Raw genomic sequence first — 137500 nt, forward strand, 5'->3', positions numbered from 1 at the left:
CAGCACCTTCTCCAGGTCCTCCTCCCTGGAAAGTCAGCTTCCGCGCAAAGCTTCCAGGGAGGTGGAGATCCGGAAAGGGTCCTGGCCGGAGAAGAAGGCGGAGAGCGGCAACGCGCAGAGCTCCCACAAGAAGCTGACCCCGGAGCAGCACGTGTACTCCCTGAGCTGCCTGCCCGGCACGGGGGACGTCAAGGCCAGGCTGGAGTGGGAGCTGCAGCAGTCGTCGTGGTTCCTGCAGTTCGCCAATCCCTCCATCAGGAAGCACGTGGCTGCCGACAGGACGAGGTCAGACCCCGGGCACCACGGCGGCAAGGAGCCCCCGTCCTCCTCACAGTCCTTGGAGCGTGGCTCTTCCGCCGGCACCGAGTCCTGGCGCGGCGGCCACACCGACGCCTTGCAGCCGGCCAAGGAGAAGCTGGCCCACACGTTCCCCATCACTTTCCAGTCGGTGTACCCCACACCGGCCAACTCCCCGTACCAATCCACCAACAGCTCCCGCAGCTCCATGTCCACCAAGGGTGCTGACGCTGACGCCTCGTGACTCTTGTGGCGCAGGGGCAGCAACGCCGTGAGTAGTGCGAACACGACTGGACCTTTGTGTTGAACTGTTCAGCCGCACATTGTGGAACTGAACATCCCAGCTGTCATTGTATGTTAATCACATCACCTTTGTGCATACTATTTGGTGGTAATTCTACTTGGATGGTTGGTCTTTTCCTCTTTGTCTGCAGTGTATCATGTAAATTTGCGCAAACTATCGAATGCTATAAAATAATAATAATATGCCAGTTTGAGCAAACTATCGAATGCTATATGCTTGTTTCATTTGTCATGCTTCTGCCAGTGAGTAAACAGTAGTGGCTGTAAGTTAGGAACACCGACTGATTAATAATTCGTTGAAGGGGAATTCCTTCAGATTCTCCCTCGTTGACTTGTCTACTTACTGTGACAAACCAGTGCAAGCTTATAGTCAGTATGTATACAATGGCCGAATTTTGAGTGGCTTGCTCAAATGACCCATACATTCCATAGCGACATTGAGCGGAGACAGCTGGCGGGATTATGAATTGAACATGGAAAGAATACCAGCCAGACATCACACGAATTGTCGCGGATGTAGTACGTATTGCCTCTCATTCATTGTTGTCGCTCACCTGTGACGAACTTTATGTACATACCTCGCCCCTTAGTTTAGTCCGTTTATATTTTTAACTCATCCATTTGTTATTCACCATCTCATGTCACTGGTAGAAGAATAGATTGGGGATGTGGTTGTAGCACTCTCATTATTTATTTCCGTAGGTTAGTACATATTATTTTGTCCCATTCTCTTTGTGTGTGTGTGTGTGTGTGTGTCCCATCTGTGCCGTTTCAGGTTTCAGTGGCATTATACTCCCATGCCGCTCATTCCAAATCCCCCCAATACACAACCACACCTGACTTTGTCACGGTCCCGGCATTTGCAGTCCACAGGGAACTATCAATGTTAGGTAGCCAGAAGGCCACTCACGACAGGGCACCCTACATTGCTGCAGAGTCATTTCAGTGGTGTTCAGTAGTGCCCGTTCTCGTTTCTGCCTCTTTTCATCATGGTGAGAACGTGGGATTAAAAGTTGTGAAATTCATTTCGTTTTAGAGGTCTGCTGTTCGTATGCTAGGGAGACTGACACGAGCGATTCCCATATAAAATCATAATCTATAAAACATATCCCTTGGACACAACACGAATGAACTGACCGTGAGCATTGATATAATGCTGACGTGAGATACCCTGGGGGAAGAGGCAGTCTTCATACACGCAGTGAAACTGGACATTGGAGTGGTCTGTAGGGAGACCCCAACTTCAATGTACCAACACTCCCATCTTCTCCAATGGCAGTCGTAAAGGTTTTCTGAAAGGTACCCAGTACACTGGAAGTCAATACTACAAATGAAAGGGTAACTATATATTTTTCTTGAAGTCTAGACTGCTTGCATTTCGGGTTTGGCACCGGAGTTTTCTTGCTGCAGCTTTCTAGAATGACTGCTTGATGTACAGCACCAAAATCTGATTTCAGAACTTTGAGCACTGAGCTTGTGCATTAAAAAAAATTGTAGCCAAGGGGTTGGCTGGTCCATATCTGGGTCTTCCACCACTTGTTTTCATTGGCCACCAGTTATTTGCTTTGGCCCGTAAACGAAGCACATCGTCTTAAGGATTATGCCAACCAATGTCTCTATTTAAGTGAGGGAGGACACATTTGGGTTAATGCCAATTCAGTCATTCACATAACATTTTCGTGCTCACGAGATATTTGTTTCAATGCAAATTTACTCGTTTTGTAACATCTCCATGACTTGCGTGTTTGTTGGGTGAATGGTTCCATTACCTATAGTGATTACTTTTCATTTAAACTGCAGTTTTGCCATCTTGATCATTTGAGTTATTGTGTAATCACCGCCTTTTCACAATGAGAAAAATATACAAAATTATAAATGAATATGGATTGTCTTGTGTATGTGAACAAAATTTGGGGAGCAATGGCCCATTCACAAAGTACAGCATTTTTGTTTGCATTTGCCTGGCCACCTCTTTCTCCTCCACTTCAGCGGAATCTTTATCATGCGTCTCTGCCTCAACTCACAAAAGGGGCAAAGGCGATAGCTGGTCTGCACATATGTTGACCTAGATTTTTCTTCACCCTTAACTCACCAGGCTCCACCTAGATTTGAACACGGGTACCCAAGGACACAGAGTAAGATCCACAGCACTTTAACCATTCAGCTGTAACACCTGCCGAGATGTTCGGTTATAGGACTGTAAATAGGTAAAAAGTTGAGTTTGAAAACAAAAAAATTTCCTGCCTTTCCATACACCCATGTATCCGAGTTCATATTGGGTATGAACAGTGATTACTGACAGTGGTGGAAAGAGAGGCAAAGAACTTTTTCTTTTTTTTTAACCCCTCAAATACCTTTTTCTAGCACTCTCTTTTCCTCACAGCAAAGCTTGGTAATGAGGGTATCACTCAGCAATTTGAACTTCTGACAAAAACTTCCCTACACTACACTTGAGCCGGAGCTGCAAGTACAGATTTTTACACACACCTTCACATAGAAAACAAACTCAATGAAAAATATGCAACTTTTAATATACAGGTGATATCAGCATGACAGCAAACAGGCTTTATTACATTTCATGACAGCAAACAGACAGGCTTGATCAAATTTCAATGAGAAATAACTAAAGCTGAGTGGTTTATGATTTAATTTCTTGTTTTTTTGCTTTTGCTGCTTATACTCCAGTTGACCACACAGTCAAACCCATAAAACACAGTTCATGACACAGTATCCCAACCATTTAGCTCCTTGTGGCAAATATGACCAGGCCATGCTGAGGACGCCAGCCAATCCGCTTAATTTATCATCCCCTGATTACAAAAAATCATAAAACAGGAGAAAACAGTACTTCAAAGCCAAACAAAAAATACACAAAAAGGCCATATAGGCAAATAACACTGCAGAACGGGCAGCTAGTGCCCATCCCAGTGTTTACATTTCACTACCTAATCGCCAGAGCAAAACAGCACAGATAGTACATCATTGACTGCAGAAAAGAGAAAAAAAAAAGTGTCAAGGTTTGCTTGAAAAAAGAAAGGAGTATGGACTGGGAAGGCAGAATAAGGAGAACAGTGAAGAAAGGAAAAAGGTAGAAACAAACAGAATGACAGAAAAGAGGAAATTTCTAGCACAGAATTATAGTGAAAGGCCCCCGGCATCTCCACAGGGGAATGATTTAATTCCTTTTTCTCTTCCCATTCACTGTACACAACACACATGCTTGCATTCAAAGCAGGCTGTTGATATGTGCCTATTATCAAAATTATATAGGACAAGGAAGGTCACCTCGGATACTTCAGGCTTAAAAAAAAGAAGCTTTTGCACTTTAATAATGTCGCCCAAATTAAGTCTGTGGTAAAGAGAAGTGTTTGAGAAGAAAAAAAGAGTGGTAGTGTAAACCACCAGCCTCCAGGGAATCTTAGAGGAGCTTTACAGACTGGCCACAACTCCTTCCACTGAAAACACACCAGCAGATTTTCACTGACAAATCAACAAGCAAGTGAACGTGATCACCCTGGCTTGTGTGAACTTGCTTTCCCTGACATTCCCTTCCCATTTCTTGGACTTGAAGGGCAAATAAAATGTTTCAGATGGCAAGTCCTGCAACCCAACTTACTTACCATGCAGGCATGCAACGCCAACCCTAACCTGGTTATTACATGGACTCACATTTACACAGTATGGTAGTCATTTGGATGAGACAATAAACCGAGGTCCCGTGTGCAGCATGCACTTAGCGCACGTAAAAGAACCCACGGCAACAAAAGGGTTGTTCCTGGCAAAATTCTGTGGAAAAATCCACTGCGATAAGAAAAACAAAACAAAAAAAACTGCACGCAGGAAAAAATACAAAAAAAATGAGTGGCGCGGTAGTATCGCAACGCGCTCTCCCTGGGGAGAGCAGCCCGAATTTCACACAGAGAAATCTGTTGTGATAAAAAGAAATACGAATACGAATACACAAACAATAAAATATCAACTGACTGTGCTCTCAAACATGGGGGGAGCATGGAAAAATGGGAAGTCTAGTCCTTTATTCGATATTATGGTATTATGGTGGTTATAATCCTACTTCATACTGCAAGAGGGTGGATGTAATGCTGATTACTGGGTGGCACAAACATTTTTTTTTTTAATCCACAGACATGGTTTTTTCTATGCACTCCTGATACATACATCTTGCACATTCACATGACCTTCTTTTATAAATATTCTGCATTTTCATACACCACACACTCCAAATAATACAATCATTCATAAACACTTAGGAAAATAACTTATGGTACAGTCTTAACTTTTCAAAAATGCAATACTTCAAGAAATTCCACCTCATTTTAAAGCTGCTACTGTTTACTTTTTATGACACACAGGATGGATTGCTTGAAATCTCACTTTTAGTCCTGAGCTATACCAAATCAAGCATATTTGCTTTGACTGAAGATTGCATGTGCTCCATCTTTTAGGATATATTATGTCACACATGCACTATCTTTTAGGACACACTATGTCACATGAGCTCTATCTTTATGGAAACACTATGTCACATGTGCTCTATCTTTCAGGACACACTATGTCACATGTGCTCTATCTTTCAGGACACACTATGTCACATGTGCTCTATCTTTCAGGACACACTATGTCACACGTGCTCTATCTTTTAGGACACACTATGTCACATGTGCTCTATAGTTTAGGACACACAATGTCACATGTGCTCTGTCTTTTAGGACACACTATGTCACATGTGCTCTATCTTTCAGGACACACTATGTCACATGTGCTCTATCGTTTAGGACACACAATGTCACATGTGCTCTATCTTTTAGGACACACTATGTCACATGTGCTCTATCTTTTAGGACACACTATGTCACATGTGCTCTATCTTTCATGACACACAATGTTACATGTGTTCTATCTTTTAGGACACACTATCTTTTAGGACACACTATGTCACATGTGCTCTATCTTTCAGGACACACTATGTCACATGTGCTCTATCTTTCAGGACACAGTATGTCACATGTGCTCTACCTTTAAGGACACACCATGTCACATGCTTGATTGTTATCACACATTATACTATATGTACGCTATCTTTCAGCTCTGTAATCATAAAGTGTGTGTGTGTGTGTGTGTAACAAAATAAGAGTGGAAGAAAACAAACTGAGTTAAACAACCGTTCTCTTATTTTCAAAAGGACTTTGCAAATGATTTTTACCTGTTTAATAATGTGTTCCACTCTTTTCATAACACACTCAAATCTCATTAGTCCAAAAATCTGAAATTCCCCTTTTTTAAAGTGAAGAGGGGTACTGCAGGCATGATGCCATCACAGCTGAAATAAATACACCTACACAGGCTAGAGCACACATGGGTGAAATGAAATTTACCTCCGACACAGATAGCATAAAACTAAATGAAGAAGGTAAAGGAAAATTCATCTACTTTCGTCACAGCACTCTGGACAGAAGTGGGACAAAAATGAAATGACTGTCAACGAGTTTCCGGTTGGAGTATTCATGACATGACAACAGATGTCAGTAATATTTATCTTAAAGTTAAAGTGCTGTGACATAAGTGACAAAGGTGAAGGTTCACATACCTGGTATTAAATTGGAGCACTTCACGTGTCATGTAACTTAAACCACAAACGATTCTCTACAATATATGAAGCTGTAGCACTGGTAATATAAAAAGTATTGAAACCATGATTGAGTGGACTTTGAAATTCACTTTCTATTTACTTTGAGCACTCGTGATAAAAACCAGTAATACGACTTTCACTTTTTTAAGTAAATGCATTCATGACACGAAATAGTGATTTCCATGACAATGAAAGTGCATTCATCACATAATGTAGTGGTTTATGTAATGAGATTATCTTTTGGCATCAATGATACAGGTAAGTAGTGCATTCATGACAAACTAGTGATTCATAAAATGTTTCTTTTAGCATCAAAGATACAGATGCTGTGATTTTCACACAGGTGAAATAACATTCATCTGCAACAGCTATCACTATGAAGGAGAAGAGAATTTCACTTGGTGTTTAGAGCACTTGTGACAAGAAGTGTCACTGATTATCAAATTAGAGCGCTCGTGGCATAAGAAATAACACAGGGAGATATTCTCATGACACATGACATAAATGAATGTGGGTGTCAAATTCGAGGGCTCATGACACAAATGTCATAAGGGTGTCAAGATAGAACACCCATGACAAAAATGAGTGTCACATGGGTTCAAGTTAGAGCACTCAAGTCATGACACAAAGAAGTATCATGAGTTGTCAAGCTAAAGCATTCATGACATAAATGAGAGTCGTATGGATGTCAAGTTCTGTGACATAAGGAAGTGTCACATGGTGCCATGTTAGAGCAGTTCTGACATAAAATTTTCATATAGGTGTCAAGATGGAGCACTCGTGACATAAATCAGTGTCATAAGAATGTCAAGTCAGAGCACTCGTGACATAAACCACCTGCTTTGGTGGTAAAAGCAATGTCAGAGTCTAAATTTAGTCCTCATGGTATAATGGAGTATCAAAAGAGTGTCACATTAGAGCACTCACAACACAGTGTGTCAAATGGTAAAGCTATGAAGTTAGAGCACTTGTGACATACCAATGATATACTCGCAATAAAAGCAGTGTCAAAGGGTGTCAAGTTACAGCACTCGTGACATGAGAGTGCCATCTGGTGTCAAGTTAGAGCACTCGTGACATGAGAGTGCCACTTGGTGTCAAGTTAGAGCACTCGTGACATGAGAGCACCACTTGGTGTCAAGTTAGAGCACTCGTGACATGAGAGTGCCACTTGGTGTCAAGTTAGAGCACTCGTGACATGAGAGCACCACTTGGTGTCAAGTTAGAGCACTCGTGACATGAGAGTGCCATCTGGTGTCAAGTTAGAGCACTCGTGACATGAGAGCACCACTTGGTGTCAAGTTAGAGCACTCGTGACATGAGAGTGCCATTTGGTGTCAAGTTAGAGCACTCGTGACATGAGAGTGCCATCTGGTGTCAAGTTAGAGCACTCGTGACAGAGTGCCATTTGGTGTCAAGTTAGAGCACTCGTGACATGAGAGTGCCATCTGGTGTCAAGTTAGAGCACTCGTGACATAAAGGAATGTCACTGGTGTCAAGAGCACTTATGACAACTTTAGACACATGACACAAAATTTCTCAAGTGTCAGGTACAGTAACAAAACACTGCCACACACAAAACACACAGTCTAATTAAAAACCTACGAGCATGTTAGCTGCTACCGTTCATGACTACTGCTGATTACTGCTCAAGAAATTTCCACAAACTGATGTAAGTTTACTTTAAGACATAACAAACACAAAAATACAATGCATATTCTCAATCAAGGATAAAGTTCATCAAACTGAAAAAAAAAACAGAAAAAAAAGATCAACTGTTCTGATTTACATAAACAAACAAACAAAAAAAGTTTTTACATGACGCGCAACCTTCACCCATGTGAATAATGCGCTGAAGCTCTCTCCAAGACCGCATCATCACCCATGTGAACAATGCACTAAAGCTCTCCCCAAGACCACATCATCATCCAAGTAGGATGAAGCAGCAAACTAACCACAAATATGTGCGTGCCCGCACGCACACAACAAATCTTTTAAAAAACAATTTAAAAAAAAAAATAACAACAACAAAAATGTTTCAACTCTTAAAACAATTGAATCAGGCAGTTTAACACGCGCCCCCCCAAAAAAAAAGTATCAACTGTAATGTAATCAGGAAACAACTACTTCGATTCACTCGTCAGACCTGGGTCAGACTGGACACCTGACAAGAGCAAAAGTTAATGTAGATGTGAACAAGTGGTGATCTAAATTTATGATTAAGGAATTATTAGTAAATAATCACAGCAACAGCACTCATGAGGCGTTAGTAGAAAGCACCCCAACAAAGAAGTAATGGCACTGTGCACACTGCTGTGAAGTGAAGTCCTGTCCCGCCCAACTTGGGCAATGGTAATATCATTGGCAATCCTTCCTCTGTTCAGAACTGCTGCCCACTCAAGTGCAAAACATGCAGCATAATTAAAACATAAAAACAAAACTAACTAACTAACAAGAAACATGTTAATTGAAAAAGAGCTCACAATTACAAGTCTGTTATCTTGATACTCATAGAACAAACTTTTGAACAAACTCTCAAATTTAGTAAGGAAAGACAAACCAAATGAATCTGGAAATACATTTGTGTTAACATAACACATGTGAAACCAATGTTCAGAACTGCTAGGATAAAACAATGAAACAAGAGTATTTTGATTTTAAAGATAACTCCTTTTTATACTATATTTTCATAGAGACTTTTAATCATAAGATTTCAAGCTTCATTTCCATCACTGTAAGTTTGACTGTGAACAGAAGTCAGGTCTCCAGTGGAGATCAGGATAACACCATTGCTGATTCACTGGAACTACTGGAAACAAGATTTTATGCAACTCCATAAAAAACACTTTATGAATGCAGACATTGCTGCATTAGTGAGAAATGGTGTAAAAGGTCCATCAAGGCCTTGGCCCCACTACAGTTACTGCTTTAAGCTAACTAAATTAAAGCTTAAAGACTACCCTGACACAAATAATTGTAGGTTGCCTGACAACTACAGTTTCTACTATCTCTCTGTCTTAAGTGAGAACCCAGACTGAAATCACTGCAGACTGCCTGACCCCACACACAAGTACTAAACAGAACACAACTTATCTGAATAGCAGCTGATCCATCAAAGAGGAAGAGGAACATGAAGTGAGGTATTTCTGGACATCCCCATGCCTTTGAACTATAGCTTCAACAGCTCTCATGTCTACACTGGTGCTGCCAGTGAAACAACCTTCCATGACAAAAAGACGTGAAAAAACTCAAGCCATCTCCCCTGGTCTCCAGACTGGGAACAGGCCTCAGCATCAGCCTGGAATGGCAAGCCACTCATCTTTCTTCCACTCGCTCTTCACTCCCTCCCTGCTTTCATCACCTTCCCCTGCTCTCCCAATCACTCCAATGGCCCCCCCCCTACTCCCCCTCCCCACCCCCCAATCACCTCACCACAGCCCACTTTCAAGCCGACAATCTTCCACTGACAGTAATTCATTTACATTTTGATTGTTGAACAAGTGTAAGCTGTGCCATGATCCGGTATTTTGTCTTTGCATGAAGAATTGGCTGTCCAAGCAAACATAGCAGCCAATGGCAAATTGCCTTAGAACTCAACCACAACTGTCTCCTTCACTTTTAAGATGAGACTCAAACTATAGTCTGCTGGAAAAGTTTGTGACAATCAGCATCAGGAATGTGACCAATCTTTATGAAAAACTGCATCCATGTCTTTGAAACTATCTCTTGCACAGTTGGGCAAGTTCAGAAAGAACTAAGCCAGCCAGACACATTATCTACTTGCCCAGGGCAGTCAGGCATTTGTTAATGTTGAGCCCTCATCCTTGTTCATCAAACCTGGCAGTGTTAGTCGACTTCTGGAGCAGCCACAGTCAAGGGTTGCTACATCTCCCCAACACCTCTCCAACTTCTCAGAATCTTTTGGCTGCTGGGTCAGAAGCTACTCTTCCACCACCCATCCCCAAACTTACTGGACATATTTTAAGCTGCAGCCACTTTGCCATATCATCTCCATTATAATACTGCTTGGCGTATAAGTTAACCCTTTAAAATCAACAATGCTGCCTGGGCATATGGCAATGGTAGAACCTTAGCAGAAGATGATGATACAATTGAAGCGTATCTGAAAGTTTTGTTTCTCCATATGTCAAAATAAGCACTGTGCTATATACTGGAGGGAATGAAGTCTGGAGTAATGGTGACCAGATCAAAAGTAAAGCGAAACTAGCATCTCTGTGCTCAAATAAGATAAGAAACCAGTGTCTCTGTTTTCAGATGAGGTAAGACTAAGAGAAAGGAAAAGGAAGACATTACAGCCATCTCAGCCTCTTGTCCACAGCCCACCAACACATTCACTGTACATACTTCATGAAGGAACGTGCTTGTTACTCCTGGCAGATAAGAGAAACGACAAAAGGATCAGTATAAGGCCATGAGATGAGATGTGTTATGGAACATCTAAAATCTATGGTGGATGTATCATGGAGCAGCAGAAACGACTGATGAACCCATCTTCATTCCCTCTTTATCCACCAATATAGGAGTAATAGAAGAAAGAAAAACAAAAACAAAACAAAAAACCAGCGGCAACAAATCCCCTCATGCTCTTAATACTGCTTACACTCCATTAACCCTTTCGCTGCCAGGAAAATAAGATTTAAGTGAAATCTATTTGCCAGTTTTTTTTCACAAAAAACGGGTATAAATTTTCAAAAAATTCTGTGCTCTTTGTTATTGGAGAAAGACCCATAAAAGTATATATTTTCTGAAAGGGAAATGAATAAAGAATACAAAACACATGATGTTTTCCCATTTTATGCATTTTAAGTGACATGCTGTTGTTTCGAAATCAGTGTTTTGTTTTTTGTCACATTTTCAACTTGTTCATTACAAACATTAGTCAGGTAATTTGCACAAAAATATCATTTTCTGGACAAATGGATATCTGCACACACAAAATCATACTAGAACAACCATAATATAAAAAAAACTGAAAAAGAAATAGATGCATTGTGACTTCTGCAAGTGATAATATGGATGTGAGGTCACGCCCCCTCAGTCTCCACCCCCCTCCTCTTCACCCCTCTCACACCGTCACTTCATCCAGTTATCATGAGACCGCGTTGGCTGAGTGCCAAGAAAATAGCTCATACAGTGTCCTGCTAAAAATTCGGTGACCTGTCGTCTGCTAGAGTTGAACAGCCGGCATCACTCACTGATAGTTGTATCTTGGCCACTCTCTTGATTGCTCCCTTTATTTTCTATCAAATCGTCCTATAAATGTTCACCACTGTCTTCTCCTTCAAATTTATGCTCCAATTCTTTCTGAGCATCAGCTAAAGAAAGTAATCTTGGTTGATTTGGTTCGCCACGAGCGCATGTCTTGAGCACAGAGTCAGTCCGACATTTTGTTGAGCGAGCGAGGAGAGGAGCCAGGCAAAGACCGCGGCCAGTAACCCAACCAAAACCTTCAAATAAAGGACTGCCTTATGATGCAGATGGTGTTTCTAGCTATGAACAGAATCTAGAAAGATTCCCCAAGCTAAAGCTACCAGCATTTTTGTCAATGAACTGAATGCAAAGCAGGGAAAAGTCAGAATATTTCGATGACGAGTTATCTCGTCATTGTGGCAGCAAAGCATACATGCTTGCCATGATGAGTTATCTCGTCATGCAGGCAGCCTAGGGGTTAACTCACTCCGGACAATGGAACACCATAGTGTTCCTGATGTAAGGTAGCATTCCGGACAACGAACGCTATAGCTGTTTCGACAATTAAAAATTTGTCCATGTTTTCCTCATGGGGTAGCATAAAAATTGCAGCTACACTGGACATTGTGAATGTGTCAAGGGTCAAATGGAAAGTTTCTTCGTGAGTTTTCCGTGACTATACACTCGCTGGCCAGCCGTTGACCTTGGTACCCCACATGACAAGCTAATCTGCATACGCATCAAAAATGGTGTCGCAGGCGATACAAGTGGAAATTTTGGGAGCAAACTACATCGCAACAGTGGCTTTTTACTGCTGCTGAAGTGATTGAAATGCTTCAAACTGAAAGTTTCGACATCAACGAGGATGATGAAGACGCTGAATAAAGTATCTGCAGTGAAGAAAGTTACCAGCAAGAGGGTACTGACAGTGACTCGGCTTCTGAGGGCTGTGAAGTGAGGGGGGTGGGTGTACACACGACGTTAGAAGAGGGGTCAGTGGGTCAAGTACAGGGATTTTCATTCAGTTACTTTGTGTTTGGTATTTTTTGTGATTTTTTTCCTAACCCTAACAAATGGGTCATCTGCAGGTGAAAGCAAGGGAGAAAACTATTTGACTGGAGTGAGTTAGACATTCCAGAGTTGGCACATGCAATGTCCCTAAAGAACCCACTTTCACAGGAGGTGAGAACAAGGTCAGAAAAAACCACAACCTTGATGCCCTTTCTTTAAGTTGCATGCTCTTTTCCCCCCACAGGAACAAATTTCAGGAGATGGCCGTATCACATGCAGAGGTGTGTGCTGGACAGCAGCCCACTGTATCATGAAGAACTCACTCTGTGCTAAAAAAAACCTGCACTGCAGTTCACTGTGCAAGCTGGAATCCTCCACCCCACCCACCAATGCAATTAGAGAAGGGTGCACAGGATAAGACCACCTGGCCCACACTGATGATGCATACACAGCTTTGAGAAGAACCACCACAGCAGAAACTGCTGAGGCCCAGGAGAAGAGGAAGTCAGCAGCAGCAATCCCCAAAGAGCCCAGACACTTTCCCTGCCCTCACTGTTGACACCCATACAGATCCAAACTGGGACTGCACAGCCATGTGTGTATCCACAACTTAAGAGACTGAGAAGTGCACAGACGCTATCTTCGGACACAACAGATGACCAAGATACAGTTCAGTGGTTTTTTCAATAGAAGGCAATGCAATGCAATACGCAGAATACAACCCAGCATATTAAAAAAACAACAACTTGTTTTTGGCTAAGATTCATTAATTCAAGGCAAAAAGTATTGTTTCTTATTCATGGATCCATTACAGTTGTCAGGAGCACGTCTGCCGGAAAGGCACTGAAGAACATACTGGCTGACAAAAAGATATGATTCACTGACGGAGTCTCATAATGCTTCTGTTTTCAAGTTAAAAATAAGATTGCCAAGTGTGCAGTTCTGAACAAGTGAGTACGTACAAACTGACTGAGATTGCAGAGGTCAAACGTGATATGAGGTGGAAGGCACTTACACTGCCACTGTGTACAATTTTCTTGATTTTATCTCCCTACGCACACACACATGAACACACACACACAAACACACACAGTCTTTTCTCCCCCTCCCCTGCCCCAACACACACACCTCTCACAAAACACAACCACACACTCGTTGTCATTGGATTATACCAAAAATACCACCTATCCATCTCCTGAAGTCTGAACTGTCTCGGTCAATGTGACGGTGAATTCCAAATTTTCGCACAAGGCGGCTTCCTCCTTGGCTGGTGGGGAAGCAGGGGGGTTATCCTTCTTGGCCCCCACGCTACCGTCCTTCCTCTCGCGGACAGAGGGCGCTTTGAGCAATCCTTTGGTTTTGATGAGCTCATCATCGAGTGGGTTTGTTCGATTGGCTGACTTGGTCTGCCTCTCCTCTTCTGCATCTCGGATGGCCTCCACCCTGAGAGAACAGGCCAACATTCGTTTCACTGGGAATGTCAGCAGGGAAAGCCAGTGACATAAAAGTGAGAGATAGAGAGATGGACAGATGGAGAGAGAGAAAGAGAAGTAATAAGACAGAAAGGAGAGAGAGAAGAAAGGAGAGGCAAACAGAAAGAGAGATAAAGAGACAGAGAAAAGCAAACAGAGACAGATAGAGAAAGGCAAACAGACAGAGAAAGCGAGAGAAGGACAGGCAAACAGACAGACTGAGAAAGACAGAGAAAGAGAGAGGTAAAAACATTTGCAACACCTGCAGTGCTTTTGTGAAGGAAGAGTGAGACATAAACAGTCACATTCACAACTTCATAATGTTTATGACTGAATGAATTTTTTTTTAAAGGCATGAAGAGAAAATAGAGTCATGAAAAAGTCCAAGAGTACATATGTGGAGTTTTGGCCTTCAGGTAACAAGAATCCGAGCACACTTGTTCAAATCCCATCGTCGCCAGTATTTTCTCCCTCTCCACTAGACCTTGACTGCTTGAGTGTTGGTCTGGACGCTAGTCATTTGGATTAGACAAGAAACAGAAGTCCTGTGTGCAGCATGCACATATCGCACATAAAAGAACCCACAGAAACAAAAGGGTTGTCCCTGCTAAATTCTGTGGAAAAATCCACTTCGACAGGAAAACAAATAAAATTGCAGGCAGAAAGAATTACAAAAAAAGAAAGGGTGGTGCTCTAAGTGTAGCAACACACTAAAGAGTAATACAAGGAAAGAGAGAGAGAGAGAGAGAAACAAACAAATGAAAAAAAGAAGTCAGAAGATGATGAAGAAGGAAATGAAAGCAAGAAAACAGTATCAACAACCACAGCTTTCTGCTTTTAACCATTATCATCACCATTAACCGCCAGGTACTTACACACACTGAGACACACACAGACAGACACACACACACACACATGCTGACCTTTGCTGGGAGTCAGGCTGCACAGCATTGATCTCTTCCAGTAACATCATGATCTGATTGTCCTGCTCCCCATTCAGACACGACTGGTTCAGTCTGATACACACACACACCATGCACGCACACAAGTACGCACACGCACACACACACACACACAAAGCACACGCACGTGCACACACACACACACACCATGCTTAATTTGACAGATCATCATTGTTCCCTTTGCATTGCACCCAAAGACACCCTAAGACAGTGGAGTTGTGGCCTCGTGTCAACGTGTCCACCTCAGAAGCAAGATAATCTGAGCACACAGGATTTAAACCCACACACTCAACAGTGTTTTCTCCCCCTCCAGAATACCTTTTGAGTGGTGGTCTGGATGCTAGACATTCAGAAGAGATGAACTACTTCCATTGACACCAGCTATTCTTAACAGTTACCTTTTCTTTCCATTGTAATTCAGTGCAGCAAGTTTTCTTATGCCCACAGCATCTCCTGAAGTGGAAAATGTACTTCTTCTTCTCAATGATTCATTGTCTATTCACTACAAGGTGATCAGACATGCACACATTTCAGTACACACATATACAATCGTATAATGGGTACGGATAGCGGGTGAAGGATTGGACATTAGGATGGGGGGATGGCAGTAGGAAGTATTAAGAAAAAAACACAACCACACACACACACATAGTTCCCAGCTTAAAGTGGACAACTTCAGTCTGCATTTCCCTATCCTGTTTCTCTGGCATCAGAACCTACTACCTCTCAATTACAACTATATTTCATTAACATCTTCACAGCAGAATTTCGGTGAAATGAGATCAGCATGGAATGAGTTTAAAGTAGTTACATCTTAATAATAATAATAATCATAATAATAATGGTATTTATATAGCGCTGAATCTTGTGCTGAGACAAATTAAAGCGCTTTCATTCACACGCATGCATAACTCTAAAACTGTAGAAACTAAAGACAAGGAAGGGCAGGCAAGGGAGGCTATTTTGGGAAGAGGTGGGTTTTAAGGCCAGACTTGAAAGAGCTGAGTGTGGAGACTTGACGAAGCGAAAGAGGAAGTTCATTCCAATTACAGGGTCCAGAGACAGAGAAAGAATGGCGGCCAACAGTCGAGTGAATCTGGGTATGCATAAACAGTGGATCCGAAGCCGATCGTAGTGAGCGAGATGGAGTATAGAGGTGAAGGCAGCCGCAGAGACAGGAAGGGGCAGTTTTGTTAATGCATCTATAACATAGTGCTAATCTTGTACTTTATTCTGTGTGAGACAGGGAGCCAGTGGAGATGTTGCAAAAGAGGAGTGATATGCTCAGATCTTTTCTTTCTGAGGACGAGTCGGGCAGCAGAGTTTTGTATGCGCTGAAGGGACTGAATGGATGAGGCAGGCAAACCAGACAATAGAGAGTTACAGTAGTTGAAGCGAGAGAGAATGAGGGAAACGACAAGTCCAAATGTTGCGTCAGTGGACAGATATTTCCGGACGGCACTGATGCGCCGCAGTTGACAGTAGCAGGACTGATATGTCTGACTGATAAATTTTTGCATGGACAGTGTATTGTCAAGGACAACACCGAGGTTCCTGACTGACGTGGAAAGAGGGATGCATGTACTGCCAAGTTTGATTGTGTCAATTGTGATGGAAGACAGTTTTTGTTTAGTTCCTATGATCATTGCTTCAGTTTTGTCCGCGTTCAATTGTAACTTATTTCAAGTCATCCAGTTTTGAATGTCCAGGAAGCAGTTGGATGTTTCTTGCAAGAGCGACAACAATTTTTCGGGGGTATCACTCTTCTGGAGTTGAGCGTCATCAGCATAAGAATGATGACTGATATTATGGCGATTGATAATTTCAATGAGAGGAGCAGTGTACAGTGTGAAGAGCACTGGGCCTAAAACAGATCCCTGTGGGACTCCATGTTGGATTTTAACGGCTTCAGAATGGAATTGATCAACAATGACAGACTGGAATCGATCAGTGAGATAAGATTTGAACCAGTTTAGAACAGTGCCGTTGATACCAAATGTAAAATGAAGATGGGAAAGAAGGTCTATCGTGTCAAAGGCGGCTGACAAGTCGAGAAGAGTGAGAAGGGAAATTTTTCCTGAGTTGGACGCTATCAGTAGATTGTTCAGAATGTGGAGGAGAGTGGTTTCGGTGCTGTGGTCAGCGCAATAGGCAGACTGAAATGGGTGGATGAGATTGTTGAAACAAAGGTGGTTGTTGAGCTGCTTGAGGACAGCTTTTTCAAGGAGTTTGGACATGAATGGAAGATTAGAAACTGGTCGATAGTTTTTCAAAATGTTTGCGTCAAGGTTGGGTTTCTTCAGAAGAGGCTGGACGATTGCAGTTTTGAAAGTGGATGGAAACGTTCCAGTGAGAAGGGATGAGTTGACAATACTGGTGATTGTGGAGAGAAGATGTGAGACACACTGGGAAAAGACCGAGGCTGGTATAGGATCGAGCTCACAGGATTTTATTGTCATTTCTTTTAGGATTTCATGAACTTCTGTTTCAGTCAATGGATTAAAGGAATGGAGAGAAGTGCCGCTGAATTGAGGATCAGGATGAACAGGTTGAAAAGACATTTGGTCTAAGATGGTACAAATATTTTGGACTTTGTCGAAAAAGAAAGAGGAGAAGACATTGGGGAGTTCAGATAAAGTGTAGGCAGAAGGAAGAGGAGTCTTTTTTGCAGTTCCAAGAAGATTTGTGTACTCATTCACGGTGTCATTGATTTGGCTGAACAAAAGTATTACAGTCCAAACAGGAAGATCATCAAATGCAGGATGACTGACATCCTGACCTGTAAGCTCGGTCCTTTCTCAGTGAGGTGACAGCCCTTCACTGATGAGCGTACTCAGCAACAAGCTTTTAGTTCTGCCCCAAGATCAATGAAGCCTCTGAACTGAATTGAAATGCCTCAGAACGCTGATCATTGGTGAACACAGGATCATAAGTCTAACGCCTAACCAACACTGCCACATTGCCACCACATATACAAACAAAAAACCAAAGGGATACATGTACAAAGGGAACTCACTTGGGTGCCAGTCGTTCAGTGACAGCAGCGATGGAGGACACAAAGGAGGTCAGCTGACCAGCGATGACTCGCAGACAGGCACTCTCCTGCTTCAGCCGGTTCACATCCTGCATTTGGGCTGCACACAGGAGGGCCACAGTGCCAGCACTCTACTTTCACACACAGCTAATTCAGCTGATAGGACATCCTATTTCTCAAAGTCAAATACTCAAACTTCAAACATGCCATTCTATTTCTGCAATTAAAATACTCATACTTCTATCACACCATCCTATTTCTGCAGCCAAAATACTCATACTTCTCTTATGTGCCATCCTATTTCTGCAGTTGAAATACTCAGACTTCTATCATGCCATCCTATTTCTGCAATTAAAATACTTTGCGTCTGTTATTCATTTTGGAATCCCAGCCTGTTAACATATATACGAAGAAAAAGAATTCAGTGACTAACATCAGAGACAAAGACAGTGCCAATGGACGCCCACTCACCTTGGTACAGATCCTGTTCATTAGCAATCCTCTGCAGGCTCTCCTCCCAGTGCTGTGGAACACACACATGGTAGCCCTCAATCAGGTGATTACTCACCCAAACAGTAACAATCTACATTATATTTTTTGCATAGAAAAACAACAACAAAACAACACAAAGCAAAAACTCATATACCCTGAGTAGTGGTCCCCATTCCCTTCTGATGACAAGATAAACCAAGGTTCAGTTTGCAGCACAAACACAGCCCGCTTTAATGAAGCCACATAAAAGAGGCATGCCCCCTCACAAAATTCCATGTCTATACATGAAAAAGACAAACTTTGCATTTGTCATGCACTCATGAAACTTTTTTTCTTCTTAAATTGTTCTTCAAATTTTCATGCCAGGGGCTTCATCATCTTTTTATCTAATATAAGCCTTTCACTCCAGGCTACAGATACATCCATGATTAAGTTGTAACTGCATTATCAACAGTCCAGCTAGTCACTCAAGTATGCATAATTCCTTGCAAACTTGTCTGGTGCTCTAAGTGATACCTCAGCAAGTTTTGGCTTGATTTTTATGCTTTTTTTTTTTTTTTTTTAGCATTTTGTAAAGCAAAATGTTGTTGAGCATGTCAACATGGCAGGCAGGACATACAGCACAGAAGAGATGGCTAGAATTCTGTTTGATTTGCTGTACAATGGCAAGAATAACAACAACAAAAACATGATAGAAAACTAATGTTGTTGTTGATAACCTGAAATGATTCTGGTTATCCTGATTATCGTAACATACAACAAAGCACATGGATAATAGGGGACAGGGTCATGTTGGAAGTGGGTGTAGAAAAACCCCAATATCATTGCTTGAAACCTTTATTTTGGTGTTTTCATTTACTATCAGAGCCTCCAGATGAAAGCTTCAAGTCGAAATATTGTTTACAGTGAGCTTTTGTGTTGCAATTTTGCATAATGCTGTGTGAATGTTTATGTGAGGAGTTTATGTATAGAACAACATGGTAATCGAGGAAAAAACATAATTGCACACAATTACGATTTTGATGTTTAATATACATGCAAATATTTCAGCACCATTTCCATCTATAAAATCCACACACAGAGAGAGTGTGTGTGACCTACTTTCTCCAGAAAGGGACAGACAGAATGGCACAGAGAGAAGGAGAGAGAGTGACCTACTTTCTTCAGAAAGATAAGAGACACAGAGAGAGAGAGAGAGTGATTGACCCACTTTCTCCAGAAAGATAGAGCTCAGCACAGACAGGGAGCTAGAGTAGCCCACTTTCTCCAAAAAGAAAAAGAGGCACAGACAGAGAGAGAGAACAACCAACTTTCTCCAGAAAAACAGAGAGGCATAGACAGAGAGAGAGAGAGAGAGAGTAACCCACTTTCTCCAGAAAGATAGAGAGGCACAGAGAGAGAGAGAGAGTAACCAACTTTCTCCAGAAAAACAGAGGCACAGACAGAGAGAGTAACCCACTTTCTCCAGAAAGATAGAGAGGCACAGACACAGAGAGAGAGAGAGTAATCCACTTTCTCCAGAAAGACAGAGAGGCACAGACACAGAGAAAGAGACAGAAAGAGAGAGAGATTTGAGAGAGTGACCCACTTTCTCAAAATAGACAAAAAAGAGAGAGTGACCCACTTTCTTCAGAAAGAGGCGCACACACATACACACACACACACACACACACACACACGGGGAGAAGAAGAGAGAGTGACCCACTTTCTCCAGAAAAACAGAGAGAGAGACAGACAGAAAGACAGACAGACAGACAGACAGAGAAGAGAGAGTGACCCACTTTCTCCATGGCCGACTGCTTGGCATGCAGCACAGTGAAGTGGGACTCCAGCTGCAGCTGCAGCCCCTCAATGCGCTCCTGCAGGCGCTGGATCTCGTCCTTCCGTGCCAGACAGCGCCGCATGGTCACGTCACGCTGCAGCTCCTGACACGCCATCTTCAGCTTGTCAAACTTCTGGATCACCTCCTGCAACCAGCAAACACACACACTGTAGCCTGTCGTGTGAAGAACTCAACGTTTTCAGTATTGCAGTTTGTTGATCGTTTGTGACATGTTGTGAAAGAGCATGATATAAGTTCAGGCTTGTTGTTGCTCTAGTTTTCCTTTTATCATTATTGAACATTGTATTTTGTCTTGTTTCTTGATGTTTAAACCAAGAACTCAACAGTGTTCCAAAAATCCAATGGTCTTGGGTTTGATCCCCCAGTAATCGGCACTGATCTCAGCAGTGGTTTAAGTTTGCTTGGCGTTAAGAATTCTCCTTAAGTCATTATGGAAGTAATGTACATTTAGGAAAATCAGAAAAATTAGGAAATTTGGGGAAAAAAATAGGAAAAAAACTCGTAACCTTAGTGCTGCAAAGATCACTTATGCACTGGTAGGTTAATGGTGGAGAATTTTCCACACTTACGCACCGGTAGGTTAATGGTGGAGAATTTTCCAATCTCCCTGGTAAACAAACATGCAGACCTGCAAGTGCCTAAACCCTTGTTGTGTGAATACACATGCAGATGATCAAACAGGCATGTTTAAGATTTCTGTAATCCATGTCAGCGTTCGGTGGGTTATTGAAACATTCAAGAAAACTTTTGCTTCCCAAAATGTTTAAAGATAGTAATGTCTGTAAGATTATAATTTTGAGATTAAATTTAAAATAATAATAAGTCCAACTTAATAATACATTAATTGATGTAAGAGGTGGTTTTATTTCTTTCTTCCATAAATTCCAAGGCAATTTCACAATTACATTAATGTTCTTCTAACATATGTATGCATTTTGAGAATCAGTGAGGTGACAGGATAACATTATTGATAGTGCATGGATTAGTTATACACTGTACTTTGACACACGAGTGTTGTCACATTTCACTTATTAGCTGTTTTTCATGTTTATTATGCTATTTTGTTCAGATGTTCGTAATCCACCATACCCAAAAAGGGGTAACAAGAAATACAATCTTCAATATCTTGAAATGTATGTTGCCACACTATGCAACCAAAACTGGTGGGCGAAAAAACAGAAAAAACCCACCAGAGATCAAATTAAGCTGGCAGACTGAAATGATTTTACATGGTATTTCTTATTTCATAAAAAAGGACTTCTATTTTGTATTAAATTGTTGACAGCCTCAAGGCCTGGACACAGTGTTGGGCTAATGCACAGGTCAGACATCTGCCCCTGAAAAAAAAAAATCCCCTTAAGTTACATTACCACATTTACTAATCCTATCAACTGTGCCAGACACTGAACAACTGTGTCAATGGTAAAGTACATGCAGTATAAAAACGAACGCCACCAGCAAAGTCCACTGACCCTGTGAGCGGTTTCGAACTCTACGCAGTGATCGGCGAAGGGCCCCTTGGCGTCAATGAACTTGACCTTGGCCCCGTTCAGCCCATTAGAGCGGCGCGAGGTGACGGGACTCATGTTGGTAGCTGGAGAGCCCCCAACGCTGGACTTGTGGTTGGGAGTGCTGTTGGGGGTCATGCCAGACAAATCCACCCTGGGTACGAGTCATAGAATCTGCTGTGTGAATCTGGCCTTTGACACTGTTACTTATCATAGTCCAGGCAAGCACACAGGGCTATGTCAGGACTGCTCAGCTAAACAAGAGTTACAAACAATACCGAGAGGTAACTCTTTGCTTGTTAATCATTTACTCTCCTTGCTTCGTTGTTCTTTCATTTTGAGACATACATAATGAACGTCATGAACTGTTCCATACAACCAAGACGTAAATCATACAGTTACAGTCTTTAACCTTTGATTGCTGAGCCTTTGAGTGATATGATCAAAGTGCCCTGGATATATCCTGCTATATCTAGAGAACTTTTGGTATGCAGTTTGTTAGGCAATGCCTGTGACCCATTTTTGAGAAACATATACTCTAAAAACATTGTTCACAAAAAAAGATAACCCCCCAAAAAATTTGGTAAACAGAACTGTAACTAACACAATAAATGAAAACAGTCATTCACTGATGAGCATGTCAGTCTGCAGCGGTCATGGAGATGCATTATTTCTGTCCCATGGGGGACAGAACCTTTCTTTTCTATTTCAGTTCAAATGAAACTGACAGTGTTTACTGGAAAGAATAAAAGTGGTGCATTGTTTAAGTTCTCTGATTTAATACAAGTGCTAGTCACACCTGCTTTTTTTTTTAATGAACAAATAATGAGAATACAAAACATTGCAACACATAACATCAAGAGTGCACAGATACCATGATCACATGGATAACATCAATTACAAAACAAAACTTACATAATCATCTGCTAATATGTTTTGTTAAGCATCCTGCAGAATTAAAGTCACAAGTGAAAGTGTATATGTTTTTGTTTCTAACTGGCTGAATCTTGCTGTGTACTACAGCTGCAAGTAAAGGCATATTCATTATCATACAAATAAAATATGATTCTACGTGTTGGATTGCAAAGAGATGGACTATACTATTCTGTTTCCATTCACTAAAATATCAACTGATTACTTAAGTAATCAAGGGCATATATACCTGCCATGCTAAACAGAATTGTTCATATTTCCCACGACTGGAGGACAAATGTTTTTCTAACCTGAATCTTATTTTCAAATAGTTAATAAGATGGTCTAGTGTAGGTGTTGTTCCTTGTACATTACACTTATGGATGAAGAAGTTTGCAGTTAATATTATCAAGTCTAAACTTTTATCTGTCTTTACATGTTTTGTACAACCAAACAAAATGAGCTGTTCTCCTAATGTTAATCTTGCACAATGGCAACATCTGTTGTGCACCTAGGACACAAAATCCGTCCAAAACTGTTGTACAATCTGACAGTCCCAAAAGAGGTGCTGGATTGTTTGTATTTCTAGAGAACCTGCTGGATTGTTTGTATTTCTAGAGAACCATTTTTTATGTAACAGGGGAATTTGATGTGGAGAACTGGCAGAAAAAAAACAGTAGCTCCTCTTCCCCTCTCCATGCTGCCCTGCTTCAGTGGCTCAAAACCAGCCATGTTCAGCCACAAAAGACTCAAACTTCAATCATTTAACAGGAAAAGCACAGCAAAAAGAACAATTAATTGTACTTGTAAGTGAACAAAAAAGGGAAGATTAGAGAATGTTGTATTCAAACATAATTACAACAACAAAAAAGAAAAAAAAAGATTGAAAGCAGAGGCGTTGTAGAACAGCATTCGCCACGACATTTGGCCAAACAAAACAATCCCATAGGCCTAGTTTGCATCGGTTTGACATGGCGCAGTACATAACACCAGACATAATCTTGCACCAACAGCAGTCAAGTTAAATCAATCTGCACACAGCCCAGAAAACCACAAAGTGGCCATTGCAGAGCTGGGCTATGGAATAAAAGCAGGCAGAGGTGACTAGATTAATGGGCAGTAAGAAACCCACGCCCACAGCACTATGTATGTACCTGTTGACTGGAGGGTTGATCACTGGCACAGCATGTCGCTGTTGAGGACCCAGCAGCAGTGGCTCCAGACTCCTGGTCACACACACACACACACAACATGTAACATGTCTGACGATCAAATCAAATCAAATCATGCTGCCTACAGCCCAACTGACCAAAAAGGGGCCATTTTAGGGCTTATAGTAAAAGAACCAATTCACTCATATCTAACTCAATCCACATAAAACTAATTAAATATATTGAACACGGTGTAAAAAGATCACATCACTAGAAGACATAAAATTCAAATATATTAAAAAATATCAATTTCCCCCAGGAAGTAGAAAAGGGTGTCTGGGTGGACATCCTGGAACATGATCTTCATGAAGCTAACTAAGTGTTTGTGCCTGATATCAAGCAGATCACAGCAGTCAATGAGAAGTTTTACACTCAAGAGACAGGTCGGATGGCACAAAACAAAACTCCCAAAGATACATCTGTCAAGTGAATGACTCTTGACTGTGTGGTCCTAGTCTTCCCATTTGGGCCCACAGTGTGCTCAGCTCTGGGTAGGAAGCAGCCATTGACTGAAAACCCCCACCTCTGATGGGGATCAAACAAGCGTCCTTCCAGTTGTCAGTCCATGACGCTAACCGCTTCATCGTGACAGCTAGTATAATACAGTGAAGTGAGTGATCCAGGCGTCCACAGCCATCACGTCACTGACCTGGCAAACTGGGTCTTGTGGCCCGTGTCGATTTGGCCGCTCTGCGAGGGGTGAATGGGATGCTGCCTCTGCACGATCGACTTCAGTCGGTCCATCATCACCTGCAACATGCACAGTCACCATGACAACACTGTCGGCTTCCATTGCCCTTCATCACATCCTGAATAAAAAAGCATATAAATAAAGCACAGATTTCAAAGATATTTCACTTGAAAAAAACAACAACAAAAAACAATAAGTACAACTGTTATCCACACACACACACACACACACACACACCTAATTTATCAAAAGAGACAAACAGCTCTCCTTTTCTCTCTTACATCACAATCGTCAAATCAACCATGGAATAACTTCCACTAGAATCCCAGAGCAAAAAGCATAAGTGCAAAAATAAAAGTCACTTTACGAATCAGTAACAGGCATCATTTCATGACATCCAAACATCAGATCTTGCCTTACATTGTGCAAAAGAAAATCATCTGCTGGGTCTCTATACATAAATGTGCAACAGATGTCAGTGATATGCATCCACCCAAGTACACTGCCCAGTCCTGGGACATCATTCCATATAGAGAGCAAAACAATTTATATATTTACCCAACTATCTCTTATGAAACCAAAGCTTAAGAAATGAGTATCTTCACTTCTAAAGTGTGCACTTAGACAGTAAACAATGAGAAAAAAAAACAAAAAACACTCTTCACATGAAAGTGCTACTGAACAAGCCACAAAGAGCATGGGACACGTAACACAGGGTGGTCCTGGGACCCCCATGCCTGAGTCAGTTAGCCACAAACACAAATATGTAGTGGTGACTTTGTGGTAACACGTCCGCCTAGGAAGTGAGAGAAAGCGCGCAGGATAGAATCCCACACTCGCAAGTATGGTGGTCTGGATGACAGTCATTCGTATGAGATGACAAACTGAGGACCAGTGTGTAGCTTGTACTTTATACAGGTAAAAGAACTAATGGCAACAAAAGGGTTGTTCCTGGCAAATTTATGTGTAAAAAAAAAACAACCAACCCAAAACAACAAAAAAACCTGCGTTTATTGGAAAACAAATACACTCGCAGGCGGAAAATAGAGAAAAAAAAATGGGTTGCCGCACTCTCCCAAAAGGGAGAAGCCCAAATTTCACACAAAGAAATGTGTAATGCAATACAATGAAATACAAAACAAAACAATACAAGACAAAACAAAACAACACATGTAAGTCAGGGTGGGTGAAAGGGGCCAAGGGAGGTCAGTCAGTCAGGACTCACGTAGGCCAGCTCCAGGAAGTCAAACTTGTTGGTGGAGCTGGAGAAGGCCAGGGACATCACCAGGTGCACCTGCAACGTGGGCAGCAGGGTGGTCAGCGTCTTCAGCTGCTCCTTGAACATCTTCTTCTTGTCGTGGTACTGGCTGAGAAGTGTGGCAAAACAGACACACACACACACATCAGGACCCCTTTTATTGTCAGGGCCAGATACTCTTCACAGGTGAAATAAATCACCAGACAAACACATATATGTCTCTCTCTCTCTCTCTCTCTCTCTCTGCAGTGACCATTCCCCTATATGTTTCTCATCAACATAGCCCTGATGATTATGACCTTAGTGGTCGGCAGGGCTATAAACAACATAGATTGATTTGATTTCTCATCAATATCATCTGTCTAACTGGGTGTTGTTATACTAAAATATAAATTCATATATACATATAATATATTCATATATTTATATATTAATAGCATTCCGGTATACAAATGTACATGTACAGTTATGTGAATCATGCGTGTGATATGTATAGTTCTGCGAATGTTCACACGCTCGTGCAGCAAGTGCGTGGGTGCGGTAAGTGCACATTCTCGTGAACGTTCATGCGTGTGTGTGTGTGTGTGTGTGTGTGTGTGTGTGTGTTGCGGACACACTCGTGATCTCGTAATGCACATGAGGTTGTCATAGTTTGCCGGACCAAAACTATATTCAGCGCAAATTACGTGAGTTGTGCGGACGCAGTAAATATTATTGACCTTATTACTTGCTATATTTGAATTGTATTCTATGTGACTTCTTATTTGATGACGGTGTAAACTTGGATATATAATTGACCTAATTACTAGGTGTATTCGACTATATTTTATGTGACTTGTTATTTGATCGGTTGTTTAATCAGTGGTTAAGTATATTGCACACTGTGTACTTTTGGAGGTGCCCTTTGGTACTTCTTGTGTCTTTTTTTTCTCCTTTCCATTGTACCATTGTATCATAACATTAATAGTCATCTTTGATACTGTTGTATTCACTTTTTCTGTTCCATGACTAAAACACTCAACACTTGGCCAATATCCGATGGTTTTAAAGTAGGTTTTCTGAATATTAATCATATCATCAACAAACTAGCTGATGTATCCCATGTCCTTTCAAACTCCGGAAAACAGTTTCACATATTCGGATTTGCTGAATCAAGACTAACAGACCATATACAAGACTCTGATTTACTACTACCAGGCTATTGTATTATTCGTAATGATCCGAAATGTTCTAGAGAAACAGGCCTTGTAGTATATGTTCAACAAAACATTAACTTTAAACGAATTGAATCACTCGAAAATTATCAAGTTGAATCTGTATGGATCGAAATACGCTTTAAGAAATCAAAACCTATCCTTCTCGGCTTTATCTATAGAAATCCAGCTGAACATGTAGATTGGATAGACAAGTTTATGTTGATGATGGAAGAAGCTTCTTTGTCTTCAAGTGAAATAATACTATTAGGTGACTTTAATATTGACTTACTCAAATCAAACAAACACTGGACAAAACTTTATGAATCATTTCACCTAACGCAGTTAATTGACATACCTACGAGAGTTACTGCAACGTCAAAAACACTTATAGATCATATATACGCTTCATCTACAAACTCCATAACAGAAGTATGTTCCCCAACGTTTGGCTGCAGTGACCATTCCCCTATATGTTTCACATGGTCCAAACGAGGTGTAAAAATTCCTGCAAATAGACATAAAACCGTTTGCCATAGAGATTTTAGACAATTTGATAAGGATTTATTTCTACAGAACTTGATACATTCCAATATGTCAGCTGTTTATCAGTTCTCTAATCCTGAAGAAGCACTGGAGGTTTGGTATCACAATTTTCTTAATGTATATGATAAACATGCTCCATTCATAACAAAACGTGTCAAAAGCTATCCTAAACAGCCGTGGATGACTAAAACCATTGATGATAAGATTAAGGAAAGAGACTCGTCTCTCTCAGAAGGTAAGAAAGATGAATTCAGAAAACAACGTAATCTTGTAAATGCTTTGAAACGTTCAGAAAAAAAGAATTATTTTCAAGAACTTATTTCCACAAAATCCAATAATAAATTGATTTGGAAAGCCATAAATCAGTTAAATAATAAACATAATATCACGCAATCCACAACAACTAACGACATATCAGCAGATAACCTAAATACACATTTTTGTAATGTAGCTAACTCAACAGTAGGAACAAACATGTCATCCCTTAATTCACTTGATATTCTCGAAACCTTTTGTAACACTAAAAATATTTCATCACACCTTGATATCCCTCTTATGGATGTACATGAAGTTTACTATGCTCTTTCCCACTTGAAGCAAACAGGTTCGAAAGGTATTGATGGTATAGATGGAAAGATATTAAAACTCTCTGCTCCTATAATTGCCGAAACACTTACTTATGTCTATAACCAATGTATCACAAAAAAGATCATTCCTAAATCTTTTAAAGTCGCGAAAGTAGTACCCATTTTTAAGTCAGGAGACCGTACAGACCCTTCCAATTACAGACCAATTTCAATCTTATCAATATTGTCAAAACCTTTAGAAAAACACATTAACAAACATATCCTTAATCATTTCAATCACTACAAATTATTTCATCCAAATCAGTCTGGTTTCAGGTCCAAGCACTCCTGTCATACAGCACTCACTAACTTAGTCGAACAATGGCTCACAAATATAAACAATAATGAAATTACTGGTGTTCTCATGGTGGATTTTATGAAGGCATTCGATGTGATAGACCACACTCTTCTTTTGAAAAAACTAAAATTATATGGCTTTTCTGGAAATACACTTGACCTCATATCTTCATTTCTATCAGACAGAAGACAAATTGTATCTATGAATGAATCTCAATCCTCTTTACAGTCTATCTATTACGGAGTTCCTCAAGGTTCAATTCTTGGTCCAATATTGTTTTCTGTTTATATAAATGATTTGCCTCTATTTATTAATGCATTATGTGAGATGTTTGCAGACGATACAACAATACATACAAATCACACTACAATAGACAAAGTGTACTATGCTCTGCAACAAAGCATTAATGATATAGTTAGATGGTCCAATTTAAATCACATGCGTCTCCATCCAAAAAAAACGAAATGTCTCATACTCACCACCAGACAGAAACGCCAAAATTTTTCACACAACCTTCCACCCTTTTCCATTAATGGTCATCCAATAGAAGAAGTTGATAATCATAAAATTCTTGGAGTCACCATTGATAACAACTTATCTTGGTCCAGTCATATTATGTCATTATGCAAAACCCTATCCAAAAAGATTTATCAGCTTTCCAGAATTAAACATTTTCTTGATTTGCATTGTAGAAAATTATTCTTTTTTGCTTATATTGAATCACATATTAACTATGCGTCAACACTCTGGGATTCAGCTAGCGATAATATACTAAAACCTTTACTAAGTCTGCATAGACGAGCTCTTAAATTAATCCTTCTGAAATCTTCATCACTGACTGCTGACGACTACAGACATTTAGATATTCTTCCCCTAAAGCTTAAACTTGAATACAACAAAGCAGTTTTTATTTTTAAAATCATGTCAAATTATGCTCCATCTTTGAGAGATAGATTTCCCACCACGCTAGTCCGCCAGACCAACAAGATTAAGATCCCCATTCCAAGAGTAGATCTGTTTAAATCCAGTCTCATTTATTCAGGAGGCTGTTTATGGAACAATATTTCATCCAATCTTAATGTTCAGAAAAGCATTCAAGAATTCAAAAAACATTACCATACACACCTTATGGACAAATATGTCAACAATCATACTTAACTTGACTTTATCTTATTGAATACGCATATATAGTTTAATTGTATGTCTAACCGCTATCGCACTACTTAATGATATACAACCACAATCAGTGTCCTGAATTTTTTTTTGGGGGGGGGGGGGGGGGGCAGGGGGGGGAGGCTTGAGAGGGGCTGTTTTTTTGTTGTTGTTTTTGTTTGTTTGTTTGTTTGTTTTTTGTTGTTTTTTTTAAAGAGGGGATGGTTTGATCTTTTTCCTTCATGACATGATGATGTTTGTATCATGATTATGTAAATGTACATGTTAATTATGTAGATGTGCATGTTTAAATGTGAATGTGAATGTCATGTCTTTATTTCTTCATCTCTTTGCTACTTTGTGGATGTTTTGATTCATATTCAATTTCCATTTGCCCTGAGGGCTGGATGAAAAAAAACACATGTATGCTTATTCCAATTCCCTCAATAATCTATATATATATATATATAGACACACACACACACACGCACACTCTCCTCCCCTTCCCTCCTTCCAGTGAACACCTAGAACTTTCTCCTCCCACCCACCACCCAACCAGTCTGTTTCCATTCTCTACAATTTATAACTCATGAAATAAATCACATCACACATACACATGCACTCTCCTCCCCTTCCCTCCTTCCTGTCAACACTCACACCTTTCTTCAACCACACACCATCCTACCAGTCTCACTTTCCCTGCTATATAAATTATAACTTGTGAAATAAATTGCATCACACATACACGTACACACACACTCCCCTCCTATATCACACATACACATGTATACATGTACACACACATTCCCCTCCCCTCTTGTATCACACATACACTTGTATACATGTACACACACATTCCCCTCCCCTCCTATATCACACATACACATGTATACATGTATACACACGTTCCCCTCCCCTCCTATATCACACATACCCATGTATACATGTACACACACACCCCTCCCATCCCCACAGACATCATACATACAGTATATATGTATACACACACCCCTCTGCAGTCCCACCCCACCCACCTGTCGACCTCCTCGACCAGCATGTCTTTGGTCTGCTGCATCTTGAGTATGATGGCATTGTAGAGCTCCAGCAGACTGTGGCGCTCCTTGTCAGCGTTCTGCTGGATCTCCTCCAGCAGGGCCTTCAGCAGCAAGATACCGTCCTGCACCGAGTGCTGCAGCTCCCGGATCGCCTGCCCTCACACACACACATACACACATGAGAACACACACGTGGTAAAACCATTAACTCTCTGCATCACCCGATATAACCTGCCAAACTGCCCTATTCAATCCCCTAAGCCACCCAATATGTTCTGCTAAATTGCCCTATTCAATCCCCTGAACCGCCCGATAAGTCCCATTAAATTGCCCTTTTCAATCCCCTGAACCGCCCGATATGGCCTGCCGAAGTGCCCTATTCAATCCCCTGAACCGCCTGATATGGTCCGCCGAAGTGCCCTATTCAATCCCCTGAACCACCCGATATGGCCTTTACCTATACTTTCGCTTTTAGCAATCCCATAATGCACCTAGAGCAGAAGTACATTTGTTCTTTCCTCTTCTGCCATTTTTAAAGTTTGAGCAAGTGGATCGGTTCAGAAGTTTCTGAGCTATGAATTTTTTTTATCTTAATGATTTTTTTTTTTTACATAAATGGCTGAGAATGATTGATTAGACATGCCTTCAATCATGTTCAACTGTTATTATTAAGTATCTTTATTTGTAGCTGGGTATTCAGAGAATGAAAAAAACCCAAGCTCACACACACACACACACCAGATCACTCAGAGAGTCAGTTTTCGTAATCTTTGATGCACACATAACTTGTGACTTTTTCCAGAACAGGTTGGATTTTTTTTTCTTTCAATCATTCTTCACAATTTAAGTGCCCCTAATTTACTTGTATGTAAAACTATTATGTTTTCTGCACATTCTGAGCTGTCTTTTGCAACAAAAGAAATAAACCTTAATTCTGTATAGTCTTTTTTTAGTTTGGTATGAGTGAGTTCAGTGAGGAGTTACTTCCCTTCACACAGGATTTAGAAGTACCCTTGGGATTTGTCTGTCATGGGGCAGAGGGTTAAAAGTCCCGCAGCCTTTTACGATACAGGGGCAGCAAATTCATAATCACTGTGTCAAAGGTGGGGCGCAATCTCCTACCGCTGCATTAACCTTCCCCCACAACTGAAATCAGGTAACAATTCACACCCTAGCGAAGTGAGGAAAATCAAAGTCGAGTGCCTTTCCCAAGCAACCATTATCATACCAAAATGGGGCCTCAAACCCTGATCACTGGACCTGAAATCCTATGTATAACCGATACAGCCCTCAAGAGAACATAGCCACGTCCAAATATAACAGGCAGCAGATATTTCATCTGCTCTGTCATCCCTGAAACACTTTCACAAATGAACAGTGGGGGAAAAGTGTAGCCTGAAATAAGAGGTAGTTATTATATATGATAAGAGTAATGACACTTAAGTTGAATGCCAGCAGGGGGATGATACAATACATAAGCTCTATTCACACTCTTAAACTGAAAAAAAAGAAAAAAGAAAGTCTCATCCATGAACTGGGTACACAGCCTGCCATGGAAGTGATCTGTGCCCCAACCTCCCTGTCTGAACCTGCTTACTGACTGCATCTGTCAGTTATCTGAATCTCACTTGTAGCACATTCACAGACAACACAGGACACAGGAGAGTGTGGGCCATCTCACCTGCACACTGTGCTCCAGTTTCTTGCAACTCTGATTATAGGCGGTCTCCAGGTCCACACAGTGTGTCCGACTTTCTCTGCAAGGAATGTATCAAGTACATGTTATGGCATATACAACTGCACTTCTTATTCTCCAATCTGTCCCAACACTATTTCAAAAATAAAAGCACCACCAGAATGTAGCAGTATATCTTATTTGCTTGTAATAATTTCATTTCAACACTCCAAGCTAAACATTCTGAGGCTCAGATACAGTTTATTCATCAAGAATAAAACTGAATACTCAATTATTCCATACTAACAGTATCATCCATCAATCACCACAGACAGCAAACAGACACCCACATACAAGACCCATAATGAGAAAGGTACTCACATCCTCATATCACGGAAGCAGTTGATGCACAGCAAGATTTTCTTCTCCATGGAAAACATAATGTAGGGCTCACCATGCAGTGCTGAAACATGATCAGGAGTACATTTCATAATACTATTGTAAATGTAAATGTATTGTGTGGTTTTGTGTTGTGTTGTATTGTAATTTGTACTGTATTGTATTGCATTACAATTTGTAAGAACATATGTCTCTGTGTGAAATTCAGGCTGCTCTCTCCAGGCTGAAACTGAAACTGCTGCCTGCAACAGTGCATGTGTATAGATCTGTTTTCCTGTCAAAGTGTATTTTAAATTTTTACAAGAAAACTTTGCCAGGAACAACCCTTTTGTTTCTACAGGTTCTTTTACATGCAGTAAGTGCATGCTAAATACAGGACCTCCATTTACCATCCCATCCAAATGACTAATACATAATATTCATGTATATTTTTGCAAAAGTGCAAAGGGAGCAGGAGAGACCCTTGGCAGGTAGGTGGGGTGAGAAGGGGAGAGAAAGGAGGTGCATAAGAAATGACATCATGCAACATCTGATTAACGCATTAATGTGGAAGTAAAACAGTCCACACAATGTGAAGTAAGAGAAAACACAGCAGCTCCCCATCTTCTCACAGCAACACTCACAGCATCGTTTGTGGATGTCCCTCGTGCGTTTCGTCATCAGCACCACATCGTGGGCCGCAAACATACGCGCACGATGCGTGTCCTCCCGACACTTGTCGCACAGCGGCTGACAACACGTGTTGCAGTAAAACATGCCACCATCGCTGTCCTGAGGGAAAGAAATAATTGCTGCTCTGTAGTCCTTGTAATGCAAATCAATGTCCTGAAGTACTGAATAATTGTTGCTTTGTAATGCATCAATGTCTTGAAGTACAGAATAATTGTTGCTTTGCAATGCAAACCATGTCCTGAAGGAATAAACAATTGTTGCTTTGTAGTCCTTATACAAATCAATGTCCTGAAGCCAGTGAAGGAAATAAATGATTCTTACTTTGTAGTCCTCGTAATCCAAATCAATGTTAAAAGTGTCCTTTAACATATGGAACAGGGCTTAAAAATTTTTTTTTTTGAAGAAACAAAAAGCAAAATGTACCAGCTCTGTGTTTTTTTGTTGTGTTTTTGTTGTTGTTGTTTTTAATCTCATTTTAGACATGGATAGAACAAAGATAACATACACTGATTTATACAGGCACCAACTAAAGACAAGCAGTAGTCTAATCCTTCATTTCTCAGTACTACGATCATCATCTAGGCATTCATCATTCCAATGATAACTAAACCAATGAAATTATAAGGCAATGGGCAGATCTCTTGTTGATTACTTGATTCCAGGATATTATATTCTCACTTTGAATATAAAGTATCAGTAGCTCAAGGAGGCGTCACTGCGTTCAGACAAATCCACATACGCTACAACACATCTGCCAAGCAGATGCCTGACCAGCAGCATAACCCAATGCGCTTTGTCAGGCCTTGAAAGAAAAAAAAGAAAAAAAAGAGGTAAATGAATATTTTCTAAAAACAAATATTAAAAAAAGAAAAAAAAGAAAAGATAATAAGAATAATAATAAATAAAAATAGAATAAAGACAATAATGATAATAAATAAATAAATAAGCAAATAAATATTGCCTATACACACACACACACACACACACACACAAACACAAACACACATACACGCACATAGCTCTCCTGACAGGTGTACACTTACACACTCGCGCACGCATACAAGTACACAAACATACAGACACAAACGCTTGTGAACACGCACACACGCGAACGTGCGTGTGCACACACACAGAGCTAAACAAAGGCTGCCACTGATAGGCCGCAAGAGCGGTGGGAAAAGATCACTGATGCCAGTCAGGCATGTTGCTCAGTCTATTGTATTTGGGAAAAGCCCACAGAGACTCTCTTCCATTTTGAAGAAATTTGTGCAATGTTGATTTGCAAAGCATTGTGTTCTACCTTTCATGCTAGACTTACCGCCACTCCCTCTCTCTACCTTTATTTCTTTGAAGGCAATCGATGGTGTGATGGCCTTGTACCTGTTCTTTTTGGTATTCTTTGACTTTTCTGAGGATTTCTGATTTTCCTAGATGTAGGCCGCTCATTGCTGTTGCCAGCAAGTCTGTCAGCTCGATCATTTCCCTTAACACCTGCATGTCCCAGGCAGTATGACTATGTAAGTTTCTGAATCTGAAAGTTGCGCACTGCCTCATGCCACTCTAAGCTTCCCATTCCACTTACAATTTTCTGTTAGAGGTTCATACAGAATCACTGAGACTGTTAGAATCATGGCATGTTGGTTTCCAGGCATATGGATAGATGACAGCCACTGGAGAGCATGTGTCACAGCTTGAACTTCCATCATTAGGCTGGAGGTTGTGACTTTGTAGGCAGCATTCTCTTCCCCAATTGTTTTTCCATTTTGTTTTGCAGTGAATCCCTAACCGGGCTGGTCTTTGGTGACTGAGCCATCTGTGTATATGATGATGTCCTCTTCTTTACTGTTTTCTTCTATGAGTAACTTCACTTCTGCCTCAGTTTTGCCCTCTGGCCATTCCCGACAATGTCTTCCTAGAGTGGGTGGAATGGCTGTGTTGAATAGATGAGTGATATTTTCCCGGTTTTCCTCCCATTCTTTGTTTCCTTCAGGTCTTGCAGTCGGCATACTAGCTGGATTGTGTCTTCTGCTTGCCCCATCCATGATCTTCCTCGTCCTAGACGGCCGCCTTACGGTTCCTTGACTGCATCATGCAGTGGGTTTTGAGGGTTTTCTAATGTTCTGTAGTAGGTCTTAACCTGATCTAACTTGTTTCTGGCCTGCATTGAGGGAAGGTCAAGCAGGTATCGCATGGTTGCCATAGGCGTGTCTTTTGTTGTTTCAAGGATCAGTCTCATAGCTTCATTTTGAACTCTTTCTAATTGTAGGAGACTACTTTGAGACAGTTTGTTTGCCCAAGTCCATATCGATCACACTGAGAACGAGTGATTGATACAGAAGGAAGAGGTGGCGTTATTCAATACCTTTGGATGCCAAAGTATTGGTTTTGAGTATAAAAAATAGGAACACACACACACACACACACACACACACACACAAACACACACACACTCACACACCAACAACAAAGCAGCAGCTAAAGTCATTACAGTTCAAGGTGACATCATTCACTCATTGTCCAGTCCTGTGTCCTGAAGAAAATAGCCTGAATTATAAATTCCTGTAAAATTAGAAAGGAAAACAACAAAGCACATCACATCAAAAACTGATCGATACAAACCAGTATAACACAACGATACACTCCACATACAATGATACATTGATGATATAGTAGAGCATGTAGACAATTCCATACATAATTACATGACAACAAACCGTGCCACTCACAGAGGAATCACAGTTGGCACAGGGCACTTTCTCCACCGTGGTGGACTCCACCAAGAACTTGAGCAAGGGGTCGTGAGGTGGCAGCTGAGCCCCTTCCTTGATATTTGTGGAAACACTGCGACCACAATATGATTTTATTATCATTATTATTATTGAAAAGAAAATGACAGTTGCATCACACACTGAATTCTGATACCAGTAGAAATGTTGTGGTTCCATAAAATCATTGCAAACATGCTTCTCTTCTAGAAAAAGGGACAGAAAAATGTAAGAGGCACTGCCTTATACTAACTAAGGGTAAGACACAACAGCCATTTCGAATTGTATGCCTTTAGTCTCTTTGGGACTGGGAGGGTGGGGGGAGTGAGTTCTGTTAAAAAGAATTGATTATATATATATATATATATATATATATATATATATATACAAATCTACACACACACACACACACACACGCACACACATATATTGCTGTCCCTTGACATCAATACATACCAGAAATTGTTACACTTGGCAGATCTATACATGTATCAGATAACTTTCATACTTCTAGCATTAGTGGTAAGCAGTGTTATAATGATTTCTTCAAAAATAAAAATAAATAAAATAAAGCAAAGATAAATTAAAACAATGTGTCAATTTGCAATTAAAAAAAAAAAAGAATACTGTAATAGTACTAATACAGTAATTGTATCAACACTAGTAATGTCACCAAAAATTTTTAGAAAAAGAAAAAAATCCCAATAACAATGCAACAATTTGTAAGACAGAACATTAAAAGTGCATAAGTCTTTATTAAACGGTTGAATAATATGAATTAAGGCAATCAGAATTCATAAAATGATAAATTTATGATTAAAGCAATTAACAGACTAGCCAGTTATCAGGTGATGTGCTACAGGCTCCTGGTCCCAGAACTAAAAGTATGTGTGAAACTGAACTTTTTTCTTTCCAGAGTTTCTCTCTCTCTCTCTCTCTCTCTCTCTCTCTCTCTCTTTTCAATGCAAACAAAATTATGATTTCTTTATTTTTCCCTGATTTGCAATACTTGTTTGTTAATTTCATCAGTTTACAGTGTATGTATGCTTTATGGTATATTGTTTTCAGAAAGAGAGAGAGAGACTGAGACAGAGACAGAGAGAGAATGGCAGAAAACTGGCCATTAATATATAAAGAGAGAGAGAGAGAGAGAGAGAATGGCAGAAAATTGGCCATTAATATATAAATTCAAAACTCTATAAAAACCACATGAAAAAACAAGCCATTTCTTAGTTCAAGATGAAGATCCCTGATCTACAGACAGTGAAAGTAAAACCTCAATGTTCAGCGTCTGTTCAGTGCAGAATATCTTCACTTACCCACACACTGGGCAGGTCATCTTGAAGTCAGCGGCTCGGCCGCGAAGGCACCTCTCACAGAAACTGTGGAAGCAGGTAAGAATACAGGGGTCGTCATAGGGCTCATTGCACAGGGGGCACTGCAGGGGATTCCATGTCTTGGTGTCTGCATCGTCGGCATTCTCCATCGGATGGAAGATCTCCCCTGACATACTGTTTTCTCCCCACCCCCTACCACACTGGCTCCACTGCTGTACCCAGGCTCTGTTCAGTCCATTCCAGATATATATATTATGTATTATTTAAAAAAAAAAAAAAAAAAAAGGGTTCCTTTCACAGCACTCAGCGGCGGGTCTATCAATGTCCTTCTCTCTCTCTGATTAGAGCTTGTTTAATCATCACTGCTTTTAAATGCTGTTGCTTCAGAGAAAGTATCTGGAACAAAAGAAAAAACTTCAATTTTGTTTCCAGGTGCAATTAAAACTTAACACTTTAAACTGCTTTTGTCTGTTCTCAAGTATAAAAAAAGCGTTCTGAATATATATTTCTCTTTTTAAACTGGACTAAGTAAATGAGTAATGGTGGTAGCTGCAGCTGGACAGGTCTATTTCAAGACAGGAAAAGGTAGCCTGTCTTTATTGCTCCTCTTTTGCTCTTATTTTATGATGTGCAGCATCCATGCAGTGTGCCAGTGTTCAAAGCAGTTAGCACAGTTTAAAGAGTGGATCTTGAAACAAGACACATAAGATCTGACTCCTGCATGCACTGACATATCCCACCTTCCCGTATGCATGTTAGAAACTGATTCTCACACTCACAGCGGATTCGGAAAGAAGAATTAAGCTTGAATTTCAAGCCTTGGAAATGAGGTGTTACTATTATTCTGCATCACCAAATGAACAAATGTGCTAAACTATTAAGCAGCATATTGGACCTTATATGCTCCCAACTGACATCAGTTAAGAAAAGAATAGCGATGCTGGTATGGCCATGAAAGAACTTAAGAAGACTCAATGGCCTTTCTAAACCAGTCCTCCAAAAAGGAACTGTTGAGGGAGGGATCGACTGACAATATTGCTGAATGGACATGAAAACCATTTGCGGATCAACTGACAACATTGCTGAATGGACATGAAAACCAACTGCAGAGACCCAGGCTTTAACACACAATCGACAGACCTGGAGGACTCTGCTGAACAGTTCTTCACAAAGCTGCCCTTCCTCAGTGTCCTAAATAATCAGCGATAAATTGGGCTTCTTCTTCTTCTTCTTTCCCTTGACTACCGCCTTCATCATTGTGAAGATTCTGTAGACTATAAGGGGGGTTTGCGTGTTTTTGTGGTTTCCTGAGGCAGAGGTTGCTCGGCCAGGGGATGGGGGGGGGAGGTGTGGGGGAGGGGGGGAGGTGATCGGATTTGGGATTTGAAGCCTTCCGGGGTTGGGCTGAGGGCAATCTCAGCAGGAAGGCTGTTCCAGTTTGTTATGGTTCGGCTTAAACCTTTGCTTAAAAAACAAAACGCTGAATAAACGGTGATTTATACAATTATATTGTTGCAAGCTGCAAGGAAAAGATATATGTTCTGCGAATCGTGACTGTCCGCATGTTTACAAACGTGCAAGGTGCAGTCATGGAATCGTCAGTCGCAATACAACACGATGAGCACAGGAAGTGTTATCTGGACACAACTGCCAGCTGACAGTCTGCAACCACAAACAACCACACGCAGACAGACCCACGACAGACATTCCTTTCTAAACCATACCTCTCAGGCACAGAATCAACAAATACTTGGCGTTCAGTTCAGTTCCCTGTTTACAAACTTGCAGAAAGCCGTTCTCAGGGCGTCGCCATCTTGATTAATCCTCGGTGAGTCAGCTTCCCAAATTCGGAAACAAAAAGTTGCGTGGTTCCCCGAGTCGTTTCAGCTCCTCCATACATAAACTCATTTAAAATACATGAAGACAACAAAAATGCCGACTGTGCATTACGTAAACTGACACCATCAATTACCTTGGAAATGTGCCGGACTCTGTTTGGCCTCCAGCCACTACCTACAATACGGGAGCTAACTGCAAAATTTAAAGTTTGACTGTCGATGCGTTACCTCCCTGTAAGTCGAAGCGATGGGCGTGTCTCATTGTCATGGGAAGCTGACGTTTTTGAGGGCTATGGGCATCGAAGTATACGAAAATTAAATTGAATAACTAGTTTATTTGTTAACTTATTAGTTAAATGATTGAATGGGTGAAAATCCTCATAAATCTTATTGTTCTATGTGTATGTTGTTCTCAAGGTGTGTTCACATGTGCATGTGTATTTGTGGGGGACGGGAGGGTGGGAGAGAGAGAGAGGGCGGGGGAGTGGGGGTAAGGGGGGGGGGGGGGCTTTCTTGACGCACCTCAAATACAATGGTTGGAATTATTTGCTTTGTTTGTCTGCTAACAACAGAACCAGTCCACAAACTGCGAGGTCTCCTGTCATTCCTACTTGGAGAATAACTTATGTACACACACACACCCACGCACACACACACACACACACACACACACACACCTGCCTCATATCACTTAAAGTGAAATGACATTCAACTGAAATATGAGCACACAGAGAGAGAGACGACGGACACAGAGAGAGAGAGAGAGAGAGAGAGAGAGAGAGAGTCTCACCAGAATGAAGTCTGAATAAAATTCCCCTTTTAATTAACACATACACAGTCACACACACACTAAAAGTAAGAATTGACCACCCAGTCCCAATCAATTTCTTTATGCTTTATTGAACACATGAAGACGTTCTGCAATACACTACTTTGAATTCATCAGAAATGACACACATAATTAAGCAATGTCATAAAATGCATATTTGTAGCTGAAATACACAGCACTGAATAAAAACATATTAAAATATTGTGTGGAGAATATTTTTCATGCTCTTATAGTCCATCATAGAACTAGATAAAAAAAAAAAACAACTCTGTGTTATTTTCCACATATTCACTTATGGATAATTCAGGTTCAATTCTGTTAACACAGGAGTGCTAACAAATTATAATTAACTGTATAAATATTTTGATCGTATAGCACAAGTCTTTCAAACCCAAAAGCTGTGTAGTAAAGTTTAACTCCTGTATCCACAGGTTATACATTTATAAGTTGTTGTTTTTTTGTTTTTGTTTTCTGTTTTCTTTGCCAATTTTCAAACAGATATTTTCATTGTTTTTCATTTAACTAATTTTACTTTTTCTACACAGGAATAAAGTCATGGTATAACATACGTGAAAACACTGTTTTGAATTTTCTATTCTTGATAAGTACTTTCTTTTCCACGCTGTCTGATTTTTTTTTTCTTCTCCTTCATATGGACCCTTTCAAGTCTGAGAAGTAAAAAAAAAAAAAATGTGTAAAGTGTTTACTCCTCACATGACTACTTCAGAAAGGCAGTTTGTAAGAGAATGCCACCAGTGGGTACTGAAGCAACAGTCAGCTTTACATTATGATTTTGAAACTGTTAAATATGATAAATCATTTGCCGGTTAATATTAAGTATACTAAATTACCATTACATTATTTACACACACACACACACACACACACACACACACACACACACACACACATACACACATCAGGAAATAGAAGTCATTAATTAGTACAACTAGTATTCCAGAACTGGCAACAAAGGGCATATTCTTTTCCTAGAAAGGGAAATGAGGCAAAATTATCAAATACTTGGCAACACCTTGAAATATCTGACTCACCTCAACTACCTAGTCATGCAAATGACTCAGATATACACATTACAAACATATATCATTCACACACTTATTTGTGTTCAACATAAAGCTCAATGTGTCAAGTAAAACCAAGTAACCGACACCTTTGTTGGGATCAAAGGTTCATGTTACCTAACTGAATAAAGAATGCTATCATAACCTTTGAATCAAAGCAAAAAAATACACACATACTCACACACACCGTGACACATACATATATATATGCATATAAAATATGAAGTTTGATACTTTCAAGTCAAAACATTTACAATGAAAACAAATGAGTGCATTCTGAGTATCGTTCCTGCATATAAATGATGAGTTTTTGAGCACTCACTCAAAACACATGCACATGTGTGCACACACGCACAGATATGTGCACACATGCATATATGAGCACAATGCATCCAATCTTATATAGGCAAACACTCATATTACATGCAGACACACACATTGATTAAACACAAACTCAAATACAGACACATATATACATGTGCTTGTACACATACATTCACACAGACACAATCCCCTTTTATCTTGCAACTACAACAAACATACTTGCAATGCTACAGAATAACACAAGCACCTGAGAGTTATGGCTCAACGCTGTGAATAAAGACCAAAAAAAACAAAAAAACAACCAAACCATCAACAACAAAAACAAACAAAAAAAACAAAAAAAAAACTAACAACCCTGCAATAACCGCACAGCATACAATAAAAAAAAATCATACAAAACTGAATAGAATGCAACAGACCGTGAACAAATAACACATAAATAAGGAAGTACATAAAATAAATAAATAAACAAAATGCACACTTTGAATCTTCCACAAACACAAAACTATGATACTTAACTCTTTCTATACGAAGGTAAGTTATAGCGTACCTCATGCGCACAACGCTTTGTTACTGTGGTATGCTATAGTGTACCGTGAGTTAAAAAATTGGTAGTTCATAGGTTAAACAGTTTTGTGCAAAACTAAAAAGCACAGCTCTGTTCTACAGTCACCCAAAAGTGCACCTGTACTTTTATTGTGGCTGAAAATGCCTTTGTTTGAGTACAAAAAATGCTATACAGTCACCTTTCTTGCTTGCTTGCTTTACAAGATGGCATCTCCATCAACTTCGGCAAATACTGTGGCTCATAGTCGAATGCAAACTGATTCTATAGTGGATGTCCACTGTACATACGCATTTGCCCATTCAATATAATGAAGGAAGTCATCAGGCAGTATAGAATGAGTTAAAATGAACAATTTTCAAGAAACCCGTCACAGTTCGAATGACATCAGTACCAATGATTACTCCTCCCATATTTCTGGCATCACCAGAGAAAGAGCTGGTTAATAACTCATTGGAGATGTGCCGGCACTTCAGCGCCGGTGCTCCACCTGCTCAGAATGAAGTGCTGTAGTGCAGAATTCGGCAGATCGTGAAATTTTTTTCATACACTCAGCAGTGTTCAATTAAAGGGAAACTAATCAGGCTGTCTTGAGGGATCAGTCTAGGAAAAACTGAGTTTTTTCCCCTTGACCGTTAACCGCGTGAAAGGCTTTTTTCTAGACTTTTCTAGACTGGGTGAAAGGTCGATTTTTTCATAACCAAAAATGGCAGCTGAGACGAATGTACTCCATGTGTGAGGCTGTCGAAATTGTGACAGAAGATCAGACATTGAACGTGACCTTGACACAGGTGACAAATTCTCTGATGATTTTTCTGATGATGATGGCATTCAGTTAGTACCAGATGATGATTTTCAAAGTGACAACGAAACTTTGCTGACTGACTACTACAACGCTGAGACATAAATCAACAGTGACACTAGTGACGGCCATACTGCAAGGTAAGATGACTTGATGACTGTAGATATTGACGATGAGGAACAAGAGTACTTGTATGAGTGGGTAAAAGACCTGACAAACTTCCCACTGGCTGCACCTTTCACTGGGACTCTCACCGACTTTCCAGACACGTCCACTCCTGCTGAGATGAGTGTGTTTACAATTTGATACTTTGCTAATTTATTTCTTGTGTAAATAATGTTGATTTTTACAATTTTTAATGAATAATTTGTATATATTAATGTAAAATTATCATTTTCTGTGTGTGCACTTATTAAATTGTGTGGGTGTGTGTCTGTGCAATGGGTGTGTCAGTGTATTATGCATGGGTGTGTGTGTTATTTATACTGTCAATCCTGAATTATTATGCATGTGTATACGCTGTGTAATATTGATGTTTATTTTGCATTTGTTTTTTTCTTTTCTTTTTTGCCCTTTTTTTTGGAGTACATGCAAAAGCTTTTCTTCTTTTTTTCTTCTTTTTTTATGACAGCATTGTCTGATACAGAAATTCAAAACACTTTACACGCATGAGGAGGAGATCTGCCAGACACAGGAGCAGACATGGGAAGACTGAGGCCAGGCAGTCACTGGCCTCCTGACCATTCCACCCACCAAGGAGCAGCAGACCAGGAAAGCACAGAGAGGGTGCAAGGTGTGTTACGCCAAACACAAAGCACAAGGAGTGTCACGTCATGAGGTGAAAATGCAAAAAAAAGCCACCACAATCATGTGCAAACAGTGTAAAGTGCCCCCTCTGTGCTGTTCCATGCTTTGAGGTGTTCCACACAGTCAAGGACTACAGCAAATAATAATCTAGCTGCAGCAGAAATGTGTAAATAGGGTTTTTTTTCTTTTATTTCAAGTGATGGATTTGTATGGTTTTTCTTTTTCTCTCTTTCCAGTGTTCTGATCTTCTATTTTATTTTTTTTAACAGTTTGTTCAGCAACATTTGACTTCAAACTCTGATTCAAAAGAATCAGGGAACCTTACCATGTGAGAAAATCATCTTATGCTGCCTTGTGGATTAGCTGATGGATATGACATGCCTTATGAGTACAGTATACCTATTTTTCTTTTTTCCTTTTTTTTCCAGTATTTAGTGACATAATTTAAAATATTTATAAAAAATATTTAGCAGCATTTAATGAGAAAACTGTTTTAAAATGTTAAAAGAAGAGATGGTAAACTTTCTAGTGATATATAATTTGTATGTCTTTGTCTCTGTGTGAAGGTGTGTTGAATTTTTCAAATATGCCCATATTTGCCCGTCACAGTAAAACTACATGTACTATTTAACTACGTCTCCACTGAGTTAATCATTGAAAGATCATCCCCCATCATATGTTTTACTGTTATCAGTGAGCATGAAGCTTCAGTCTATCTTGATCATGTCATGTGTATATTTACCTTAAATAGGTATTAACATCCCCCACACACATCCACACCCACATACCCCCTAGCCCCCCCCCGCCCCCCAAACCCCCTCTCCTGCCCCCCCCTCCCCCGCCACCCCCACCACACACACATATACACACATTCATATATCATATAACCTGAGATGGGAAGTGCAAATAAAACAATGAAAAAGGATCAGAAAGTAAACAACCAAGAAGAAAAGCGATAACACAGATTTATATTCCAGCTGTCATGCTGACATCAATATCTGAGGTTGGCCAAAACAAACATCAACTTGGTTTTGTTGGCTGTTTGTAGATGACAAAAATATAAGCAATAAAAACAACCCCCAAACCCATAATGTTAATTCTGAGGTCATCTATCCAAATATAGGTATCTATTGACCTCCACAATGTCAAGGTCACACAGTGGTGGGATGCCTTCAGGTGAGGGAGGCGTCACATCTTGTGAACTTGCATGACTGTCTGAAATGACAAACTCAAACATATATGAGGAGATAAACAGAGATGAATGAATACTTTGCAGTTTTTATTACCTCATTCTAAGCATGATAAATTTGTGTCTTTCATTTGTAGGAAAAACAAAAACAACGACAAAAGTAACACAAATATTCATATGAACATTTTCTATCTTTAAACACTTTGCACTTGCTGTTAACACTTAGAAAAGGAAAAACAACAACAACAACAACAAAACTAACACAAATAGACACATGAACATTTCTTATTTTTAATGCTTTACCATTGCTATTAACACTAAGCCATCAGAAAACAACAACAAAATAACATACAATTATAAAAAAATTATATGAGTATTGGTTTATCAAGCACAGGTTTTTTTTAAGAACATGAAAATGGTTTCAAACTAAACAGCATGTTGATCAACACCTCTCTATTTAATTTACTAGATTACAATAATTTCAAAACGTGATGGAAGTTCTCCAGTGTTTGACAAAAATTTGAAAGTTGAAATCTAAATCTCTATCAAATCATCTATCCACAATGTAAGTTATAAGTTTATAAACTTGCTTTAAATACAAATAGTCTCTCTCTTTTTTTAATTTAAAAAATATATATATATACTTTTTGTTTGTTTTTTAGTTTCTTGTATGCTGCATACAATAAATCATCAATACTGTATCAGTCCACTTTCATTCAACTTAGTTCTCATGTGCTAAGTTTGTTTTGCTGTTGTTACCATTTTGTTAAAAGTTCTTCTTTTTTTTCTTTATATATCTGAATTGAGCAGTTGAACAAATGCAAATGTTTTCAAGGAATTTGTACCTAAAAAACAGTAACACTGATGCAATATGTGCTGCTCCCATGCTCCGGCAATCCCCAAATCAAGCAAATGAAAGGAAATCTCACCTGTGATGATACTCAGAGAGGTAAGAGGTGGAGTGTTGATGAAGATGAGGCCCAGGTATGCCAGGTAAAACAAGAGGATGACCACACACAGGTAGACCGGCAGAGCCACTGCCCAGTACCTGGACATACCAATATGTATGTGATGTAAAGCAAATACATACAGATATAAATGATATCAACGACAGACAAATGTAACACCACCATAACATAGCAATATTAACAACAACAACTCTCTCTCTCTCTCTCTCTCTCTCTCTCTCTCTCTCTCACACACACACACACACACACACACACACACACACGCCACATTAACTGCAGTAGTAGTAAAAAAAATAATAATACAGCTAATAATAATAGTAAGAAACATAAAAATGATATTAGAATGAAGTTAACATTTTTATAAACACTTTAGTTCGTTACTGCACTGAAATAAATTGCCTTCTGACAATCAAAAATGCTGATCACTGTGAGTTCAATGATCACCGAAAATTTACTTTTCTTCTTGATGACTTAACTGATCTACTAATTTAACTTTAAACTCTTTTTTTTCCTAATTGAAAATGACTTACTTCTGAGGCCAGTAGGTGAGACCAACAGCATTCAGCCAGGAATCAGGAACATAGGCCCACACCAAGTACACACCTGATCACACATAACAAATCAAAATATCCCACAACAATGTGTCACAGCAGCACACTGATATTTTATAACAAAAGCAGGTCAGAGTTTTTATATTGTGCATGCCAGTCACACACGTCCACCACCACCACAACTCTCTATAAAAGCATATCAGTGAGCTTTAGGTTGCATGTGGGAAAAAAATCTAGTCTATTTAAGTTGTGTCTCAGATTTGACTTTCTTTGTGGTCGTGCCTTTTGAAGTTGTGTCTCACATCAGTACACCCAGGTGAGGGTTGTTGTCCACTTCCTGTAGGATTTCGTTGTTTGGGCTGCACATATAGGATGTCTTCTTCAAAACTCGTCAGTTTTGATCAACATAACACGGTCACCATGTCATCAAATCCAATCTGATATTATTTTATAAACTTTAATGGGGGATCACCATCATTTTATGTTCAGTAACGAAAGACAAACCGGGTGCTTACCAAGACCAATGTAAGAGGCCAGGTATAGTACGTAACCATACACTGCTCTTTCCGGGGTCGGGGACGGTTTGTGTTCCTCTGTCATGCTGCTGTCAACAACCATGCATGTCTAAAACTGAGAGAAACAAACCTCCTAACCCGGCTCCAGCCCAGTTTATCTGCGTGGTTAGAAACAGGAAGTAAGTGCGAACAGAAGGGACGCTAATCTCCGATTTTTGGCAGTTATTTTGTGGTTGTTTCCCTTCTGTATCTGTATCTGTAGAATACTTATGACATAAACGCAACGGTTGGGGGGAGAGCGCAGCCTAGCATTACTGGTGTCCTGAGAGCCGTGCTTTGAAGCTCTCGACAGATGTAACTGTCACCGTTGCCTCGTCCAGATGGTTCCAGTCACTAACAGTGCCAATAAAGAAAGAGTTTCTGAACTGCTCAGTCTGAGATCTGCCTACTACAAAGGATCTTGAATTGTTCCTGATGTGATTGGAGATGGCACTTGTTGCGTCGTATTCTTTAAAGTCGCGAGGTTTGATGCGACGTCCTTCCCATGTTTCGGCCGATGCATGCCCAGAGAGCAAGCGCATGTGCACGCACACATGCATGCCTCGAGACAGGAAGACAAAGAGGAGGAATGGAGAGGGAGGAGTGCAATATTAGGAGCGGGACACACACACACACACACACACACACACACACACACACACACACACACACACACACACACACACAAACAAACAAACAAAAAACGCACAGCGATTATACTAGCTGTATTAATTTCACAGTTGAGAAATTGAATTGTAAATCAGTCACCATTACTTGAAATTATCTCTCTCTCTCTCTCTCTCTCTCTCTCTCTCTCTCTCTCTCTCTCTCACACACACACACACACACACACACACACACACACACACACACACACATCCTGTCTACAGTAGATTTCGCATCAACACTATGGGATCCGCCAGTGCGAACACCATGAAACAGGTGTTTCCACATACAAAATCATTCAGTTTTGGTATGCGTCTGTCCACCCGTTTGAAGCACAGACAGAGAAAGAGAGAGATGGTGGGGGGGGGGGGGGGGGGCGTGGGAGACAGATACAATGGCAATGACAATGAGTTTATTCGCACTAACTCTTTGGAGTCATAGAGAAACAAGGAAACATGGCAATAACAGGATGACGGCCACAGAGGAAGAGCAACGATATCTTAAACAGAAGAAACAAATGAGGAGATAATACAAATTGGGGGAAAATAAAATAAAATAAAGTAAAAGGTCAAACGTAATCAGCAGTCTGATACAATGCAATAAGAATAGCGAATTATATACTCCACAGACAAATGCACAGATCACAACTCAGATTTACAATAATAATCAGTGAGAGAAGTGATGGACAAGGAAGGTAAGCTTGTGATTCATAGAGAGTGACGTCCCGTCGGTTACTTGCACACCGTTGAGCAAGAAAGATTCATTCGTTGTGCAACCATAGGTATATTTTGAGTGAGTGTGTGTGTGTTCGACTCATTCCTTTTGAAACAAGACAGGAAGACCCATATCTTGGGTGAGCCCTCTCAGGTGACAAGAACAGCTAATAACGCGTTAGTATTGAAGTTGTATGCTTCAGCTGGAGTTACACTTTTAATTACTTTTCTGCTGCTGTTTCGGGGAAGTTTAATTCTATCAGAAACTGTGAAACCGAAAGTATTTTTGTCTCCTAATTGTATTGAAAATTCTCGTTGAAAATCAGGGTTTGTTTTGGCCATTATAGCGCAGGTTATTGCGCATGATTTTGCAATGCCATATAGTTGTAGGTAATTCATTTGGAAGAGAGGTATGGTGTGATTTTGAATGTGCTCAGTAGAAATGGCAGTAATTAACATATTTGGGCATTGTTTGTTTGCTTTTATTATGAATTTCTCCGTTTAAATGAAAGAATAGTCAGTAATGAATGTGTTTATTCATTAGAAGGAATGGCGCAGAAATCAGATAACTTCATACTGTCATAATCAGTTTTATGTTTTCATTCGCATAAAACTAAAAGGGATTGGTATGATTTGGGCAGTCTTAAAATATACTTATTTTACCCCCGTTCACCAGATATTGAGATTTTCATGGTGAACATACTCAGAGTCCTGAATGTTCCCTTACTGCAGAGGTTTGAGAAGAATTTACAATCTTTTCCAAAATTAACTAGTGATGTAAGAACTTTACATTGGAACTGGGAGGAGCAATTAGAAAGACTTACACCATGAAATTGCAAAGATCAACATCTTTTTGTTTTCTTGTGGTATGTTAACATGTGATCAACATCATTTTGCTTTTTTGGGGTGTGTTATTTTAAGTAATAACTGAATCTGAACTGGCCTGGAAAATAAGAAACAACTTGTGCGGCATGAGTTGATTATAAAGTGAAATAGATTAGATGATATTACAAATACTGTAGCATTATTAATACAGCATATGTTATTGTGACAATGTTATTATTCATTTTAATTTTTACAAAATCAGTGGATGTAACTTTAAGTTGTAAGTGACCAAGTTGATAGAGAAACTAATGAATGCATGTGTGTGCACCTGTGCGTCTACGCACACACACACACACACACACACACACACACACACACACACAGATTGATATCATTCGTTTACTACCGTAACATTTTTCGTTTTGCACTTATACCAGTATATTTCGTGGGTTTGTCTCTAAAAAGTAAAAATCACATCTTCACAAGGCATCTTTGAGGAGTCATTAGACAATGATTTTTCTCTCACACAGACCAGAAGACCACTGGACTTTAAGTGGTGTCTTTAAATCATATACTAATACTTTATAGGATGGTAGGGTGCCTTTGTCAAGGCATCTGACAAGTCCACACTTAAGTCATGTCAGACATGTCAGACAAACATGGTTAATTAAGATACCTTTCTGGTCAGTGGTCTTTGCACTGTCTCTGAAACTGAAAGGTTCAAAACCATTACCCCTGCCCCATCCCTTTCCTTTGAGAAAGTTTCTCTCATTTTCTCTATCTATGACCATTTCATGACAGAAGGGTTTTTTCCTCCACTTAACTGCATCATTATGTTGTTCAGTTTCAAGCTTAGATGTCTGTATGAAATACTGATGTTGTAATGATACTAATAGTAATACAGTACTATTGAATTGTTAGGTTATCCAAATGTTAATGTGATGTTAGATTATTAATGTTACATAGTATTTTCTTCTTCTTCAGAATCAAAACAGGAGCTGAAGTTTCACACTGATAGCACAATCTCTGGTGTGTATTGCTTCTTGCTGCAGCAAGAGTAAAACTGAAGAAAGACATGCAGTCAGCAGATGAAAATAAGCAAGACCAGGAGGAAGAAAATATGGAAACCACTGAAGGTACATTTTTAGTTACATCAGGATACATGTACACGGTGTATGTATGTGTGTGTTCATGTATGTGTGTGTTTGTGTGTGTGTGTGTGTGTGTGTGTGCTGAAGGGGGTGTATGTCATCCAGTGCACGCATTTAAAGAAGGTCTGCAAAGTCTCAAAAAACATTAAATGTATATCATATTATGTTGTTGTTGTTTCTGTCTGTTTGGATAATGTGATAGATACCAAGCCTGTGAAGAACTGTTATGGCTGGGAAGCTAGGTTGGGATACATATGTGTGTGTGCGTGTGTGTGTGTGTGTGTGTGTGTGTGACAGAGATAAAAAGATCATTGCAAATAATACAGGTACATATGAAATGTCATGTAAATGATAACGTATGCATAGCATGGTTTATATTGCAATTGGTATGATGTTTTTGATCGCTTTGTGTACCATACATATTTATCTATGATTCAGATTGTATGGGGAGTGAAAAAAGAGAGCGAGATGACACTGAAAGCATCTTCTGCAAATTGTTAACTGTATGTTGTGATTTTAACTGCACATGATTTTGTCTCTATAGCTTGTATTTATTATTGTATTTGTTTCGTTTTATACTGAATTTCTATAATTTGCTTTGAGGAAAGTTTGATATGAGATTTATGAAATGAGTGCTTTGGGAATGCAAAATTTTGGCTGTGCTACAGATTCATTTACAGGTTTGTGTATATGCATACATATATCTACTTGATAAAAGACATTTGTGTAGTTTAGAAACAACAATGGTTGATCTTTGTAAGGTACTTACCAATGACAACATTTTCCAATATATGTTAACTCAGTTAATATTTGGTATATGTAGTTGTGCTTGCTTGCCTTCATGGAAAGGGTGGAGAAAGTGAGGGGAGGCACAGTGAATTACGTGTGTTCCATGCTTGCCTCTGACCATCTGTTTTTCTGCTTATTTTCTTCACACTTCTTCGCTTTAAAATGTAGTGTTTAATTTAGTCATTTATGCATTTTTGCTGCCTTGTCTGAAAAACAGAAGGGAAAATAATGTAAAACTGTGAATACATGACGGTGCATCAACAGTTCACAAGGAGTGTTGATTCTTTGTTTTTTCCAGAAGTGCCTTCTTTGCCACAACAAGCGGTCAGCTCTGAATCTGCAGAGGGTGCGGCTGTTCCAGAAGACCAGGAGACTGGCAGCAACACCACCTTGCCATCAAGTTCTTCGTTAGTCAAACCTCCTCCATCGTTTGTCCAGGCAGCAGTGCCAGTGGACGCAGCTGGCCTCAGAGATGCAATCCTGGGCGATGGAGCCTCTGCCAGTGCTTATGCATCTGCCACTGCCTCCAAGAAGAAAAAGAAGAAGAAGAAGCGACCCAAATCAGCCCAGACTTCTCCAGATGCTGTCTCCTCCACCTCCACCACTTCAGGAGCTGATTTTGGGGTGGAGCCTGTTCTCACGGCGAGTCTGGAGGCCATGACTGTGTCAGACACTGCTGCTGCCACACCGGCTGCAGAAGCGGAACAGAAAAAGAAGAAGAATAAAAAGAAGAAGAAAGGGGACTGTGATCAAAATACTGCTGATGCAGGCCCCATGGAGGTGGAGATGACAGAGAAGGGTGAAAAGCAGGGCGAGGGTGGGGGACAGAAAACAGAACAGCCACAGGGGCCAAATCAGGCTCAATCCAACCTGCAGCTCTTGGCACAGAACCTGTTAGACAGGCAGAAAGTGCCACGGAAACCACTTCTCCCACAGCAACAGATGCAGAAGCAACAGATGCAGCAGCAGCAGCAGGGACAAGGTCAGAGACAGGGTCAAGGGCAATGGCAGAACCAGCAGCAGCAGAAACAGAAAGGGAACAAGAAAAACATTGTAAGTCTATATTGCTGTTGTTTCGGTCTGTTTGGATAATAGGATGCATATCAAGCTGCTGAAGAAATGTCTTGACTTGGAATTTAGGTGGGGGAGGAGGGTTTGGGGGGAGTTTGAGGGGTGGGGGGGGGGGGTGAATGTGGTGTTAAATGTGGGTGATGCTTGTGATTCTTAAAACTACCCTTGCAGAAGCCATTAGCAGTAAAGTGCAAGAAAGTTTATAGACTCATTTCTCTGTACCTTATGAATGAGAGAAAAAAGTATGTTGTGAGAAGAAAGTGATTCAGTTCAATACAATACAATACAGTGTGATGCAATGCAATGCAGTACAATACAGTTTAAATTCAAATCAGTTAAATTCAGTTCAAATTACAGTGCAGTTCAAATGTCTACGCAATTAAGCTCAGTATGGCACAGTACAAAGCAATGTAGTACAACGCAATAACAATCTCAACAAGTTTAAAAAGAAAATATTAGATGATATGATATGCACTCTTTCTTGATTTGTGGGCTCAGCTCTCACATTCACTCATACAGATGTCACATTCACTGACATGATAGATCTGTAATTGATCTTTTATGTGTATGATGGTTTCTTCACTGCCATCTGGTCAGCTATGCTCTGTTTTGTATGTCTTGCAGTAATTGATAGTTTTGTTGTCAGTCAAATACCTAGGAGCTTGAAGCAAAAAAATACCAAAGATGAATTACTTTGCCAAAGAAATTAAATGTGCCTGTGTGTTGTTAGATGGATGCCAGAGGTGTTGAGATGATTTCCGGACAAAGATTAAAAGCTGTTTCATCTGCATTCTGAAGAATCTACCTCCATGCACCAGTCACAAGAGCTTGTTTATGAATTTTAGCATGGGCATGTTCAGTTGCAATGGTTGTCTTGAAATATGTCGATTTTTTTTAATTATTATTATTATTTTAATTATTTGATTTGTGCCGATTCATGATTAACCCCTTGACTGTTGCTGACGAGTATGATCGTCAGTGAAAACAAAGCTGTCCCCTCACTGAGATAACACGGATTTACAGGACAGGATGTTGGTCACCATTTTCTGTTTGGACAGTTTCCTCTTCAGATGGCATTACCTTTGTTCATTGAAATCAATTACACACTGAAAATTTGAAAGGTATGTACACAGAGTAGTGACTGTGCTGATCTTATTTCACCAAGGTTCAGCAGTCAAGGGGTTAAAACAAATATTCAGTTAGACACTCTCTGTGTTTCTGCTGTCTGGTTTTAAGGCTGTCTCTTGTTCTCTCTGAGTGATGATGTTGTTTGATATGTCCATAGAATTGTACTAATGATTGTTACAGTTCGAACCTCACTGGTCCATGGAGAAAGTCTCAGAAGGATTAAAACGAGGCACACTTATTCAGGTGGGGGTAGCTGCTTTATGTTATACTCCTGCTTTTTGGTTCAGTGTGTGTGTGGGGTGTGTGTGTGTGTGTGCGCGCGCGTGTGTGCGCGCGCGTGTGTGTGTGTGTATGTGTGTGTATGCTGTATTGAATGCACGCAAATTTGGATTCACACCCCACTGTCAACATCCCACCTCCCAAAGCACAAAGTCCTCCCCCACCCCCATGCCCCCACAATTTCCTATCTCCCCTTTTCCCCAGTTTCTACATTTGTATTTTATGTGTTTTGGTTGGAACTGAATGCATTTGAAGAACACCAGTCTCTCCCTTCCTCTTCCCCCTTCCCAGCTGCTGTCACCTCCTCCTCTCCTTTTCCATGGATATTATTTACTGAGTAGTGCTACTTTGAATTTTGTACTTCCTGGAATTTCTCTACTTTTTTTGGGGGGGTGTATGTGTGGGGAAGGGGGTGAGGTGGGGGGAGGGGAGGGGGCTTTGTTGTTTTTTGAGGTGGTTTCTGTCTAGTCTGATATGAGAAAGTTACGATAGTTCTTAAATTTCTTTCATCTAATCAGTATCTTTATGAATTGAAAAAAAAGAAAAAGGTTACAGGTGTGTGTTTCACGGGTGTCTGAAAGTAGAATTCTGCAATATTTTTGTTTTCCTTGGGATGCTTTTCTTTCATTATTTTTTTTATTTGATTTTGTTATGCAGTTGTCTGATAAAATTTTTTGTATTTGCAGGGTCCAATCCGGATAAATCCAAGGAATTATGAAGATGCTTATGTGCCTTTACCAGTGAGTATTTTTATGCTTGTGCATGTTTTCATGCACATTTGTAAAATTCATAAATGCACATGGATGAATTTACGCATAAAAAGTAAAAGTATAAACAAGAGAAGAATGTGTGCACACACACACACACACACACACACTTACACACTCACGCACACTCACTCTCTCTCACACACACACACACACACACACACACCCTTTTACCCATCATCAAGCTCAAGCTCAACTTGCAAACCCTTCCTTTTATTATAGAGTTATTTTAGCCATCAAACACTCTTGTGCCAGCCTCTGGTTCATTTCCCCCTTCATTGCTCAGCTGAATGAGAACAAACAGAACACTGATGGTTTTTGTTAACTCTTCGCTATTTACAGAACTTTGTTGTCGGATGGAAAATAAAGAGTTAAGAATGTAGCTGGATAGATATTTTGTATATGAGACCATGCGTGAGGTAAAATCTATCGTCCATCATGTTGATGAGAATCCCAGTTCATTGTATTCATGAACTTAGAGGCAATGCTCATAAAGTAAGTACCATTAGGTATAAACATTGAAATAAAGTTTTAGGGCAGAGGTGAGAACTGATCAGTCCATTTGACAGACTTTAAGTCCAGAAATTGTGGGTTTAACTGCTGGCATGTCTGGAGGTAATGGGGTGAGGGTGATGATTTTTTTCCAATCTCCTTCCTTAACGTGTGCAGACCTGTAGTTTATAACAACAAGAAAAATGGTTGTGCACAGAACAGCGCATAGCATTTGCAGAAGTCATTCACCAAGGAAATCGTACCAACAGAATCAGAGGGAGGAAAGAATATGAATTATGTTAATACTGATATATTATTTGTAAAACGAGGTGCGGTGTGTTGTTGGTCAGGATGGCACTGCAGACATCTACATCAGTGGAATGGGGGACCGGAACCGGGCCCTGAATGGGGATGAAGTGGCCGTGCTGGTTCAGGATCGAGACAACTGGAGGGTGAGCCCTTCTGCATTGCACTGACACCCATTATTGTTAATAGGCAATGATAATGATGACAGTTATACTGTGCGTTTGTATGGCGTCCTTTCTCTATAAGAGCCCAGGGTGCCTTTCTTAAAATGATTGACACCCAGTCTTGATAATAAGTAGTATTTATAAAAAAGATTTACATAGCACCCTTTCTCACTAAGACTAGGTCAGGGTGCCTTACATGAAATAACTGACACACGATAAGAGTAATGATAATAGTGTTAAGAATAAATATTATATTAATAATTATATAACTGTATATTTGTATAGCATCATTTCTTTCTAAGAGCTAAGAGCACTATATATGAATTGAAATGTTATAAATTACATGCAAAATGAACCACTGGTGTACTCTTTCATACTACCGCCTGCATGCAAGGTGAGTTGGCAGGTATGGGGCTGTGTTGCAGAAGTTAGAGATAAAGAATGCTAAAGAAAGCCAGCTTTTGAAAAGATGAGAAAATTGTTGTTGGAAGAAATGTCTAGGAAATGGATGGATTGGTACCATACAGGCTATACTTATACAGATGTTTTAGGGTTATGATATGTTTCGGAATTGCTCAGAACTGAATGTTGGAAAATATTGTGCTTGAAAAAGGTCTTTGAAGAGATGTGTAGAAAGTGTGATTCATGACTTGTGATGGAGTGGGACATTCAAGTAATATTGAGGGCTGCTGTGTCAGTTGGATGCTGATATTGATATATTTGGCTGAAGGAGTGTGTTTGTGTGTGTGTGTGTGTGTGCGCGTGCGTATGTGAAAGAGAGAGACAGACAGACAGAGAGTAATCATTTTTGTGTGGATTTCATACATGAGTAGTATAGACAGCACCCAAATGGCATGAACTCTCAGCGACATTGTATGCAACAGGAATGATTGAACACAAGCGAATGACTGTAGACATTGCATGGACCACTCACATATTGCCTCACCTGTCCAGATTTACAACAGCCGTTCTGTATATTGATCATTGTCAGGACTGAAAAAACTGAAAACATTTTTTAACATTCTTACCAAGTAGTGAAACATGACTTTCCAGATATGATCAAAAACAAAACTTGCAAATGAAAAAAAGAAAAAAAGAGAGAAGAAAAGTGCCACAAGGTGCTAGAACTGCGCAAAAACTATCAGTAAGTGAGTGGTCTGGAAGCTAGCCGAAAGTTGTTTCCTTTCCCTAATTACATATACTCAACTGACAGGACAAACACCTTGTTTGATGAACTGGGACTTGCTGCCTGAGTTATTGATCAGATGTACATGCAGTGGTGCCCCAGCAGTGCTGGCCTGTAAGGTGTACTGAGTGTAAAAAAAAAAAGGGGGGGGGGGGGTAATACAGGTCATTTAGATGAGACAGTAAATTCAGATCCTATGTACAATATGCGCTTCACCCATGTTAAAGGATCCACAGCAACAAACGGGTTGTCCCTGGCAAAAATTCTGAAGAAAAGTCCATTCTAATATTCATCTGTATGAGTGAGTGTGATTGAAGCCTGACACTGGAAATGTATGATGAGTGCCTGAAGGCAGCTGTAAAGTCGGTTCTACCCAGGTAGGCAGCGTGTCAAGCAAATGACAAGGTGTTTGTAAGACACAGTTTGGTCTCTGGCTGAAGATAAGTGCTGTATAAATATTAAATATCAGGAGGTAGCAAAAGAGAAAGTTGCAGGAACAATGAATATAAATAACTTTTTTGATATTAATAAAGATGACTTGTTTCTTGATTTTTCTTAAAGCAAAAAAAAAAAAAAAAATGAAAATCAACTTTTTTTTTATATTAAGAAAAACGTTTTATACTAAAAGACATGTTTCATTTCTTCCAGGTTTTCACAGAAGAAGTTGATCATTATGAAAAATGCAACTCTCCCAAGCCTGTCCGAACACCAGCAGCTGAGAGTGAGATGGCAAACACAGCCAGTGAAAAAGGGGTCGAAAAAGAGAATGACACCGACGTACAGGAGAAATCTCCTGATGTGCTGGTGGAAGAAGAAGAGGAGGTGGAGCTTGACAGTTCTGGAAAACCAATCGGTGAGCATATTACAATATTGGGAATGTAATTCTACCAGTTAGAAAAAAAATGTTCCATCAGCGCTTAATGTTTTTGTTTTTTGTTTTTTTCAGCAGTTTTAGTTATTCAGTTTGCAGTTGTGTTTGTCACAGTTTGTTTTTATTTTATTTTGTTTTGTTTTGGGTTTTTTTTAAAATTTTTTTTGTGTTTATTTCCATTTGATTTCATTTTATATGTAAAATTAGATAAGCCATGTTTTCCCATGTAAAATAGCAAGTTCACTGCTGATGACATTAAAGTTGTTCATTTTTTGCTGTCTGTTTCTCTGTCTGTCTGTCTGTTTCTCTCTCTCTCTCTCTCTCTCTCTCTCTCTCTCTCTCTCTCACACACACACACACACACACACACACACACACACACACACACACACACACGTACATTCTTGCTGTATTCATGGAAAGCACCAACCAAACAATCCAAACAAACAGATGGAAACCAGCTTATGACGTCCCATCATCATCATCATCATAATCATTATGTGTGCCCAGAAAGCACCCTGGTCACCAAACAAGTCACCGGCAGTGCCGCCACCCCAGCCCAGCCTTCCTCCTCCACCCCACAGCCCTCCACCCCACTCACTGCTAGCGGTGGGGGCGGGTGTAAAGGAAAGGACAAAAAGGGAGGAGGCGGGGAGAAGAACCAGTGTTCGCCCAAGAAGCGTTACAAGTCAGTGAAGGAGGTGATGGACCAGGCTAGCCCCGTGGTGCGGAAGCTCTTTGACGCCACAGGGGCGGGGGGAGGAGGGCCTGCAGCCACAGGAGGAGGAGGAGGGGGGGAAGAGGACGGGGAGGAGGGAGGCGCTGCCGCCATCATCAACGCTGACAAGTTCATGCAGCGCACGGGGAAGGTGAGGGAGGAGAGGAAGAGACAAAGGGTCAGGGAGTGTGGAGGGGATGGGGTGGGGGAGAAGAGGAGAAGGACTGTGTCTTTGAGTGTGAGAGTTGGGAGATAGTGGGTGTGATAGCTGTGTTGTTTTGGGTGATGTGTGAGTGCAATAGATAAGAAATCATGTGGATTTTGTGGGGGTTTTCTTTTTTTTGGATTTGTTTTTGTTTGTTTTTCTTAATAGGAAAAATATGATGTCTTTGGGAATGTGAGAATGGGGAGAGTACAGTCATTTCGTTGTTTCAGGGGTGACATGTGCTTGCAAGAACATCAACTGTTTTACAAACTATGTGTTTTTTGGTGTGTGTTTTTATTAGGAACAGATGTGTCTGGGAGTGTCAGAGGGGAAATAGTGTTGTGGTACTGTGTGTTGGGGTGATGTGTGAGAGCAACAAGGTCATCTGAATAGCAAGCCATTTGTTGGGTTTTTTTGTGGGTACTTTTTTTTTTTTTTTTTAGGGGAAAGAGTGTAGTGAAGGATGTGTTTTAGGGTGACGTGTGAGTACAAGAGTCAAATAAATAAAAAACAAACTGTTTTAAAACATTTTTTTTTATTATTGTTCGTTTTTAAACCATTAAACCCTGGGGAGTTGACAACCTCTGCAGGCTTCCATGCCATATTGATGCAGGAAAAATGCAGAAAATGTACTGTTCTTTCTCCAAATGACATGTGGACATGGAAATATGTAAATGCTAGTTCCCTTTCTTTGCGATTTATGCATAGGCGGGAACATGAAAAACATCTTAATGAGATGAATTTTGATGCCAGAGCAATGATGGGGCACAGGGCTTCGTTCATGAGTTAAGGAAAAGGTGATGTGCCTGGCAGTGTGAAAGGAGGAAGAGTGTGGTCATTCGGTCTTTTCGGGTAATGCATGAGTTCCAGGAAAGTTGACAGAATAACTTCTTTCTTTTTTTTCTTAAAAAAAAAAAAAATCAAAGGAGAAGACTGGGAGTGTGATAGTGGACAGAGCGTGGTGATTCTGAGTGTTTGATGATGTATGAGTGCAGGAAAATTAACTGAATAACAAATCTTTTTTTCTTCTTCTTCTTCTTTTTTCTCTCTCCAAGGAATGGGGGAGTGGGGGGGTGGGGGTTGCTAATGATGACAATTGCCCTGTCAGTTGCATTTTTGTCATAACATGTGTCTCAACTTTTCTGCACACAACCATATCCAGGCTTGAACCATTGTTAGCCTCGGTGCAGACTGTCATCAAAGAACTGTAAATAATAGACAGCAGTGATGTTAACAGCCAGAATACTCAGTAAATCTGCATAGTGACTCTGGTGGTGTATGGTAATTGTATTGTGTTGTATTGTATTATATAACTTTATGTCACATCAGACTTCTGCACACAGGATCTTGGTTTATCATCTCATCCTAATGAGTCTTCTGATTGGATACCACCTTCTAAGCTCCCAATTCAGGAACTGTGAATGCCAGAAATGCTTGATGCAGTCAGTGATGGGATCATGACAGAAAAAAAAAAATGTTTATGGTAGGAATCTGAGAGTTTGGGTCAAAGTCTAGCGTTATTTCCTAAGTATCAATACTTTCCAGAGCTGCCAAAATTCCCCTGATGAAAATAATGGGAGTCTCACTGTTTTATAATTTGTGCCTTCTTGGATCAGGGATTACTTTGTTTTCCCTCAGTTAATATTTTGATTGAAAATATTCAGTGTGTCTGTGTGTGTGTGTGTGTGTGTGTGTGTGTGTGTGCAGGTGGTTGCCATTGTGGAAAGGAAACACTCCCGGGCCAGCAGTGGTAACCTGCGTCCCATGCAGGACAAAAATCACAACTTTGCTGTCTTTGCCCCCAGCGATTCCCGTGTTCCTCGCATTATGATCCCCACCAGAGAGCTGCCACCTGGTCAGTTTTTTGTTGATTGTTGTGGTAGTGTCTTTTGTGGTGGTGGTGGTGGTGGATTGGGTATGTGTGTGTTAGTGTGTTTGTGTTAATGGGTTGTGTGTGGTGGTGATGTGAGTGTGCTGGTAATTGTGGTCTTTTCAAGAGGGAAAGAAAAGAAAGTTTTCACTCTTCCAACAGAATCATTGACACTCAAGTCCATTTTCAATGGATGGCACCGCTTCAGTGGCCATCAGTCTTAAGCTAATTTTATTTCTGATTGGATAAATAAAGATGTGCTCTATTGTATAGAACAACAACAACAAAAAAAAATATATATATATATACACAGATCTGACCTTTGCATTTTGATAATCAAGTGACTGTTTCCCACAGGTTTCAAGGAGCGGCCGGATGATTTCACCAAAATCCTTTTCATCGCACGTATCACCGAATGGAACGAGACCAGTAAAATGCCCAGGGGGTAAGACATTATGAGTAGAAAAATTTGCAATAATTCCTCTTCTTTGTTCCTTTGTTTCCCATTCTTCTAAAAACAAAGCAAAACATTTGGACCTGATGTTTGGTGTGTGGGTGATATTCTCCTCTGGCCTGTATCCTTGGTGATTTTTATACTTATGTACTGCTGTAAACTTTTTTTCTTAACATCATCATGAATTGTGCGACAGGCACAATAGCTGAATGGTTAAAGCGTTGGACCTTCAATCTGAGGGTCCCAGGTTTGAATTTCAGTGACGGCGCCTGGTGGGTAAAGGGTGGAGATTTTTCCGATCTCCCAGGTCAACATGTGTGCAGACCTGCTGGTGCCTGACCCCCCTATGTGTGTATATGCACGCAGAAGATCAAATACGCACGTTAAAGATCCTGTAATCCATGTCAGCTTTCAGTGGGTTATGGAAACAAGAACATACCCAGCATGCACACCCCCAAAAACAGAGTATGGCTGCTTACATGGCGGGGTAAATAAACAAAATGGCCATACACATAAAATGTTGCATGTCTGTCTGAGTGTGTATGTGTGCCTGAAATCTGATTGAATGACACAGGAAAGGAATGATGAGCGCCCAGTAGCAGCCGACAGTCAGCTCTACCCAGGAAGGCAGCCTGTTGTGCAAATGACCCCGTATTTGTAAAGCACTTAGAGCTTGGTTTGTGACTGAGGATAGGCGCTATATAAGTATCCAAATCAATCAATCAATCGTTTGATGCTGAGTTGTATATTGATTCAGTTGTAACATAGCTTCACCTCCTGTTATAGTCAGAATGCAGCATTTTATGAATCCTTCATTATTCAGTGCTGAAGGAATGGAGGGGTTTGCGCTGAATGGCTTAGCAGATGACGGGCCTGGTGGAGGCGTCTTTGTACTGCATGAGCCACGAAATGTGGTCAACAGAGCAAAACTATAGGCATGGTTTGCATAAGTTTGACATTGTACAGTTTATTTAACCAAACAGGGGATATGACACAAAGTTCCCCATTTTATTTGGAATTACCTCTGGGGCTTGTTGCATTCCAGGGAATCTGAAGTTACACACTATCTGTTCCTGCAGTTAGGTTCATGCTGTAGTCCAGATCACTACTGGTTCTCAGGTAAAACAAAGAGTTAGTGATCATGTTCTTCAAGTGTTTTCATATTCTTTTTGCTTCTTTGGCTCCGTAAATAAGCCTTGGTTTTAAAAGCAGATTGACATCTAACCGCAGTCAGTAATGAACATATCAGTATATTGTGAATGTTGATGTTTTTTGCCTTTTTACAGTCATTGTCAGCTGTTTCTCTTGATAAATTGACAACATCCTTTTTGTGGAGTCCGTCAATTGATTTTTTTTTAATTGTACTTCTGTTTAATTCAGATATTCATCTTTGATTTCATCCCCCATTTACCCTGTTTCCCCCAACTCACCATATGAGTACACACTCCTCTCCTACATTTTTATTTATTTTTAGATGATAAAAAATAAAGATAAATGTTAAAACCTCTTGTCTCCAGGGAAAAGAACAGTAGAGAGTGATGTTTCAAGTCATGAATCAGTAACCAGAACAGTCTGCCAAAAACTGAGAAAATTGTCTGGAGATATACCACTCTGGATCAAATGTGTGCTTTTTTTCAGCCTTCCAGAATTATTTCCCTTTTAATGATGTCATCAGTGACGTCACTATGCCCGTGAATTTTACAGGCATGGCTGTCAAGGGGTTAACAAGAGGTCTACAGTCTGCAGCATCTGTTGCAGGACGTTAACTCCATGGAGATGCAGTTAAATGGACAAAGTCATTTTGCTGTGACAGTATATTTTGGCGATGGTTGAAAAATTCAGCACGCTTTCACAAAATGATACAGACATACAAATTATATGTAATTAGAAAGTTTACTATATCTTCTTTTAACTCTTTAAAACCCTTTTTCATTAGATGCTTATAGATGGTGTGTTTTTTTTCTTAATAAATATTTCAAAATATGTCACTAGATATTGAAAAACAGACAAATGTGTACAATGCTCACTGTCAAAGGGGCCAGTCAGCAAAACTTTCGTCATCACTTTCAGAATCATTGTCTAGTACAAACTGCATGTCTTCATCATGAAATAATGATAAGAAAATTTGTCACCGGTGTCTAGGAGGTCAGGTTTAATGCCTGAACCTTGTTGTATCACGAATTATATTTCCTCTAAAGTAAGAGGAAGACCAGTGGTTGAGAAAGTTAGCTTTGACATGTGTCAAAACAACACTGAAATATATAAGTAACTTTTATTTTCGGTCTGTGGTCTAAGGGTAAGAAAGCCTGTTTAGTTTCCTAGTAATTGAATGTTGCTTAGTGTATGAAAAAAAAAAAAATCAAAGTTCCGCCAATGCTTTAGCCTCAGCACGTCATTTTGAGCTGACATAGTGCCGAAGCCCAAACATCAGCATATCTCCAAAGACTTAAACCGGATTCCTCCTCCTCCTTCTCCTCCCAAGAAGTGCTGTCAGTAATGAGAGACACATGGCATCACTCTGTCTTCAGGATGTTGGCCAGAAGTCTGGGAGAAGCCGGGCAGTTGGAACCAGAAACAGAAGCCCTGTTGACGGAGAACAACATCGACAGCAGCGAGTTTTCAGAGAAGGTAGGTTACTGTGGGGAAGTACTCGTATCAGCACAGCCAGGAAGGCTTTCATTCTGTGTTGATGCTTTACACATACCTAGAGAAGGCTGTCGAGGTGGGGTTTATACGAAGATCAGCGTTTGCTCCTTTAAAATATATATGTTTTTTTGTTTTTTTTCATGCAGCAGATATGGTGTGGCGCATATGGATCAGTCCACACTCTTTAATATCTCCTTGAAACTGAAATTGAAACTTTCAAATGAACCACCTCTCAGCTCTCTCGCCTTCACCCTTTAGTGCAGAGTTCTGTTCGCTTTTCTTTGTGAAGTTGACAGCCATTGGTCAGCAACAGTGTTGTGTGGTGATAAACATAAGTTGATAAACATAGGTATCACTTTTTTGTTTTACTCTTATTGATATTACAACAATGTTCTTTTATCACTTATGGATATTATGGGTTGTTTTTTCTCTGATGGGTTGTATCAGATTTAGTTGGGGTTTTTTTTGTGTTTTTTTTTTGTTTTTTTCTCTCCTGTGAATACTAAGAAATCTATTTTTTATCTGTTATGAATATTAAGAATTTTATTCTCCATTGAGTTCCTGTAACCCCAAGTAAGGAAATTCATCATTCAGGTCTGTTGGTCAGATTGACTTTTTATTTCCTAATTTGACCTGTCTGAAAGGACTTGGACACAAGAGTTGATAGCATGGTGAAGATTATTGAAACAATAGCCATACTTAATTCAGAGTCACTAAATATGAGAGTAATGATGATGATAATGATAGTAATAATGATAATAATAATAATGATGACAATAATAATAATGATAAATGATAATGTAAATCTATATAGCTCCTATTCTCTAAATGGATGAGAAGTGCACAAAGAGAATAGTGGAGTGGTGAGGAGGTGTTCTACATTGGTTGAAAGGAGGAGGTTTTTATGGAGGACTTCAATGAAGTGGAAGAAGAAGAGTTCATGATCTGCAGAGGGAGTTGCTTCCAGACAGTGTTTGATCCAGAAAAAAATGAGATATGCATTTTCTCATGACAGTGATCAGAAATAAAAGTGTGCAAGAAACTGGCCAGACCTGTAAAGTATGTGTGACTGGTATAGTGCAGATGTGAACTGATGGCCAAGTGGTAACGTGTCCGCCGAGGAAGTGAGAGAATCTGAGTGCACTGGTTCGTATCCCACGCTCACCATTATTTTCTCCCCGTCCAGAGGACGCTAGTTATTTGGATGAGTTGATCCTAGATTCCGTATCTAGCGTGCACTTAGTGCACCTTAAAAAAAACCCATGGCAACACAAGAGTTGTCCCTGGCAAAATTCTTTTGAGAAATCCAGTTTGATTGTAAATCGATTGAGAAATCCAGTTTGATTGTAAATCGATTGAGAAATCCAGTTAGAAATCCAGTTTGATTGTAAATCGATTAAGAAATCCAGTTAGAAATCCAGTTTGACAGGAAAATAAATGCACTTGCAGTGAGAAAAAACAAGGTTGGCTCTCCCAGTCCTCATTGTAGTGATGCACTGCCCCTGGGGATAGCACCCCAAATTTCACACAGAGAAATATGTTGTGACAAAGTGTAACACAATATGATGTGATACAATTTGATATGATACAGTGCAGTGCAGTGCAATGCAATGCAATGCAATATGGCAGTAGTTGTTTGTTCAGGTGTTGGCGTGCATGCCCAAAGATATGATACAATAAATTACAATACAATATAGTACAGTACAGTATAGTACAATACAATACAAAGAGTAAGACGATAAGTTACAGCATATGTGTGGGTAGTGGGTGGTTGGTGCAGGTGTTACATGCCTGCCCAAAGAATGATACAATACATTACAATACTACATCACAATACAAACAGTAAGGCAATACAACACAGTACATGTGGAGGTGGTTCTTGGTGCAGGTATTGGCAAGTCTGCCCAAAGATACAATACGTTACAGCACAAAGAGTAAGACAATACAATACATTGTATGTGGAGATTGTTCTTGGTGCAGGTATTGGCATGTCTGCCCAGATACAATACATTACAGCACAAAGAGTAAGACAATACAATACATTACAGTACAAGTGGAGGTGGTTGTCTGTGCTGCCCAAAGATACGATACAATACATTACAGTACAAAGAGTAAGACAATACAATACATTACAGTACAAAGAGTAAGACAATACAATATAGTGTATGTGGAGGCGGTTGTCAGTGCAGGTGTTGGCATGCCTGCCCAAAGATGTGATGCAATACAATACAATACAATACAATACAATACAGTACTACACAAAACATTACATTGCATTACATTCCAAGACACAGAGTAAGACAATACAACACAGTACACATGGAGGTGGCTGTTCGTGCAGGTGTTGGTGTGCCAGCCCAAAGATACTACACAATACAATACAACACATTCCAATACACAGAGTAAGACAATACAGTAAAGTATGTGTGGAGGTGGTTGTTAGTGCAGGTATTGGCATGTCTGCCCAAAGATACAATACAGTACAATACATTACAATGCAAAGAGTAAGACAGTACAATACAGGACATGTGGAGGCAGTTGTCAGTGCAGGTGTTGGCATGTCTGCCCAAAGATATGATACAGTACAATACAACACATTCCAATACACAGAGTAAGACAATACAACACAGTACACATGGAGGTGGCTGTCGGTCCAGGTGTTGGCGTGCCTGCCCAAAGAGACGCCCTGGACCATCCCGGCCAAGGAGCTGGAATGGCGGCGTGATTTACGCAGGGAGTGCATCTTCACCATCGACCCCTCCACGGCCCGGGACCTGGATGATGCTCTGCACTGCACAGTTCTGGGCGGTGGTACGTGTGAGGGCTCTGCTGTTGATGTGTACATGCAGGACTGCTGTTATTCTCTGTGTGTGGGTGTGGAGGGGGGGGGGTGTAAATGATGAAGGCAGGATCCGAGCAATAAAGCGTTGGACCTTCAATCTGAGGATCCCAGGTTTTAATCTCAGTGATGGCACCTGGTGGGTAAAGGGTGAAGACCTGTTTGTGTCTGAAACCCCTTCGTGTGTATAATTATGCACACAGAAGATCAAATTAAAGATCCCGTAATCCATGTCAGCATTGGATGGGTTATGGATGCAAGAACATACCCAGCATGCACATCCCCGAAAGCGTAGTATGGCTGCCTACATGGCGGGGTAAATAAACAAAACGGTCATACACATAAAATGGTACATGTCTGTCTGAGTGTGTATGTGTACCAGAAATCTGGTTGAAGGACCAGGAAAGGAATGATGAGCGCACAATGGCAGCCCTCAGTTGGCTCTACCCAGGTAGGCAGTCTGTTGTGCAAATGACCCCGTGTTTGTAAAGCACTTTGAGGTTGGTCTTCGACCGAGGATAGGTGCTATGTAAGTATCCATATCCTCATTCGTTCCTCAAATCTTGGGATCAGCGAGAAGAAGATCATTGGCGACAAACCGTCTGGTGGTTGTGCAGGCCAATTCTTGAGCGACGCACCTTGACACACACAGAGAGGGCAAGGAAATTTGTGGGTAGGAGGGCTCTGGTCAGCCGATGCTTTCCTCCCTCTGAGCTTTTCTTCTGCATTTGTATTAATTACGCACATGATAGTAATTTGATAATGATATATTTGTTCAGTGCTTTTCCGTACAAAACTTGCTCAGAGGCGCTGTACAGTGTTAAAAGTAACTTGTGAAAAAACACGCATTCAAATACCACAGACATGGTTGTCATTATGTGCATATATTGATAGTCTTGTGTGTGATGTGTGCAAACATGTTTCTGCTGATTTCAAGGTATTTGGACTTGACTTTTGTGTGAGTGTGCAGGTGATTGTTCATGTAACCATCCTAAAGATTCTGCATCATGTTCTCATTTAACAAACAACAGACAAACATTTCTCCTAGGGGAGAGGGATTGTGGAGAGAAGCAGCAAGGGGTCTCTCTCTCTATATACGCGCGCACGCGCGCACACACACACACACACACACACACACACACACACACACACACACACTATGCCTACTAAGCTTTAGCTACTGTGAATTGTCAGTTTGGTTAGGTGAAATTTGTGCTGACTTCTTGCATGTACATTGATGAACTTTTGCAGTTTTGTACTCATCTTTAAAGGAATTAAACCATCATTGTTAGGGAAAAACAAAACGATAATCACACACACACACACACACACACACACACACCTTCTTCTTCATTTTAACCTGGGCAAGAGCATTATAAGATAAACAATAAATTCCTTGAATAATTGTGTTGTCCCAACTATTTCAGTCATAGTACTTCTCTGTTGTTAATTAATGTATTGGCCATATTGTAAGAATGTAATGATTACTGCACTTATCTGTCGTTGATTATTGTATTGTCCTTATTCAAACAATCATAGTACTTCATTATATTGTCCTTTTTTCAACAATCATAGTACTTCATTATATTGTCCTTTTTTCATTATATTGTCCTTTTTTCAACAATCATAGTACTTCATTATATTGTCCTTTTTTCAACAGTCATAGTAATTCTCTATTCTTATTCATTGTTTTCTTTTTGTAACGGTCATAGTAGTTCTCTGTTATAGTCTTGTCCCCATTGTAACATAGTACTCTTCTATCATTACTGTTCAGATGATTGTTCAGGTGTGTAACAATCATAGCCTCCTCTATGGTGAATGTTACGATGGCTGTTCAGGTGTCTATGAAGTGGGTGTGCACATAGCAGATGTGAGCTACTTTGTGGAGGAGGGTACCGAGCTGGATGAGGTGGCCAGAAAACGAGCCACCAGCGTGTACCTGGTGCAGAAGGTAAGGAGTCTTGCCTTGCATTGCACTGCTGTCAGGTTTGATCCAAGATTTTTGTATGGGTAATGATCCTTTCTGTGTCTCCTTTCATGGCTGGCTGTGCTGTGTGCATGTATAGATTTTTCAGACACATGTGTGCTTTTATGCAGACATGGACACACACACACACACACACACACACACACACTTAACACCAGCATGTACATGAACATGCTTACACAGACATACAAGTACACACATGCACCCACATGCATGGACAGACTGACACTAGTACACATGCACACACAGCCACACTCATACACATGTACACCCACATGTACACAAACATGCTCCTGTTTCCAGCGTTACAGTTTTGACAACATAACATTCTAGTCTTAGTCCAGTGTAAAACCCAAATGAATTGGCAAAGTACACACAGACACAACTGCTGTCACATTCTGTAGATTACCGGTATATAAATATTTTTGTCATTTAATCTGTTCCTTTCCTGGTGACTTGTGCTGATCTGTTTTCTTTCCCTTTTGTGTGTTTTGTTGTTGTAAATAATGATTTTAAACTATATTTAACAATATAACTATATTTAACTTAAATATATGGCACAATCTCCATTACAAATGCTGCTTGAAATGCCGGATACACTCCCCAACTCACTTGCACTCTTTCCTTCACCTCCAACCCCCAACACACATATGCATATACTGTTGTTTATGTGTGTGTGTGATCAAGGCCACACAGCTGGTCTGTTGCATTTCCCAGAGGAATGACAGTCGTGCATTGTGTTGCAGGTGATCCCCATGTTGCCCCGCCTGCTGTGTGAGCAGCTGTGCAGTCTGAACCCTGATGAGGATCGCCTCAGTTTCTCTGTCATCTGGAAGATCACGGAAGAAGGACAGGTCAGTGGGGGACAGGCTTAGCTGGGCAAAACATCTCCCACCTGCACAATGAATCTGACCTTATCGTGAAGCAGCAGCTGCAGAGCCATTTCAGGTCTCTGATGTAATGTGGGGGGCCAGCTTTCTTGTTTTATGCATGGTTTGCACAGTCCAGGATCCAATCTTGGTCTTGCGTTTCGCGTTGATGACTTTGATCTTCCTGTCGATGACCGCTTGTTGGCTTTCACCACTGTCTTTCATACAGGGAGGGGTTCTTTCCCCAGTGTGGTGGTTCCGGCAATAAGTAATGCCAGAAAGATGGTAAGGTCAGTGGTGTGCTGTGTTTAAACAGGCCTTTTTGACTACCTTCAGACTGGTTTGGCAGCACTGCAGGATACTTGATAAATCAGTCAGCATCATTTCACTTCAGAGCCCCGAAAACAGAGCATTGTTGCATCGACAGCGGGAGGAAAAGATGGGGACATACATAAATGTACTCATACATGTGAGTGAACACTTAGAAAAAAAGAAAGAAATTTCACTTCGTATTGCTGGACCGTTGACATAGTGTCAGAAAGGGACTGAGCAATGACAAAACAAAACAGATACAGTGCATTCTTTAAGATGTTGCTGCACAAGTTCACAGAAACACTTATCTTGTTGCACCACGTCAAAGTAATTGAGTGTGTTCAGAAACACAAAGCCACATGAGCAGAGTGCATAAATGATGTATTAGACGGGCGCAATAGCCGAGTGGTTAAAGCATTGGACTGTCAATCTGAGGGTCCCGGGTTCGAATCATGGTGACGGCGCCTGGTGGGTAAAGGGTGGAGATTTTTACGATCTCCCAGGTCAACATGTGCAGACCTGCTAGTGCCTGAACCCCCTTCGTGTGTATATGTAAGCAGAACATCAAATACGCACGTTAAAGATCCTGTAATCCATGTCAGCGTTCGGTGGGTTATGGAAACAAGAACATACCCAGCATGCACACCCCTGAAAACGGAGTATGGCTGCCTACATGGCAGGGTAAAAACGGTCATACACGTAAAAGCCCACTCGTGTGCATACGAGTGAATGCAGAAGAAGAAGAAGAAGAAGAAGATGATGTATTAGATAATGATAATACATGTTTATGCAGTGCCCATCACCACGTAGAGCTTGCATTTTGTGTGCGCGCGCACACACACACACACACACACACACACACACACACACACGTGCATACACAAACACACATGCATTCACAAACACACACACACATGAATATAGATGTGTTCATGTTTTTGCTTATGTTTAACATCCTTAGTTATTATTGTCATTGTTGCTGTTATTGTTGTCAATAAGGATTTGTTATGATCTGTTTCCAGATTCTGGAAGAGTGGTTTGGACGCACAGTCATTCGCTCCTGTGTCAAGCTGAGTTATGAGCATGCTCAGGTAATCTTCATATCATATTTTTTTATTTGAAAATTTGTTTATTTGAGAAACAGCTTAATGCACAGGCTGATCACATGTGAAATAAGATTCCATCGCACATCTTAAAAAGCCTTTCTTGAAGACACGTTCGTTAGTAGTCATAGCTATTACTCTTCCTTTTATTTTGACATTATTGATCCTTTCTACACTTGTCTAGCATGAAAGGTAGAGCACGATGCTTTGCAAATCAAATGAATATCGGCATCATTTCCAAACCAACATTGCACAAATTTCTTCAAAACGGAACAGAGTCTCTGTGGGCTTTTCCAAATAAAATAGACTGAGCAACATGCTAGATGCCGTGTTCTTGGCATCAGAGATCTTTTCCCACCCCTCTTGCGGCCAATCAGTGGCAGCCTCTGTGTGTGTGTGGTTGTGTGTCTGTGTGTGTTTGTGTGAGTGTGTGCGTGCGTGAGGGTGTAAGTGTACACATGTCAGGAGAGCTCTGTGCACGTGTGTGTGTGTGTGTGTGTATGTGTGTGTAGAGGATGAGGTGTGTGTGCGTGCTTGTACAAGTAAGTGTGTGTGTGTGTGTGTGTGTGTGCCATGGAAGCTGCGATACATAGCCTAGAAATGAGTGTGTGGAGGAGGGGGGGGCGCAGGGTAGTGTGTGTGTTGGGGCTCATGTACGTTTATGTGTATTTGATTGTGCTTTCATATCTGTGAAACTGCATGTTTGTTGCATATCTGTTATGCATGTGTGTATGTGTGTCTGCATGTTTTACATTTATTTGCTTATTTATCATCATTGTTGACCTTTGTGTGTGTGTGTGTGTGTGTTGTTGTTGGTTTGGGGTGGGTTTTTTTTTGTTGGTTTTTTTTTGTGCGCTTAGAGTTGACTTCATCAAGATTTTGTGCCTTATAAATATTATTATTATTAGTAGTAGTATTTTTAAGCATTTATCTTTTTTTTTTTTCTTTTTTTTTTTTTTTCAAGGCCTGACTTAGTGCATTGGGTTATGCTGCTGGTCAGGCATCTGCTTGGCAGATGTGGTGTAGCGTATATGGATTTGTCCGAACGCAGTGACGCCTCCTTGAGCTACTGATACTGATACTGATTGTCTGGAGATATTGCTCGGACTCTTTGTTAATAATATGTTCAGTTTTCTGGACTCATTTCACAATTACTGACATTAGCTGTCACTGGTGCACAGGCCAACAGTGATACTTGTCAAGTGAAATCAGGTGAAATCAACTTTATTATCTTTAAAGAGAAATTCACATATTAACTTGGATCATTTTGTTGTGCTGACTTATGTAAGTCTTCCTTCAGTTTAGTTGTCATCGCATTGCAGGTGATCAAATATTATGTGATCCATCTCAGTTTTTCAGTTTCAGTTTCTGTTTCTCAAGGAGGCGTCACTGTGTTCAGACAAACCCATATATGCTATACCACATTTGCTCGGCAGATCCCTGACAGCAGTGTTACCCAACACACTAGTCAGGCCTTCAATGTATACAAATGTATAGTTGTTTTCCTATCAGAGTGGATTTCTTCTACGTAATTTTATTTTGATAGAGAACAACACTCTTTTGTCATCGGTTCATTTTTAATGCGCTGAGTGCATGCTGCACATGGGACCTCGGTTTATTGGGACCTGAAACATTTGATATTGCTGTTGAACGGAGGGGCGCAATAGCTGAGTGGTTAAAGCGTTGGACTTTAAATCTGAGGGTCCCAAGTTTGAATCTCAGTAACAGCGCCTGGGGGGTAAAGGGTGGAGATTTTTCCGATTTCCCAGGTCAACATATGTGCAGACCTGCTTGTGCCTGAACCCCCTTCATTTGTATACGCACACAGATCAGATATGCATGTTAAAGATCCTGTAATCCATGCCCGCGTTTGGTGGATAATGGAAACAAGAACATACCCAGCATGCACACCTCGGAAAACGTAGTTTTGCTGCTTACACGGCAGGGTAAAATATGAGTGAAAGTGGGAGTTGCAGCCCATGAACGAAGAAGAAGAAGCGGCTGTTGAATGGTTGACTCTCTGCTGACAGGGATTCATTATGGAACCAGACAGGGAGTGGACAAGAGAAGAACTGCCACCCCTTTCCGAAGGCTTCACTGTGGAGGACATCAAGACCAGGGTTCTGCACATGGACAAGGTGAGAAAGAGAGTTTTGGGTGTTGCATGAAGGACACTTTCCACAGCCTGGGTCACCCACACACACACACACACACACACACACACACACACTTGCTTGAACTTGCAGACATGCAATTCACTTATATTTAGATACGCACACGGAGACCTACTTCAAACATGGATGTGTGCTTGTGTTGCATGTAGACATTAAACATGCATGTGCACATGGAAAGACACACATTTTGCAGACACAAACATACACAGACATACATAGATCCACACACACACACACACAGGCACATGCACACACACACACACACACACACACACACACACACCACACCCATGCACTTGCGCACACAGATATTGGAATAACTTAAACAACATGTATATTCACAAATGTACATGTTTACAAAAGCGCTTGCACACCAGTTTTTGTTTTATACTCTGTCGTGATTTTCTCTGAACCAGAAATTTCTCTGTTCTTAAGTGTACAGCTACTTGTCACAATACCAAGCATTCATTGCCATCATTCTGTACACCCTCAGAAACAGTATGGTTGCCTGCATGGCTGGGTAGAAGAAAAAAACACAAAAACTGATACATATCAAATCCCACTTGTACAGTAGGTGAACAGGGGAGATGCATCTGACAAATGCAGAAGATCATTCTTCACTATCATAGACACAGCAAGCATACACACATAGTTTATGCACTAAATATACATTAGGGAGGGTGGTCATGAGTGGTTCATGTAATTTGTCATGAGTGGTTCATGTAATTTGTAACTTTTTTCTTTCATTTAAAGTTCCCTGAGCGCTCTGAAAGAAAAGGTGCTATTCAAATATACATTATTATTACTATATTCTTTAGCAGATGTCTTGACATACAGGTACCCACATGTGTCAAAAGTCCGTTGCTGTTGACTTTTCAGATTGCCAAAGCATTACGCAAGGCAAGGTTTGACGGCGGTGCCCTGAGGCTGGATCAGGTGAAGTTGCAGTTCACGTTGAACAGGGAGAGTGGGCTGCCCAACGGATACTTTGTTTATGAACAGAGAGACAGCAACAAGTGAGTGTGTTTTGCACGCACACACATGTGCATTCACGCGCGCGCGCGCACACACACACACACACACACATACACACACAGTGCATACACATGCAAACATTTTTCATTCGCCTTATTTCACATTCCCTCTTGCTGTCTCTTTCAGACACACTTGCACACAAACAAACACACACGCACACACATGCACGGACCCCCTGACCACCACCACAAGCACACACACACTCATACACAGATCCCCCCACCCCTCCGCCCCCCCTCCCCACCCCTACACACTCACACACCCACACGCATGCACACCGCACCATACCCACCCCACCACCTACCCCTGGACCTCCCCACACATGCGTGCTCCACACCATGCTTCACCGCATCACATCACACCACCACCACCCATCACACACACAAACACACACACACACCCCATTGATATTGGTGTGACTGTCTTTACCATCTTCGTTCATGGGGTGCAGCTTCCGCGTTCACTCATGTACACAAGGGGGATTTAACATGTATGGCTGATTTTACCCATGCAATGTAGGCAGTCATAATTGGCTTATTGGTGTTTTTTTTTTAGGGGGATGTGCATGACGGGTATGTTCTTGTTTCCATAACCCACAGAACACTGACATAGATTACAGGATCTTTAATGAGTGTATTTGACCTTCTGCATGCGTAACACAAACGAAAGGGGGTTCAGGCACTAGCAGGTCTGCACATCTGTTGACATGGGATATCAGAAAAATCTCCCAACCTTTACAGCCACCGGACGTCATGACCAGGAATCGAATGTGAAACAACGGGTGCAGCGGCCGAGTGGTTAAAGCGTTGGACTTTCAATGTGAGGGTTCCAGGTTTGAATCGCGGTGGGGTAAAGGGTGGAGATTTTCCCGATCTCCCAGGTCAGTGTATGCGCAGACCTGCTTGTGCCTGAACCTCCTTCATGTCTATACACAAGCAGAAGACCAACTACACACATTAAAGATCACGAAATGTATGTCAGTGTTTGGAGGGTTATGGAAACAAGAACATACCCAGCATGCACACCCCCGAAAATGGAGTATGGCTGCCTACATGGTGAGTAAAAAGGATCATACACGTAAAAAAAGCCCACTCGTATACATACGAGTGAACATGGGAGTTGCAGCCCACAAACGAAAAAGAAGAGAGAATGTGAAACCCCCTGACTGACTGAGTGTAATGCTCGCAGGCTGGTGAAGGAGTTCATGCTGTTGGCCAATATGACACACACACACACACACACACACACACACACACTCCCACACTCACACACCACTCATCCCCCACACCCACCCACCCACACACACAGACTACTGATATTGATGTGACTGACTGAGTTTTAATGCTGGCAGGCTGGTGGAGGTGTTCATGGTGCTGGCAAACATGGCTCTCACACACACACACACACGCACACACACACACACACCCTCCCACACTCTCTCACACACACACACACACACACACACACCCTCCCACACTCACACACCACTCATCCCCCACACCCACCCACGCACACACACAGGCTGGTGGAGGTGTTCATGGTGCTGGCAAACATGGCTCTCACACACACACACACACGCACACACTCACCCTCCCCCACCCCCACCCCAACCCCCACACCCCCTCCCCCCCACACACACACACCCTCCTCCCCTGATATTGATGTGACTGACTGAGTGCTAATGCCGACAGGTTGGTGGAGGAGTTCATGCTGCTGGCCAACATGGCGGTGGCCCACAAGATCCGTAAGTGCCATAAGAACAAGGCTGTGCTGCGTCGCCACCCCCCTCCACAGTCACGCATGGTCAACGACCTGGTCAGTGCTCTGTGTGTGTGTTTGTGTGTTGTCTGTGTGTGGGGGGGGTGAGGAGGTGAGGAGGGGGGGTGTTGACTGATTCTGAGTGATTGTCTGTTCATTGAGCAGGTTCATGGCTATATCTGAAACTTTGTAGAAAAAAAGTAAACATATGTTTGTGTGAAGTAGCGCAGAGTTGATTAGAATGGGCTGTTTGAGTGTCTCTCAGATGGGCCCAACAGCTGAGTGGTTAAAGCATTGGACTGAACGTCCTGGGTTCGCATTCCAGTCATGGCCCCTGGTGGGTACAGGGTGGAGATTTCACAGATCTCCGTGGTCAACAGATATGCAAACCTATTAGTGCCTGAACCCCCTTTGTGTGTATACGCATGTAGAAGATCAAATACGCACTTTAAAGATCCTGTAATCCATTTCAGCATTCAATGGGTTAGGGAAGCAAAAACATACCCAGCATGCCCCCCAAACCTCCCTCCGAAAAACAAAACTGATTATGACTGCCTACATGGTGGGGACAAAAACCCACTCATGTATACATACAAGTGAATGTGGAAGTCGCTGCCCCGGAGCAAAGAAGAAGAGTGTCTCCCTGTAGCCACCCCCAGGAGTTATGGTAAAAGAGTCTCTGGGACCCCCAAGATTTCAAAATGAAGCTCTGTACACATGTTGAATTGTGATTCCTCTGATCATAAACACAGTATGAAGAGTTGATTGTGCTGTTTATAGTCTGTCTGCAAAGTGCAATGGACTGTCGTGGTGTGTGATTTTTTTCTGTGTTGATCAGTCACATGTGTTGTATGATGAAGATTAGTTCATGGTGTCATCTTTTATGTGCTCATCAACCATTATGTGTTGTGTTTTTTTTGTTTTTTTGTTTTTTAAAAAAAAGCATTGCACACTGTCATTTATTATTTGCTTTGTGGTTCACAAGGCAAGTGGTGGGCACTCAAGTTCTGATCGGTTGTTCCACCACTGATCAGGGCCCAAGGCCCCATTTCAGCATGGTGTTGCCTGCTTGGGAAAGGCGCTTTACTCCAGCTTTTTTCCTCACTCCACCCAGGTGTGAAAGGGTTACCTGCCTTTGATTGGGGAAGGTTCAAACAGCGGAAGGAAAGGATAGGCTCGGCCTTACAAGATTCAACCCTAGATGCCATGATATGAAATCATTACCCCTGTGGCCATGATAGGCTGTGGGACCATTAACCTTTCAACCGTTTTATCTACTGTTGTGTAATAAAGGTGAGTCCAGTATCTGTATCTTTCCTTCAGAGGTGGTAAGTCTTTTTTTGCTCATTTTCTCCTCTGTTGTTGTTCCAGAAAGAGTTGTGCGCCAGCCTAGGCTTTCCAATTGAAGTGAACACTGCCAAGGACATTCAGGTAAGGTTGACACGAGGGGCGATGGAAAGAAACACAGCCTGCGGTCACTATTCTTTATGGTTTTTTTCCCCACGACTTTTTTTTTTTGCTTCTCCATATCTTTTGCCCTCTTGTTTCTTTCCCTTTATTGTATTTTGATGTGTTTACTTATTTGTTTATTTTGTTAAACTTTTTTTCTTTTTATATTAATGTTAACACAAACCTAGGATAGGCTGTCAAGGCCTGATCAGCATGTTGGGTCTGTACAAAGATAAGGCATTATCTCTTCTTTTTTATATATATATATATTTATAAATAACAGGAGAAGAAGTGGTGTAGCATGTATGGATCCGTCCGCATGCGTTGACACCTCCTGGAGACTGAAACTGAAACTTGTGCACTCTCAGCATAGTCAGGTCCAAGTCGCTTGTCGATTGTTTGCAAACGGTAACCTACTTCGGGAGGTTATCGGCTGTAGCTACTTTCGTTTTCTCCGCATAGGCGGGTAGTAGTTTGCACAGGACAGGAATGTCAGACCCCTGCTGGAGTCTGCACTAGTGGGTCACTGTAAGTATGTTACTTAAACATAATTTTAGGAAGAAAATTTCCTCTCAATTTGTACAACACGAATATACACCAGAACCAATACCTTAGATGTATTCACAGTATCTTCAATGAAATTGGATCAAGTAGTTTTTCGTTAAAGCAGCACATTCTGCAAGTACATCCGACTTGGTTCAAAGAGAAGGTTAAATGTTGTTTAAAGGATCAGTTTTTGCAAGATAGGAATAGACATAGATAATGATACTATGTATATTAACCCCTAGGCTGCCTGCATGACGAGATAACTCGTCATGCCAAGCATGTATGCTTCGCTGCCTGCATGACGAGATAACTCGTCATCGAAATATTCTGACTTTTCCCTGGTTTGCATTCACTTCCTTGGCAAAAATAGTGGTAGCTTTAGCCTGGGGAATCTCTCTAGATTCTATTCATAGCTAGAAACCCCATCTACGTCATGAAGCAGTCCTTTATTTGAACGTTTTGGTTGGGTCACTGTCCAAGTGTTTGCCTGACTTCTCTCCTCGCTCGCTCAACAAAATGTCGGACTGACGCCGTGCTGAAGTCATGCGATCGTGACGAACTAAATCAACCATGATTTCCTCCTTTAGCTGATGCTCAGAAAGAATTGAAGCGTAAATTCGAAGGAGAAGATAGAGATGAACATTTATAGGACGATCTGACAGAAAATAAAGGGAGTAATCAAGAGAGTGGCCAAGATTCGACTGTCAGTGAGTGATGCCAGCTGTACAGATGTTAGCAGACGACAGATGACCGAATTAGCAGCAGAGCGATATTCTTGGCACGCAGCCAACGCGGTCTGATGAGAACTGAATCAAGTGACCATGTGAGAGGGGTGAGGAGGAGGGGAGGGGGGGGGTGGAGACTGAGGGGGCGTGGCCTCACATCCATCTTACAACTTGGAGAAGTCACAATGTATGTGTATCTATCTCTTAAAATATATATATATATATTGTGGTTGTTCTAGTATGATTTTGTGTTTGCAGATATCCATTTGTCCAGAAAATATGATGTTTTTGTGCAAATTACCTGACTAATGTTTGTAATGAACAAGTTGAAAATGTGACAAAAAACAAAACACTGATTTCAAAACAACAGCATGTCACTAAAAATATATAAAATGGGAAAACAGCGTGTGTTTTGTATTCTTTATTCATTTACCTTTCAGAAAATATATACTTTTATGGGTCTTTCTCCAGTAACAAAGAGCACAGAATTTTTTGAAAATTTATACCCGTTTTTTGTGAAAAAACCCTGGCAAATAGATTTCACTTAAATCTTATTTTCCTGGCAGCGAAAGGGTTAATTACGGGATGTTTATGCCAAACTTTGGTCAAGATGCTTACTTTACTGTGTATAGAAATTACTTTGTAATCCAGTTTGTTAAGTTTAGAACAACCAATAATACTTTGCCTGATAATCGTCAACACTTTGACGATTTACCTAGAAATGAAAGAATCTGTGATTAAATGTTCCACAAACGACATTGATGATGGGTTTCACTATTTGTTTGTGTGTCCTTTTTTTGAAAGTATCAGACAAAAGTTTGTACCTAGATATTATAGAATCCACCCAAACTCCATAAAATTCCACTGGGGGAAAAAAAAAGAATAGTGTTAAAACTTACATCACTTGTTTCTTCCATTTGTAGTTGATTTTGGTATTGTTATGTCTGTTGTTAATGGCTGAGGATAAAGTAATTATCAGTGCGTATTTTTTGTGTGAATGGGTTTTTTGGGTTTTTTTTTTCTCTTTGCTCTTTTAACAACACTCTAACTGTTTACGTTGCATGTTGTAAAAGATGTATGTATGTAACATTCTTATGTCTGTTGTTAATGGCTGAGGATAAAGTCATTATCAGTGTGTATTTTTTGTGTGAATGGGTTTTCTCTTTGCTCTTTTGACAACACTCTAACTGTTTACATGGCATGTTGTAAAAGATGTATGTATGTAACATTGTTATGTCTGTTGTTAATGGCTGAGGATAAAGTAATTATTAGTGTGTATTTTTTGTGTGAATGGGTTTTTTGTTTTTTTTCTCTTTGCTCTTTTGACAACACTCTGTTTACATGGCATGTTGTAAAAGATGTATGTATGTAACATTTCAATGCCCCCAGGGGCCACAAGAAGTAAACTGTTTGCCTGTTGCCTATTTGAGTCACCAGTACACAGCCGCAGCCAGACCTGTTCTGTCACTGTGTCATTGCCGGCAGTCAGAGATGTCCTTTTGTTCATGTGCCAGAGGAGACCCTGCACTGCTCCTGAGTCACTGCAGTGGTGTTGTGTTGTGTTGTGTTGTGTCGAGTTGTGTGCTCACTTGTGTGTTGCATTCAGTTGTGTTGTGTTGTGTTGTGTTGTGCTCAGTCGTGTTGCTTGTTTTTTTGTATTGAGTTGTGTGTTCACTTGTATGGTGTGTTGCATTCAGTTGTGTTGTGTGGTATGGTGTTGTGTTCAGTTGTGTGTTGCATTGTATTGTGGTGTGTTTTATCGTTTCATATTGTACTCTACTATACTGTACTGTACTGTACTGTACTGTACTGTTTTGTATTGTATTGTATTGTTTTGTATTACTTCTTTGTCATAACAGATTTCTCTCTGTGAAATTTGGCTGCTCTCTTCGGGGAAATTGTTCCCCACAGAACAGTGCCCCCGATACTTTTTGTCCTCCTTCTTTTCCCCCATTGCTTTTCCTACTAAAGATATTTGCGTCTGTTTGGTCATTTGAAATACCTTCCTTGATATGTTAAAAGCAGAGAGAGATGACAGTAACATAATCTGATCACTCTTCTGTGTTTCTACCTGTCAGTCTGTCTGCCCCTGTCTCTGTGTCTGTCTGTCTGTCCTGCTCTCTCTGTCTTCTTTTCTTTTTCTATATATATGTGTGTGTGTGTGTGTGTGTGTGTTTTCTATGTCTTCTTTCCTCTTTTTTTTCTTCCTTTCAATGAATAGAAAAAAATTATCACATGCCATGAATAAGACTTATGTTGTTTTTTTCTTTTGTGGGAAATGAAGAAAGAATGAAATTCACAAGAAATTGTGCTTTTTGTTTTGTTTTCTTTGTTTTTGTTTTTGGTTGTGTTTTTTTTGGTTAATGTAGCATTAGTGTGTTGATTTGGTGACAGCATTTGACATGACAGTTTTCCTGTTGCAGCTGTCTCTGGCTCGCTACACCGGGAATGATGAGCTGTCTCAGGCACGACTGCAGATTCTGGTGGCCATGTGTTCAAGACCCATGAGGGTAAGACCCAGTCAGCTTGTTTTGTTTTGTTTTGTTTTTTTTACTTTTACTTGTAGCTGAATATGTACCATGAGTTTTATTTGTATTCATATGTGTCATCTCTTTCTTTCTTTTCCCCAGTGTTGACAATTGTAAAATCCTCTTGGCTGCTAGAGTGAGGATGTAACTTGGGCAAGACACTCTTCACAATAATCAAATTTCCACATGCCTTGTGTGTTGTGCAGAACATCAAGTATTTCTTTGAACTTAAGCGTCTTCAGAGCATTAAGTATACCATACTTTTTCTTTAAATATATCAGTATGGTATGTATATTGTCTATGTGTTATGCTGTTGTGGAATGCAAAAGCACGTGACGTTACATGTGCCTTGTGTGTTGTGCAGAATGCAAAGTTGTTTTTTTTTTACTTCTTCAGAGCATTAAATATACTATACTTTGAATGTATCAGTATGGTATGTATATTGTCTGTGTTAAACTGTTTTGGGATGCGCAAGCGTGTGACTCTCCACGTGCCTCATGTGTGTTGCGCAGAACGCCAAGTATTTCTGCTGCGGGATGCTGGCAGATGAGACCCTGTACGGTCACTACGCCCTCAACGTGCCGCTCTACACCCACTTCACCTCCCCCATCCGCCGCTACCCTGACATCCTGGTGCACCGCACCCTGGCCGCATCTTTGGGTGGGTGGGGGAACACGCGTACATGGCTGTAGGAAGGGGCGAGGTGGCAGAGTGTGGTTGAGTCACTTATCTGCCGATACTGTGTCTGTGAGGGTCTAGGTTCGAATCCCACTCTCTCAGCTTTGACTGGGGAAATCAAACAACAAAGGTTTCTGGTTATTTGGATGTGACGATAATCCGAGGTCCCATGTGCAGCACGCCCTTGGGGCACTGAAACAGAGCCAGTGGCAACAAATGTGTTGTCCTCTGGCAAATTTCTGTAAAAAGAAGCCCACTCTGATAAGCACACAAATATATATGCATGCACTCAAGGCCTGACAAGCGCGTTGTTATGCTGCTGTCAGGCATCTGCTTTGCAGGTGTGTTGCAGTTTATATGGATTCGAGTAGTATAAGAGATGGGGGTTCTATATACAACTTTTTTGGGCGTATTAGCTTGTGTTAAGGCCCTCAAGCATAAAAAAAATTTAGTCAAAACCTGTGTATGTTGGAGTAATATGACCCTCAAGCATTAAAAAAAAATATATAGTTAAAACAAGTTATATGTGTATGGAGAGCCAAATCACAAGATAAAAAAAAAAATATATGATGGTTGGATATATGTATGGAGAGCGAAACGGTCATGGGGGTTCTATATACAACCGACCCCAGCCCAAAACCGCGCAATACCGCCCTGAAGCATAAAAAAAAAAAAATCTAGTTATAACCAGTTATGTGTATGGGGAGCGAAACGGTCACCCCGTTCCCCGTGTGTGTGTGCTGGCAAGCGACCGCACGGCGTGTGTAGTGGGAGTGGTCCCGCACACAGCCTGCCTCCGCGTATCTTCCCACCCGCGCGCGAAGATTGTGATCACCCTATTAGAGAAAAGATTATATTGTATATATAGAAAAAATAATGCCTTTTCCACATAACATTTGTGAGTACCCCCAAGTTAAAACAAATAGAGTATGCGGTCGAGCTTGCATGGGGCTCTACTGTAAAGATCATATTAAATGTCATAGAAAAGGAATGTCACTTCCAGTACTTTGTATAAAATGCAACCTTTATGTACGTACGAAGTATGTTATTTGTTGTAAATGTAAGCATAAAAAAGAGAAGCCTCCTCCCATGGAGAAAAAGATTGATCCTATACCCGATTGTGGAGAACATTCAAGCGACTCTAACTAGAGCGGAAAAAAAGTTAGGGTGAATTGATTTTCGGCGAGTTCCACTGCACAAAGTCTGGACCACAGCCAATTTTTTTTTTTTTCCCACCAATATTGGAACATAGCCAATTTCTTCCACGAGCGTCGACCAATTTTTTTTTTTGTCTGGCACGATGCCAACAAATTTCCATTTGAACAAAAGGATTTCTATTGTATATAGACGAAAATGGTTTGGGCGAAAACATATATGGAAGAAATGTACAGTGCAACCTACAAGAACATGGGCATTCGATGTGCCAAAAATGTAGCAATCCATCTATTGCTAGAAAATACCTACGAGAACAATCTCGTGCCAGATATTTCCAATGTGGACTATCTAGCAAACAACAAAGGTAGAACAACTCTACAACCTCTAGAAGGTCTTCCAACTTTTGTAGACGATTTGTATGTATATGGCTATTTGCGACAAAAAGAGTGTATGTATGTCGGTGGAAAATTGCTGTGTGGCAACGACGGATCCGCAAAAAGAATTGTATCTAGAATTTCGACTGCAATATGTGGACTTGTGGAAAAACAAAGTATACAAACTGCCATATCGCAGACAATATCTATGCAGGCAGACTCCAAATCTAGCACAATACGCAGTACAGTACAAAGAATAGAAAAAGACACGAATGCAAAAGCAAGAAAACGTTTGGAGACTATATATGCAAACGAAAAGCCATATGGTATATTTGTTGCAAAAATTGATGTGTCCGAAATTGCAATACAAGACCTACACAAAATATTGCCAATGCTAGAAGAACAGCTGCTAGGACATGGGTATGGTATATATTCTATAGACTATACAAGAGATTTTTCTGGTATACTCGATAGACAAACACTAGTAGACTATCTTGTAGAAGAACTAGACTATAGAGGACAAGGCGACTTTGCAAGTGCTATTGCTTGCGATGCACCAACAATACTAGACAATACAGATAGTGTTGGCAAACATGTATGTACATGGATATCCAAACACAATGGCTATACAATGCGAACAAAACTATACAACAAAATAGTATCCAATTTCGAGGCAGGAGAAGTACGAGAACAATTTGGTGGACATCTAGCAGACTATGTAGACTGTCCAAACGAGCATCTTCGAAAAACATTCTTGCATCCAGATGTACAAAAGAGAGGCTGCACTAGAATAGAAGTATCTTTGTATGCTTGTAGCAATCGTACTCCAGAAAAAGGAGACGAACTAGTGGAAAACGTATTGGAGATAGTTTCGCCACAAGATAGACAACTGTTTGTAGAACAACCAGCAACCCAACAATGGCAGAATATTGCAAGCGTTCTAGATCGTTGTTTTGTTCTTGGCGATAGACCAAATTCCACAATATATGTATGTTGGTATGCACATACTAGAACAAAGAGAATATCTGGCATTCGTGTATCTCCAACAGCTGCAACAGTGGAAGACGACAAAAAATGGAATATCGCTGTAGAATGGGCTATATGCGATTTTGGATTTCGCAATTGTCCTATCTTCCACATCGATATTCTAGCTGCAGACAACGATGGTATACAATACACCAAACTACGTTGCTACACAAAAAATGCGAAAACAATACTAGCAGCATGTAGGAGACCAGTACAAATACACAAAGATGCACCAAGTCCATATATTCTTCTTCCACCAACAAATATAGTAGAATGGGAATGGCGTACACACAAATGTAGTACTATTGGAAAAGAGAAATCTGCATACAGTGTTGTGGAAGTTCCACACAGCAGAGAGTTCTCCACTCTATCCACCCGAAATCGAGAAAAAAGACTACAAGACATAGAAGAGTGTATGGCAGTAGAAAATTGGAAAAAAGATGCATGGAACTATCTAGAACAAAAGCAAATAGAATACCAACAGAATATAGAACATAGAAAACAAGAGCTGGAACAAATACAAGAGTATATACTAGAAAACGAGAGACTCCTTGCTATTTCGAATAGTGTTCGAGAAGTTGTAGAAACAATCCTTTCCAAACAAGAAACCAAAAAAGTGGCAAATATAGCAGACAAAGATAGAATATGGTCCATACTCGGCTATAGGTTGCAAAAAGACAAGACAAATAGAGAATACTATAGAATAGTACTTGGAGCAAAAGATACAGAAGACGTTGTTGCTGTATGGTCGACCAATGGACTACAAAAGTTGTTGTCTGCTGCAGAAAAGTATGTGGAAAAGAAAAAAGACAAATTCGAAAGAGAGCTGTGTTGGTTTCCAAGAGAGGCATGGGAAATAGGATTTTGTAGACCTATCCAATACAACAGCAAACTAGAAAAAAGTAGAAATGGACTAGATATTCGTATACAACCAGCCAAAGAGTTCTACAAAGACAAAGAGACTATACGTTGGAATCCTATAGACGTTGTAGTAGCACCCGACCTTGTAGAACTTCCATCTCTACAAGAAATAGCACTAGAGAAAGAATACGACAAACTAGAAATAGATACAAAACGAGAACTACAGGAAACAGTTGCACCAAATTCGAAGCAACAAATACGAATACTAGACATGCCACCTGGTACCTACATTTGCAAAAAATATGCAACTACAATGTACAGAGGAAACAACCGAACTGTACTATTTCTAGTCCCCAAAGGAGACGACGGAGAACCTACTACAGACGAAGAACATCCAGTATATGGAAATTTCCTAGAGAAAGAAATAGAACGTATTGGTGGAACACTATACAAAACAAAAAGTCCACTACTGTGCTATATTGGAGTAGAAAAAACAACTCCACAACGCAAAAAAGATAGAATAGTATCTATTGTGGCAACAACCTGCGAAGATTGTACAGACTAGCATATTCTTCCACCTGGCAGACAAACATAGTATTTCCCACAATATGCAACTGCATATCGTTTCTTGTTGTATTTTCCAAGAATGTGTGGTGCTGGATCTACATGCTCTGCAGCATATTGTTCTATTTCTCCATCGTTTTCTGTGGAGAAACACATTTTTTGTGCACTATTGTTGTAGCGCTGTTCTTCTTTTGCAAATTCTTCGAAGTCGAAGTGTGGAAAGTGTGGTGGATCGAATAGGATAGGCATTTTCTATATATACAATATATACAATATATACAAATAGAAAAATATACAAAACATACTACATCCACGAATTGCACACAAATAGACTCTATGCTATCCTATTCCATTTCGAAAGGGTTTCTAGACTTTGTTGGGATTGTTTCTTTGGCAATATCTCCAGATGTCTTCTTTGGGAGATGGACAAATTGTCGATCTTCTTCGGGTATGTTCCAAACACCATTTTTCTTTGTAGCTTTCCATGTTTTGTACAATATAGAACCAACTGCAAGTGCAATTGGTAGAATATAGCATGCAGTGTTGTATACACAAACGCTATTTTGTATCTGTTCCAACAAAGATTTGGACTCTTCCACTACGTCTTCTCGTATTTGTTCTACAATGTTGTCCTCTTCCTCTACATCCAACAAAGATAGTATTTCTATGGACATATCTTTGCTTTCTTGTAGTAGAATATTGTTTTGTTCTATGCGAGTATCTATATTTTGCAACAGTTTGTACAAATCGTCTATGCTTTTCTTTTCTGCATTGTCCTGCACTACAGGCAGAACACTGTCTGTATCCTTGTTTGTATTTTCCGGTACTACAGGCAAAACATTTTTGTTCTTTGCCTCTCGCCATATTTTGTACAATCTATTTGTACCAATACCAAATTTCTTTTTGGCATCCTCTGCAGACATTCTGCCATGCAGAGATTCTATTTCTTCTATTTCTTCGTGCGACAAATCTTTCTTCCGTGGCATATTCCTATATTTTCCTACCCACATTTGTCCAAAAGACTAGGAAATACCAGGATTCCTGGAAAAACTAGGAAAATGCTATGCAATTGCAATACATCCTAGGAAAGTGCTGTGCAATGCTATACAAATGCTATACAAATGCTATACAAATGCTATACAATGCTATACAAATGCTTCGCACTTTCCTAGGATGTATTGCACATCGAATGCCCATGTTCTTGTAGGTTGCACTGTACATTTCTTCCATATATGTTTTCGCCCAAACCATTTTCGTCTATATACAATAGAAATCCTTTTGTTCAAATGGAAATTTGTTGGCATCGTGCCAGAAAAAAAAAAAAAAATTGGTCGACGCTCGTGGAAGAAATTGGCTATGTTCCAATATTGGTGGGAAAAAAAAAAAAAATTGGCTGTGGTCCAGACTTTGTGCAGTGGAACTCGCCGAAAATCAATTCACCCTAACTTTTTTTCCGCTCTAGTTAATATGATCTTTACAATAGAGCCCCATGCAAGCTCGACCGCATACTCTATTTGTTTTAACTTGGGGGTACTCACAAATGTTATGCGGAAAAGGCATTATTTTTTCTATATATACAATATAATCTTTTCTCTAATAGGGTGATCACAATCTTCGCGCGCGGGTGGGAAGATACGCGGAGGCAGGCTGTGCGCGGGACCACTCCCACTACACACGCCGTGCGGTCGCTTGCCAGCACACACACACGGGGAACGGGGTGACCGTTTCGCTCCCCATACACATAACTGGTTATAACTAGATTTTTTTTTTTTATGCTTCAGGGCGGTATTGCGCGGTTTTGGGCTGGGGTCGGTTGTATATAGAACCCCCATGACCGTTTCGCTCTCCATACATATATCCAACCATCATATATTTTTTTTTTATCTTGTGATTTGGCTCTCCATACACATATAACTTGTTTTAACTATATATTTTTTTTTAATGCTTGAGGGTCATATTACTCCAACATACACAGGTTTTGACTAAATTTTTTTTATGCTTGAGGGCCTTAACACAAGCTAATACGCCCAAAAAAGTTGTATATAGAACCCCCATCTCTTATACTACTATTCGTCTGAACGCTGTAATGTCTCCTTGAGAAACTGAAATTGTAGCTCTGTAACTCGATGCGTTTATTTTTGTGTATGCGTTTCCATGCTTCTGTGAGTATGCGTGCCTGTGTGGGTGCATGCAGGTACGCTGAGCATGGTTGTTTTTTGTTCTCTAATTTGTTTTATTTCAGTGATTTGCCTGAAAAGAATCTGTCACTTTATCATGTTTTAATGTGTTGACTTATTTGTTTGTTTTCTTTGATTCTTTGATGTTAATGTTTCACTCGGACCTGGGGTAGACTCTCAAGATCTGACTAGTATGTTGGATTTATGTCGTTTGTTTGTTGTGTGGAGGGGTGGGTGGGTGAATGGTTTTAAGTATTGTGATTTTTAGATGTGCATTATTTGGGCAGTGCGATGTATGTGATCAGCTTTAGGTATTGGGATAGGTTTTTAAGTATTGTAAGATTGTTTTGAGTATTTTTATATTAGTGTTAAGTATTTGATATGATGTGTGCATATTAAGGTATTTTAATGTATTATTTGTTCGATGAGTGTTATGTAGGATGGGTTTTTTTTTGTGTGTGTAAGCATAAACACAACTTCAGTGTTGGGTTAGATGTCTTTGCAGGATTATGCATGTACATTTTCATTTAAGTGTTTGAATGCATATTTTATACATCAGTATTGACATTGTGTAATGCAATTAAGCATATTTCACATGGAAAGGCGATATATAAATCAAATTATTATTGATATTGTCATGTATTGCATTGCTCTTTGTCACAACAGATTTCTCTGTGAAATTCATGCTGCTCCCCCCCCCTCCCAGGGAGAGTGCGTTGCTACAGTGCAGTGTCATTGATTTCTGCCTGCAAACAAATTGGTTTTCCTATCAGAGTGGATATTTCTTAAGGCCATTTTGTTGCTGTGGGTTCTTTTACATGCACTAGGGGGCCTGCTACACATGGGTGCTCAGTTTGTCCTCTCATCTGAATGACTGGCGTGCAGACCACTCCCCTCAAGGGCCAATGGAGGAGGAGAAAATTATGGCGAGTGTCGGATTTGATCCAGCACCCTCAGATTCTCTCACTTCCTGGGCGGACACATTACCGCTAGGCCACCCCTCCAATGTTATTGTTGATAGAAGTGGTAGTAGTAGTAGTAGAAGTCGCCAGTATTATTATAGAGGTAGTAGCAGAAGTTGTAGTAGTACTTGTAGTGTAAGTGTAATTATCAATATTATCATCATTATTATTATCATTATTATTGTTACTGTTATGCACATGGGCATTGACAGGAAGGTGGTGGAATGGTTAAGGTGTTTATCTGCCAATACAGTGTTCGAGAGGGTTGAAATCCTGGTCTTGCCCTTTCTCCCAAACTGGACTGGAGAATCACAGTGAGCATCTAGTCATTCAGATGAAATGATAAACAGAGGTCCCTTTTGCAGTATGCACTTGGCACACTGAAAAAGAACCCATGGCAACATAAGTGTTGTCCTCTTGCAAACTTCAGTAGAAGAAATCTTCTCTGATGGGTGCTCAGATATATATATATATACATATATATACTTATACATACATACATACATACATACATATACATACATATATATATATATATATATATATATATATATAAATTTATTTTGATATATATTTGCATGCACTGAAGGCCTTACGAAGCACATTGGTTCGAGAAACTGAAAACTGAAGCATGAAAGTGAAAGTTGAAACATGAAAAGTGAAATATGGGTGTGCAGGCTACTGCCCTGTGACGGAGAGAACTCCGGCGCTGCTTCAGGACATCTCACTGCACTGCAACGACATGAAGAGCAACGCCAAGCAGTGCTCAGAGAGGAGCAATGAGCTCTACTTCGCCATCTTTGTCAAGGTCAGCGTCACACTCGGTTATCACGGGTGGTGTGGCTGAATGAATGGTCAGAGCGCTGGATTCTTGCCGGAGTTTCCTCAAGTTCGATGCCCGGTTTTGGTGCATATGGTGGGCGAAGGTGTGGAGATCTATTGTGATCTCCCAGGTCCACACATATGCACACCTGCTAGTGCCTGAAACCCCCTTTTTAGTGTAAATGCTTACAGAAGATCAGATACACACGTTATAGATGCTGTGATCCATGTTGGCGTTGGGTGAGTTATGGAAACGACAACCTAACGACCTTGCACAATCTCAAAAATGGATTATGGCTGCCTACATGGCAGAGTAAAAAAAACGGTCTTACACATGGACGCCCACTCATGTATATGAGTGAATGTGGGAGTTGCAGCCCATGAATGCTGAAGAGGGAGAAAAATGACTCACTAAGATGCTCCTGCGTCGTTGGACTCATGAGGGGGTTAAAGAGTTCTCTTTGGTCCTCAGCCAGTTTGTTGGTGTCTCTCCACTATCTGTCAGCAAATCTGAGGTCTCTCCCCACTGTTTGCTGCCAGTTCATCTTGGGCTATCCTCTCATTTGGAGCCAGACCTGATTCAAGGCCAACATTTTTGAAGATTGTCCCCAAAGTCTTTTGTTTATGTAAAAAAAAAAAAATTATGGAAAATATATGATCAGAAAACAAGAAATATTTATTTTGAATCGAAGTATAACTGAAAATGGTTATGGCACTAAAATAAAAACAACATAGTATGAACAAACATGAAAAAGCTTATCAACTTTGTGTCCATTACCATTCGTTCACAAAAGGAAATCCTTATTTACGACTTGAGGTTGTGTCATTGGTCAGTCATTTGACCTACATGATTAAGGATAGTCAGACTGACATATTTGTAGTAGTTACATGATGTTTTCTTCATTTGTGTAATTGTGCATTTTATGCCAATATGCATTCATTTCTTTTTTTGATTGATATCCTCTGTCATTGAAAAATATTTTTTGTATCCCACTGTCACAAAGGCTGTGTAGTCATTGGCAATGAAATGTCAAAGTGCAAAGTGTAAGTGTACTTGGGCGCATTACCGCCAGACCAGCACTCCAGTGCACAGCGTTGCAGAATCAGAATCAGATTCAGTTGTCAATTATACGCAGTCACACACACACACACACACACACATACACACACCTCAATGAACAATATACAGAACTGGACAGAACAAGAGATTAAACCATTTCTCGTGACAATGATGTTTCTGACAACAGTTGTGAACAGATTTTTCAAACATGCCCACAAGATTGCCTTCCATCATGAGCCGACTGGGTTTCATAACAGTTGGAAGACATTTTTGTTGAATTTGTTTTATGAAATAGCCTCCAGTTTCTTGGTGTAGTTCACAGTTGTCTAAGAAATGATATTATTATTCTATTGTGTGACGATGTAGGCATGATCTCTTTTATTTTGGGATGTTCAAATATCTACGCTTTTTTGTTGCAAGATCATGAAAGCATGTTCTCAGATATGAGGGGTTACAGAATTTGGCATCATCATCTTCTTTGTTTGTAAGCTGCGACTTCCACATTCACTCCGGGTATGTTCTTGTTTCCATAACCCATCGAACACTGACATAGATTACGGGATCTTTATCATGCATATTTGATCATCTGCATGTGCATACACACAGAGTGTTCAAGCACTAGCAGGTCTGCACATCTGTTGACTTGAGAGATGAGAAAAAAATCTCCATCCTTTAACCAGGCGCTCTGACTGGGATTCGAACCTGGGAGCCTCAGATTGAAAGTCCCGCGTTTTAAGCACGCGGCTGTTGCACCCATCAGAATGTGGCATGATGTTGCAGGAAGCAGGCCCTCTGGAGGAGAAAGGCATGGTGATGACAGTGCTGGACAAATCGTTTGACGTCTTCATCCTCAGACTGGGCGTCGTCAAGAGGGTGTACTGTGAGGTCAGTGACTTTTTTTTTTTTTTTTTTTTTTTATTGATGGTGTTTTTTTTTTGTTGCCCCATCATTTGCACCATTTCAGTGGCACTACTCCCACACCACTCATAACAGCCACACTCGGGTTCATCTGTCGCATTCCCAGCCTTTGCAGTCCACAAGGAACTATCGATGTCAGGTCACCAGAGAGCCACATGCCAAAGGAGACCCTGCACTGCTGCTGAGTCATTTGTAGGTGTTCATTTGTTGAGGTTAAAGGTCACATAATCTTTCGCAGCCAACGGGGCAGTGAATTCATATCCTCAGTGTCTAGGGCTTTGCATAGAAAGGTGGGGCCAGTTCTCTCTTTCATGGTTTTAACCTTCCTCATCCAAGTCAGGTATCCATTCTCACCTTGGTGGAGTGAGGAAAATTGGAGTAAAGTGCCTTGCTCAAGCACACGACACCATGCCGAAACAGGGGATCGAACACAGACCACTGGATCAGAAGTCCAGTGTCTTACTGATTCTGCTGCAGAGCCATGGTTCATTAGTGCCCGTTCTGATGTAACATAGTTTGGACACCACCTGCTTAGCCAATACAGTCAGTGACAACTTAACTTCTTCCTCAAGCAACAAAATGTTAACAGAGACTGAGAGATTTCTTTCTTAAACTTGAACTTGAACTTGCGGAGCTTGAGGCCTTTTTTAAGGCCTGTTCACCTGTCAGATTTGAACTACTTCTTGCATGTGTGGTGGTACAGGTCTTACTGTCCTACCTATTCATAGCATGCGGGATTATAATAGTGTCGGTAGGTTTGCCCAGTGGGCATCCAGTCTGGTCTTAAAAGTGTTGACTGTTGGTGCTGTAACTACATGGTCTGGAAGGTTATTCCAGGTGATGACACTTCTGCGAAGTGGTTACTTCTGATAAACAAGCGGTTATATCCCTTGTTGGGAGAGATCCTTATTTTTGTTACAATTTATGAATTAAAGCTGAAGTGCCGTAAAGTTCGGTCTATTGAGCGCACTGGTATATAAGCCGCACCCACTAAATTTTGGAAAAAATTGAACTTTATACATACATAAGCCGCACCGGTTTATAAGCCGCACTTATTTCCGGTACCGGAACACATACTGATACTACAGAAAAGCTGTCGATACTGTAGGTTATGAAATAAACACAAGCAGGAACAGCACAAAGGAAAACAAGCGAAAATACTGCTAGTGCCACAAAAAAATAATAAATAAACACAACGAAAATAAGATCCATAATTTAGGGATAGTCACATTTATTCAACGTCATCCTGCTCACTGAATCCACTAAAATCTTCGTCTTCAGTGTCCGAGTTGAAGAGAACCAGTACAGCTTCCTCCGCCATCTTGTCACTGACTTCAGCCTCGCTTTCACTTCATGACCATGAAGGTGGAGGTCGCTGCTTGTTCGTCGCTTGCACTGTCGTCTGCTAGGTCGATTGTCTTCAATTTGAAGGTTGCATCATAGGCATAATGTCACGTTTTCGGCATGATGAGGGTGTACGCTTGAGCAGAGTAGAACTGAATGCTGATCTGAAGGCTTTAATGTGTACGGATTTGATTTATAAAACGTGAACAGTTAGCACACTATCCTGAAGCTCATCCAAAAATTCATGGACAGAAATCATGATTTTGATGAGTTGAAGGGCAGCTAAGAATAGACGAGAACGTGACACTCCCGGGATCGTTAAAATCCGCAAATAAGCCGCATCATTGTATAAGCCGCAGGGGTTGAAGCTGGGGTAAAAAGTTGCGGCTTATAGACCGAACTTTACGGTAGTCATATTTTATTTTCTGTGTAATTTATGCAAACTCTGTTTTCCCAACTTCCTGTTCAGCTTCTTTTCTTCCAACTAGTAGATGGTAACAATCAACAAATTCTTGTAAGTACGTAATATCAAGGAATTTTGAGGGAAGCACTGCTGGAAGTGAGAGGATATCAGGTGACATGTGAAGCAATGTTTCAAGTAACAGATGCATTTCCCGGCAGCAAAACAATTCACTGTAAAGCATTTTACATATATACATATATCTATGTATAACTGTATATATAACTTTATATATAACTATATATGCATATGCTGGGTGCAAACATACAAACAGACCATCAAAACAAACAGGAGAGGCGTAAACCAGAGGATGTAGCACTGGACTCCTTTCCCTGCAGTGTGTGCAGGCAGTTGTGTGCGTCCAGGCTTCACTCACACCCGAGGACCCACATCAGCACAAAATGAAATCTGCTTTGCTCATTTGTCATGCCAATTAGTGACTTTCAGAAAAAATTATTTATTTATTTATTTTTTTTTATTATTATTATTTTATTATTATTATTATTACTACTACCTTTTTTTATATTATAATTATTATTTATTTATTTATGTAAGCTTATCTATTATTTATTCACCTTTTTTTTTTCTTTTTTTTTTTCTCAAGGCCTGACTAAGCGCGTTGGGTTACGCTGCTGGTCAGGCATCTGCTTGGCAGATGTGGTGTAGCGTATATGGATTTGTCCGAACGCAGTGACGCCTCCTTGAGCTACTGAAACTGAAACTGAAACTAGAAGAAGAAGAAAATGCTGGATGAGATAATGTAGAGAAGATGATCACATAGGAGGGGGGAAAAAAAGGTCTGAGAATGAGTCGGACAATTGTTGAGGGATGGAAGGATTTGATAGATTCACATTTTTGTTGTTGTTTATTTTGATCTTATTGTTTCATTTCATTTTCATGTCATTGTCTTACACAAAGTTGGGATAGGCTCTCGAGGCCTGATCAGCATGTTGGCTTCATGTGAAGGTCGGGCATCTGCTGCCTTTTCTTTTTGTGGTGTAGCATATATGGATCCTTCCGCACACTCTGACACCTCCTTGAAACCGAAACTGGATTTGTAAAGCATTTTAGCTTGCTTCTGCTTGTATCATAGGGCTACATAGAAATACGTGATGATGATGATGATGATGATGAACTCTACAGAAACTGCCTCTGGAGGGCTTCACCCACCGCAAAGAAGGGAAGCGGCAGGACCTGACCCTGAAGTGGAAGCCTGACGATGGCTGTCCCCATGTGGTCACCCAGAAACTGTCCGTCTTCTCCCTTGTCAACTGCGTGCTGCACTCAGAGCCCGAGCCTCTCAAGTGGTCGGTGAGTGGAAACCATGGCTGGTGTGGGTGATCATGTCGTGCACTGTCAGGATTTACTTACTTATGATTACTACTGGGTACATTTTGGTGTGTCTTTGTAACATTGATGTAATGTGTTACACGTGGTATCTTGTTTTGAAAAGCCCCTCAAGCAGTTGTCTTGATAGTGCGCTATATAAGTATCCATTATTATTGATATTATTATTACTTAGTTGCATGTCTTGGAAAGTGGGCATTGGAGAGAGAAATCACTGAATTAGAATCAGAATAACTTTATTACCTCAGTAGAGAAATTAAGTCCATGGTAGTTGCTTTGTTTGGGGATTTTAATTATCTGATGAAAAATTGTCGGGAACGGTCAACGTAAGAGGCATGCCCTTGGCTTATGTGCATGAATGTGATTGTACTTGTGCCTGATGTTCTTGTATGGGTTTTACAGGATTGGTGTTTACAAGTTATCAGCCCTAATATGGCCCTCTGTGGTCAGCTGGGCCTTCAGCAAAAAAAAAAAAAAAAAAAAAAAAAAATTACAAATGTATAGATTAGAGATGGGAATCTTCAGTGTTTATACTGAAATCTGTATTTTTTAGAGGCCCACAATTCACTCTCATGAATTGCACAAAACATTGAGAAAACTTTAGAGCATATTATAGTGCATAAAAAAAAAGGAAAAAAAGATGAAATGAAATCAGATAAAATAAAATCAAATCTGGAAGCATGCAAGGAGAGGCCAGAGTCAGCCTCTAAAAAAAGTGAAAGAAATCATTTTCTTTCGGGAGGGCAAAGGCCCAGCTTTCAGTATTTTTGACAACTGCCTGTTCCCATCTCTGACAGATTCTTGACCAGTGCTATAACAGTGTATGTGTGTGTGTGTGTGATTCAGGCCTTTATCCGACACCCAGTGCCTGGTGACGTGTCCATTGTGATGTGAGGTGGGACGGACGTGCTGTGCCATTACCGTGCTGTTTGGACTGTGATACACAATGCTGTGTCCACCAGTTGTACCTTTTGGGGGAGGACTGAGTGGAACTACTCTTTGCTAATCACTTGTTCATCATCATGTGTTTGAAATTCCGCTGATTTGCCCATGGAATGGATTTTAATGTACAGAATAATGGCATCGCTTCAAAGCTGGAGTATAGAAGACAAAATTTGTTTAGCTTTAAGTGTGAACATTATTTATATATGGAACGGTGGGGAAAATCACAACAAACAAACAACAAACAAAAAAAACAAGATTTGTTTTAGACTGTTTCATCAAAGCTAAAATGGCAATGGGGAGGGATGTGAATGGTTGAGACAGATTTTTAACTTTCTCTGTTTCTGGTTTTATCATGCTTGGGTCAGTACTGTCTGGCAGAGGAATGGAGACAGTGTCACCACAGAACTCTGTACGTGTGTGTGTGTGTGCACGCGCGCGCACGCTTTCACCAGTTCCACCGTCAGCTGTTGTTTCATCATGGACTTTATCTGTTGTCAATGGTCATGTTGACTTAGAAATCATTAGCAGTATCTGGCTGTGCCATGGGCAGACACAGTACAGGAAACCGAGCTGGTTTTTGTTGTTGTCAACACGAGGGTATCAGTGCATCTCCACAGCCAAAGTTAATGATCTCAGTTTGATGTTTAGCTGTGATTTATCACTGAATACCACCAGTGTAAAAGCTGATAGAGGGCTGTTCTGTCTTTGAAACAAATAGCATTCTGCCAGTTTTCAGGGGATTTAAGTGAAGGATTGAGTTTGTGTGTTGAAAGAAGCATACTATGATTAATGATGGTCAGAGTACTGTTGTTTTTCTTTCTTGTACATCACCAACATCAGCATGCTGAGTAATTTTTTTTTTTAATCCACAGAACTTTGACATGGCTGACAGAATGTTCAATGTGTGTAACAGATCCTGTATACCAATACATACAAAGTGGGTTCAGGCTCTAGCAGGTCCACACGTTCTCAGACCTTAGAGATTGGTAAAAAAATCTTTACCCTTCACCTTCCAGACCTTTCCAGAATTGAACCCAGGAGTCTGAGGCTCTAACCATTGGGCTGAGGTACTTTTCTTCTTTCTTTAATCTAAAGTTTGGCCATGTTCTGGTGACTCCCAGTGAAAGCTGGAAGAAAAGTGTTCCATAGCAATTCAGTGTTCCTCTGATCATATTCAATGATTTTGAAACATTTCCATGTGTTAATCTCCCTCTGTTAAAGATAATTTTAAATGGGACTTTTGGTGTTTTTGAGCACTGGCCGATTTTGATTTTATTTGCATGTTGACAATGAGTGTACTGAACTGAGTGCCTGTCATAGCATCCATGAAGACCACTGTATTGAAGTGCATGAAATGTTGCTTGGGGATGATGTTGTGACTGACTGTCCAGATCATGGTGCACATGGGGGAAAGTATTGGGCATGTTAACTCCCCCCCCACCCACCCACCCCCCACACACCCCACCCCAGAATATAAATCAGATGAACATCATGGATTTAATTGGTCGCATGCGTTATGTTTATAGCTGTGTATGTTTTAAGGGTTCAAGTACGTTCGCTTTACAATTCTGTACTTTGTCATCTTATTTTAGCGCAGGTGTTACCAGGATACCAGTGGGCAGAATTGGTGCATGTTTCCATCATTGGTATAGGCACCTAGTGCCCCTCATGCCCTCTGGCATTTCAGCAGCAACAAAGACAGCAGCATTGGTTTCTTTTGTTGCTGTTTCCATGACAAAGCTGTTTAATGGGACCAGGTGGTTGGCCCTGTGCCCAACGCCCAACCTGGAGGACCAGTAGATTGTGCTGTGTCCCACCTCTACCCTTCCACCTGTCTGGCTTGGGTGGCCCTAGCAGGAGCATAAGCAAGCTCTGGTGGCATAGCTCCAGAGGTCTCTTGGACATGCGAGCTCCCCCACTATGACAAGGTGTCAATCTTTTCAAGCTCCTGTTTACAGATGGACTATGACAGGGACTTGGTGTGGGTGAAGCAGGTAGATAATGATATTTTGTGCATCAGTCACTGGTCACTTTTCTTGTGAGATATCTATCTGTTGCCAGCATTTTATTATTCAAGTGAATCGGTGATCTGCTCATTGACAGCCACTTTTGTGAATGAAAACAGTGGCAGGCGGAAAAAACTGACCTTGAGCACAGAAAGACTGGCAGAATTTTCACTGTGCTGTTATTGTTTAGGTGTGTGCTGAGTGATGTGTGTTATATTTGTCAAGGTGACGATAGTCAGCTGTATGTGATTGTGTAAACAGTTAATTTTGGTATGTATATGTGTCTCTGTGTGGTTTTTCATGCGCTTGTGTGTTGTAGCTTGAAAGCGAATTGTCACATATTTATGATTCACTTGAAGTTCTTAATGAATTGGTCTTACTTAGTGTCCTGTGAAGATGCAATGATTGTGACTGTTTTCTGATAAAAGCGCAACAGTTGCATTTAGCGATTAAGCAAAACCTTTTTCAGTCAGTGGGGTTTAGAGGAGGGGAGGGGAAACCCTTTGAATTGTAATTCCTGCTTGGTGCAATGAGAGTTGCTCAATACCATTGCCATTGATTTTTTTTACTGTTGGATTTGGTCAGACTGCCATTTACATCCTAATCAGTGACATTTTCTGTGGGTCTGTGTTCACATGGGTGAGTGTTTCTTGTTTCTTTCTTTTTTTCTTCTTTTTTTTTTCATTGTTTAATGTTCACACCATAAGCATTACAGGATAGTATTACATGCACAACTACACTTGAAAAAATAACAACCACCATCAAAAACAACATATATCAGTAAATGAAAAGAAAAAAGAGAGAGAGACCTATCATTCAAATTCATTTTCTCTTCTTTACCTATTTTGTTGTTTGATTGGTTGGTTTTTTGTTGTTGTTTTTTTAGTCAGTTTTTTTTTGTTTTGGGGTTGGTTTTTTTGTTTGTTTGGTTTTGTTTTGTTTTGGTTTTGTTTTGGTTTTTTTAATTCTTTTATTGTCACAGGTAAAATTCAGGCTATTATCCACAGGCAGAGCCTGTGACTACAGTGCAGCTCCATCACCCCAACCCCTCCACACACACACACACACACACACACACACACACCCAACCCTCACCCAACTGTGCATGTTCATTGATCAGAGTGGACTTTTCCTGCATGCATTTTGTTTACTGTCATGGCGTTTGCAGTGCATTTTAAGTGCATGCTGAACACATGATCTCAGAACCCAGACTGGTGACTCAAAGTCCAGTGCAGTTTTGAAAAAAGTCCCAGCCTGTGTGTGGTTGGAATCTGGTTGTTCTCACCTCAAGGCTGCCATCCACTGTTCCTGCACGTGTTGTGGCAGTGGTTGATGGTTTCTGTCGAGGACTTTACATTCAGTACCGGGAAATGTAAACCATCTGAGGACTCCACAGTAATTTAGTCTGAAACCTTTAAGTATTTTAGTATCTTAAAAATAAGGGTGGTGTGCGTGCATGTGTGTGTGTGTGTGTAAAAGTTAGGTAAAAACTCCTCAGGTTAAAAACTTCTGGCTGAGCTTACATGTGTTTTATACTTTCATTTTGAGTCATGTTGTGGCTGGGAAATGGTGTATTTGCTTGTTGACTGTAACTGATATATGTGTAATATTTCTTTAGTGAGCTGAATGTTTCCCAAACAGAAAGTTTCATGCATTCTGTATGTTTGATTTCATAAACTTTTTTTTTTAATAGATTCATTTTTTTCCGATTTAGACTTTGTAATCAAATAATTTTGAACCTTACTGTGGTTGACCTATGGACTTGCCATCAATATGGTTATTAGAAGCTAATTTATTATGTCATGATACAGTTATTTCCAGATTTGCTTACTATTCAAACACAACTGTAACTTATTATTTGCTACTGATTATAAGCGAGATAGATGTATTCACCTACTTTTATATTTAAGAAGAGATTAAAGATAGTTTTGTCTGCTTTCATGTCAAAGAAAATGATCAAGTAACTGTTGATTGATATTTAACAACAGTATGTGTGGCTGGGGGGGGTTAAGGGGGATTCTTTTCCTGTCAGATATCGCATTTCCTTTTTCAGTTATTGTAAACCACATTTCAGTTACTGTAAAACTCCCAGAATCAAGAAAAAAAAATCATGAACTAATGATAATTCAGTTTGCTACTTCTGATCATGTTGCTTAGCAAAGCAGTGCAGATTTAGATCGGAAGATCTGTTGATGTCGTTGAAAACCCAAATGAAAGCATGATGTTAATCCATGATGCAGTGTCTTGTTTCAGTGACAGGTGTTTTGTTCTCACCCCCAGTTTCTCCCTCTCTCTCCCTCCCTCATTCTTCTCAAACACACACAAATGGGAGGATGAGGATTTGGGTGGGGAACAGACAGAAAGACAAGAAGGAATAAATGAAGGAAGGAAGGAGGCAGAGATAGAGGAGACTTTGGGAAAGAAAAACACCCTTTACACATTGGAACAGTTTCCTGTTGATATCATCAGTGCTGTTTTTTTTAGCACAGTAAACGCACAGCCAGTACTCTGTGGTGAAACCAAGGGAATGGGATCCCACATAGGATAAGATGCCCAGTAAATGCCCACCCCAGATTTAAGGTTGATTTGAAGACTGTTGGGTTCAAATTGAAGAAATTGGTATGTGCAAAGGGTATAAAAATGACATTCAATCATCAGCCACTCCACCAGTAAAAATCACATAAAACATTGCTGGCTCATGCATGCTTCTTGTAGATCTATGTGAGTGAACATGGGAGTTGCAGCCTTCAGATAGAAAGATGGTGTTCATGGCTTACTGTTAAATCGACAATGTTTAGTAATTGGAATAAACCACAGCATCTTCTGTCAAAGAACACCTGATTTTCTTTCTTGGCACAGGAAGGTTTTCCTCCACCGTCTTTGAATAATGTCAGAATATTTCTCAACACAGATACTCACGAATGGTGAAAGTGCTCGCTGATCTTTGCCAAGGTTTTTTTTTTTTTTCTTGTCAATTTTGCAATGAAATTTTAACCTCTTGAGGAATAATGAGTATATTGTGAAGAGATGGATTCCGTAGAGAGCAGTTCATTTCCATGTGGATTGATAGAATGTTTTTGATTGATTGATTGGATTGGATTTTGTAAACAAGAATTGAAGTTCTAAAGATCTCAGGTCAGGTATTACAGGCTGTGACAGGTGCCTGACCATGAAAGGTGACCGATGCCAGTTACCAACCAGGAATTGGATCAACAAATTGTTAAGAAAATATCAAAGCACATTTCCAATACCGCTGTCAACTAAGTCACACTACAGCAGAACTTCAGTATAACTGTGTAACTGTGGAACCAGCTATTAATTCATTTTGTGTGCTTATTGGTCGGACAGTCCTGATATGATCTATGGTTGGCTGGACTATAACTTAAGTATGGACGAAAAACGTAAAATTGAGTGCATTGTGTTAAAAAATGGCAGCACAGCAGTCTTTGGGAGTTATGACCCTTGAGAAACTCCGACTGACATCCATGCTTTCTGAGAGTTTGACACCCAAACTGAAACCAAATCAAGGAGAGGATAAACCTTTCTCTTCACCATTTCTGGTTTCTTCTTTGAAGCAAGTTCCATATTTCAATACTTTTTATTTACAAGTAGTGACATCACAGTACTTTGGTAAGGGATGTGGGAGCCGCATTTATTCTGATTAGGCACCAGTCATTGATCAAGCACCCGAAGGGAAGGTCTTTCTTTTGTTGTTTTGATATTTTAAATTTTATATTCAGCCTTTTTCCTTTGTGCATGCTTTTTGGAAGCGAAAACATTAAAACATAATTGAAATGCTATGCAAGTAGATGTTGATGATTTAAGAATGAAATTTAATATGGGAAGTTTTTGTTGTTTTTTGTGGGGGGTTTTTCATTGGTGTAAAATGTAATTTAAGGTGCAGTCATACTGATTCATAGAACAACCAACAGTATAACAGTACAGAGGTAACAAAAGCATTGTTTTACCTTCAACAGCTGCATCAGAGTATATTACTCTCTTTTATCACATTCATCTACATGTTTACACACACACACACACATACACAAACACACAAGCAGTACAGTACAAAAGTAATTTATTCTTCAATTGTGTAATGCTGTAGTGACAACGCATTCAAACGTACTTGAGAATCTCTAGTCTTAAACCAGAAGCAACAAGATTCCTGCACAAGTTGTAACTGATGGTCTCTGGTCAGTCTTGTTTTTTTTTTGCACAAAGGAAATGCTTTTTTTTTTTTTTTTTTTTTTTTTTTTTTTTTTTTTTTTAAGGGGTGGGGGGGCGGGAATCCCAACTCCCTAACCCAAATCCAACAATGGAATGTCTGCTTTTACTTTATAAAATTGTTTGCATTCCCAAGCTCTGATAATGTGAACAGTCTGTGTGTGAGTGTAATATCTTAAAGTGTTCGTTGGAAAATAAAGAAGGCAGCAAATGCATATTTGATGACTTTGGCTGGGTATGCTTGAGGAGAAAGACTGTGCGCATTTGTTGCCATGTTGTCTCTTCTGTTACTTTATCCATGTGTGTGTGTGTGTTGCAGAAACTGCTCATTTAAGAGAACCAGGCAAGATATATTTTCAAACACAAATTCCATGCAAACACATTCAATTCATTTTATCAATGGACACATTGTAACAGGAATGTGTACATGTGTACTTGCATATGTACACTTGTTAGTGGGCAGGTATTGTGATGGAAATGGGATATAAAGGGATTGAGAATGGGAGACAGGTGAAGCTGCTTCAGGAACAGGAAGGCACTTTGAGCTAACAATGAGGGAATCAGGCTAAATATGAACTTTTCATTGTCTGTTATTATTAGTAGTATAATTAATCACTATTCAGATGACATATACCAGACAGTAAACCATGACTGGTGCTAGGAAAGAGTGAGAGAGAACGGGGATGGCCGTGCTGTAGATCAGTGAGAAAGAGTAGTTAAAATTTTATTGCATTGCTCCTTTGTCACAACATATTATTTCTTTGAAATTTTGGCTGTTCTCCCCAGGGAGAGCACATCGCTACATTGCTGTGCCAGCGCTCTCCCATCACCACCCCCACCCACCCCTTCTTTGTTTTTTTGCCTGCAAGTCAAGTGTATTTATTTTTCTGTCAAAATTGATATTTTTACAGAATTTTGCCAAGGACAACCATAGGTTCTTAATGTCCATGCAACACAAGTGACTTCAGTTTATCATATCTTCCAAATGACTATCATCCAGACCACCACTAATTTTCTAGCAGAGGGAGAGAAAATATTGGTGAGTGTGGGATTCGATCCTGAGGTATCAGATTCTCTTGCCTCCTAGATGAATGCCTTACCACTAGGCCACCGCTCCACCATATATGACTACAGATCATAAAAGAGAGAGAGGTCAATTGATGACAACAGATGCTGTCAAAATTAAAAGCAGTGACAGGTCATGACAATGGAGTCAGCCCGATGAAATCAGTCAGTTCGGACAGATCGCGAAAAAACCAGTCCGCAAAAAAACCGACACACACTCTTTGAACTTTGAACTTTTGGGCGTTGAAGGCTTCTTCAGGCTAGTTCGCCTCTCCTTGGTGGCTACAGCACTGGTTTGTGGCATGCGTGGCAAGCAGCACTGTAGCTGAGTTACTGCAGGCAGGTTGGTTCGTACACACTAGGCAACTGTTGCCAGTGCACGTCCAGCCTGGATTTGAAGCAGTTTAGGGTAGGGGCGGTCACAACACTGTCCGGCAGGTTATTCCATGAGTTCACGACTCTTTGTGAAAAGGAGCTGCTGCGGACATTCAACTTGCAGTGTTTTTTCTTTATCCTGAGGCTGTGTCCCCGGGTGTTGTGGCTGGTGGCTGGTTCTAACCTTGGCCTATCCACGTCATAGAGCCCGATGTACTAATGATGTAACGCATGTGTTAGTGTACTGTGCGATGTTGGTGCATGCCTTTATGTAGAACTGTTTGACTTTAAAGTGTGTGAGTTACACCATCAACGCCACAAAACCCACACAAACGATCGGGGAAAGCCGGTGGAGTATCGACTTGGAGTATCGACACGGGGGAGTATCGGGACCACTGAGCTGAAAGGGACTATTGAGATCGATGATCGGGACCCCGTCGGAACCCAAACGATCGTACCCAGGTTGTGCAAAATTCACACGCCTTGAAAACGATCCAATGAACTACAGAATGAGCAGACCCACCAAGAGCCGGCTGAAAAGAGGTAGCTTCTTCCACCAGTCAAGGCGCCTTGAAAGACAAACCCCAGTCTTGATGGAACACGAAGCAAAGCCTATCCCGGCAAATGTCACCCACCCATCTTGGAAGAGGCGGGTGTTCCCAACAGTCGTCACCAGCATTCCCGGAGTGGAGAGGAACACAGTCAGACACCCAAAGGAAGGGCCTGGCCATGGAGTACATCTGGACCCATGTCTTTACAGATGGCTCCGCCCCAGAAGCAACGAGGGATGGTGTGAGGCAGCCACAACAGTCTCGCAGAACTCCACAAGAACAACAGGGCAGGTGGTGGTGTTCTCAGACGCTCTCTCTGTGCTCCAAGCCCTCAAGAACTCCCGCTGCAAAGAACAGAACCATCTCACTTCAGCCCTTGTTGCCCTGAGTGCCAGAGTGGAGAAAGTGGTGATACAATGGGTACCAGCACACTGTGGCATCACAGGCAACGCAAAAGCGGACATTCTGGCAAAAGACGGTGCACAGAAGGAGCAGGCCGACAAACTGGTGTCATACGATGAAATCAAGACAATCATCAAGGCACAGCAAGGAATAAAGTGGCGCCTCCAGCACCCCAGATATAACCCAGAAGACAGATACCATTTGCTGGAACGACGGGAACAGGTCAAGATCTTCCGCCTGAGGACTGGACACAACCGCCTGCTCCACCACATGCACACAAAATTTGGCATTGGACAGAGTGGAGAGTGCCCTTGTGGTGAGGGACCAATGACAACCGACCACATCCTTCAAGACTGTTCGACGCATGCAGCATCCTGGAGGAAGTACTGGCCAACACCGACAGCAGTGGAAGCCAAGCTGTACGGCACCCTGGAGGAGCTGCGACGGACGCCAGCCTTCACCGAGGACACTGGGCTGCTCATCTAACGGGAGGCGAACAAGGAAGAAGAAGTACCAAGGTTGTTATTCCGACAGTGACTAACCGACACACAAACCACTGTTTCTATCTCTCCTCTCATGAGGATGCCCTGTAAAGCGTTGATGTAACAAATTTATTACATTTGGAATGCGTTTTATTCAGTAGCTTGTATACATTAACATCGCTGGACTGATGTACGGAGAAAAAAAAATCCTGCTAGGTCCGTCAGCAAGGAACGACTCCATTGTGAATCGCACGAGGAGTGGCGTCGAAATCAACAGGCAGAAAAATGTCATAACAGGCGTTAAAGTCTCACACACTGCTAATCACAGTTATGTTTTTTATTTCTTGGACCCTTGTTAGTACTTAGAGTAAATATAATTGTCTGGTCTTCCCCACACATGCACTAAAACGAGGGCTGAAGTTTTACAATGCGTAAAGAGGGACTGGTTACCCACTGGTGAAATGGGGGCCGAGCTCCCAGCTTGTGTTTTGTGCTGGTCAGAAAAATGACTCAAACTTTGTCCATACAGCTTTCAGGGACAAACCACTTGCAGAAGCGTGTAGATGACACTGTCACAGTCCCATGAATTATATATATAGTTCACTGCATATGTCGTCATATCTTAGTCATTGAACTCCGTCGTTTCAGTTGGTCTCAAACAATGGCTCTTTCGACAGATTTCTTTTCAGCTGAAAAGAATTATGCCTTCTTTTGTATACGAACCGAAAGTTTGTCTTTCGAGGGTTTCACGGATATCGCTACATGTCTTGGTCCTTTGTGTAATTGATAAGTTAGAAGTCCTCAAACAAACGTCAACAAACACAAATTAATTGCCTTTGCTTGCAGTCGGCCGCGCGGCGCTGTTTTTGCAGTTCGGGAACGCTGCATAAAATAGGGAAACGGCATCAGTGGTGCTTCATTCGCCTTGTCAGTTCGCCAGCATGGGATTCTGCCAACCAACCAGTGATTTCAATCCGTCGTCGTTATGTCAGTCCCTGCTACCTTAATTCTCTTCAGCACTATGCATGTTCGACGCTGCTCCGGCTCCTGCTCCTGCCAAGAAGGCAGCCGCTAAGCCCAGGCCTGCCGAGCGAGCAGAGCACCCCAAGTACAACGTCATGATCGCCGCTGCCGTCACTGCCCTGAAGGAGTACGGTGGTTCCTTCCGCGGCCAGCCCATCCTCACTGAGGTACGTTATAACCAACTTCAAAGTGGGCAAAAAATGATGAGGTGATCAAGACCAACGCCCGTCTGAAAACAACCCTGAAGGCTGGACTGGTGAAGGCCGGCACCCTCAGTCAAGCAGGCCAAGCTAGGGCACCGGAGTTTCTGGTTCCTTCCGTCTGGGAGAGAAAAAGGCCGCTGCTGCCAAGCCCAAGAAAGCCAGAAAGTCCAAGGCAGCTGCCAAAAAGATGGCCAAAAGGTCTGCAGCCAAGAAAGCAGCAAAGTTTCCCAAGAAGGATGCTGCCAAGAAGCCCAAATCTCGGGCCAAGAAGGCGGCCAGATCTCCCGTCTGTAGCCAGTAAGGCGGCCAAGCCCAAGACCCCCAAGAAGGCTGCTGCCAATTAAGAAGCCCGCCAAGAAGTGAACGGCCGTCCGTCTGTTATTTCTCCGGCCGTATTCGTTCTTCAGTACTCAGGCCCTCCTTTGGGCCACTCGTTTTCGCGAGCCAGTTGGCCCCGGGCATCTCGTTGCACAAAGCTGATCACTTTTATGTTCTGTTCGTTTGTTTTAGATTGGTAGTCCCAGTTGCCAATACCATGACATCCGCACCCTATTCTGGTCATCTTCTACAACCACCCCTCTACCACAACTGTAGGGGAAAGGGGGTATATATGAAACGGAGGGTAATTTAAAACAGGCCCCTATCATCGAATGGGAAACAACAGCGTTGCAGTTTTCCTGATTTGCTTCAAGCCTTAACTCCCGTGAGGACGTGGCACAGGAAGAAATGGCGCAAAAACAAGACGCGTCGATGAGGTGAGTTGAAACGCATTATCGACCGTGTTTGGCTAAAGTCCTACCCTAGAAAAGTTTGTGGTACTTGTAAGAACTTTGTTTTAAAGAAGAAAAGATACATTCTCGAAATAAGTGAAAGGAACCTCTTGAAACCTTGCCATGAATTAGCCTTTCCCAAGCACGCAAAATGGCGGCATTATTGTGATGTCAAACAATGCATGAAGAGGCTAATATGAAACACCTGTGTCGGGGAATATGGAATAATGTTTCATATTTGACTGCAGTGTTTCATATTACCCTCGTGATCACCAGATCTACTGGTAACACCTAGTGGTGTCTACAAACCATAATGCACAAAGTGCGTGTGTGTGTGCGTGCGCGCGCGCGCTCTTTTATATAATATATTCTGTTTTCCTGGAACATTGTAGCAGCTTTGAGTTTGAATCAGAATATGCACATCAAAATGTATGCCCTTCGTCGTCTTATTCTCATCATCAATCATCAATCATCATCATCATCACTGATCATCATCGTCGTCGTCGTCGTTGTCGTTGTCATCATTATTATTATGTTGTTATTTACGCAGGGCACGGTGGACATCAGCTGACATGGAGAAGGCATTGCAGGCTTGTAAGAACGAGGGTAAAGGTCTGCGAGCGGCAGCCAGAGAGTGTGGCTTGTCACCTGCTACTCTCAAGAGACACCTGGAAGGTGTAAACAAGAATGCTACAGGCTCCACTCGGCAGTTTGGGCGAGGATCAGTACTTCTTCTTCTTCGTTCGTGGGCTGCAACTCCCACGTTCACTCGTATGCACACGAGTGGGCTTTTACGTGTATGACCGTTTTTACCCCGCCATGTAGGCAGCCATACTCCGCTTTCGGGGGTGTGCATGCTGGGTATGTTCTTGTTTCCATAACCCACCGAATGCTGACATGGATTACAGGATCTTTAACGTGCGCATTTGATCTTCTGCTTGCATATACACACGAAGGGGGTTCAGGCACTAGCAGGTCTGCACATGTGTTGACCTGGGAGATCGTAAAAATCTCCACCCTTTACCCACCAGACGCCGTCACCGTGATTCGAACCCGGGACCCTCAGATTGAAAGTCCAACGCTTTAACCACTCGGCTATTGCGCCCGTCAGATCAGTACTTCCATCAGAAGTTGAAAATGAACTAGTGACCACAATTATGGACCTTGAAAGAAGTTTTTTTTGGGCTTTCACGAAATGATGTCATGACTCTAGCTTCTGACTTAGCTGAAAAGCATCAAATTCCACATTCGTTCAACAAGGAAAAGGGTCGAGCAGGCAAAGACTGGTTTCGGATGTTCCTGAGACGCCATCCAAATTTGTCATTGAGACAGCCCGAGGCAACATCAATAAGCCGAGCGTGTGGTTTCAATAAAGAAATTGTGGATAGTTTCTTCAAGCTTCTTGAGCACACAGTTGATGAACACAAATTCACAGCAACCACAATTTTTAATGTTGATGAGACAGGGCTGTCCACAGTTCAAAAGAGATGTCAGAAAATCGTGAGTGCAAAGGGAAAACACCAGATTGGGGCTCTGTCCAGTGCTGAGCGAGGGACAAACACAACTGCCGTTTGTTGTTTTAGTGCTTCAGGACAGTATGTACCACCGATGATTCTTTTCAAAAGAAAGCGCATGTCCCTGGATCTGGAGGAGGGGAAACCACCTGGAAGTCTGGTCACTTGCAATGAGATCAATCAATCAATCAATCAAATCAAAAACACTTTATTAATCCACATGGAAATTAAGTTGTGCAATCACAGGCTCATTGTAAACACTGGCATAAAATCATGCGCAACATAAGAAGAGATTAAAACTAGTCAAATAAGAATTCCCAATAGCTGACGATATACTACCCCCCCCCCCCTGCACCCCTCCTCCCCCCCCCACACACACACATACTCATGTTAAGACAATAGGGTATTGCACAACAATATTAACAAATGAAAACATCCAACAAAAAAAAGGGTATAAGATTACTAAAAATGACATGCGCGCACGCACGCACACATGCACACACACACGCACACACACACGTTAAGACCATAAGGTATTGTACAACAATACATAAATAAAAACATCAAGGGAATAAATCGTATATATAAGTAAAATGCACGCGCGCACACACACACACACACTCACACACACACACAAACAACGTATGCATGCACATAACATATGTCACGCCAATAAGATTAGAACATTAAGATACATGAAATCCAAGTAAAATAAGAAAATATTTAAAAATCGCTTCCGATCACACACACAGAAATGCTTGCTTGCCCGTGCTCACCCGCTCAGTCCCACATGCACGCATAATGTCTGCTCCCATACACTCGTCTGCTGGTGAAGTTCAGATGTTGCTGTGGCGAGTGGGCTTGGGGGGGTGGGAGGGTTCACTTAGTGTATTGGATGTTTTGATTGTGTGCGCGAATGGCTGTAGGAATAAATGAATTAATGTATCGAGATGTTCTTGCGCGTGGAGCTCTAAACCTACCACTTATGTCTGACCTGCTATTAATGTCATCATGTAGTGGGTGTCTTACGTCGGTCAAAATTGTTATTAGTCTGTCAGTCAGTTTTCTATTGTGCATGTCACTAAAGGTGTCTTGTCTTATACCCACCACCCCACCCGCTTTCCTAATGACTTTTTCCAACCTGTCTTTGTCATGTTTGGTCAGGTTTCCCCCCCAGCACACGGCTCCGTATGTTAAAACACTACAGACTGGGTGGATGGATAAGATCACATTTTTAATGTGGTTGCGACACTTCACTGCAGTTGTGAAACCAAGTGTAAGCAACAAAGTACTTCTGCTGTTGGATGGCCACGCATCCCACACTAAAACCTTGGAGGCAATTGATCTGGCCCGGCAGAGTGGCATCACTATGTTGGCTCTGCCACCACACACGACACACAAATTGCAGCCATTGGATGTCAGTTTTTTCAAACCCCTGCAAACATATTATGCTCAAGCTATCCAGTCCTGGCTAAGAAGTAACCAAGGCAGGACAGTTGGACCTTTCCAGATTTGTCGCTTGTTCAGCGAGGCCTACACAAAGGCAGCGACAATGATGTCAGCTGTAAATGGCTTCAGCAAATGTGGCATTTGGCCATGCAACAACTACTTTCCTGAGTCAGAATATGCCCCGTCGGCTCAGACTGTGATGTCGGATATCCCACAGTCTTGCCATTATTCTGGTTGTGCCCAGCCACCTCTCCGGGCTGACAATCCCCAGCCACCTCTCCGAGCTGACAGTCCCCAGCCACCACTAAGAGCTGACAATCCACAGCCACCTCTCCGAGCTGACAGTCCCCAGCCACCACTAAGAGCTGACAATCCACAGCCACCTCTCCGAGCTGACAATCCACAGCCACCACCAGGAGCTGACAATCCACAGCCACCTCTCCGAGCTGACAGTCCCCAGCCACCACGAAGAGCTGACAATCCACAGCCACCTCTCCGAGCTGACAATCCCCAGCCACCACCAGGAGCTGACAATCCCCAACCACCACCAGGAGCTGACAATCCCCAACCACCACCAGGAGCTGACAATCCCCAACCACCACCAGGAGCTGACAATCCCCAGCCACCACCAGGAGCTGACAGTCCCCAGCCACACCAAGAGCTGACAGTCCCCAGCCACCACCAGGAGCTGACAGTCCCCAGCCACCACCAAGAGCTGACAATCCCCAGCCGTCTTCCAGCGCTGATGTTCTCGGACCATGCTCCAGAAATCAGCCTCTTTCCGAACTCAGTCAGTCGCTGTCTTTCAGGGTAGTGAAAACTGCACCTGACGGCAGATGTTTTTTTCAGAAGCATTGCCATTGGATTGTGTCCTCATTTCCAGCAGATGCAACGAGATGAAAACGGCAGTCCACTGAATGCAATCTCCAGAATTGCCGAGACAGCCAAAGCTGATGAAATTCGAGCAGCTTGTGTGCAGAAGATGTGTGAAAATCTTGGATCTGCTCCCTTTGATGCAAGCATTGTAAATGCAGACATGCCTCCCCCCCCCCAACCCCCCACCCCCATGTGAGATACGACTCAATGGAAAATCGAATTCAAGAAATGGCCAAATCAGATCACATGCCAGGCGAATTGGAGATCATAGCATTGTCAAAGGTGTTGGGTCGATCGATTGTGATATTAAAAGAAGATAACACGATACTGACTCAATATGCTGCAGCACACACTTCAGGTACAACTCTTCCACTGTATGTTATGTTTACAGTACTAGGACAAGATGTTGGTCACTATGATTGTGCTCTTGCTTCTCTGTCAAGAGATGAATTGCAAATGACAGCAACTTCACAATCAGATTTTCTCCTCACTGCTACCGCTTCAGGTCTTGCTCAGAGTTCGCCTTCTGCGAGCTCCCCTGAAGATGTTTGCTCACCTTTACCTGCGAATTCTAATTCTTCTGGGCTATATTCTGTTTTTTCGCAATCCAGAAGGGACAGTTTTCTGAGAAGAATCAAGAGGATGGCAAAGCCCACAATTCTGACATCATCTCCATACAAGAAGACGCTTGTTGAAAAACAGCAGAAGAGAGACAGTAAACTGCAGAAGAAAAATAAACTTTCTGAAAAAGAGGCAGGTGTAGAAAATCAAGGGCAGAAGAGCCGTTCGACAGACCACAACAAAACGTGCCCAGTGGAACAGACAAAAGACAGGAAAAAAGCAAACACAGCGAAAACCACTCAGTCCAAAAGAAAGGTTTCCACCAACACGCAGAAACTGTCCAGTGGCAAGAATTGTCAGTTTCAAGATCCTGCTTGGTACTGCTTCATGTGCACAGAAAGTACTGTGGAGGACATGATACAGTGTCAGGGTGGATGTAGAAGATGGGTGCACTGTTCCTGTGCTGGATGTGGCTCAGCACACTTTTACTATTGTGATCTGTGCTTTGCTGGTATGGAGTAAGCAGAAGAGCAAAAGGATGCTTTTTTTCATGTTGAGGAAGCTGTTTTGTTGTTTTGCTATTCCTGTTTTTTCTTATCATCTTCCATATGGAAAATAGGAAAAGGATGCTTTTGTTCAAGTTTAAGGACCTAATTTGTTGTTTTTCTTTTATTTTATTTTCACTTTCCCCATCGTCATTAAGTCATTCAGATCACACACACACACACACACACACACACACACACACACACACCGCGCGCGCGCACACGCATACACACGGGGGTGGGGGTAGAGTAAAGAACTTTGAAATCTGCAAGGATTTGACATTCCAAAACATAGAGATGTTTCATATTACTCTACAGAAAGGGTAATATGAAACATAGTTTTGAGGGTCACTGCATGTTTTAGCATACCATTTTCCTACAAAAAGCAAACTGTTTCTGTTCTTATCATTCTCGAAGGTAAATGTTTAATTTCATAAACTAAAGCAGTCAAAGTGCTATATGTTAATTATTTTTTAGGTTAAGGCAATTTTCATTATGTTTCATTTTGAACGACAACGTGTTTTATATTGTACACCAGCGAGGTTTAAATGAAACATTTTGATTTTTCAACAAAAATTCATTTCTTCAAAGAATTGTTAAGTCTTGTCGTTTTTGTTTTGCTTAGGTATGCAGAGTTGTACCAGCTAATAATATACAAGTTTAACTCAACAAATTTCCTTTTTTGTTTTGGAGCAGCTGGACTTGTGAAAAAGTGTTCCATATTTGCCCCCTTTCCCCTACACACTGTTCACAAAGTCCCCCATGCACGACACACCACAAGCTGATGGGCATATTAAGTGAGCCGAAAGAGAATTTTCTGTTTTGGTTGAAGCGGATAATCAAAGTATTTTGGATTGAAATTGAATGTCAAGCACGCACATGCCAACACAGCCACACGATACACTGATACCACACGCACACAGCACCCGTGTACACACTGACGCATATTTTCGTTCTCCCCCCACGCACGCTCTCGTGCTATACATCACACCGAGATACGAAAATAACACCAAACACGCACGCACTCATTATAACACATGGGTACACTTGTACTCTTCTGTTCCCTCTTGCCAACTACCCACCATGTAAACAAAAATTCATATACACGCACTAACGCGCGCGCGAACACACATGCACTAACATGTTTCAGTTTATGTATTCGTGTTTTGGAGAGAGAGAGAGTGTGTGTATGTGTGTGCATCAGTTGGACCGTCAACTATGATACATCACTTGACGTTGGAAGAGTCACTGAGACAAATAGATGAACTGACGGGCTGATTTGTCTAAGAGAAGTAAGGAGATAAGACCAAAATCCAGTCGAAGTAAACGCTAGATGAAGCTGAAAAAGATGATGCAGAAATGATTGCAAAATCCATATACACTAATGTCTCATAGGGAATTCTAGTGTTTATTCAAAGACTCGATCAGTTAAAGCCAGACATGGCAGATATTTTAAAAAGTTTCATTCTAAATTGCAATTAACTATCATAGGTGGACATTGTTAGGAATCACCCAGGATTCACAAAAATGTATATATATATATATATATATATATATATATATATATATATATATATATATATATATATATATAATCAATATACTCTTCATGCAACGGTTGCCATGGAAACGATTCAAAATGGCCGACAAACAAAAACATTACAGCTCAAGAACTACAAAACTATTATAGGTACTTCTTTTTCGGTGTTTCTTTTTGTTTTCTATCTATTATGACCTTAACTCAGTTTCTACGTCTGGATAGCATTATATATATACAAAATAAAAAATGACAAAAACAAAAAAAACCTGAATTTTTCAACAATAAAAAAAAAAGAATAGAATAAAAAAAAGACAAAAAAAAAAAAAAAAAAAGAAGACACCGGCAGAAAAGTGTCTTCTTGCTTGTATGTATTTTGCTATAGTGAAGCTTTTTGATCTTTTGGTCCAACCTTTGTCGTGTTCTCAGTGTGTGTGTGAGTGTGTGTACTGGACTCGGCTATGGGCTGAGATACTGTGTTGGGTGAGTGAGTGACGAGCTTATGCATGCACAAGTAATTTTCCAAAATGAATGAACTTAAGGATGTATTGTATATCGATGATGCGGCACGTGCAGAACACTGTTACATGCGCGAAACAGCACGTAGGACTCGGTACACCGAAAGCATAATGCTCTTTCCGGCATAAGCTATACTTACTTCTTCATGGGTTCAGTTCAGTTGCCTCACTATTCCAGTTGTACTCAAAGAAATTAACCGATAATAGCATTTCTTCAAGTAAATCTGTATCTATGTAGTAGTGAGCTTATATCAAACTATTCTTTTATGGAAACAGTTGTTCGGTTTTATGTTGACAAAAATGGTAATGCCAGAGTTGAAAAACCGACTGATTTCTGACGGAAACGCACAATTAAACTTCAAGCGAGTTACACACACACACACACACACACACATGCACACGAACGTACATGCACACACACATCACAGTGGAGTGATGGCCTAGAGGTAACGCGTCCGCCTAGGAAGCGAGAGAATCTGAGCGCGCTGGTTCGAATCACAGCTCAGCCGCCGATATTTTCTCCCCCTCCACTAGACCTTGAGTGGTGGTCTGGACGCTAGTCATTCGGATGAGACGATAAACCGAGGTCCCGTGTACAGCATGCACTTAGCGCACTAAAAGAACCTACGGCAACAAAAGGGTTGTTCCTGGCAAAATTCTGTAGAAAAATCCACTTCGATGGGAAAAACAAATCAAACTGCGCGCAGGAAAAAAATACCCCCCAAAATGGGTGGCGCTGTAGTGTAGCGACGCGTTCTCCCTGGGGAGCGCAGCCCGAATTTCACAAAGAGAAATCTGTTGTGATACAACTTGAAAAGAAATACAAATACAAATTGTCGTTATTTCTTTCACTGACTGACACTGAGTTCATGACTTCAACACTGAGTCACGGATACGGTTACAGTTGAATGGAGCGGACTATTTTTTCTCAGTTGGAAGTTTGCAGTTTTACATAAATAACTGACCTGGTCATGCATGACACAGCTGAATCAAAATAGGTACCCCGGCAGGTTTCTAACAAAATTTCGAAAGTTCACCTCAGTCGTCATTGCACTGAGACTACAGTTAAGGTATGGCCGTCTGAAACATGACAAAACACAGCGGATACCGAGAGCCTACAAGTATGGCTTCAGTCTTTCACTTTCACTGCGTTGACGGCCACAATCATCAATTTGATTTTTACGCCGTTTTTGTTGGGTTGCGATGAAAGAAAAACAAACTACAGAAAGCGACAGACCTATTAGTGAGGATGAAAACCTAGTCCTACTCTAAGTGGGTTCTCCGGCAGGCTACTATCACTTCACTTTTCGCCCTTCCGAGCTAGCCGGTCCCTTGCTGATCTAAGACAGCAGGGCCCCAAAAATAAATTAATAAAAACCAAAAGTATTGGGGTAAGAGAGGGGGTCGGGAGGAGGAGTCAGTGGAGGGGTAGGGGACCTATTATCAGCCGGTAATTAACTACTGACTGGGGGGCACCCTAGACTTAAAGGTGTCCAAGGTGTCTGCTGCTATAGCTGTTTCAGGCAGGTTGTTCCAGTCTGTCTTGACGTCATTGAGTCTGAGCTTGTTGGTCAGCATCCATTCTTCCAGTGCAACAATGCACTACTCCATGTTTATGCGAAGCCGGGATAGCAAAAGAACCGGCTTGGCAAAGAAGCTTCCGTGAGTTGGGTTTCATCTGCCAGTTTGAGAAAAGCACATTGATGTCTGCTGATAATATCGGACACAGGCTGAGTGCACAGACTTGGATAGTATCGGACCAAGAACTGAACCTTGGGGAATGCCATATCGAACAGAAAGAGGCCGACTTTGAGTGCGATCTGGAAGAAAAGACTTAAACTGACCAAATGAGGGCTGTACCAGAGATTCCCGGCAAAAGTACGATGAAGACAGTTGAGAAGAATATCGTGATCGATTGTGTCAAAAGCTGCCGAGAAATCAAGCAGACACAAAACTGAGACTTCTCAGAAGTTTCTTGTATGCACAAAACAATAACACCTTAGTATTTGTGTTAGTTTTATTGTGCCGGTGTCATTCTGTGTGTGTGTGTGTGTGTGTGTGTGTGTGTGTGTGTGTCCTGACTGAGACATAGGAAACACATTATGAGTGCCTAAAAGCACATGCACAAAAGCACACAAACGCAAGCGCGTGAGAGAAAATTCAATAGATGGGGGCTGTTTTTGAATTGTGGAGTTTGACCACAACAAAATGGTGGTGTGAGTTGGTTTTTGGGGAAAAAAACCCGATCCCACCCCACTGTGATCCCACCACCCCCCTACTACTACCAACATTTCTTTTGGTGTTGTTGCAAAGACTGAAAATTGATACTATGGAACAGTGGTGACACGTTTCCATTCTTGCCTGTCTCTTCCCACCTACAAATGAGGGCCCGACCAGGGATCATGGGGCACGAATCAATGAATGTGCGGAAGTTGCGAATAACCACGTGACTGTCATGTGATTCAATGCAACCAGATAAACAATCATGGCAGAAGAGTCCACACCTCTATTGAGTGTAAATAATAATTCATCAGCATCCATTGGCGTATATAGAGGAGATTCATCAGGATCCATTGGTGCATACACAGGAAGCAGTGAGATAGATCATGTGGGAGAAGTTCACACTACAAGAAGACCGGTTTGTATAATTTCGTTCTTGGCTGTCATTCACAACTTTTCGACTCTTGCACTGTGTTACTCATGCATTTTTTTCACTGCTACAGAACAGTACACTTCAACACACACACACACACACACACACATACACACACGCACACACACACACACACACACACACACACACACACACACACACACACACACACACACACACACACCTTTTAGCTTTATTACTTGGCTTTCCATCTAGATGTTTAAATAAATATGTAAAAATGTATTTGATCTAGTGGGATTCTGAATCAGCATTCTGGATACTGTAGAATAGTGTAATTATACTGACACTGAAAGGAAAGAATATTTTCTTCAGATGAAATCAATGCTGTATGTTGCATGCAGAAGCAGTCAGTCTGGTTTTTGTTTTGTTTTGTTTGTTTGTTTTTCGTTGTTATTTGATGGAAATGTTGCTGGATATAGTTATGTGTTGGAGATGATGCAGCCGATGTTTTTCTTTGAAATAAAGTTTGACTTTTTTCCTGGAACATTTTGACTTGATTCCTGCATGCATGTATAGATCTTGTGGCCAAGGTTTTAATGGGTTATTTGGTGTGTTTCTTTCCAATGGATCTCTTTTTTTCCACTGTCCCAGCGATAATGCCTGACATATACGTCAAACAAGACCATCGTTGTTAACTGTTAAGATGTTTCGTTTCTCTTGAAATCAGCTGACGCTCTTTCTTTTCATATCAGTATACTCTTTCAGTAGTGTAGTCTGACTGATCTACGAAAGGAAGACCCTTGTCCCCAGCATGATTCCATCTTGATCAGGGAATGAAACACACAATATTCATAGAAAGCCTGGAGAGGAGACAGAAAACCTGCCAATAAATGATAAAGCCACATTAGATTCTGCAGATAAAAATTTGCTTTTGTTGTACTTTACATCTTTAGTATACCTAGTAATACATTTTTCACCTCAAGACTTCAGGCAAGTTGTCAGGAACATTCATCACTTTGACCTGTTCGTGTTACTGTATGTGTCACATTACCATCACATCAGCAGTGAAACTTATGAACACTTTGCAGCAGTTCTTCCTTCATTCCATGAAGTGACTACAATAGTTTGTTAATTATTCTGTCACTGCAGGAAGAAAAACTAAATCTGATTTTTTGTTTGTTTTGTTTTTGTTTGTTTGTTGAAAAGGGACTTCTATTTCACAGTGTCTAGGCTAGACCACTCCAGCTAGCAAAGCGTTCCAAGAGTAAACCCCTGACCCACACATCTACAGCCTGTCATTTACTGCTAATTTGATCCATGATCCTCCATGATCCTTACGTAGCTGCTTGTAAAGTCTTGGAAAGTGAATACATAAAAATACATAAAAACTTGCTAACTAGTACTAGAAGTAGTATTCTTTTTGTGAAAACCAAATCTCTCTGCAGTTCACTCATACCTGGTGACGTGAACAGATCTAGATCAATCTATTCTGATAATATTTTTCCTGTGTGTTAGTGCTAAGAATTGTCAATAAGATTTTTTTTTCCTTTGTTCCAACTGCAGTCATTCCAATCCAAATAAAAATGAGACTACAACCAATAATGTTCATGTTCTAATTTGTGTAATTACAGGAACTGGATGACTTTGGAGAGCTCTTGAATTAAGTTAAGAATATACTTCTTCTTACTTTTGCAGCAATGAATCAGGTGTACCCCTTTTAAAAGAAGTAATCACTGAAACACATGGCATAGAAATGTATACAAAAACTATGAACGTTTGTGATCCTTTTCTTTGAAATGATAAAATTTGCTGTGCTAAAATCGACGGGCGCAATAGCCGAGTGGTTAAAGCGTTGGACTGTCAATCTGAGGGTCCCGGGTTCGAATCACGGTGACTGTGCCTGTTGGGTAAAGGGTGGAGATTTTTACGATCTCCCAGGTCAACATATGTGCAGACCTGCTAGTGCCTGAACCCCCTTCGTGTGTATATGCAAGCAGAAGATCAAATACGCACGTTAAAGATCCTGTAATCCATGTCAGCGATCGGTGGGTTATGGAAACAAGAACATACCCAGCATGCACACCCCCGAAAACGGAGTATGGCTGCCTACATGGCGGGGTAAAAACGGTCATACACGTAAAAACCCACTCGTGTGCATACGAGTGAACGCAGAAGAAGAAGCTGTGCTAAATAAAAAGCTATGTGAGCAAACTGATGACCCCAAAATATTCATGAACAGCATCCCCTCCCTTCCTTACCCCCCCCCCCAAAAAAAAAAAGTCAAGTAAGTGGAAAAAAAGAGTGGGAGAGATTAATGGGGAAAAAAGGGGGAGGGGAGGTGGGAGTGGGTGTGTGTGTGGGGTGGGGGTGGGGAGTGTGGGAGTGGTGGTGGTGAAGAAAACAGAGAGACAGACAAGTAAAAGAGGAGGCTCAGAGATGGCTTTTTTGAGAAGGGGGGTCTGGGAGGGGGGGGGGGGGTGGAGGGGGGGGGGGGGAGAATAAAAATGTATCTCTCTCTCTCTCTCTCTCTCTCTCTCTCTCTGTATATATATATATATATATATATATATATATATATATATATATATCTGTGTGTGTGTGTGTGTTCAACTCCAAACAGACTGCAGTTCTTGTTTTTAAGTGGTTTAAACCTCACCCACTTATCCCATTGATAACATGTGTGTAAGCTGATGTGTGTGTGTGTGTGTGTGTGCACGCTTGCATGTGTGTGTGTGCAGCACAGTTCATGCATGTGTGTGGAGCAGAGTTCATACATGTTTTTTTTTTCAAACTCCTTGAATTCTGAGAACCAGTTACAAGGCCCTTGAACACACTTGACATGCAAGATGACCAAGTATCCTTGAATACCTTGAAATCTGAATCAACTGCATAAGCTGTTGTACAAAAGGAAACCAACTGTTCACTTGTTGTGTTATTCAAAAGGCTGAGAAACAAAGGCACACACACATCACTAAAACTTTAGAGCACATGTTTGCCTGCTAGCCAAAGGAGGTAATTTGTTATGCTCTGCTCACGAGGTGTGTTGCTGAGTGGCATTTTTTTCTTTGTGCTTGTGTGTGTGTGTGTGTGTGTTGTGTGCATGCGTGCTTGCTTCCATGTGTGTGTGTGTGTGTGTGTGTGTTGTAATTGTATGTGTCTGTATTGTATGTGTGTGTGCATGTGTGTGCATCATTTTACCATCACTCACATACCACATACACACAGATGCATACACACAGACCTGCCTACCCACGCCCTCCAAAACATGTGTGTGTGTGTGTGTGTGTGTGTGTGTGTGTACTGTAATTGTATGTGTCTGTATTGTATGTGTGTGTGCATTTTACTATCACTCACATACCCCTCACACACACACATACACACAGCCCCCCCCCACCCCCCCACCAACCCCCTCCAGCCCCCCCAAAAACGTGTGTGTGTGTGTGTGTACGTCTTTTTGTGTGTCTATGTACATTGTATTTGTTTGTTTGTTTGTTTGTTTGTGTGTGTGTGTGTGTGAGGGGGAGGGGGGGGGATTGACATGTATGTGTGTGTGTAATATATATAAAAAATTATCAAAAAATTCCATTTTGTGAGCAATGGACAAAATGTTTTTGTTAGTTACACAAAAGGAAGAAAACACTGGCAGCTGTTTGCAAGCAAGTATATGTGTAGGTCTGGTAGTCACAGTTCATACAACGTTATTAATGATTACTATTTGTATCATGTTATACCAGCAGTGCTGTAATTGAATCAATTATAAAGTGTTTTGCCACAGGTAAAAGGGAACAATGTCACAACATCATACAACTGCTGGGCCAATTCGTCATCAATTTGTTACTCATTTCGCACAAAGACTTGTGTATTGTGGTTGGGACATTTTGTGGATGACACACACGGTATGCTCACATGGCAGCTTCAAATCATGTGAAGAGAATACACAGTGTTTTCAGTGTTCCCAGACACAAGTGACCGTTGGACTGGAACACTTGATGAATTATCAGACACATTTTTTTTTCTGCTGCTCACTGGCAAGAGAGAGAGAGAGATAGAGAGAGAGAGAGAGAGTTTGTTTGCACATTGGATTCCTTATTTTAGTTCTGATTAGTGATTACTAAATTTGTATACATTTTTGTTCTGTGTGTGCCTTGTTTGTGTGTGTGTGTGTGTGTGTGTGTGTGTGTGTGGCATCTCTCTCTCTCTCTCTCTCTCTCTCTCTCTCTCTCTCTATATATATATATATATATGTTATTATCTGTGGGCAGGCCTTTTTAATTTTTTTTTTTTTTATTGTTGTTGCTGAAAACAGTGTTGAATCAAGAAGATGAAAATCAATGCACCAAAAAACAGCATCGCATAAATTTTTGCTGAATTTAAAAGTTGTATACATTTATTAGAGACTCAAGAAAGATGACAAATTAAATCATATTATAATTGGACTAGCTTTTTTAAAGTTGATACTTTTTAAGGTGCCTGTGATTTTCTCATATCTTTTCTCCTTTAACTGTGTGAAAGAGTCACAGGGGCACTGCACAGAAGAACTCTTCACCATTTCCTCCTGAGGAAGCTGATAGGAAACCTTTTACAAGCTGTGCATATCTGCTGTTAGCCTGACATGTTCCAAATTGGTGACATCCTGGTGACATCATGTGCTGTACAGTGAAGAGTTGGAAGCGTCTGACCCAGATGTTGAAGAAAAAAATTGCGCAGTGTGGTGGAACAGTGACCTAGTGGAAATGCACTGGATCACCAGGAAGTTAGTGTCCATAGGTTTGAGTCCCGTATATATATATACATACATACATACATACATATACATATATATATATACAGCCCAGGATTTCTACTCCCCACTCCACTAGACCTTGATTGGTGGACTGGGTGACAGTCTTTCAGATGAGATGATAAACTGAGGCCCCATGTGCAATATGTTCCTTGTACTTGAGAAATAATCTGTGGCAACAAAATGGTTGTCCTGGGCAAAATCTTGCAGAAATATACACTTTGATTAGTAAAACAAGTACGCCTGCACTGCAAGTTGCAGACAGAAAAAAAGGGGGAAAAAATTATGGGTGATTTCGAACTGTGGCATAGTGCCTAGATTTTACACAGAGAAATCTATTGTGATAAAAAGAGTTACACACACACATACACATACACATGTATACACTTTCTCTCTCAGGTGTGCACATGTGCGTGTGCGTGTGCGCGCACACACACACACACACACAATCTGAATCAAATGGGTCTTAACATGTAGGTGAATACTATTACAAAACAAACCTGCTTTATAAAGACAGCACAACACATTTGTTTCTTTCTTCAGTATTACTCATCAGAGAAACACGCTTGTACTTTTTGAATCAGGTGCCCCAGTAACCGAGTTTGTGAGTGTTGTAAGTCATTATCAAGGTGAGGTTTCATCATAATTACATTCATGAACTCTTCACACCTGATCAATGCCATTTAGATTTGGTTATCACTGTGATCCACTTTCTGACACTTTTTTTTTTTTTTTTTTTTTTTTTTTTTGGTGTGTGTAGTTGTTTGGAATTTCGTAATGTGGATCATTGTTATCAGTCAGAGAACCTGGAAAGAGACTCTGGAAAGTTTATAGATTAGAGATCACACACACACACACACACACACACACACACACACACACACACACACACACACACACACACACACTTATTTTTCTTCCTTTTTTTTTTTAAAGAAAAAGAATGAAAGAGAGATGGAGGGAGAATTTCCCTGGTTTTCCCCATCAAGTTTGATAAAGACCCAGTTTTCATGCTTTTTGTCACAGTCATTAAGCGTGCACTTATCAAGACAAGACAAGATAAAACCAAATCTTTATCATCATGGGTAGTGGATTAGCAACATGAATGCTTTTTTTTCTGTTTTTTTTTTTAATGCCCAGCTTTCACTTTAAAGAGGGACTAAAGTGAGCAAAGCAAGGTGTAAACAAAAGGAAGAAAGATCAAAGCATGATGAACAAGAGAGGCAAGGCCTTCAATACTCACTTGTGATAAATTACGTCCCCTAGCATTAATTACAGAGTAATTTCCCTTTTTTACTATCTGCACCAAAAAATTTGCAAAATAAAAAAAAATTCCATGCTTAGCAAAAGAAGTTCCTGTTTGAACAAAAAATAATAATAATGACTCCTCTTGTTGTTGTGTCAGAATAAGAGGTCAAAGTGCCAAGTTTAGAGAATACAAAAAATATAAATATAACAGTAAATGCAGTTTGCATATAATTAGGCTTCTTTTTAAAAATTTTTTGTGCCCATCCCAGAGGTGCAATATTGTTTTAAGCAAGATGACTGGAAAGAACTGAATTTTTCCTATTTTTATGCCAAATTTGGTGTCAACTGACAAAGTTTTTGCAGAAAAAATGTCAATGTTAAAGTTTACCACGGACACACAGACACACGAACACACACACACAGATGCACAGACAACCGAACACTGGGTTAAAACATAGACTCACTTTGTTTACACAAGTGAGTCAAAAATGATTGAAAAGTTATTGAGGGTAGGTCCTCACCTCGTACACATGGATATGTTCTGATACGCAGAGTCAGACAAGTCATTTGTTTATAGGCCTAGGCCCCTCATGAAGAGGTAAATAAACAACATACATTATATCAAATAAACATACATTACATCAACCACATATCAATGCACACAAAGTACAGTATCTTGTGAATTTCCCTAAATTGAAAGGCCTTGTGCAAAAATAGTGACAGTTTCTATACATCATCCGTGGTTGATGCATGATGATAATAAACTTAGTTTAAAAAGACATGGTTGTTGATGGTACTTAGGTGGTGTATTACTTTTCCTTTATTTTCCAAAGAGCTGAACAATGAAACACAAAATGCACTTCATCTTCCCTGCCTTCTTTGCATTTGGAGAAATGAAATCATTGTCTGTAAAAATCTCTGTATCTGTAACAGTGTGCAGCCAAATCATGCTTCAAGTATTTATCCTTGTTACACATCAAGCACAGTTTCACATCATGTGTACTTCCAAAAGATCTACACAAGCTGAGTCTTTCACTATTTTGAATCTGGACACTCCAGTCCTCCTATCTACAGTCAAACATTGCCAGAAAAGGCTGATGAATTGATGTACGCTACTAAACACCTTGAATAATCAGGTGGACAAGCAGATAAAGAGGGAGAGAACATTTTATGATAAATCATGAACTGACTGGAAGTGGTAAAATAATTTGTGCTGAACCATAGTTTTTGTTTGTAACTAGTGTAAGTGCTGATTACGTAAACCTTTACAACAAAGTCCAGAAACTCTCTCTCTCTCTCTCTCTCTCTCTCTCTCTCTTTCTCTCTCTGGTATATCACTTGGATCTTAATAGATGAATTATTGCCAAGTATCTTTTTTCATTTTCTTTTTTTTTTCAAAAAAAATTTTTTTAGTATCAGTAATAAATTTCATATTGATTGTTTTTTGTGTTATTTTTTCTTTTTTTTAACAGTAATAAAAAATCCTATGCAGTACATATATACATATATATATATATATATATATATATATATCAAGATAGATCGATACATAGAGATATACATATACATACATACATACATACATACATACATATATATATATATATATATATATATATATATATATATATATATATATATATATATGTACAACTTAGGAGTGGAGGAAAAACAAGTGCAGGTAACAACTATTTAACACAACCGTTTTATTATTTCAAAATAACTTTGCAAAGATAAAAAAATCATTATGTTGAGTCACTTATTGAAATCCAGACTCAGTCAAAGACTGCAACTGAGGGCTGTTTGAATTCTTCTCTGAAGGAGAGAGCCAATTGGATACCTGATCTGACTGCAGTTCCCCCCCCCCCTCAGATATATATATATATATATATATATATATATATATATATATATATATATATATATGTATGTATCTCAGAATTGGAAGCGAACTGTCCTCCCCTTATTGTGAATGATCAAGAGACACCTGTCACTGTTTAGTTGTGTCCTCAATCATGGCAGGGAAAGTCACAGTTCAATGTATAAGAAAATATATGATTACTCATATCTGCAATTTACAGTATTGTATTGGTATATATATATATAGAGAGAGAAAGTTAGATAAATAGATAGATTTTGTTTTTCAACTTCTATGTCCTCATGTGCTTTTGTGTGGTATAATGCACTGTTGTATACGTTTTGTCATATGTGAGGCATTTAGAGCCCATTATGTGGAGAGTTTGTGCCATGTAAGGTACAATATATTAATTCTTGTAGTTGCTGTTATTATTATCACCATCATTATCATTATTATTATTATTAGTAGTAGTAGTAGTAGTAGTAGAATTGCTGCAGCAGAGCAATGCAGACAGGCCAGGAAAAGCAGTGCCAGCAAGTCCCTGACAGCCGCCACCATCCCCTGTCCACACTGCGTCAGAACCTTCTGGACACGGATTGGCCTGGCCAGTCATCTGCGCACCCAAAGAGCCCAAACCCACCCACCCCCAGGATGACCAGATGGTCCTTGTCGATCCCGACAGACGAACCATACTAGTATTATTAGTATTAGTATTAGTAGTATTGTTATATTTCATTATTATGATATATATATATATATATATTTTTTTTTTTTCATAATGCTGTTTGTTCTTGACACTCTGTCACTGCACGGCTGTCATGTTTCAGGGTCTGACCTGCCATCTGGTATTCGCTGTGGCAGCATGTATCCTGGGCTCCTCTTTCCAAGTGGGCTACAACACGGGCGTTGTCAACTCCCCTGCTGACGTAATGACGATGATAGTATATGCCTGTCTCCCTCCTTCCATTGTGTCCATCCATCTGTCTGTCTGTCTCTTGGCTTATGTAATTCACAAAGTTTTCGTTTGTATTATTCATTTTAATGTTAATGTTGATTTAAAACTCAGGCTGTTTTGATGTCATTGCATTTTTACCAGCAGAAACATTGTTTTGAGTATTATCACATTGGCCATGCTTGTTGTTCACAGCATACATGATGTAGTGTGATTTTCAGGTGATTAAAGAGTTCTATAACAGAACCTACGAGGACCGGAATGGCGAACCGATGCCCAAGAGTTTGATGACAATGTTATGGGCGATCACCGTGTCCTGTTATGCTGCCGGTGGAATGATTGGGGGTCTGTCAGCTGGCTTCTGGGCGAACAGATATGGCAGGTGTGTCAAAGTTGTAATTTATGTCATACAAGATCATGAAGAAGCATGATAGTCAGTTGTGTCCAACTATGACCATCAGAACAGCAGAGGAGGCAACTGCTGTTCCGACTATCTAGCCTAGAATTTGATTATAGTGGAGTGTGTCTTGCCCAGGTTACATCCCCACTCTCTCAGCCAAGAGGGTTTGAGGACAGTTGGTGTTGGGATGGTTCTCAAAGGCCATTTAGCCCCTGAGACTGCAGCACTAAGAGCCAGTGCAGTTTTGCCTCCTAGTTTGAGTCATTGTCCTTCACAAAAGACTAAGCTGTAAATGAATTAGCATTGCAATTGAGAAACCTTTGATCATTCAGCTCTCACTTTGTCATACAAGATACTTATACGTACTGCCCATTATTCCTTCTGGCATGTACGGCAGTATTGTTGCTTTTTTCCCCCCTTTTTTCTGGGACCAGGTTGTTAGCCCTGTGCCCATCGCACAAGCTGGAGGACCAGTGGATCGTCCTTCATGCTGCCTCTACCCTTCTGCCTGTCCAACTTAGGTGGCCCTACCACAACCATAACCTCCCACTGATATAGCTCTAGGGGTGTCTGAGGCACGTAAGCCCTACACCCCCCCCCCCCCCCCCACCCCCACCCCCCCACACACACACACCCTCACCTTGACAAGGTGGCAATCCATCGGGCACCTGTTTACTGGTGGTCAAAGTTAGGGGGTACAAAATACAAGAAACATGAATACATTCCTTGTGCATGTGTCAACATGTTTGCTGATAAAAAAAAGGCAACATGTAATCAAACAGCAATAAGAACAAATTCACCCATCAACAAAACATGCCCAGAAACCCAGAGTAGAGCACTGTGCGTTACAAAATCATACTGAACCACATAGTTTGTGACTTTCAATCTTTTCCCCATCTAATCTTTACACTTAGCAGCTGATTCCATGCTGATGTGAGAATAATACCCACAAACCCCCAGAAAATGAACCGAACTCAACCGTTTTTTTCCTCCAGTTTGACACGTGGACACAGCCAGAAATACTGTAGAAGTTAGTTCCCTTTGCTTGATGTTTGTGCACATGTAGGAGCGTGGAAACTGTTTGAATGAAACAGATTTTGCCGCTCAGGCAGTGTCCAGGTGCAGGGTTCAAGGAGTTATGTCGTGTAGCTGGTTTCACTGAACGAGATAATGCAATCCCAAAAGGAAGAAGTCCTCAAAAGAATGGTGACTGATATCCTGACCTGTCAGTTCGATCAATTACATTTTTAAGCAAATGTTGTGAATTGTTTTGTTTGTTTGTTTTTTCTTCTGCATTCACTCGTATGCACACGAGTGGGCTTTTACGTGTATGACCATTTTTACCCCGCCATGTAGGCAGTCATACTCCGTTTTCGGGGGTGTGCATGCTGGGTATGTTCTTGTTTCCATAACCCACCGAACGCTGACATGGATTACAGGATCTTTAACGTGCGTATTTGGGGGTTCAGGCACTAGCAGGTCTGCACATATGTTGACCTGGGAGATCGTAAAAATCTCCACCCTTTACCCACCAGGCGCCGTCACCGTGATTCGAACCCCAGACCCTGAGATTGACAGTCCAATGCTTTAACCACTCGGCTGTTGCGCCTGTCGGTTATGCTGCTGTCAAGCATCTGCCTAATAGATGTGATGGAGAGTATATGGATTTATCCAAATGCAGTAACGTCTCCTTTAGAAACTGAAAGTGAAAAACTGAACCTGAAACTGTATTGGCAGATAGGTGTCTTAACCCTTGTGCCACCTTTCACCATACTCATCTACGGCAGTCAAGGGGTTAAGAGATGTGTCTTGTTATTGCAGGAGAGGAGCTCTGTTGTGGAACAACATTGTGGCAGTGGTAGCATCAGGCTTGATGGGGTTTTCCAAAATGAGCAAGTCCTACGAGATGCTCATTGTTGGGCGTGTCATCAGCGGTATTAATGCTGGTAAGCGTTGTATTATTACACAAGGACAAATGGAGCTCAGACTTAGTGGGTTTTTTTCTTTTTCTTTTTTTTCTGTAAGCTATGTATAGTTTGTCAAGAAGGTATCAACTGGAGTTGTTTCCCCATAGCTTGTCATTTAATACAAAGCACTTTGAACGCATGCATTTTACTGCAGTCAGGACATTAGAGGTTTGAAGTTTTATTTTGTGTCAGTGTATGCTTAAATCTGTCATTTTTTTTTTCTCTCTTGATCTTGGTTCTGATAAATTAAAAGTTTGGTTAGAGTGATGCATAGATTAGTTCAGTGGAACACACACACACAACACACACACACACACACACACACACACACACACACACACAGAGAAAAAAACTTATATCAAATCAGCAATGTTTTATGTTTTTACTTTCCAAAGAAGGTCCTTTCTCTTAGGGTTTTCTTGTTCAGGCTTCAGGAAAAAAAACCAACCTACTTTGGAAGCTTTGCCATTTAACTCTTTCACTGCCTGTCAATTTAGAGTGCAAAATTCCCTTGTGATATAAAGACAGAAAATACGGTGTCTGAGAATAGTTGGGGATTCCCCCTGTGATGTGTAGAAAATGTAGCCTATTCTACCAGGGAACATGAAGAGCAGGAGGTTCATGGATAACAGACCCATGATCTGATCACCCTTCAGTGACATGGGTCCTCTACCTAGCTGCTGCATAAATGCGAGCTTGGCAGTGAAAGGGTTAAAGGACTAAGAGAATGAAGACTTTTATTATATTCTGTTTGTTTCAGTCTGCATTCATAAGTTGTTGTTGTTGTTTTTTTTACCCTTAAGAAAAATTTAAACATTCATACTGGCGGTAACAGGTACGTTCTTTAGTTTAGAGTTCAGTTCACTTGAGTTACAACAGGAGGCATGGCTGCATTCACTCAGACAAGTCTATATATTTTATTATATTCTGTTTGTTTCATTCTGCATTCATTAGGTTTTTTTTTTACCCTTAAGAAAAATTGAAACATTCATACTGGCGGTAACAGGTAGTATGGTAAGGTGGTGAGAGTGTTGGACGTTGAACCCCACGGGTCCTTGTTCAATCCCAGTATCTATTTCTGGTGGATTATGGGTAGAAACGTTTTTGTTGTTGTTGTTTTCATTTAGGTCAACTTATAAGCAGGCCTGCTTTAATACCGTATGTTTGTATGCACATGCATATTTTTTTTATAATTATTATTTATTTATTTATTTATTTATTTGTGTAAGCTTATCTATTATTTATTTACCTTTTTTTTTCCTCAAGGCCTGACTAAGCGTGTTGGGTTATGCTGCTGGTCAGGCATCTGCTTGGCAGATGTGGTGTAGCGTATATGGATTTGTCTGAACGCAGTGACGCCTCCTTGAGCTACTGAAACTGAAACTGAAACTGTATGCACATGCAGATGGTTAGATATGTCTGTTAAAGAGCTAGTCATCCTTTTCAGCATTAGGTGGGTATGGAAACTTGAATATATTCAGAATGCACCCCTCCCAAAATGTAGTATGGCTGCCTCAACAGTTAACATCGGGGTTAAAATAGTCTTATAGGCCCACCCGTACATTTATGATGATTTGTTTGCGAGTGAGTTCAGTTCACTTGAGTTACTGGAGGAGGTGTGGCTACGTTCACTCAGACAAGTCCATATTTTGTATTTTGTATTTTGTATTTCTTTTTATCACAACAGATTTCTCTGTGTGAAATTCGGGCTGCTCTCCCTAGGGAGAGCGCGTTGCTATACTACAGTGCCACCCATTTTTTTGTATTTTTCCTGCGTGCAGTTTGATTTGTTTTTCCTATTGACGTGGATTTTTCTACAGAATTTTGCCAGGAACAACCCTTTTGTTGCCATGGGTTCTTTTACGTGCGCTAAGTGCGTGCTGCACACGGGACCTCGGTTTATCGTCTCATCCGAATGACTAGCGTCCAGACCGCCACTCAAGGTCTAGTGGAGGGGGAGAAAATATCGGCGGCTGAGCCATGATTCGAACCAGCGCACTCAGATTCTCTCGCTTCCTAGGCGGACGCGTTACCTTTAGGCCATCACTCCATCATACGCTACACCACATCTGCTAAGCAGGTGCCTGACCAGCAGTGTAACCCACCACATTTATTCCGGCCCCAAGGAGAAAAAAAAAAAGAAACTAATAGTAAAAATGATAATAATAAGAAGAAAGGAATAATAATATTGCTGGTGAATGTGTGAGTTGTAGCCCACAAACACAGTGGAAGATGATACTGGCGTGGTGGGAAATAATCTTAACCTGTTTTTCCATGGCTGTATAGGACACATTTATATGTCTTTTTGTTATAACTTTTTTTATTTAATTTTTTTGCATACACAAAAGAAAATGTAAAAAAAAAGAGAAAAAAAAAAAGAAAAAGAAAAAAGCATGCATTGCTTATTTGCTTGGACAGAATAAACAGTAGAAAGGAAAGGGGGGATAAAATTGACAGTAAAGATGACAATCAGTCTTTGAGAAACACTACAGGCATTACATGTCTACATAGAATAACGTCACATTACATACAATACATTCTTATAATAATTACGATTATATCTTTATCCTTCAGTGTGTGCCTATATCCTCCTATACAGTAATAACACATACCAATACTTGTGTACATAGAAACACACACACACACACACACCCACACACACATACCCACACACAGACACACACACACACACACACACACACACACACACACACACACACACACACACACCACACTACACCACAGCAACAACACAACACAACACAACACAACACCACAATGCACCACACCACACCACATTACAGTACATCGCAACACACACACTCACACACATAAACAAAAAACCACACAAAAAACAAAAAATACAAGCAAAGAAACAAAAACAAACACAACACTATGCAGCACAACACACACACACACACACACACACACACACACACACTTTACGTACCTTTACATGTCTTTGTTTGTTGATGTTTTTTTGTTTTTTTTCTCTTCCAGGTGTAAATTCAGGTGTGGCTCCCTTGTACCTGTCGGAGATCTCCCCCGTGTCTCTGAGGGGTCTGTGCGGAACCTTCAACCAGATTGCCATCTGCTTCGGAGTGGTCATCGCCGAGGTGATGGGTCTGGATCTGCTGCTGGGTACTGAGACCCTGTGGCCCATTGCCGTGGGTGAGTTTGTGTGTGTGTGTGTGTGTGTGTGTGTGGAGGGGAGGGAGGGAAGGGTGAGGGGGGTGTCCGTGTGTGTATGTGTGTGTGTGTGTGGGGGGGGGGTGAGGGGAGGTGTCCGTGTGTGTATGTGTGTTTGTGTGTTGGGGGGGAGGGTGAGGGGGGGTGTCCGTGTGTGTATGTGTGTGTGTTTGTGTGTGGGGGGGGGGAGGGGGAAGGGGGTGGTTTGTGTGTGTGTGGGGGGGAGGGTGAGGGGGGGGGTGTCCGTGTGTGTATGTGTGTGTGTGGGGGGGAGGGTGAGGGGGGGTGTCCGTGTGTGTATGTGTGTGTGTTTGTGTGTGTGTGGGGGGGAGGGTGAGGGGGGTGTCCGTGTGTGTATGTGTGTGTGTTTGTGTGTGTGGGGGGGGGAGGGTGAGGGGGGGGGGGGGTGTCCGTGTGTATGTGTGTGTGTTTGTGTGGTGTGTGTGTGTGGGGGAGGGTGAGGGGGGGTGTCCGTGTGTGTGTTTGTGTGTGGGGGAGGGTGAGGGGGGGGGTGTCCGTGTGTGTGTTTGTGTGGGTGTATGGGGACTGTCCATGTATGTGTGGGAGGGTGTGGGGGGGTATCAGGTATATGTGTATGTGTATTTGTGTGTGTGGTGAGGGGATTGGGAGGGTTGGGTGGGCGGTGGTGGGGGGCGTGTACATGTATGGATGGGTGTGTGGCGTTGTATGTGTGTGTGTGGGGGGGGGGGAGGGGGGGGTGGTGGAGGGATTTCCGTGTGTGTGTTATGTGTGTGTGTGTTAAGTGTGTGTTTTGTGTGTGTGTGTGTGTGTGTGTGTGTGTGTGTGTGTGTGTCCATGTGTGAACACATGTTTGTGTCTGTGTGTGTGTGTGCTTGTGTGCAAGCACACGTGTGTGAGTGTGTATGTTTATGTATGTGCGTGTGTGCGTGCGTGCATGCATGTGTGTGTGTGTGTGTGTGCATGGGTTTGTGCGTACATCCATGCATTGCTTGACCATGTGTGTGTGTTTGTGTGTCTGTGTGTGAACACGTATGTGTTGTGTGTGCACTTGTGTGCATGTGTGTGTGTTTGAGTGTGTGTGTGTCTGTGTGTGTGTGTATGTGTCTCTCTGTGTGTGTCTGTGTGTGTGAGTGCATTCCTTGTGCATGTGTAAGTGTTGGTGTGTGTGTGTGTGTGTGTGTGTGTGTGTGTGTGCCTGCTTGTGTGGGTGTGTGTATATGTGTGTGTGTGTGTGTGAATACACGTCGCTTATGCCTGTGTGTTCACATGTTTGTGTGTGATGCATGTGTGTACATGTATACATGTGTGTTTGCGTGTTTCTGATGGTGTTTATGTCTCTGTGTAATTAAAGTACATATAGTATGTGTGTGTGTGTATGTGTTTAAGTGTTGGAGTGTATGTTGGTGTTCTTAGGCCTCAGTGAGGGTTTTTTTTGTGTGGGTTTTTTTCCCAGGTTTCCCTATTGTGCCTGTGATTTTTCAACTGCTGACATTGTTGCCATGCTGCCCAGAGTCCCCCAGGTTTATGCTGGTGGTTTGCAATGAAGACGATGAGGCAGAAAAAGGTAGTAACTGTCTTATCTCCAGTACTTAAGTAGCTTTTTTTTGTTTATTTATCTGTTGATTTGTTAATTTATTTAGACGGGCGCAATAGCCGAGTGGTTAAAGCGTTGGACTGTCAATCTGAGGGTACCGCTGTCGAATCACGGTGACAGCGCCTGGTGGGTGAAGGGTGGAGATTTTTACGATCTCCCAGATCAACATATGTGCAGACCTGCTAGTGCCTGAACCCCCTTCGTGTGTATATGCAAGCAGAAGATCAAATACGCACGTTAAAGATCCTGTAATCCATGTCAGCGTTCGGTGGGTTATGGAAACTAGAACATACCCAGCATGCACACCCCTGAAAACAGAGTATGGCTGCCTACATGGTGGGGTAAAAACGGTCATACACGTAAAAGTCCACTCCTGTGCATACGAGTGAATGTGGGAGTTGCAGCCCACGAATGCAGAAGAAGAAGAAGTTTATTTATTTATTTATTTGTCTATTTATCTATTCATTTATCTCAAAAGTTAGATGTTAAATGCCCCACAGCTTTTTTTTATGGCATGAGGACAGTGAATTCATATCTGCTGTATTGGAGGGCAGGGCCCAATCCTCTCTTTTTGCCTCTTGAATCTTAATAATAATATATTATTATTATTATTATCATTATTTTTATTTTTATATAGTGCTATAATACAAGCATAAGCAAGCTCTAAGCACTTTACAATCCAGTACCTAAAGTGAAACAAGGAAGCATATAAAAAGTAGTAGAAACATAAAACAGAATCGTTAATATTATAAAAACACAATGCATAAAACTCACAAAAGTAACATACTCTCAGTACTACCACTGTTACACTTTACCACTCACACAAACACACACACAGAGACATACACATGATTAAACAGCTGAGATAAATTTTCACTTAAAATACATACATGTAGAAAGGAGCATAATTGTAATCTGCATGCCTTAGATTTTGTAAAAATTGTAAAATAATGTTTTGGATAGAAAACGTAATCAGGTCATTCTCCCTTTTGAACCACACCACCACCATCCATCTACCCACCCCAATTCTCTCTACTCACCCATCACACACACTCACATTGCCATGGGCCTGGGACAACAGCACTATTTGAGTTATGATAAGTATTTTTTAAAGAGATAAGTTTTAAGATTTGCTTTTAAAGGTAGATAGATGAGTTGTTTGGCTGAGAACAATAGGCAGAGAATTCCAAATTGTTGGGCTGAACTTCCCCAACTTGAAGTCAGGTAGTCACACATACACACCTGGGTTGAGTAAGGAAATTCAGAGTAAAGTGTCTTTCCCAAGGACACAAGTGTCACACCTACACACCTGGGTTGAGTAAGGAAATTCAGAGTAAAGTGTCTTTCCCAAGGACACAAGTGTCACACCTACACACCTGGGTTGAGTAAGGAAATTCAGAGTAAAGTGTCTTTCCCTAAGACACAGTAGCATGCTGAAATGGTGAACGATGGATCAGAAATCCAATGCCAAATAATCTGTTGCAGTTCCACTAATTTCTTTCTTTCTTTTTTTTATATTTATTTACATATTTATGAATTTATTAATTTTGTATATATATGAATATGTGTATGGAGATCTGTTTCAAACTGTGGTTGTAGTGCTTTAAACTAGAGTTGTTGCACGAAAACAGGAAGCAAAATTCAAAATGCAGAGCGACAGAAGTGCTGTGGCAGAATCATGTCAGGTCACTCTGGACGAATAGTTCTCTCCCTACAGACGACCCGTTTGTTAGCGCAAGGGAAAAAATCACAAAAAATACAAAACATAAAGTAACTGAATGAAACTCACTGTACTTGACCCACTGACCCCTCTCCTCACGTCCTGTGAATGCCCACCCCCCCTCCCACTTCACTGCTCTCAGAAGGTGAGTCACTATTTGTAACTTCTTGCTGGTAGCTTTCTTCACTGCAGATACTTCATTCAACATCTTCATCATCCTCGTCAGTGTCTGAACCCTCAGTTTGAAGCATTTCAATCACTTCAGCAGCAGTAAAAGCCACTGTCGTGATCTAGTTTGCTAAAAAAAATTTCCACTTGTATTGCCTGCGACGCCATTTTCGGTACGTATGCAGATTAGCTTGCCGTGTGGGGTCCTGAACTCGCTGGCTCGATGTGGAGTGTGTTGTTACAAAATCTCATGAAGAAACTTTCCATTCGACCCTTGACACGTTCACAATGCCCGGTGTAGCTGCAATTGTTATGCCACCCCATGAGGAAAACTTGGAAAAATTTTTGAATTGTCGAAACCTCTATAGCGTTCTGTCGTCCGGAACGCTACCTTACGTCAGGAACGCTATAGCGTTCCCTCGTCTGGAGTGAGTGAGGCGTTGCTGGACTTCTGATCCAGTGTTCACTAGTGGTTAGGGTTCAAGGCCCAGTTTCAGCATGGTGTTGTGTCCTTGGGGAAAGGCACTTTACATCGATGTCATCCACTGTACCGAGGTGTGAGTGGAGGCACTTTACATCGATGTCACTCACTGTACCGAGGTGTGAGTGGAGTCACTTTACATCGATGTCACTCACTGTACCAAGGTGTGATTGGAGGCACTTTACATCGATGTCACTCACTATACCGAGGTGTGAGTGGAGGCACTTTATATCGATGTCAGCCACTCTACCGAGGTGTGAGTGGAGCCACTTTACATCGATTTCACTCACTATACCGAGGTGTGAGTGGAGCCAATTTACATCAATGTCACTCACTGTACTGAGGTGTGAGTGGAGGCACTTTACATCGATGTCACTCACTATACCGAGGTGTGAGTGGAGCCACTTTACGTCGATTTCACTCACTGTACCGAGTTGTGAGTGGAGGCACTTTACATCGATTTCATTCACTGTACAGAGGTGTGAGTGGAGGCACTTTACATCGATGTCACTCACTGTACCAAGGTGTGATTGGAGGCACTTTACATCAGTGTCACTCACTATACCGAGGTGTGAGTGGAGGCACTTTACATAGATTTCACTCACTATACCGAGGTGTGAGTGGAGCCAATTTACATCGATGTCACTCACTATACCAAGGTGTGAGTGGAGGCACTTTACATCGATGTCACCCAATGTACCGAGGTGTGAGTGGAGGCACTTTACGTCGATGTCACTCACAATACCGAGGTGTGAGTGGAGGCACTTTACATCGATGTCACTCACAATACCAAGGTGTGAGTGGAGGCACTTTACGTCGATGTCACTCACAATACCGAGGTGTGAGTGGAGGCACTTTACATCGATTTCACTCACTGTACCAAGGTGTGAGTGGAGGCACTTTACATCGATGTCACTCACAATACCAAGGTGTGAGTGGAGGCACTTTACATCGATGTCACTCACTATACCGAGGTGTGAGTGGAGGCACTTTACATCAATGTCACTCACTATACTGAGGTTTGAGTGGAGTCACTTTACATCGATGTCACTCACTATACCGAGGTGTGAGTGGAGGCACTTTACATAGATTTCACTCACTCTACCGAGGTGTGAGTAGAGGCACTTTACATCGATGTCACCCACTGTACCAAGGTGTGAATGGAGGCACTTTACATCGATGTCACCCAATGTACCGAGGTGTGAGTGGAGGCACTTTACATTGATGTCACTCACTATACCAAGGTGTGAGTGGAGGCACTGTACATCAATTTCACTCACTGTACCAAGGTGTGAGTGGAGGCACTGTACATCGATGTCACTCACTGTACCAAGGTGTGAGTGGAGGCACTTTACATTGATGTCACTCACTATACCAAGGTGTGAGTGGAGCCACTTTACATCGATTTCACTCACTGTATTGAGGTGTGAGTGGAGGCACTTTACATCGATGTCACCCAATGTACCGAGGTGTGAGTGGAGGCACTTTACATCGATGTCACTCACTGTACCAAGGTGTGAATGGAGGCACTTTACATCGATGTCACTCACTATACCGAGGTGTGAGTGGAGGCACTTTATATCGATGTCAGCCACTCTACCGAGGTGTGAGTGGAGCCACTTTACATCGATTTCACTCACTATACCGAGGTGTGAGTGGAGCCAATTTACATCAATGTCACTCACTGTACTGAGGTGTGAGTGGAGGCACTTTACATCGATGTCACTCACTATACCGAGGTGTGAGTAGAGGCACTTTACATAGATTTCACTCACTATACCGAGGTGTGAGTAGAGGCACTTTACATCGATGTCACCCACTGTATCGAGGTGTGAGTGGAGGCACTTTACATCGATGTCACTCACTATACCGAGGTGTGAGTGGAGGCACTTTACATCGATTTCACTCACTGTACAGAGGTGTGAGTGGAGGCACTTTACATCAGTTTCACTCACTATACCGAGGTGTGAGTGGAGGCACTTTACATCAGTTTCACTCACTGTACCGAGGTGTGAGTGGAGGCACTTTACATCAGTTTCACTCACTGTACTGAGGTGTGAGTGGAGGCACTTTACATCAGTTTCACTCACTGTACCGAGGTGTGAGTGGAGGCACTTTACATCGATTTCACTCACTGTACAGAGGTGTGAGTGGAGGCACTTTACATCGATTTCACTCACTGTACCGAGGTGTGAGTGGAGGCACTTTACATCAATTTCACTCACTGTACCGAGGTGTGAGTGGAGGCACTTTACATCAATTTCACTCACTATACCGAGGTGTGAATGGAGGCACTTTACATCTTTATCTTTTACTGTATCAGTCATCCCACCACCTCTTCCCATTGCCGCACCCCCTCCCACCAGCCCCCCACCCCAACCTCCACACATGCACACAGATTACTTCCTCCATGCCCCCCATTCTCCCCCCGTCTAATATCACTTACCAGTGAAAAGACATTAAACTAAAGAAAGAAAGAAAGAAACATGCACACACTTACACACACACACACACACACACACACACACACACACACACACACACACAGAGTTGTTTCACTCTATCTTAAAATGTAATTAATAATAATAATAATGATAATAATGGATACTTATATAGCACACTGTCCAGAACTCTGCTCTTGGTGCTTTACAAAAACACTTTTGTTAACATAAAACATTACATCAATGTTACATACACACACACCAAAATGTGACTATACACACATGCACACACACACACACACACACACACACACACACACACACACACACACACACACACACACACACACTGCATACATACATTTTAACATACATGTGTATCTAACAGCTACCCTAACACACACGCACACATTGGCAGGCACAAACTTACATAAACACACGCACACACACACAATACACATTCATATACATGCATGTAGTTATGTACACATGCATATGTATACACACATAGTCGAGCACAGCTAACGCAAAGGAAGTGGACCTGCCACAATTGAACTTATTGCTGAGGGAAATGTTTTTCTTTTCACATGATAACTGAATGTGTGCG

The 137500-nt window shown here is 41.1% G+C and overlaps 5 protein-coding genes across 13 annotated transcripts in view; 3 read left to right on the forward strand and 2 right to left on the reverse strand.

The window, feature by feature from the left end:
- LOC143287233 (uncharacterized) overlaps positions 1-541 on the forward strand; it is a 30488-nt gene extending 29947 nt beyond the window's left edge. Inside the window, exon 14 of the mRNA XM_076595178.1 lies at positions 1-541. This exon is cut by the window's left edge and continues 441 nt beyond it. Coding sequence (XP_076451293.1) covers positions 1-541 — 541 coding nt within the window.
- Positions 542-9730: 9189 nt separating this feature from the next.
- LOC143287689 (RING finger protein 207-like) lies at positions 9731-39594 on the reverse strand. Of its 6 annotated transcripts, none has more exons than XM_076595885.1 (16): positions 39543-39594; positions 37553-37966; positions 36195-36309; positions 33420-33567; positions 32779-32860; positions 32404-32479; positions 30702-30874; positions 25820-25961; positions 24553-24653; positions 23847-23918; positions 21745-21934; positions 20211-20396; positions 18409-18460; positions 17920-18037; positions 14865-14957; positions 9731-13912 (listed from the first exon to the last, which is right to left on the reverse strand). In XM_076595885.1, exons 2-16 carry the CDS (start codon positions 37741-37743, stop codon positions 13654-13656), a joined length of 1998 nt encoding a protein of 665 aa, XP_076452000.1. In that variant the 5' UTR covers positions 37744-37966; positions 39543-39594; the 3' UTR covers positions 9731-13653. The 6 variants fall into 6 exon arrangements, with proteins under 6 accessions (XP_076452000.1, XP_076451999.1, XP_076452003.1 ...); XM_076595884.1 differs by having other exon boundaries at positions 37553-37795; positions 39295-39581; XM_076595888.1 differs by having other exon boundaries at positions 21745-21904; positions 39295-39581.
- A 5082-nt stretch (positions 39595-44676) lies between these two features.
- LOC143287379 (phosphatidylinositol N-acetylglucosaminyltransferase subunit P-like) lies at positions 44677-47832 on the reverse strand. The gene is made up of 4 exons (XM_076595350.1): positions 47041-47832; positions 46505-46577; positions 45936-46054; positions 44677-45032 (listed from the first exon to the last, which is right to left on the reverse strand). The coding sequence occupies exons 1-4, from the start codon at positions 47141-47143 to the stop codon at positions 44923-44925; spliced, it is 405 nt and encodes a 134-aa protein (XP_076451465.1). The 5' UTR covers positions 47144-47832; the 3' UTR covers positions 44677-44922.
- Positions 47833-48479: 647 nt separating this feature from the next.
- Positions 48480-96257, forward strand: LOC143287690 (DIS3-like exonuclease 2). Of its 4 annotated transcripts, none has more exons than XM_076595893.1 (25): positions 48480-48526; positions 50268-50419; positions 51522-52276; positions 53603-53665; positions 54388-54441; positions 55311-55412; positions 57265-57469; positions 57998-58356; positions 60118-60265; positions 60638-60725; positions 63263-63362; positions 66038-66191; positions 68058-68170; positions 68953-69060; positions 70410-70478; positions 72521-72628; positions 73544-73680; positions 75391-75514; positions 76829-76888; positions 80601-80687; positions 81218-81365; positions 89180-89310; positions 91165-91269; positions 94250-94417; positions 95300-96257. In XM_076595893.1, the coding sequence occupies exons 2-25, from the start codon at positions 50359-50361 to the stop codon at positions 95345-95347; spliced, it is 3495 nt and encodes a 1164-aa protein (XP_076452008.1). In that variant the 5' UTR covers positions 48480-48526; positions 50268-50358; the 3' UTR covers positions 95348-96257. The 4 variants fall into 4 exon arrangements, with proteins under 4 accessions (XP_076452008.1, XP_076452005.1, XP_076452006.1 ...); XM_076595890.1 differs by having other exon boundaries at positions 48499-48635; XM_076595891.1 differs by having other exon boundaries at positions 48499-48612.
- A 19725-nt stretch (positions 96258-115982) lies between these two features.
- Positions 115983-137500, forward strand: part of LOC143287691 (solute carrier family 2, facilitated glucose transporter member 3-like) — a 35377-nt gene continuing 13859 nt past the window's right edge. Inside the window, exons 1-6 of the mRNA XM_076595894.1 lie at positions 115983-116137; positions 124827-124925; positions 125173-125333; positions 127173-127297; positions 130319-130489; positions 131943-132053. Of these exons, the coding sequence (XP_076452009.1) occupies positions 115985-116137; positions 124827-124925; positions 125173-125333; positions 127173-127297; positions 130319-130489; positions 131943-132053 (820 nt within the window). The 5' untranslated portion in view covers positions 115983-115984. The remainder of the gene's footprint in view (positions 116138-124826; positions 124926-125172; positions 125334-127172; positions 127298-130318; positions 130490-131942; positions 132054-137500) is intronic.

Source organism: Babylonia areolata, chromosome 11, assembly GCF_041734735.1.
Source record: "Babylonia areolata isolate BAREFJ2019XMU chromosome 11, ASM4173473v1, whole genome shotgun sequence".
In the NCBI taxonomy this organism is placed as follows: Eukaryota; Metazoa; Mollusca; class Gastropoda; order Neogastropoda; family Buccinidae; genus Babylonia; species Babylonia areolata.

What these genes read in the sequence shown, in the direction of transcription:
- LOC143287690 (XM_076595893.1), top strand. Translation starts at nt 50,359, where the DNA reads ATGCAGTCAGCAGATGAAAATAAGCAAGACCAGGAGGAAGAAAATATG. An exon ending in GGGTTCTGCACATGGACAAG is followed by an intron (nt 72,629 to 73,543) that starts GTGAGAAAGAGA and finishes TTGACTTTTCAG; the next exon opens with ATTGCCAAAGCATTACGCAA. An exon ending in TCAAGAGGGTGTACTGTGAG is followed by an intron (nt 91,270 to 94,249) that starts GTCAGTGACTTT and finishes TGAACTCTACAG; the next exon opens with AAACTGCCTCTGGAGGGCTT.
- LOC143287379 (XM_076595350.1), bottom strand. Translation starts at nt 47,143, where the DNA reads ATGGTTGTTGACAGCAGCATGACAGAGGAACACAAACCGTCCCCGACC. An exon ending in CTCACCTACTGGCCTCAGAA is followed by an intron (nt 46,055 to 46,504) that starts GTAAGTCATTTT and finishes TGGTATGTCCAG; the next exon opens with GTACTGGGCAGTGGCTCTGC. An exon ending in CTCTCTGAGTATCATCACAG is followed by an intron (nt 45,033 to 45,935) that starts GTGAGATTTCCT and finishes TTGTCATTTCAG; the next exon opens with ACAGTCATGCAAGTTCACAA.
- LOC143287689 (XM_076595885.1), bottom strand. Translation starts at nt 37,743, where the DNA reads ATGTCAGGGGAGATCTTCCATCCGATGGAGAATGCCGACGATGCAGAC. An exon ending in AGTTCGAAACCGCTCACAGG is followed by an intron (nt 20,397 to 21,744) that starts GTCAGTGGACTT and finishes TGCTGGTTGCAG; the next exon opens with GAGGTGATCCAGAAGTTTGA. An exon ending in ACTGAACGACTGGCACCCAA is followed by an intron (nt 14,958 to 17,919) that starts GTGAGTTCCCTT and finishes TGTGTGTATCAG; the next exon opens with ACTGAACCAGTCGTGTCTGA.